Raw genomic sequence first — 136,832 nt, 5'->3', positions numbered from 1 at the left:
CGCGCCACCAGCGCGGCTCCCGACCCGCCCCTGCGCGGCCGCGCTGCGCTGCGCGGGCGGGGCGGGGCCGCAGCGCGGTGCCGGTGCGCGGGTCCCTCGTAAAGCCGCAGCGCCCCCGCGCGCCCGGCCGGGCCGCGGGGCCCGGGGCGACGGGCGGGGAGCGGAGCGGGTGCGCTGGTCAGGCCGGGCGAGTTAGAGACTCCGAGTTTGTCCGGTGGTCTGGACAGAAAGGCTTGTGGTTGCGGGAGGCTGAGCTTCCGCCCAAGGGCGCGCTTCGGCGGGTGTTGGAGCCGGCGGGGCGCCGCAGCCATAGGGTGGGGCACTCTACCTGGGGGGGTTATTTAAGAAAACAACGAAACCAAAACAAAACAAACCAACCAAACAAACAAAAAAAACCAATAAAAAATTTGCCTAAACCACGTTTTTTCCTCCCAGCCTGTGAGGGAGCCCCCAGTGCTGGTGGTTCCCTAGCCGGGTGGTGGCCGTCGGTGTTGAGCCCGGGGCCCGAGGCGCTGTCCCGGCCGGGTGCCGGGCGGAACCGCTTCCATCTGCAGCTCCCTGGGGACTGTCAGGACAGCTGCCAGCAAACCTGAAGAAGCAAAATCTTCAAGAGTAGCGAAAGGTCTGGTTGGTGTTAGTAGTACTGTGAGCAGCCTCATGGTAAGCTAGATGAGGGAACTAGCCTCACTGGAAAAGTACTGCTCCAATAGCTATGCTAGTAAAAAGAGGGATGATGTAAATTAGCAAAACGGAGGACTGTGATAGCAAAGTTGTCATTGGATACACAAGTGTTCCTGAAGAAGTAACTCATACTGCAATTGCCCTGTTTTCTTTTTTAAATCCAGTCTGCATTTTATAGTTTCTTCTGACATTAAACTCTTACATCTACAGAATCAGGTCAGTAATTAGGCCAACGTATAAGAATTGTCACTTATAGGACAGTTCCAAATCAATTGTGTTTAACCATGAAATGGACATTTAAAATAATAATGTTAAAAGTGGTGAAAAGAGCAGGATTATCACTACCAGTATACAAGGAGGTTTCTGTGAAAATCTACTAGCCGCTCCTTACATTGACGTTATACAAGCTGATAATTTGCCATTATAGCTTCTCAACATGAAAGTTTTTTAAAAACATAAGTGTGGGACAGGACACATTAACTTGGAACAAGCAAAAGCTACATTTTTATGCCATTACTTGTTCTTGGTTTGGCTTGTTGGTAGAGGTTTGTTTGGGGTTTTTTGTTTGTTTTTTTTTTCCTACATAGCTCATCCTCCCATCCTTTTGTTTTAGTTATCACGAAGTAAGATATAGCATTTTAAAAGTTGGTAATGATAAGACTTAAATATTTCACTTTCTACCCCATTGCAGGAACAAGTTAACTAGATAGATTCACTTGGCCTCTTCACCACTATTGAAGTCTTCCAGCCTTTCTCAACATTTTTTCCAACTATCCTCTTTCTCCCAGGTTTTATCAGCTGTGAATATGTATCTTGTCAGGGAGACAGCCAAGCTACATTTACATCTTATCACCCAGGGAAACAGGTTTAATACCAAACTTCATGTGCTCTGAAGTTATTCCGTGTCTTCTTGTCTCTTTGTTGTCTCCTGAATGAGAGAAACTACTTTCTGTGCTGCTTTAGTTGTGTGTTGTGGTATTTCAGTATTTCTGGTACCTTATGTTTTCAGGTTCAGATCTGTTCTGGAAGCTGCTTAAAACCCAGTCGGCATGTTATTTTATTTAGACATTAAACTAAATGACAACTCACAGCCATATTGCTTCCTTTTCCTTTTGCCTTCTTCACATTTGCTATGCCTGCAGCAGCTCAGTATATTTTACTAATTTTGAGGTACTAGTAATAAACTGGAGTTTCTACCTGCCCATGAAAGTCATGAATTATAAAATATCAGGTGATAGACATAAAGCAAAGGAAAGGCTGCAATTACAGAGAGAGAGAGCGCGGCATCCCTCTTTCTACAAATTGATGGAAGAGTGTTTCTCAGATTGTAGGACTTACAAAGTTAGTCTCTTCCTTACTGTTTCTCTTCGCCTGAGAGTGTTTTGAAGACTCCCAAATGTTTGTAGAAAGCAAAGTATTCCCTTGCTGCAGCCATTTAATTATCTATAATGACTATAGTTATAAAGCTGGCAGGTAATAGTTTTTATGCTGATTATCTTTCCTCATTAGCATGTATAGGTTTTATTTTTAGAATTATTTTAAGATTATTACGACTCTTAATACAATTATGAGTTGGTATTGTTATTTTAAGGTTGAGAATAACTGTTCTGTGATATGCAAGTGCAATTTATTGTAATAAGTTTTTGGGCACTGTGATGACAATGATAAATAGTGCCTCAGAAAATATGTTCCAAATGTTGTGTCTCAGTAGGCTGCTGTTTCAGCAGCTATGGACTTTTTTCTCTCAGGCTCTCTGTTAAGGTAGTACATGTCCAGACAGAAATTATGTCTACAGAAGAACACTTTAAGATTGTAATTCTAAGTTTACGCAGGCTGCATGGCCACTGTAGGAAAAGACTTAGTAAAAGGATGTTTAGAATTCAAGGACACATGGACAAATTTGTTAACCTTGGTGCATGTATGTTGCAATGCACATATTAGTAACACTGATCACATATGATTTCATAATTAAATATGTGATGTAATACAGTGCATGTGCACAAGGGGAAAATAATATACTAGTCCATCAAAAATTCTCTCCTGTCTAAAATGAGGACTTTTAACTTAATGTTAATCCTACTTTACAATAAAACTAAGAACCTCAGCTTTAATTATGTGGGATCACAATGGGAACAGCTCTGTTAGCAACAGAGCAGTCCAGACCGCCAAGAGGCCTTTGGCCCTTGGGCTGTTGGCAGGTGGTGGTGCTCCATGGGCACTAGAGGGGAGTGTGAGATATGCTTTGCCAGTACTGTGTTGATTATTCATCCACCTACAGGCAGGAAAAGAATATAGTCTCAGGGCACAAAGATTTACAGGCTGTCTTACTGTTGTAGAGCCATTATACCATATGCCTTCTGGATCTTTCCAACCTCTGATCCTACATTTTTTTTCCTTCTCCATCAAAATGGTTATGAAAATAAAACAAATATTAAACCTATAAAATAACTTGTGGAGTAGTGTTGGGTTTTTTGTTCTGTTTAAATTTTCTTATCAAAATCCCATTAAAGGCTCTTTACCAACAGCAGCAAGAAAATGGACAAGAAATGAGTATCAAGCATAAATATTTGACATGCAAGGGTGATTTGGAATATATATGGTGTTACTTTTGGTCGAAGAAACATCCCAGGGTTCTGAGGGAATGCAGGTATAGCTGCTAAACCATCCTCCACCATATTTGAAAAGTCATGATAGTCAAGCTGTGACTACCATTCACAGTGTGAATACCAGTATTACCAGTAACTACCTCAGTGACTGGAGGAGAGGGAGTATCACACCCAGACACTGAGAACTGCTGACCAGTCAGCCTCACCTTTGTGCCCAATGAGATCATGGAGCAGGTCTTCCTGGAAGTTATGTCAAAACATATGGAAGATGATCATATGAAGGTGATTAAAAACAGCCAACATGGCTTCACCAGGGGCAAATCATGCCCGACTAATCTAGTGATCTGTGATGGAGTGACTGCATCAGTGGACAAAGGAAGAGTAACTGATGTTACTTACCTACAGCTTCTGTAAAGCCTTTAATGCTGCCCCCTAACGCTTTTGCTGCTAAATTGACATAGATTTGGTGGATGGACTATTAAATGAATAGGGAATTGTATGGCCACAACCAAAAAGATACCAATGCTGAGTGGTGTTCCTCCAGGGGTCTGTTTTTGGACCAATAATATTTAATATCTTTATTAATGAAATAGATAGTGGGATTGAGTGCACCTTCAGCAAATTTTTGGATGACACCAAGCTGAGTGGTGGAATGAGGAAGGGATGCTATCCAGAGGCCCTTAACAGGCTTGAGGATTGGCCTGTACAAACATCATAAAGTTTAATAACACCAACTACAAGGTCCTGCACCTGACTTGAGGCAACACCCTGTACCAATATAGACTGGGAGATGAATGAATTGACAGCAGTCCTGTGGAGAAGGGAATACTGGTGGATGAAAAGCTGGACATGGCCCTGCAATGTGTGCTCACAGCACAGAAAGCCAACCGTATCCTGGGCTGCATCAAAGGTGACATGTCCACCAGATCAAGGGAGGTGATTCTGCCCCTCTGCTCTGCTCTCATGACACCTGGAGTGCTGCATCCAGCTTTGCGACCCCCAAGAAGGATGTGGACCTGTTGGAGCAGATCCAGAGGAGAGCCACAAAAATGGCCAGTGAGCTGTTGTAGCTGATGGATGTTTGAGATTTTCTCTTATTCAGTATAGGGGTTGCATTTGTATTGAAGAATAAATAAGAGAACTCAAAGTACCTGAAGGGAAACACATGTGAAAGAAAAATGCATAATTTAAAACCAGCACTTTAAAACAAATAACCATCTGGATTAGAAGCTGAGAGTGACAATTACTCTGCCAAAGAACTTGCCTTAAAGTAATTAGAATTTGTATAAAAGTGGGTGTGTTATCCCAAGATCTTTTTTCTGTTTGTTCCTTTCAGTTAAATGCTTTTGTATAAAAGATACCTATCTTTTTAATGACTATGGGGATAAAATCCCTTAATGTTCCTCAAATACCCAAACAGCTCAGTAAAAATACCGACGTAGTAATATGCAGCTGAAGCACGAGCTGAGCTGTATTTAAACCTCTCTGTTACCTTCAATGTCAGACAACTTTTATTATTTATAATGGATGTGTGTTATTTCAATCCGAGAAAACTTGCAGTCATTGATTGTTTTCTGATGATGAGAGAGGTTTTACTATGAAATTTTCTGGAATAATCCTATTATGGTGTTTTATAGCAGTGGTGTCACTACATAGTTGAATACCCACGTGCAATTCCAAATTTAAAGAACATCTTTCTCTTTCTTTTTTTTTTTTCTTAACGTTTTAACGGATGATAGATACCAGTAATACTTGCTGTGTTGCCAGTAAGATGGGTATGTGTGTAAGTACTTTTATTTCAATGCACTTGCATCCAGGTTTTCTAAAAATAAATAAAGCAGTTGTTTTCTAAATAGATATGTGGTATGGTGGCTCTTTGCCACTGTCTACAATACCCAAAATTTTGTCATGTTGCAAAACTGAATGTATTGGAATCAAGTTACTTTAGCAAAATTGTTTGGTAATGTGCGTTTAAAAATAAAGAAATATTCATGTGTCTTACCTGATTCATGAGAGCTAGAAGAAGATTGGGAGAATTTAGTACACTAAGGTAGCTACATTTAGTAGCAAAGGTTAGTACAAGTTTATTAATGCCTCAGCAGATGCCACATAGAATGATGTTTTAGAGTATCTTCATTTAATACTGCTTGACAACAGCATCATCTATTGTAATGTGGATATTAATTGCAAGAGTGAGTAGATAAAAATTGATGTTCTTGTATGGAGATGCCTAGTTTGGTGAAGTATCTGTTTAGGTATTTATTACAAGGCAACATTTCACTCAAAGGAGAATGAAATAGGGAATAGAATAAACATGAACAAGGAATCTAAAATAAGAAATCTAACTAGAAAAATGAACTCTTGATATCAGGGCTCACTTAATTTTTGAGAAAAAACTGCAGCTTACTGGACTCCAAATTCTGTGAAACCAAACTCTGGCTTAGCTGAGAAATTTATTAATAAAAGGTGGCAATAAGTCTGTTTCCTGGGTGTTAACAAGGAACTTGGTATTTGTACATAGTGGAATTCATCTTAGTATGACAATGTAGAGGAGCACTTGTTTTCATCACCTTCAGTTACAATTGATCAGTGTATTTCAGGAACCCAAAAAGCTTTTAGCAACACTCAGAAAAAAACCTCAAATTTTCCTTTGTACGTAGATAGACAGACAGGTTATGAGACAGAAGCATGAACTGGAGGCTGTGTAATAATCCAAAGTGTATCAGTGAAACTAGGTAATTGATGATACACCAGTGAAGACCAAGGAAAAGAATGTTGCAATTTTTTCTGTACTTGCTTTCACATTTCCATAAAAGCATACATGGTGGTGAAGGCTATCGGAAGACTGCTGTTGAAAATGTGCACTCTAAAGAAACTAATTGTATGGATTATAGAAAAATCAGAAAGAGTATTAATGTCTGACTCAATTCTCATTTCAGGGTTCCAAAAAATTACTAGTGTGCTTCCAAGGAATACTTACCCCAAAATTATTTATTAATAAAATTGTGATTTATAAGTTTTTGTCAAAAAGGCCGCTTGTGAAAATTGCCTATAAAAGTGCATAACACAGTCCCACTTGGCTAGTTACATTTTCTGTTCAATAATCCTGATATCATTCCAGATTCAACCAATGTTTTGTTTTGTGTCATGACTTGTTCAGATCCTATTTCTTATTGTACTTTTTCATTATGTTAACTTTAAGACAGAAGTAGTCACTTCTGTCATCTTAGCTGGTTAAATTCACATCAGTAGTATTGTATTTGTGTATGTCATGGAATCATAGAATAGTTTGGGTTGAAAGCAACCTTAAAAATCATCCAGTTCCAACATACATCTGAAAATCTTGTTTTCCACTAGCTATTTGTTGGGTATTTTTTTGGTGGTATCAGAGACATATGGAAGAACAAGGGAATGGCCATTTCTGTGTTTCTTGTATTGCCTTTGATATGGTGATTTATAGCAAGAGATACGTAGGTATGTAGGCAGTATCTGGATTCACAGTGTGGTTTGGACCTAAGTCAGAACTTAAAGGTTTTTTTAAATACCTCTTGCTTGTGTTGATAAATTCTACATTTGGTTTAGGTGTCTCCTAGCTCACACTGAAGCTTAACAGGCAGTCCAGTATCAGCAAGGAGTGTCAAGGTTTGTGCATTAACAGTATGTCTGTATATGCCAATTTAAAAAGTGTTTTTAAAATCAAGTTGCTGTGTTAATTTTGAATTTCTTGTGTCTGCATCCCATATTTAGACTTAGATATAGTACTGAAACAGACACAAATAAATCTAGTGGTGAGCTGCTACCAAAAGGGGCATCATCACACCTTCTTTTTGTGTTGGCATTAGTGGTCATCTGACCTAGGAGCGAAGTGGTTTAGAAAGCTAAACCAGCATGAATATTAGTGTGGGGTTGCTTATTTATTGTTGGTTTAGTGCTCTGCCAGTTTAGTGCATTGAATTGGTTCTTCTCAGGATCAGATCAATGGTACCTGGCACACATTAAGTGGTTGCAGCTTGCTGCTAAGTGAGGGACTGCTCTTTTGGTAATGTATAGCCAACACATTGTCCTAGAGAAGCTGTGAAACTACACACTTAGATGACTAGTTTTCTTGGTTTTGTTAGCATACAGCTACCTCATGCTCAACCAGTAACAACCACCACGACAATTCCTATAGTAATTTATTTTTTCTGCTGCTGATGGGAGGGGAAAATGGAGATTACCTTACTTGCTGTCTTCCATAAGCTTGCTTGTCTGCACTTACCCAAGGAGGACTAAGGGAAAACACATATAAACACATCAAATATGAGAGAACAGTGAAGGTACAACAGAAAAACTAAAGCAAGTGCTTGAAAACAATGAGCAGGACTGCCATGTACAAAGTAAGAGAAATGGTAACAAATGTAATTTAAAAAACAAGTGAGGAAAAATAATATGCCACTATTATCAGAAAATAAGGAACCTAATGGTTCTTGAAAATCTGCAGCTAACAAGAGAAGGAAGGGAGTATGTAGCTGTTAAAACATCTAAACGGGAAGTCAATGGGCCAATTATCTTCCAGGAGCTCCACTATGATGTCCAGTTTAACAACTCTGTTTATAGTGGCAAAGGAGGGGCAAAATAGTATCCAGAGAGATGGAGAACAAAGCAGAAGAGTGCGGTCAGTGGAGCAGGAATGGTTTCAGCTGAACAGCCTGGTGCATATACCACATTTGATCTGTGATGTTAGTTTCTTCTGCTAAGTGCTTGCTGAAGACCAAAGTCTGACCCACCAGAAACTTCAGGTGCTTAGCACAGGGCTGTGCTATATGCATTTGCTTGGCAATGTCATAATGCAAGTCTTCCAGCTCTACAGCACCCATGCATCCTCTAAAAAGGATCCTTCACTCTGTATCTCATGACTGATCTGGAAATTACTTAAGCACTGAATTAGAAATGCCACTGCTCTCTCCTCTACTGACCCTTCATGGCATGTATCTAAGGACTGAGCCACCAGGTTATTTTACTAGGGCTGAACTAGATTTTTGTTAGCACGTTTAAAAGAACTAGTAGAACTGGATTCCACTCTTCCCTTAGGGTAACTACCTGTCCAGTGGGACAGGAGTAAGGCAAGGTGTTTCTGGCCAGCAGTGGGAGCTGCTCAGATTCAGGATTGTTTCACAAACGACAGGGTCACATGAGAGAGAGACAACATTACAGATTACATTTTTGCCACTTCATAGGCAGCCCTAGATTGATCTGTGTTCATCATTGCTGTACCAGAGCAGGGCACAGATTTCTGTGTCTGGACAAGGAAAGCCTGCATCTGTACTCAATTTTGGTGGTTTGTTTGTTTGTTTGTGGTGGGTTTTTTTCTTTGTTTATTTGTTTTTTTTCTGTTGTAGCACTGGCTGCTTAGGCAGGAAGAGTGCTTTCCAGCATGGCAGTTAGTAAACCCACAACATAACAGAGTACCACAGATGCTTCCTGATGCTACTGTATAGATTTTCTCTTGAATATTATTTGTGTGGCTGATGCAAACAGAAAAATAAAGGGGGTGGTAGTTGTTTCAGACTCTCAGAAGTTTTATTATTAAATGCATTGTTCTGTTTGTGTGCCTGTATTGAGTACAAAAGCTGCCACTATAAATGAGACAGCTAGACACTGGTGGTCTGATTCAAAAAGCGGTGCAGTTCCATCTTGTCAAATGATGCTTGTAAAATGATAAAAATCTATTCAATGGGCTCTGTTCCACTGATGAGGCATGCAAACATAGTAGGTCATTTTGGGGGTAGAGAGTCCAAACTGAAAATACTTTCCCTGTTCCACACCTCCTTTTTTAAAACTTCCTCTCCTGCAGGAAAGCTGTATACATGCATAGCTGGATGAGTGTCAGATTGTGTCAGCCCCTTCTTGCAGGGGCTCTAATATTTTGAAATTTTATGCTAATCTGAGCATAATGACAGGCTTTATTTCAGAGAAAGACAACTTCTGAATAGCTGAAAAAGCCATGTACAGTAGAGTGGAGTGAGGCAGAAGGAGGCATCTGCTTAATATCACAAAATGAAGCTGGGAAGAGTGTCCCTCATTTCCTCATTAGAACAAGTTTACAGGAACACTCCTAAGGCTCCCTGTAGCATTCTCTTGTATCACAGAACATTACTTGTTTTTATCATCTTTCACACTACTAATTGCAAGCATGTGGACACACTATATTGGGAATATCCATCACAATCCAGTTGCAATTCCCCAGGGTGTTTTACAGTGGCAATTAGCAATTCAGGTACTGTGGAGACTGGTCTCAGCTGTGGGGAGAATCAAGAGAGCCACATAGCAGACAAGATATGCAGCACATCACTGCAATTGCCTTTCAGAGATAGTAGGAATACCTGGGCACCACAGCTTTTGCAGATGCAATAACAGGAATTGCCCAGGAGGCATACTCTGATGGCTTCTGCCCATTCAGAACTAACCCAGGCAGTTTTCCTTCAGTATGCTGTGAGGCTGCAACCTAACAAGTATTTTCACACCACACAATCTTTCTGATAGAGACAAAATATTAAACTCATGTTAAAATAATCAGAAGGCAGCCTGTTAGAGATGATTGCACCTTATTTACTCTGTGCAATCCTTATATTTTTGCCCTAATTCTTACTTAGAAATTGTTTGCTGGCTACTTTCACTCTAGTTTAAGAAAATTCATCTTTAACCAGATTTTCATTGTGAAGAACATAGCCTGTTGTTAGTATAAAAAGCTTGTTCTTGCAACCATAAAACAGACACTGTTTTTTGATTTTCACAGTTGTCAGAAAAGGGTCCTACATGCTTGCTACAAGAGCTGCCTTCAAGATCGCTCCTGCTGCAAGGAAGTTTTTCTGCCTTAGTATTCAATATGATCATGAAACTTATGTCTTCACCAAAAATATATGAACGCTTGCAAAAAGGCACACTTTACTGTGATACACCACCTAATTATGTTATCTACATTTAATTTTGGTATTTTAAATAAAAAACACTAGATTACGTTTCTTACATCAGTTTACCAAGAATATTTGGTGTTCTAGTCTTGTTACACTCCCTCAAACCTATCATCACTTAATGCGAAATCCTAGAATCCATAGTATGTGTCAAATTTTGGTATTTGGATTCACAGCACAGATCATAGTAGGTTCTCCTCCCAACCAAAACAAGAAGGTAACTGAAATACTCAAGCAATACTATGAACTGATAGAGGGCATAGTTTGTAGCACTCTTGATATTAGTGCCTCAAGCTGGATGAATCTGCTTTGAGAGATGAGCTTTTCAACCTGCATATTCAGTCTTTTTCCTCCTTTCACTCCTACCCTATTACCCTGCTTTTCTTTCCTAAAAGTTTGCAGCAACCTCCTTGCTGCTCACACTTTTCTTTCCATTCTCCCCTTTCAACTCCTCCTTAATTCCCTTCATCTGCAATTCTTTAACTGTTCTTTCCTCCACCTCTGGACTAGGGCACTAGGAGTCACAGGGGGAACACCTTTCTGGTAGAGTTTTGCTATGGAGAGAACAGCTAATGTAGCCATAGCATTCCATAAGCATCACCTTGCAGCAGCAGTTTACCCGGAAGCAGTTCTGGTGTGGTTGACAAGGCTGTCACAGAAGCTGTTGAAATGGCATAACAGAGGGGACTGTGCAAGAAGAGAGGAGCAGAGCAGAGGAGGTAACCCAAGCCAGCATCAGGCACTACAATCCCACTGTGTGAAAGGCTCAGTTGCAAACTGATCACATCCCCCTGAACTAGACCGAGCAGTTTGCTCAGAACAGGAACAGTTTTGCTGGAAAGCTAAGGCTGACTGTATAGATATTTAACAAGTTGCAACTTGTCCATGCTTTCCACTGGGATAGCTAAAGAGATCCCCAACACCAGCTGATTCTCCTTGGGAGGTGTCAGTCAAAGCTTGTTCAAAAGCTTGGAGATGGTAGAGTATCAGCAACAACAAGCATGAACAGAAAAATAACAAATCATTCTTCATAACACAAAAGCAAACCTCTTGAGCTGTATAATTTTATTAAGGTGGTTAAGGTAGTACTTAAATATATTTTTCCATGAAGTTTCCTCAAAGGCCTGATTTCTGAGCTACACTACCACCATCAAACCTTACAAGATTGAAGCAATGCAAGGAAGCCACAAGAGCACTTCTGTTGTATTTGGCAATATCCCAAACATAGTCAGTTTGGAAACAGCTATCTATGGTTTAACTGTTGGACTTGGATCAATTCCAAGTGCAATGTTTCACATTGGTTTTATGATAGTATGCATGAATATGTTCCAGCATTCCGATCTTTTTGACAATGATTGTCAGAGATGAAACAGGGATGAGTTTGGAAAACAAACATGAGGGGCCTATTGGTTATGCTGACTGCCTTCAGGGACAGTAATGAGGAAAGCAATGTAAAGTAGTGTTCTGAAGTAGCATTTTATCAGCTCAACTCCTCATCCAGTGATCAAAAAGCCTGTAGCACTTCTTCATTGGTATCAAAATGACACTTGATCATTTAGTTGATATTCAGACTTGGACTGTTTGTGGCTCTTTTGAAAAAGACTGAAGTCAGTAAGATTTAAAGCTATAACAACTATATTGAAGTACTGACATGCCTGCAGAGTTGCTTAGGCACCCCTGCTATCCCAAGCTCTTTATAAATGGCAGCTCCAAGTACTTTTAACCTCCTGCTGTTGAGTTTTGTTTATTTTTTACTGAAACGTTAATGCATTTGAAATTAAACATGCTGCAATATACTGGTTCTACAGAAGAAAATTAAAAAAATTTCTGCACCTTTAAGGTAGGGAGCTAAAACACAGCATATTGAAACTTAGCATTGTAGGCACTCCCTCACATCCTCTAAATATCATTATTTTAAATCTGTTTTAGTTTCAAAAGCAATGTGCTTTATGTAACAAAAAAAAGGCCATGACAACTGTTTTGCATAAATCTAGCTGTTTTTTTCAGTAGTTAGAATACTGAATTTCTATCTGAATCATCTCACATTAACATTTGGTCAGTGAGCCAGCTAGTTTTACTATACAGCTTATATGTGGACTCTTTGACAGAAGCTTTTTCCTGTTACACAGTTTTTAAGATCAGAATGACAGTTTCATAATGTTAGGCTTCCTACATTAGCATTAAAAGTTTTATAGGCAATTATGAGAGAACCATTAAAAAGAGAATCCAAACCTGATATAACACTGAGTTCTCTAAGTATAGCAAAGTATTTCTGGAACTCAAGGCAAAAGAGGGAGCATTTGTATGTAACAGCAGAACGGGCACTGCATTTCATTTAATCTCACTGATACTTTATGCAATTCTAAAACTTAGGTAGAAGCCTGTAACACCATCACTCCATGAACTTCAGGTAAGAAGAAAAGTCAATTTCTCAATTCCATGTAAATTATAGTCTTCTATGACTGAAAAGTATGTTTTCAGTGCTCTTTGTTCTTGATCCACTAGAACAATAATATAGATTTCATTAACTTCATACAGCTGCAAGAGAATCTTTTTTTAGTAACTGATCTTAAATTCATAAAACCAGAAATAAACCTACAGTAACTTTGAGAAGAAGGAGCAGATTCCTAAGTAGAGAGCAGGGCAGTGAAACCACACAAATCTCCAAATAAGCTAGTTTTAAATTTTCCTGAGGAATAGATACAACTTTTATTCTTTACAGACCTGAAAGAGACAAATAACAGAATGATGAGAAACCCTCTTCTTCCTTAAGGAGCAGCTGCTTTCCACACATCTGCAGCATAGCTTTCTGGAGATCATGTTAAAATCTCCAGGCTTCCCTATGAATTACAGACTATTACTTGGCAGTGGCTAAGCATGCCTGGCTTGTAGTATAAAACACAAATGTTACAAGGCATAAGCAAAATTTAGCTACCCATTGAAGGCAGTTTAAAAATAGGATCACAGGATAATTCAGGTTGGAAAGGGGCTCAGGAAGTCACCTAACACAAACTCCTGCTCAAAGCAGTAGAACTTCATGGAGTTTCATATTATTTCATGAAGTATCATTCCTTTAATGCCTGTAAAGACAAAAAGGCTGTGAATTTTCCTCACTAAAGAGTTATTTTCTGCTGAATAGTCTCCCATCTGCACAAAAGAATAACTGACTGAATAAGCTGTTACACGTAACATTTGAATAATGATTTTACCCAGTATTCCTCTTCACAGCTCAGAAATCTCCTCAGACAGCTGCCTGCAGAATTGCATTGCACTGTGATGGGATAAACTCAGGAAGGAGGGGAATGGCAGGGATTAGAAGCCTCACAAAATCTATGCAGTTCAGCACTGAACAGTAAAACCTAAGCTCTGTGTTATTTCTCCTGCAGGTTTCTCATGTAACAGGAGATGAGAAAAGCTCAAGTACAGTTTAAGCTTCACTGATCTTTACTAAGATTCACTGGAAGTAAGAAACCAAAATGCCAAGGCATCTGAAGCTTCCTACAATGAGTTTTTTATTCATGACCAGTAACTTAATCCTGACCATCTCTGAAATTTAAAAACATCACCACTGAAGGCTTCAAGATTAGATGTTAGCTTAAGTTCAACTCACTAGAGAACAACTGTATGAGCTGTAAAGACCACTATTTGCACCAAGCTTTGTGTTACTTACATTAATCATAGGGCAAAATTTTAATTATTTTTAGTTTCTTTTCAACTTGTAAGAAGATGATATGAAAAAGAGCTGCTAGAATAAACAAAAATGCACGCTTCTGTTTAATAAAAGATGCTTCTACAGAGGAATGGGCACAGCAAGTTTTCTTCCATGCACTTATGCTATCCCATTTCTTTTGCCCTTAATGGCCCCATCTTTCAAAAAAAGATCAAAGGCACTAGTGACATTTGAGATAACAAGTCCTTGTCTTGTAACCCTATGGGCCAGCACACACAGGACATCATCTTGCATGCAGTAACTTAAAGCCTGAGAGTTGTAGTATTTTAGATAAAAACCAAGACAGGTAAGCTTGCTTATACTTAATCATATAATTTTGGGAGTACTTTTTAAATGGTAGCATCTTTCAGTGCTGTAGATCAGAGCAACTCATAGAAGAGCTCTTTTGACAAGATGTATGGAAAGAACTAGCTGTCACATTAAGCATTACAGCAGGCAAGTATCAGCAAGCCCATTGGTAAGGTCAGTTTAAGGTAAGAGAAAGGAAACTGTCAGTTCCTTTCTTGCTTTGGCTCAGGTTTGATCATTCCAGTGACTGATTTCTTTGTTGAATTCCATTTAAGTATACAAATAATATCCATGAAGCTAATGGAAAAACCCCATAGAATTACACCTCCTCCTCAAGAATTTCAGGATTACAGAATGGCCAAGGCTGGCAGGGGCCTCTGCAGACCATCTACTGCACAGCAATTTTCCGATGTGTTTACTGACACTGGGTGAGATCTTGAAGTAGAAAGTAGAAGAGAAGATCAAAAGTCAGGACCAAAAGATAAAAAAGGAGACAAATCCACAATTGCACCGTCACTGATTCCCTATAATCGTCCCTGTCAGAATGGAAGGGAGAAGAAAGGAAGGAGATATTTTAGGTCATGTCTATATACTGTTAGGTTTATTAGAACAGAGCCTAATTGATTTGGCAAAAGGAAAAAAAAGCTAGTAATAACCCATTTTTTTAAAATTTGACAGAAACTACCTTTTCCACAGTATTTTTTTTATTTAAAAACATTAATTTGAGTGCTTTTTGGATGGTGGTTCTCAATTAATTAAATTGTTGCCCTGATCAGAATATTAATGAGAAATACATGGCAAGTGAGTAAAGATATACCTTCCATCTTTAAAGCAGTGTTGTCGAAAAGCAAATCCTATTGTTTCCTACCAAAATATCAGTTCAGAGAATTCCCTATTTCATGTAAGCTGTGCCTGACTCATGTATCCTTCAACAGGTCCTATGACAAGGATAGAATGTTGTAAAGTTCATTTTGCAGACTCTCTCCTGAAGTACATAGCAGAAAACACTATGCAGTAGCTGCCAGCACAGTATACAAAATAAGCTATGGATTTCCCCACAAACATCAGCAAATAGAGGCTTACCTTCTTGAGATCTTGAGACTACCTTAGGTCATAACTGAAGAGGCTTCATACCTTCAGCTATCAGAGCAAACAACTTGTGGTAGACTGAGAACATCAAGTTAAATCCTGTATTTGTACAACCGAAATAGTCAAAGATAACAAACAAGTCTTCTAGGGTTTACTTGTAGGGTGGCTTTGGATTTTTGTTGTACTCTAAATCAGAAGTTTTGGGAGGCTTTTCACACAAAGCACTTGAACTGTACACTCTGATTCTCTGCAAGAGACTGAAAACTTTAAAACATGAAAAGCCATATTCACTCTGTGCCTTAGCAGTTGTCATAGGGCAATGCCAAGATTGTGCCTTTGCCAAGGAGGAAGACATAGTAAGTTTTCTGTATGATCATAGTCTTTCAGCTTACTTCAGCTTCATGCTCTGCAAGAGAGGCAGCCTAGAAAAGCCAATGAAGATATTCCAAATAGTTAGATGCTACTACTAGCTTTGCAATGACTCAGAGGGATACAGGATGCATACTTCCATTTCAATGAGCAACTACTGCTTCACATATGGATTGACATTTGTTGCTACACCAGAATATGAGATGTCAGTATTTTTCAGTATTCCAGAATGTACACTTCCACCAAAAGCTGTTAATTCCCAGAAATACTCCCGCTAGTTATTTTTCCAAGGCTTAATTTCCACTGTGTTCTAGTAGGGGCAAGCCAAGGAACTCTTTTCAGCCTAATAATTGTACAGATTTTGTAGCAAACTAGATGTTAGGTGCACATCAACAGTAGTAAGACTCACTGTCTAGTGAGCTACCTTTACATGCTGTCCTCTTTCACATGTCTAAGCCCATCTCATAATTTTCTAAGCATACCCTCTTCTTTGAGCATAAAGGACAAGTAGTACCTGTAGGAGGCTTCTGGTTTAGACACTGTGTAAGTCATATCTCCTTGATGGATGCTGCAGTCTCCTGAGGAGGGTGGTTAGGTAGTTCTGTATACAGTTCAGGGGAGAAGGGAAGTAGGAACAGCTCTAAGGCTCTTTATTCTGGCCCAGAATTTCTCATTACATGGCCCTGAATAAGGAGGCCAATGGAGATAAATTGGAGCTGGACCCTCCACGTTGGCCAGGCTTACTTCAGTGAGGGCTTGAGATCTGTAAGAGCAGAAGATATGCACTACTGGGGGAGAGAGTGGAGGTGGAAAAAAAGTAGGAGCTCTTCAGAACAAAGTATTTGCACCAGAAAAGCAGTACGAACGTAAAAGACGTTCTACTTTAATTCATGTAATTCTTAATATTATCTGGATTATTCTAGAGCTCTGCAGAGGCTGAAACTACTAGCAGTAGCAAGTGAACTTATCAGGCCTTTGGAAAAACTTCCCAATACAGTCAGCCATACACAAATTATCCTTCCATGAATATTACACTTGCTTCCTTACTTCAAAACACATTGGAAAACTTCCTGTTATTCTTAGAAAGTCACTATGTTAGTTTATATTTTTTGTCTGCTTATACTTGCTGCAAACTCTGCATTTACCCATTGGTTTGGCATTAAGGCATTTGTTTGCATCATTCTCTCCAGATTACTCTATGATGCAGCATTTTCCTCTTTCTGTTAAGACCAATATGGAAAAAATGAGTGCTCTTATATGACAAGTTTCATCCCTCCTTCAAAGCCAAGATGAGGTGTCCTAACATTTGCCTTATACACAACTATAATAGACATCCTAGCCAGGAAACAGTGTTTTCAGCCACTTAAAACAGCAGTCAGTCTAGAACTGAGCTTATGTTCAAAGTTGCTATTACTTGACCATGTATACCATATATACCATGACCTCTTGAAAGCGAATGAGCTTAAAGTTGTAGCAAGAGCTATTTTATAGAATTGGCATGCATTTCAGGTTTAAATCAGTACTATACTGACATTCAAGAATTTCAGTCCCCATACAGACTGAGATGAACAGCACTTTTATTTATTTCAATTACAAGAAGAAAGACAAGTAAACCTTACAACCAGAAAGGCAAGGAAGGCCTCATGACCTTAGTGAAAACCACTTAATAATCTAGGCAACGTTATGATTTCTTGAGATGACAAAGAAAACATACCCCCTCTTAAAACAACTTTTCCTCATTTCTATAAGGAAATTTTCCTGTAGGAACAGCACACTGATGTTAACAGAATCAAGAGGGACTACTGATGTACAAAGCCTACATTCACCCTCCCACACCCCAGCAAAAGGCTTAAGTGTAAATTTTATTCCAAAAAAGATAACATGCAGTCATGACCACATCTAGAGGAGAGGGAAAAATTTAAATCTGTTTTTCAAATGAAGGCAAATTATTACTCATTAACGAAGTTAAATGAAGATACTTTTTCACATGGTAGTGTACTTCGTAGCTAAAGAAAATTCTCATTTTAAGCCAGTGCTTATCCAGCTTTTGTAGTAGAGTGAACAGCTTATATAAAAACTGATCCCCCTACCAAGCACTCCAGATGAGAACTATGATGTAAGAAAAGTGCTAGAAACACGTGGGAAAAATTACTATACAAAGTGTCAAGTGCAAATCCCCCCACCCATTGCCTAAAATTCAGTGTATTTACTGAAGTACAATAGAAAAGACTGAATTCAGGAGCGGTTGACAGTCGGATACAGTGCTACAGGTTGAACATTAGCCTCTAAAGGACAAACTCAAGCATGCATGTATCCCACCACAAGGGAAAGATTTGCTTGAGCTTCCCAATCTGCTCATTTCTGCAGATTGCTCTGGTATTATTGCCTTCCTCATTACCAACTTAATTCCTGTACTCCTTTGAAGGGACTCTTATAAAAATTCTGGATTATTTGACAAAAAAAAATCACTCGCTATTTCAAAGAATACAGAACAGGGAAAAAAAGTTTACAACTCCTCCCTTCTGTTGCTCTTCTAAGCAGCATTAGAACTAGAAAGCATGAGAAAGTGCCAGATCAAGTACTGTTTGATCATCTTTTGGTCTTTGAACAACACAGCTGAGGCAGATCGTAACTTCTTCAGTCAATCTCTAGTCTGTCAGTTCTGGTGCATTTCACCCATGCTATATGTCAGTTCTCAGTTTCCCCTCACTTAAATTGTCAGGGATACATTTATTACACAGTACTCACAGGAAGTCTCGGAATTTCAGGCAGATCTATTCATTCTCAAGGAGTATCCTTTTGGTTCAGTGAAGACTTTTGAGTATCTTAGCTTACACATTCATTCTGGAGGCAGCCATCATGATTCCATTTACCCAAAGTACTATCTGGAGTGGGGCTGTTACTATCTTGAAATTACAGTTTAAAGTTAACCAGTAATACAGAAGAGTACTTTTCCATATTTCCAGTGAAGGAGCTGAGAAAAAAAGATCTGTAAGAAACCATTGCTGCAATTTTATTTTAACAAAAGGGCAGATTTATTCATGTTTACAAACAAGTTTCAAAAACAAAAAGGAGAACATGTATGCTACCCACTAACAACCTTTCAAAATGCCAACAGCCCTCATGCTGCATGAAGGATTCTATAGATTAGAAAAAAATCACAGTTCCACTCACAGTTCACCAAGACAGCACTAAACTAACATGATTAGACAAAAACAAAGGACTAAGATTCTGATGTATTTTGATTTAATCCATTTTGCCCGAGATAACAGAAATATTTCAAGCAAGTTCCATCACATATTGATGTCCTGCATTAAACAATCCTAAGTTCTGAACAAAAGTTATTCATTAAGTTTCTCAAAATTTTTAAAAATTAAACAGTTGTTTCAAAACCATTAAGTAGTAAATGTATTTAAGAAACTAATTAGGACAGAGGCCATAACTTCATTAGAACACCACTGCTCATGTTTTTACAAAGCATTAGTGTTATCTATTTGGCTATTAGTAGTAGCAATTTATCTACAATATTTAACAAGGTAAATTGCAGGCAAAATTTAGTACAGTTTCAATAGAAACACCCTTTTCCTGAAAATACAGCAGTATTTGAAGGACTAGTTTTTTTTTGTTGTTTTTTTATTTTTTTGTTTTCTTTTGTTTTCTTCTCTGCATCATTTATAAGGAAGCTTCCCATCTATGAACAGGAACAAAAAAGTATCTACAAACCTTGTAAACAGATCTGTATCATTTATAAACATAAATAATCCAAATTATTAACAGCCAACAGCAGAAATTAAAGTATCAATTCAATGATCCAGGGCCTCCTTGCCCTTCCCAGCCTTCCCTTCAGAAAAGGATCATGATAAACTAAAGCTCTGCTAACACACTCTTCAGGATCATTCTTAAGTACAACAGATGATCGACAGGTCACTTATGCCAAGTTACTGTTTATCTGTCAGAGTTCATTATTACTCCCACCCCCAGAAAAGCACCCTCCAGTCTGGCAGAAAGCTTTTTTTAAAAAAATAAATCTACATTCGTACAAGTGTGTCTTCTGTTGAAGTCCAAGACAAGAATATCATCTTGTCCATCATAATGTGTGAAGAGACCCAGTTTCAATTTCTTTACAAAGCAGCTAGTGTGTTAACATTCAGCTTACAATCAGAGTGATGTTTCCAAACTATGTAGTGGGCTCCCTGGGGATGAAGAGGTAGCAGACTTGTTCATGTCTGTTGTAAGGTGAATTCCACTGTCAACCGCATTGTTATTTTTATTGGGAGAGGGTGGGGGAGTAGAGTTGCGTTTTGTTGGCGCATCATCTTCAGCATCAGTATCATCAATAAGGGGAATATGAGGCTCGGAGTCTTCTATTCTAAACTCAGGATGCGTCATAAAATTGTGAATTGAACTTCGTGTCTCAGGTTTCTCTAGCCCCTCGTACAAGGAGCTACGAAATGCATTCACCACTCGGATCTGTAAACAAAGAAAAAAAGGTTGTTAAAATGCTGCAGATTTACTGGTAATGGCATGGTTCTTATGAGTTTGAATCCACAAACAGCTAGACATGAGTGAATCGAATTTGTATGATGCAGTGGAACTTGCAATAAACTGTAAAAAATGAAGAGCATTTCAGTAGAGCACTGCCAGTCTACACAGTAGGAATAAAAATTGTGAAAGTACTGCAAAAAGCTGAAGGGCCCTAAAAATTCAGACATGGCACTAGAATTGTTCAATTATTTAACATGGGCTAAGCATTTTTCAGAAGTGAGGCCAACAATTATTTACTTCTTTACAAGTTACATAAATCTTAATGAGTGTTTTATTGAATACTTGGGGGAGATTGAAGGGAGGGAAGGAGGGATATGCTGAAAATAAGTTAGGGGATAAAAAGGGTTACTAATTCTCATGCTAGGAAGTAGGATGTCAACTGACTATGAAAAAGCCAAGCAAGTGTAAGCCAATGTCACAATGACTGAACATTAACGAAGTCATGCAAAAAAGGATACCACTATAACAGCTGTAAAAATTCGAGTATATACCCATTTACCACACTATAGAAAGTTCCTTAGTGAATAGTGCTTTGGAAACTTAAGACCAGAACTATGAAATTAAACAGTGTATTGTACAGTTTAGTAGCCAGGACAGGTTGTAACTTTGAAGAGACTACTTAAGTGCCAACAAGTATGAGAAAAGCAGGGTGATCAGCCTTTGTTCTAGTCTTCAATTTACCTTGAATTCATGGGCGAAATTCCCAGGCTGAGTATTGTTTTGTATCTTTATATTGTTTAATATTTTTCAAATCCAAAAGCTTACAGATTCATAGCTAAACCTTTCATAGTTAAAAGTACAGCTTCATTTTACTAATTGTGCATGTCTAGGTTGACTTGAATTCCAAATTGTAATTTGAATGATCAAAGCAGCTGCCCACACCCCCCTTCTCTAAAGTCCCACATCTCCCTGACCAACTACAGGAATTCAGGATTCATTCTTGAACTGATAAAACAAGTCTGTAACCCCTTTGTCCAACACTTCTGCCAACAGACAGTTTCCCCCTTCTGTTAACTCCCCATTCAATCTCAACATCCTTAAGTCTCCAGCAAAGCAGTGTCACATAGTGTTAAACAGTAAGCAGCAGAGCAACTGCGTAGTAAATAAGAACTTACTGTTACAAACAGCAAGTCAAATTTAAAGCTTTTTTTAGCACATCCAAGATGACCTGTTTCAAGCTGAGAAATACGTCATGACTAGTGCTTCCATACTGTTCCTTGATAGTAAAAATAAAGTGACTTCCAGGTGAAGGAATGAGGCTGGAAGGTCAAGCAGATCAAGAGCACAGACTTCAAAGCAGCTAAGATACAACAAGGAAGTTCACTGTAAACAGAGAAGGGCTCCCCAAAAGCAATGCATTAAATCAAATCTGTTAAAAAGAATCACTGCACATGATAAAGTTATGTCCTGACTGTGCTCTTTGACCTCTAGAAACAGCGTTGTTTCCCCTCGGCTCCTCCCTCAGACCACTTGCACAAAGAATTTTACTCAAAAGCTATCGTGTCCCCATTTTTATACTACAGGTACATGCTGAGCCCAATTCACCATGGAGACGGGGAAGAGGGCACAGGGGGTGTGGGGACAATACAGGGATGGGACACGCACGCAAGGAGGAGGACATAACTATCAATAAAGGGATGGCAGGCAATAGGCTGAATGTGCTAGAGAAAAGATTACAAGAGCAGCTAGTACTTTACTGTTCATCCCATGAAAAAATTGAGCACGCTATCAAGGAGTTGGTGCGTTATATGAGGTTTAAACAAGTCCAGCCAGCTGCATAAACTGTCTTGGCACTTACCAAGAAAATTAGCAGTGACAGCGTCAGACTGAAAGTTTGCAATGCCTTTATTTGGCATGTTGCATCCCACTGTGCCATTTATGTGGCAACATGAAATATGAATGTCTCCTGGGATGGTTTTTTATTGCTAACAGACAAGAAGTTAGAACATCAGCAGTAATGGAAAACAATTTCTGGCTTAACAGGACAGCTGTAATTATCATAGAATATAAACATACCCACAATAAAGGTTCAGTTTCCATGCAAAATACATACTACCTAAGTGGACTAGACACTCCAGTAAACCTAGGACCATCAAGGAGTCCAGCCGTAAAGCAGATATCAAACTATCAGCATTTTAAGCTATATTTTAAAAGGGTAAACTAGCATTTTTAAGGCTTTCTTTTCAACTACTCACAATAATGAGTAGTTAGACTAGAGGGATAACTATAAATAAATTGCATAAGTGAGGAGCAAACAAGACAATTTGTTAGGTGTAATTTATACTGTCATCAGGCCTTGCTCATATAAGTACCAGAATAGCATGGAATGCAGTAAGCACTCCAAGTCATCCTAGCCAGACAGCTGCTTAAGAGTTACAACCTTCATAGGAAAAGCTGAACTTTCTTCCAACAAACAGTTCCAAAAGAGAGACAGTAACAACATCTGCTTCCCATTAATACATATATTAGCTATCAAAAGTTGTCCTTCTAGAGAGTGCAGCAGAAGGCTGTACTACTTCGTGAGCATAAAAAACTAGTTCTCTCCTATGGTAGCTCTGTATCTGCATTGGTCATTTGATGCAATGAGATGCTGCAGTGCCCAGTAGATTCTGCTCAAATAGCAGCATGGAATGACATTGCTCTCTAGAGAATTCTGAATGTCTAATTAATGTTCTGGAGTGTAGTTAGGGATACAGGTTACTAATTAGCATTTTAACTAGGAGATGCAACCCTGTGCTTCATTTTGTGTTCTTGAGGCATGCAAATTTGTGAGCAGAGCTTCTCAATAATACTGCAAGGTAGGGAAATAGCTGTCTCACCAATGGAGAACAAATACAGTGGTAAACACTTGTGCAAGCTCACACGCAAATTCTGGCCAAGCCCAAACATAAAAAACAACAAATTAAAAAAAATCTGAAGAGACTATTTCATTTAAGACAGCTCCTGAAATTAAGGGTCTTCATCCACCTGGTAATCTGAAAGATTAAGTGGGTAGGGGAAGAGGGAGAAGAAGCCCTCTCAGAGCTATTTTTAAAAAACAATTATTTACCAGATCTCTAGGAAGTTAGAGAAGGAAGTTAAAAGAATAAAGTTAAACGTGATATATAATTAAGATGGAAAATTCTTTTAGCAAAGATACTGGCTATCAGTATTTAACTACAACTGCTATGCATCTTCAGGCTCCAGAGTTTAGGCCTACATCCAAGAGTAATTAAATCTCTAGCCTCTACAGAGAGGAAGGCTGAAACTGAAACTCCACTTAATAGCACAATACAGAGAGGGCAGAATTAAGGTGACACAAACTTCTCTTTCACTGATGGCTTATGAACTGCTCCCCGAAGAACCTAGAGAGGAAAAAAACCCTTCAGATTTGAATGGAAGTTTCCCCATTTAATGCTTAAACATTTTTTTTCTTTTTATATTAGCTAATTACATATTTCTTCTGACTTGTATGCATTTTAGAAGCCTTCTTTTGCCACCTGAATCCTGATGTTGAGAAAGCTGTTATTCAGTAAATAAGGTCCAACGAAAGCAGAGATTCATAAAGTTCCTCACATGCTACAAAGAAAATGCATTTAGTGCTCCATGTTCTAACTACATTCATATTTTCAACATATCATTTGCTTCCAAATCAGCTTGCTTATTTAAGTATTGTACTGCAGTGCAAGAGATCTATTTTTGTTGGCCTGGGTCCACAATTATACAGTTAATTCATTTATACAATGTAAGTCACCCTATGAGGCATATACTCGAAAATTTACAACAGTTTTCCCTGTTTATCTTAAAAATCCCTCTGTACACGAATGGATGAAGGCACAGGATGTGCAGGCTCACAGCTTTCGCATTAAAGTCTTGTTGAAATTGTTCCACCTGTTCTCAGCCCTCTAAGAAAAAAAAAAGTCTCGAGGACTCCACTTTGTGGAAGAGCTCTATAAAAGCCTGAACGATGATTTTAAGTACTAAGGAGAAAATGAGAAACGTTAGGTACGTGAATTAGGAAATGTTAATTTCATGCACTTTAGGAACACACACTCACACCCCACAGTAGTAGAAGCAGTAGTAGAGGAAAACACTACATGTGTAGGGGTAGAAATATTTGTTACATCATGGTGCTGGCTGGCGATGGAGGGTTGCCGCCTTAGAGCCCCCTGAATGGTACTTCCACTCTGGAAAGCATTCACTACATCCATCTGCAAGGAATCAGAGATTGTGACAGCTTGCTCAGCAAGAGAGAGAGAGAACAAGAGAAAGGACCATCCCATCTATAACACACAAAAAAGTAAAGAAAAAAAGGCACTTTTTAAAAAATAGAGCAGATACATAGGCAAGAGTTGCATTTAAAGCTGAAGAAAACAGAGGACCCTGAGGGATTACACATCCACCCATACCCCCTTTTGACAGTCTCAGTCACACCACTTAGAACTGCCACCTTAGTCAAAAGGGCTGGAGATGGAGAGATTTCCCTCATAAACCCCACTGTGTCCTACCTTTTTCAAGACCATACCTGAGTTTGTATTCTGTTTAGGCCTCTAAACCACAAGATCTGACCACGACGCAATTCTCTCTCAGCATGGTCAATCTCCTCTACATCTTCTGCTAGTTCTTCTTCAGGAATCTCTTCCTTTTGTGTTCCATGACCAGCTTCTTTGAGGAATTTCAGACGGCTGGTTGGAATTGTTGAAATCAACTAACAGTGAATGAAATATATAAATTAGGATTATTCTTTTTTTTTTTAACAACAAAAACAAAAAAGGCTTGGCATGATATCCTGCATACAATTAGCAAAGTTGAAAACAGCAATTACATAAATGCATCAACGTAGAGCGATCACTCCAGCTGAAGAGCTGCAAAGCTGTGAGTATCCTTACCACCTCAAATGAGGTGTGGAATTAAACTTGGACTACAAAAAAACCTTGCCAGGGACAAAGAATTCCATGTTAATGTTACCTGACAATGCCAGGAAGGAGTAGTACTGAAGCTAAAAAGTCATTAATTCTGTAGCTTATACTTGTATCTAGAGCTTTCAGAGCTCCACCAGTTAACGAGCATGATGTGTTACCTCAAGTGAGACCTACATCACCTAAAGTAGCCACAATTAATTCAGAAATACAAAACAGACATTCATTCATTTGTGACCTGGAAGTTATGAATCCATTTCCAAGGCGAGTGATGTTTTTAAAATTGTATGTATCCCAAACTGTTACTTTGCTACTTGGGGTATAGCAGTTTATTTATTTATCTTAAGCTAACCAAAGGCTGCATCTGGCTGTTCCAGCTTTCCTTTTCATCCCCACTTTCAGGGCTATTCTGGTGAACTATGTAGTTAGGGGGAGTCATCTTTTCATACATCCCATCTAGCAGCTCCACATCAATTCCAAGTCTGCTTTCCTTGATCATCACAAACTTAGGGACCATTTCCACAGCTGCAGAGGAAAAAAGACTGCTCCAAAACCGAGATAAACAGCTCTTCATGCTGAAACTGCTACTATGAATGCTCCCAGCTCTTTGACTTTAATGAGATGCTAGAGCAGCATGAACTGCAATAGGGAAGCTCTGCCCTCGCAGGACATTTTGGGTCAAAGGTACTTCAAGCCGTCTCAATTCTCTTCTAGGCTACTTTTAAACCTCAGAGTGACTCTATTTGATTTTTTAAATAATTAATTTTCCAGAGAACCTTATTAAAAAGCATACCCACTTTTAGAATATGCATCTATGTATGTATTTACAACTAAAACACACCCTAGCAATATTATGCTGAAACATGGAGTCTCTTTTACGTAACAGAAGGAAATAAACTGTAATGAAAAACTCTTCATGTGGCATGAAAAGTTTAAACAATCATCATTAAATAACAGAAAACTCCATAGCTCTAAAGTTTCATGTAAATAAGCTTGCTCCTTACAAGCACTGTCATACATGCAATAGTAATGAAACCCTGGGGAAGAGGGGGTAAGTCAAAATGTAATAGCTTAATAGATGGAAAGACTTTCCAATTATTTCACAATTATGCAAATTAAGATTAAAGAGAAAGTTGGTTTGACTTTTGCTGCCTTTCTTGCTACTCCAGGACATTTTGAAATCAAGAAAATATTACCAAGTTTAACAACTCTGATTTTTCAAAAAAAGAAAAAAAAAAGGTTAACACCAAGTTAAACGTATTTCAACATTAACATGTTCATTCCATCTTGTATTCTTACAAAACTTTCTGGTACTCATCTGGCTGAAGATATAATTTCATATGTAAAAGGTAACTACAGCTGATTCTAGTTTAAAAATACTCAACAAATCAGCCACAGAACCTAGTTATGAAATGTATTCAACTAAGGACTTTCTAGCTATTGAACTAGTCAATTTTCATCAGCATTTACCATTAATCCCATATACCCACATAGAGTACACTTGAAAGATCTGAATGCTAGTGTATTTGTATTTTCTATGTAAAGTATACTAATACAAGTAGATATTTGGCATTTTGAAAAATGCTAATTTACCTGGCCCCAGAGTAGTGTGCCCATGCCCAGGAAAATGGACCACAGCCACTGTTCAATCGAGAGTTCTGAGCAACTGAAAGGCTTCCCACCAAACTGCACAATAACTATCTGTGAAGAGCAACATCATTAAACATGTATCAGTGACCTGTTACTAAAAAATTCCCTAATGTGTCAAGATCACTACAGGCAACTCTGCATTAGAACATAAGATTTCTCATCTTACTAAGCATACTCTTCCACTATTCTCAGCAGTTTGAGCAGGTTTCCAAACCTAAGCTATCTTCTTATGCTTTTCAGTCTTTCAAGAACTACTCATTCATTCTTCAAATGTCACACTCACAAAAACCTGTTGAGTCCTTCATATTGCGTGCAGTTTTTTCATTTCACAATTACAGCATGTATTTGATGCTACAAATTTACAGTGATTATTTCTCCTATAAACACCATCTCAGAACTAATTCGATTAATAAACTTGTATTAATAGAAATCATAGATGTGTAAGACATGAAATATTTCAGAAGTAAATATACAGGATATTACTATGTATCCCATCAGTGTTAAATATCAGATTTAAATCACCACAGTGTGACAACTACATAGGAATTGTGGGGGAAGGGGGCAGAGATTTCAAAAGTTTAATTGAGTTCCTACTGACTTACCTATTACACCAAGCTGTATGAACTCTAATAAGCAAGGTATCCCTCTGTATAGGAACTATATGCATGAAAGTCCGCCCTGGAGAATCAACAATTTAAAGTAACAGGGCAGGCATGAAAAGGAGTATTGACCATTAAGTAGGACACATGACAGCTGAAAAGCCAAAGAGTATCTTCTTTTATTAACACAGAATAAAACACAGACAAAAACTCAGGACTTGGGAAGGCCACCAAGTTTATAAAGGGAACACAGTTGTATGAGTAATTTCTAAATGTTTGGTTTTGTTGCACAACAACAGTCAATCTGCTGCATATGCAACCCTAAAAATAAGAGTAGCTTCTGTAGAAGTGTCATCTAAAAAAAACTGAACCTGGGAGAGTAAGTACCCTAACTTTACATGAAGCAACAGTGAATACATTTGCAATGCTCGGACTGCAATGAATTCCATCAGCTTCACGGAATCCCACATCTAAGGAGAAGCGTAATGGGTAGGTTAAATCTTACATCTGCAACAAGTTAATTTAAAATGAAAGCGTTCTGAAATAAAGTAGTATACTGATTTGTTATTTCTTCTGATTAATTAAAGTTAAGGCCCTTTAGAAGGTGAAACTATTTCTTGTAAACTATTTTCTTTAGATTGAATTTTAACTTGGTGTTTCTCAACACCAGCTTGTTAACCCAATCAATTTAAGATAATTTCATTTCATTTGTTAGCATATACTGAGTAAACTATCTAGCTTTTACAAATCCCCCTACATGCACCTGGACATCAGTTTTTTTCACCTAAAACAGCACCTCTACAGATAACTCTAAAATATATACCAATACATACAACTGATTTCTGCACCAGTAAGATAAAGACTGATATTTAAGTTTCTAAAGCTTAATTATGTCCTAATCTCATTAAGAAAATATAAGTTGTAGCTTTTCTATGCTTGTTTAAATGGACTCTCATTCAGATGCACGGGCAGATACTACGAGGAAGATTTGGGGGCAGGGGATGAATGGACAGATGACACACACAACTTCATATTTTGCCAAGAGACTAGAACACTAAAATCAGATTGAAGGACTAGAAAATTCAAAAGGTACAAGTACTTCTACCTTCTGGTTTTTCCAATTTCAAAGAGGTCTTACCTGAAAACACCATGAAGCTGCAACTTATAGCAAGTCTAACACCAAAGTTTTTTCACATTGCAGAAATTAAATCCCTGGCACTAGCTGATTGGCATTTCAAGGTAAGCAAGTACATCAGTGTACTAGATGCATTTTCCCCGACCCTCCAAGAATTTACTTACCTGCACAACAAATGTCCCCAGAACAATAGAACAGAAGATAGCGTTGTTAAAGATTCCTTCAAAAACGTTTCTTTCACCATGAATTTTTCGGGCATTAATTTCATTAAAAAGCTGCATCATCACAAATGTATTAAATACTATAGTATAATGCTCTGAAGGAGGAGCATGCAGAGGTGCATTTCTTCCACTATCGATATCAAAAATTTTCTCACCTGTGTATAAAAGGCATTTATCAGCAGCTTAATTAGTGTCTTTACACACACTACAACAAAAAATAGTTTTAAAAAAATCACATCTCTCTACAACATTGAGAATAACTTCATAAAGCCTCAGTATTCTTACCAGCAAACAGGAGTGTGAATACCACAACAAGTTGGTAGAATGCATGACCCAAAATGTTCTTCATCATTGTACGAGAAATCAAAGGTTTGTTTCTACCATAAGGCTTTCGCAACAGAAGAGCTTCAGTGGGTGGTTCTGTTGCCAGGGCAAGCGAAGCTAATGTGTCCATTATGAGATTTACCCACAGCATCTGCACAGCTTTGAGTGGAGAATCCTATAAAGATAGGTACATAAACCCTCCAGTACAAGTGCACAAGTTTCAACTATTAAAGGCATTTATTACACAACATTGGCATGATCTGGAAAGCATTATGTTCTTTGGACTACAATTTAACTGAAAGTTTGACAAGAGTTAATCAGTCATGACATTTTCAACATTTATTAGCCGAAACAATCCACTACTGGTACGTACTTGTGTTATGCATGCTCCTGTAAAAGCAACAATTACTGCTACTACATTGACAGTAAGCTGGAACTGAAGAAATTTGGAGATGCTGTCATAGACATTTCGTCCCCACATAACTGCTTTAACAATACTTGTGAAGTTGTCGTCTGTAAGGATAATATCAGAAGCTTCTTTAGCTACGTCTGTTCCAGCAATACCCTGGTAGAAAAAGAAAAACACCATGAAATATAATGAGATGCACTGACCTATGTGATAAAAGCTCTTATTACATCCTTGGTCAGCGTTCACTTTGATGCACCATGTTAGAAGGATCCCTTTAATGTAAGTATCTGAAGGCCTACTGAATTAAGTTCTACTCAAGCATGGGAAAATCTGAACAAACAAACAAAAGAAGTCATGTCTTTAAAATAAAGACCTTAACAGAAATCCCCAAGTTGATGATAAAGACACAACCAGTTCCCCAAAGAAATGTTACTGAACCCTGTTCGAGCTGAACGCCACCAGATGGTGCAGTGCTACACAGTTCAGGCTCTGACCTGAACGGTTTCCTGTATGGATTCCAGCAGCAGGCAACACATGTGCTCGGAACACAGTAGAATGATGAACATTACAAAAAACCTTATGCAGAAGAACATTAGCATTAAACAGTGGAATATGCAATGTTATTGCATATGCATTGCAATGCAATATGACGTTCTTAAATTTTAAGCACCTGTAGTCTCCTACAGTATCCAAACAATTAAGATGACTTCTGTGTAACACCTACTTCAAAGATCTTTATGTTGCTTTTGGCATTCCAAAACCTCTAACACGATAGCAAATTTAATGATCCTTATTCTTGATATATTACTTTGTCAATGATATGAGTGACCTGCACAGCTATGTGTACACCTTAAAAGGTACCTTTAGATATCATACAGTGGATGGTATACTTTAAGTGCTATTTAGATAAGCAGTTATGGAAAATAGTTTCTTACACAGATGAACACAGACAGCAACTGCAGGAAACATTTAAGTTCTAGAAGAGGAAAACAAATTGGCCCCTGACTGTGGCAAATACAACAGCTATACAGTTGCAGAACACTCGTTAAGACAAGACTGTTACAGTTTAGAGAAAATTTCAGATGTAGCTGTCAAATTTCTAAGTCATGCTTTTGAAAAATGCTCCTTGAGAATGATTTGAAGCTCTTCCTCTTCCCATTTTTTCCCTCAAGATTAAAATCTGAGTCAGTGCATCTGCATGTGGTGTAGGAGGAGTGTGGTCTCCATTTTGTTTCCCTTCAAACGCTTAACAATGACTTTTTAAAGACTACAGTAACCTGCTAGCACCAAACTGCACATCTTCAGCTTAAGACTGAGACAGAATCTTGTGGCAAAGGGAAGGTTGAGGAATCTATCTTACTATGTCTTGAAAGAAGCATAAGAAAGATGAAACCTACATACTTAAGGTATGAGTCTATATAGTATTAGCACTTAAAAGCCAAGACATGGTTTAGCAACCACGTAAAAGGGTAGTTGAGAATTTAAACTGAGAAAGCCACATAATCTAAGGAATCATCCAGACAAATGCAGATCCTAAATTGTCATAAAATGCTGCAGCTTCAGATGTACTCGATATCGCCTCCAAAGCCAGTTTAAACATCAACTGGCAGTCTCCTTCTTCCTGTGTATCATTTAATGGGAAAGATGATTAAGCTTATTCCATATTGCATATAAGTTTTACTTAAAGTCAACACAGTATGCTATTTACTGCTGGAAGTCCCTTTATGTTGAACATATCTCATTTCAGATATCTTCAGTATCTGTAATTCTGTTCCGACACTTTGTAACAAGCTTTGGTGTAAAAGGTTTTTGATTTGCAAGTAACTGCAAATCTGCATTTTTAAAATTTTATTCAATGGCAAATGCCACAAGGACATTTTCCATCAACTCAAAACATGTTAAAGTTGGAAAAAAAACTAATTAATATTAGATGAGAGAGAAGTTGACTGCATTAACTTTGTTGTATGTTAGGCTCTTAATCTTAACTGATTTGCTAAGTTATTGATAAAATATTGAAGATTTTTAAAAAAATCATACCATAGCAAATCCAACATCTGCCTTCTTCAGAGCTGGACCATCATTGGTACCATCACCAGTTACTGCTACAACTTGCCTCTGGTCAAAGACAGTGCTGTCAATTATACCTGAAATAAAATGACATAGCAGTGTTACAGCTCTAAATTGAACACAGCAAAGATTAAACCTGAAAGAGAAAGCCAGTTTTTGTCTTCCTCAGTCTCAAAAAAAACAAACACACCAAAGCCCCTAACAAAAAAAACAATAATCACAAAAGATAGTTCTATACTTGGTTCTATTTCTCAAGCAGAAAAAAAATCCGTTGGCAACACCTTAACAGGTGTTTCCCACCACTTAGTCCTATCTTTTTCTCCTAGAAGCAGGAAAAAAAAAAATCTAGCTTTACTTAGAAGCTCAGAGTTTTTACTTACCTTTTACTAGAGTGTGTTTGTCAGTGGGAGAAGATCTTGCAAGAACACGAAGCTTTGGCCAAATTTTATCTATTCGCTCTTGCTCTATCTGCAAAAAAAGCATTGGTTATATTTTACAGTTAGGACACTTAAGATATCTGTTGATGCACTTGACATAGTCAGTATGCTTACCTCTCCTTTTTCATTGCGTATTCTCCTGTTAAAGTCTTTGCCCTCTAAACACAGGAAGTCTTCACCAGGATTCAGAATACCACATTTTAATGCAATAGCACGAGCAGTGTTAATGTTATCACCTGTGACCATACGTACAGTTATGCCTGCACGTTGACACTTCTTTATTGCATCAGGTACCTGTAAAAAAGAAAAAAAAACCCACAGGCTCAGAGATTGTACATTAGCTGAATAAATCCAGACATGTGAGTGAAAAGAATGTTTATGGCTCAGGCCAGGATAACTCTTATTTTAAAATGAAGATTGTAGTTATGGAAATTTTTTAAAAAATTAAGTAGCATATCACAATTCTTTTCCTGAAAACACACAAATGGCAATCGTGGCAAAGAGGCTTTGTGTTTCTATCATGTCAGTTCCCCTTCCCCCTGCAATTTTTCCAATACTACAGTATTCAGAAATACTACAAAAATCTTCACAATATGTTAAGCTGTACTGAGTACTGGCATTTCATTTACGATTCTGTGAAATAAACTACAGCTCATACTCCACTACTTCACCCACGACTTGTACTGCAAAGTGACAACAGTGCAGATCAGCCTGGAGTTCCACTTATATGTGGTATAAAAGCTTTCACTATTGAAAAACCTCCTTAGACCTCAACCACAAGCCAAACTCCTTACCCACAGTTCTCAGGTGACAAACTCACCTCTCTCCATCATCTCCCATGACAAGTTGGCAACCAGCACAAAGACTAATATTATCCTAACCAAATAGTCCTAATATTCCAAGAGGTAAAAAAAATGTCAAGTGTTCCATTTACTGAGACCCTGCATAGTAAGCACCTTAAGTTATTAGTTTCTACAGAGCTTCAGTAACACAGCATAAGTGACATTAAGTAGTTTTAATCTGCTTTTATAGCTCCATTAACTTTCCCCTCAAGAAATTAGATTTTCATTTATTAACTATGCTTAAGGCATACAATAGCAGTTCATTTTCTTGTACTCTCCACATGATGAACATGAATCTCTTGTAACAGAACCACTCCAGCTTAGCTAGTGACCCTACCTCAGGTCTCACAGGATCTTCAATCCCAACAACAGCAATACATGTCAGACCAGTAACAATATCATTTTCGTTGTCCCACTCTGGTTCAGGTTCTCCTGCTGGGAAGTCTCTGAATGCCAGGCAGATGGTTCTGAGACCTTCGGAAGCCATTGGCTCAATTACAGTTTTCACAATATCATCACGGTCCCTAGGTCTAAATACCTTTGGTTCTCCATTAGCACTCAGTATTTTGAAGCACCTGGAAAGAAACATTTAAAGAGTTATCAAATTTTAACCAAAAGTTCAGCCTATTCAATGGCTTATTACTGAAGTCCAGTAAGTCTCCATAAGCTTTGTTTTCATTAGACTCACACACACACAAAAAAAAAAAGCCAGTAGTGGCATCTGCAAGGTAATCTTCTTCATACGCATGTAATTTCTTCCCAAATGCAAAACGTACTTTCTGTAGAAAGTGAACTGACCCAGTCATCCTAGGATGAAAGTAAAGCTAATGACTTTAGGATACAAATATCAGTTACCTCCCAGAAGTATCCACTTCTGTATTGCATATAAACAGACCGGTGTTTGCGCTGGTTGAGTCAGGCAATCCAGTTCAACAAAATAATCTCACCTTGTTAACAGCTATGCAAGTCTCAGAAGCACAGCACGATTCTAGAACATGCACATGCTCCTTAACAGCTGTAAGCACTAAACTTACAGCACTAAAAGCAAACTCTGGTACTGCTAACCTTTAAGAGTAGAAAGGTTTGTACCCCTCCTCCCCCCTGTTAAAGTGCAGAGAATTCAGAAAGCATCTGGTATATGTGGTAATGTGAAATATTAAATTAAAAACAAATACTTAAACTGATTTAAATGTTTGTATAAGAGACTAGATTTAACACTATGGACTCTAGCATTTCAGCACATGTTCTTTAAGTTACTCTTCTTTATGCCAAAGATGCCACTGCTTTCACAGACAGCCTATATACTTTATCTATACTGGTGCCATGAATATAACACTATCAAATATTTTGAACAAGAAAATTAGTCTCGTTCATGTGTCCTTTGCAAAGTTTTGCCATAAAGCAACACCATACACATTTGTTTTACAAATTAGTACAAATGTAGCATTGAACAAAAAAAAGTTCAGACCTGGTAGATCCACAAAGATGACTAAAATTACATTTAAGTGTTTAGTCCAAGGAGTTAGGGAATTCCCTAGAATGTTTCCACCTCATACAGGAAATTAAAATGAAGCAGTCCCTTAGAGTTTTAAAATATCCATCATAACTGAAATTTGAAGTCCATCTGAATTTCCTGATTTTGGTTATCTGTTCAAATGTAGTGGTCCTGAAACCTTACATCAGGTGTAATTATGAGACAAAGCCCCCAAAACTCAGGCTGCTGGAAGAAACATGGGCATATTCAACATAGGAATGATTTTAAGTGGAAGGCTGAGCCAGAAGCATCCATTGATTACTGCTATGTTCACCTGAATCACATCCTCACTGTAAACTCCGTGTGCCACAAATTCTTCTGGCCTGGTAAGATGCCTTCAGTTCTTGGCTTTCTAAGAAGGAAGTGGGTTTGTTCAGGAAAAAACTTTCTTGGGCCAAATTTTTCTTCAGTAGGTGTCTGGCTCAGTTTTTAGAAAACTATTATCCGATGTTACAGGAATGCAGTTGAGATGGAGACAGGGGTGTCTTTGCGTCTTCAGATCATGTAGAAATGAGCAATTAGGCCCTAATTAGCACAGCACTTACAGAAATAGGTGCCAATAGGAGTAGTCTAGTAGTTCAGTAGTTAACTAAACTTAAGCTTCTAGTGAAACCTTTTGCAGAATCAGGGGCTTAAGTAAACAGTTTTATATCAGAGAATTACTGTTCATTAGCTATGTGAAAAAGCAGTCATAAACTGGATATGTTGGAGTGAAAGTTTGGAAGCCGTACAAGGAGTGGCTGAGGACACTGCTTTTGTTCAGTCTGGGGAAGACAGGAGAGCCTTCATCATGGTCTACAGCTTCTCCCTGATGGGAAGCCGGAAGGGCAGGCACTAATCTCTTCCCTGTGGTGACTAGTGACAGGATCCAAGAAAATGACCTGAAGCTGAGTCAGGGGAGGTTTAGGTTGGACATCAGAAAAAGGTTTTTCACCTAGAGAGTGGTTAGGCACTGGAACAGGCTGCCCAAGGAAGCGGTCACAGCACCAAACCTGCCCAATAAGCATTTGGACAACATTCTTAGGCACATAGTGTAATTCTTAGGGTTGTCCTGTGAGGGGACAGGAGTTGGACTTGATGATCCTTGTGGGTCTCTTCCAACTCAGGATATTCTATGAAATATTTGACTTCATGTTAAGGAAAGAAAAAAGTGCTCTACTTGAAAAAATTTCTGCATTTCTTCTACTCTTATTATTAACCCATTTACATCTTATAAATGCTCATGTTTAAGTTTCAGTGTTCAAGAATAGTCATACTTGTTATAACAAAGATGGAGCAGCACAACTGACAAACCAGGCTACAAGCACTGCATAGCAAGTGGTTTATGACGACAAGACTTTTTCTCATTTGATACATACTCTGAAGTAGTTTGGATACTATTCCAATAGTACTCAAATCAGCCTATGTTTTCTTGTTCTTTGACAAATGCCCTTATTATTTATTTTTTAACTCAGTTATGAAGTTAAGGGGGCCACGTGAGTCTGGGATGAATGACATCTAGCAACTTCTACAGTTCAACTGCTCAATATAATAACTTGCAAAATAGTTCTGAAGGTAGAAATAATGCAAATATAGGCGTGCTTATTCACCAATGAGATCTGGCTTAAAATCTAGCTATGCAAAAAAATGCATGGACTTTAAGTTCCACATCAAAAGGAACAAGAGTCCTTTCCAGATTGATATTTTGTTCTGAGCACTAATTTGAGGAGAAGGAAGAATTAACATAATCAATGTGCTACTCAGACTAGAAATAGTTCGACCTTAGAACCAAACCCAGCCTCGTTACAAACTGCTGTTCCTGGAGAACATGAGGCATACATGTTTGATGTCTCTCTTCACCTAGTTAGGAGTTACCACAGCTGCCTTCACATCTATACAGGTTTGTCTCAGTGCTGTCTAATCACTCACTAAATCTAATCTCATTCTAATAAATCCTCCATAGATGGGCAGAAAAATAAGGAAGCAATTTGCTTTGTCACATTAAACCCCCTCAAGTTTCTTCATTCATGTTCAACCTCCCATTAAAATTATCAACTTGGACATCAACTTGCACAGTCTAACTAATAGTATGCTAAAAGTAATCACTGTTCAAAGGTACAAGTCCTTCCTGGAATTTAGGAAGTATCAGCTGTTGGGACTTTACTGGAAGACAGGTGAGCATTTTGACCAACCACACCTAAAAGTAAAATAGGTTAACAAAAGAATAGATCAATTCATAGATGCTATCAGAGAAGAGTTTACAAGTTCAAATTAATCACCACCAGGGTTTTTTTGGGTTTTGAAGTGCTAATTGCCCACCTTACTGTAGCAAGTCAAACAATGGAAGTTGACAAGCTTTGATGCTGGCTGCAACCCTAAGGGTATAGGACTGCTGCACTGCACTTGTTTGTGAGTAGGGAGATAAATATTTCACAGACTATGGCACAATGTTGTTTAGCATGTCAGGTCAGTCTCCTCACCTATCACAACATTTAGCCAAATTTAAGTGCTGAATCACAGTAGTAGTTGTTCTTACTTTTTAAGAACTATCTCAGAGGCACCTTTACTGAATATCCGGAAACTGCCATCAGAATTTTTTAACACAGTACTCATAGATTTTCTAACAGAGTTGAAGGTGTACACTTTGTACAAATCCTCTTCTGGTATCTCATTTCTTACGTCCTGATAATCACGTTTTAAATCCAAGAGCAATCCCAGCAAGGCACATTCAGTTTTATTTCCAACATGACGTGGTAGGCCACCTTCTTTTTCAGGAGGCTGCGAGAAGAACAAGAGCATCATTGAATAGGAGGTTAACTTATAAACCACTGAAGCACAGGATTTAGAAAACAAGGAAGGCCAAGCTTAGCTCTGGGATGGGGAAGTTTTACTTTTTCAATGATTACTTTATAAATTTCTATGAGTCATGATCCAAAGTCATACTGCTGCTTTTTTAAAAGTAACTTCCGTACCTGTTTAGGATCCTTCAGTCTGTTTCTCAGACTCAAAAATCACCCATGAAATTTGTATCAATCAACACAATCTTTCTAAAAGGCATTTTCTATTACTTGAAATACTTATCTGATCAACTGTAGGCCCTGAACAATTATTTTTGATTCTAAAAATACAGGTAAGTTCACATGAACTGATTTAAGCAAGCTAAATTGCATTATTTCTGCTAAATTAAAGTATCCTCTCCTGTAATAATTCTTCCTCAGTGACTTAGACTACGATCACATCACCGGTTAGCCTTCTTCTGAACAAACTAAGTCTTTAAGCTTCTTAAGTCTCACTACAAGTTCTGTTTTCCAGGCCATGGCCTACTTAACTGGAAAGAGTTCAGAATCAAGTTTCCAACCCTTTAATACCAGAACAAGTTTCTTATCTCAACAATGTGGGATATGCACATACTAGTCCTGTAAGTAAAGGAGTATTTCTTTTGAGATATTTGAGCTTATATAGCTATAACACTGCAGTGTAGTTTGCAGCAAAAAAGGGAGAAGCACTTACTCAGTTTGACATGCCTCAGGCAGCTAGAGCTGAACTATATTAATCGTAAGCCAGTGATCCATTTGCATTGTTCAGAGCTGCAAGATTTTGAATTTGGCAATACTGAATACTTGTACTTTCAAAATGTTCACTTTAACATGCAGTTTAAAGTATCCAGTTCTGGGTTCCCCAGTATGAGAGGTATCAAAATCCAGGCACAAGTACACCCATGGCACACAAAGATAATACAGGGAGGGACTAGAGCACCTGGCATATGAGGAGAACCTGAAAGGGCCAAGACTGTTCAGTCTGAAGAAGACTCTGGGGAAGAAACGTATGAGAATGTATTAAATGCCTGAATAAGGCAGGTGGGTGGAACAATGTAAAGACAGCCAAGCTAGACTTCCTAGTAGTGCCCAGTGAGAGGACAACAGGCAATGGGTACAAACCAAAGCTCTTGAAATTCCATTTTAACATATGGAAATACTTTTTTACTCTAAGAGTAGTCAAATACTTGACCAGGCTGCCCAAAGATTGCAGTCTCCATCCTTTGAGATTCTTAGAGCCTGACTAGGCATAGCCCTGAGCAACATGCCCTGGCTGATCCTGCTTTGATCAGGGGGACTGGAACAGAGGATCTCAAGCAGTCTCTTTTAGCCCTCTCTGATTTTGTTAAGCAGACTAACTCTGACCGCACTGGACATAATTTGGTTAACATGGTAGCAGTAAGGGACTCGGTCAGTTTACATGCAGCTAGCTTTTTTTTTTTTCCCCTGGCTTTAGAAAACAGATTGTGAAACTCTTCACGTGTTATAACTCATCAGTAGTATTTCCATCTTGTTTCAGAAAAATCAGTGCTGTTAAACTTGACTTGCTATCTCAAGTACAGCTATTGAGGAAATTCTTACAGAAGTACCATTTTTATTGGTTGAAAAGTAGCTTTTGGACAGAGTTTTTGCTGCAGTTTGTATACAAAGCATTCATAGTGGAGGCTTCTACTAAATCTTGAAGTGCTAATTTATTTACTAAATCCTAATTACTACTTTTACTTTTTACTACCTTAAAAAATGTTAGGTAACGTATTGGAATATTTACAGCAATGAAGCTATGTTCAGAGTTTCAGAAAATAATGCACACAAAAATGCTAAATAGTCCAGTATTTAAGTTTCAAAAATTTCTAAAATTTTTTTAAATTTCAAAATATTTTGCAAGTCTCAAGATTTGAGCAAATATAGTACAATTCTAAAGCCTACAAACTTATACAATGGTATCTGGAAAAAAAAATAAAAATCCATGTAGATCCTCAACTATACTTACTTTTTTTCATTACAGTCTGCTTAATGTTGTACTACTCTTATATATTTATTTTGAAGTAGCACTCAAATCCAGCCAAGACGCTCTTCAGGTAAGGTAAATAGTCTCATTTATAAAAACAAACTTAGACACAACTGTGAACTTAGAGGAAGTTATCTTCCTGAGATTGTATCTTTGAATTACCAATTCTAACTGAAATAAACTATTTTTTTTCCATTTAGTCTCAAATGAAGAGTTCAGAAATTTACAGCAGGTACAAAACACCTTATTCTGCATTGTGCCACAACTTAACTGCCTACCATGCGGCCCCCAGATAATTTGCAGCTTTTGAGGAAGTTTAGTTATCTTGACTGGAATGAAGAAATCCACTTACCAGTATTTTGGAAGTATAAGCACAATTAACAGAAATTCCTGTCACAAGGTAAGCCATGGTTTTCTCTGGGATAGCTTCTGGTTCTGGAATTTTTTTATAATGTTTTTCATTGATGTAGGCTTGGACCACTGTCATTCTGTTCATGGTCAATGTTCCTGTTTTATCTGAGCAAATCGCTGTTGCATTGCCCATTGTTTCACATGCATCCAGATGTCTCACCAAGTTATTATCTTTCATCATTTTCTAAGGAAATAAAAGCAGTTAACAGCGATTCATAACCATTACTTCACACTTCAGAAATTCTCATTTAAGAAGTCCAGTCTTACACAGCAGTTTCAGAAAACACTCAGTCTTTAAGTTATCTGGTATCTTTCAGAGGAAGAATTTGCAGCTGCCACATTCAGTACAGATTCCTTAAAGTCTATTATGTCGCAGTGAACTTCATTTTGAACAAAGTACCTAAAGACAGTCTTAATCTCACGTATCTGCATGTCACACAGACTACTGATACTATTCCAACTGTTATGAGCAAATAGTTTATGATGATATTTAGAAAGTGAGGTAAAGTTTGAGCTTTACCAGATACAATGTTTAAAAAGTCTTTCTGATTACAAGAAAGAGCAAATAAGCTGTGTTAGACTTATGTGAACCACAGATAATACAGACTACCAAGATACTAGGTTCAGCCTTAAACCAAAATACAAACTGGGAGTCTAATGTTTCAACTAAAACAGTGAGGACTACACAAATTTCATAGGTTAAATATTGCTTTAAATTCTTTACTTAACAGGCTTGTATAGTATTTTCAGTTCCAAGAGGCAGATTAAGTTCAAGTGATACAACAAAGCCACTACTAGTTAGTGATATAAGTTTTAGAACATACCCTAAGCACTGATTGTCTTTATAATTAGATTTTCAAATAAATAGTCTCAGCATGCTGAAACAGTAAGAAAATTAAGAAAATAAAGAACTTAAGTTAAAAAACATGCTGTATAATAAACAGAAAGCTAAGTGTTTTACAGTATTCCATCTTCACGGAGAATCAATCTGGAAGCTTTTGTAGCAGCTGCTTAACAGTTCAGCTAGGTAGAAGTTCAAGCTTATAGAATAATGTTATTTACAAACTCTTAAACATCTATGTATTGTAAATAAATGGCACAATGCTATGTACTGAACCCATTCATCTTTAGTTGGTGACAACAGGCTGGCAATCCTCACTGTTCAAGTTAGCCTGTATTCAGCGATGAGGAAAAGTACTGCAGTAGAATTCTTTGTAGTTTATGGCAACAAGAAAAGCTTCTTCCCAGTCTATTGGATCTACGTGATGCAGCATAAGTCAGTTTAGATTTAAGAGCTGATGAATACACCGATCTACCTTTAATATCTATTCCCCCTCTATCCACTTACCTTAACAGAGTAAGCCAGAGATATAGTGACTGCAAGTGGAAGACCTTCTGGTACTGCCACCACCAAGACTGTAACTCCAATAATGAAGAACTTCACAAAATACTGAATATAAATTGGTGTACATTCAGCAAGCCAAGGTCTCTTCTGAACCCAGAAGGTATCAATTACAAAATATAACACAAGGATAATGACTGTGATTGCAGACATCAACAAACCTTGTTAAAAAGAGAATAAAAAGTTTTCAGAAATTATCTCAAATATTTGGCAAGAGAGACTGGAGGTGAGTCAAGTACAAAATACTTCTACCTTTATAAAAGCTAGTTTATAACTAAGATTTCAAACAACCAAGTCAAAACATTGAGGTAGTTCTCATGGGTGTTCCGACTCCCAAAGTATGTATTTCCTCATGCATTTCACCCAGCAATTTCTAAAATCTTTTTTTCTTCCATTTAATTGAAAAGCATACAGCTAATTATGAGTAGGATACATAAAGTCAATTTACTAAGCAGAAATAAGAAGTGAAAAAATTCAGCAGGCCTTTAACAATTGTACTGCTAATTGATTCAGAGGAGTGTTTCAGTGCATGCACTGTCTCAAAGCAGCAGGATAGAAAAATCAATGCATGAAGTATATGGGTATTAAGGGTACATAGGTGATTACAATGGGTCAAAAGGTACATAAAGGAAAACAAGAGCTTTTGAAATATATGAAAAAAAACACATTTGACAAGAACAGTAGTTTACACTAAACTTACCATGGAAGCTTTATTCACCATTTGTTAGTACAAGTTCCTCTGAAAAATTAACATTGCTATACATAACTATGGAGTGCTACAGCTGTAAGTTTAATTGCTTCATCCACAGACTGTAGCAGTTTAATGACACAGATGCTAAAGTCAGCCCTTGTTGAGGTTCTAAAGTTGCTTCTGGCCTGAATCATTTAATAATTCTACTGAACAAAAATAAATCCTGAAATATTTGAATGAAAACACCACACACTAGATAATATAGCCTAAAATTTATGCTAAACTTCACTGTTCTTTTAGTCTACTTTCAAGCAGCAACAATCTACCAAATATTTTGACAAGACAGCTGAATATTATCTGAGAGAAAAAAAAAGTTACATATCAGCAAGGCATATGTTAAGTGGAAATTCCTAAGCCTCTGAAAGTATCAGAGATAACCTAGTTGACCCTACCACATTTCCTAGATTTCACTCAATCTATAATTCTCTAGATACATTGCTAATTGACATATCCTATCTAAAAAGATCACTCCTAACAGTTGTCTAATGTTATGAAGCTGGAATTTTCTCTCCTGGAAGCTGGCACTTGAAAGCCTGAATCTATTTAAATCAAGGAAAAATAAAAGCCATCCACATGACACAGTTTGAGAGGCCATCAGCATACTCAGGCAGAACAGCATACTTCCACGCATCAGAACTTTGCACTTAATGTAAGTAGCTAGCCCTGAGTACTTTGATTATTTTAGCTCCTCACAAACTATGCATGTTCAAACTTAATTCCAACATAGCACCAGCATAAGTAGGGTACTGAGACATCATACCTGCTTTGCCAATCTGAACTGCAAGCTTTGTGAGTTTGCCTTGGAGAACTGACTTTTCTTTCTTTGGCAAGTTTGCTTTCTTCTTGTCTTTCTCATCTCCATCCCCACCATCCTCACTCTTCAGTGGTTGCATTTCCATGGCAGCACCATCTTGAGCTTTAGCTAGAAGGTAGGAAAAAAATTAGCCATTGGGGAGTCCCCTAAATCAGTGGTACTTAAAGAGCTTAACACCAGTACTGTGTATTCTTGTATCCAGACAGGCCATACTACATGTGAATGTTTAAAGAAGTGTATTGGGTGTAGGTGTTGGAATCCAAAGTTCAGTTAAGCATTTGTTTTGGGCAATTTCACTTAATGCCATCCTTAGCATAAGCACTTTGGATCTAAGGATTCAATATGTATTTTTTATAGGAAAGTCTGTATTCATTACATACACACTCAGAAAATAGAGACTTGCAAGAAAGGATCAGAGAACTTGCATTTACCTTTGTTACGGTTTTCAACAGCTCCATCTTGCTTTTTACCTGTCAGAGAGAGGAACAAGTTGTGTTTTAAACTGGCTGTGCAGAATTCATTTTAACGTTTATGTTTATATATAATGACTACATTAATCTGCTGAAACAAGCAACTGCATTAAAAAAAAAAAGTAAAACGTGTAAGTCAGCTCAGAGAAACAGCTCACATCAGTTTTTTGGACTTTCATTTTCCCATACAAAACTGCTGCACTGTTAATCTACCATGGTAAAGTTTGCACAAACTACTGACACAGACACTTATTGCTTCTGAGCAAAGCTTTAAAAAGATTGTTGACACGTTTTTCTATGAAATATATTTGTTATATTAAAGTGATTCTGGTTGCCTCCATCTTGCTTTGCTCTTCTAACACTTGCCACCAGTATCTGATTACTACTGCAAATGAACTGCAGGATCTCACTTCCAGAATCAGTGCTTTTTTGTACAACACTGCAGAAGCTACCGTAGTATAAAATATTTACAAATCTACAGCCAAGTTTAACAGAGGCATACCACTGGATTACTGATCTATGCTAACCCTATTTACACAAATATGAACATAATCTGTAAGCAAATACGATACATCGCTATAAGAATAGCTTGAGTTCATAATAAAGTATCACTCCTACCTGTGTTCAGAAACAGAGTTCAACAAGAGATCAAAGAAGGACGGTAAAATAATGAAAGAATTAAACAAGTGAAACATTAAAGGTAACTGGAAGACCAACACATGTTATTTGGGGGGCTTGGCAAGTGACAAACTTTACTTTTAAGTCAAGAAAGCAAGGTTAATTGAGGAACTTAGAACAAAACCCAGAAATTTTCAGTAGCTTTGATAACTCACCAAGTTTTGGCCCTAGGTTATGTAGACTGAAATTTACAAGAGTACTCAGGTAGAAGAAAATCAAGTTATCAAGTGTGTGTGGCATGACATTTAACACCTCCATTACACTATTACTGTAGACTAAGATTTCCCCCCAAGCATTCTCTCAACAGCTGAGGAAAAAAAAAATAGCATGTTCATTTTCTCCAGAAGATGCCACTTCAGACTTCTAAAGAACTTGTCATTGTTTCCTAATTTAGTATTTTTTCCTTCCTAGGTACCCTCTCTCTCTTACAAGAGCAAAGTTCTACACTTGAGTTACTTGTAGCTCCTTGTTCATACATTATCTCCTTGCACATACATTTGCTTTTGCTCTGCACCAAGCCATACACAGCCAACTAAATATAGTCCCTTTAATCTCCTTAACATTCACAGAGAGGCTAATTTAGTTTAACCTGAATTTTACCAAGGAGAATCTTATTATGCACCTAACTTAAGGGAAAGAGGAAGCTATCTATCTTGGGAGACAAAAAAAAAAAACCTGCAAGCATTGAGGCCTTAGGATACACCAAAACACCACTTGTCAAAGAGAATTCTGCTTACAGAATAATAAACAGTGACAGAATATTAATAAAAACTATAATCCTCTCCATATCAGATGTAGCAGCTGTACCATCATTTGCTTTGTCCCCTCTGTAAGGGGAAGAGCAAAGGATGGCAATTGTTTCACACTAATCCCTGGAAGTGTTGCAGGTCTTCACTATCATGCTTGAAACTCATTTAGAACTTTCAATTCTTCTTGTAACCATTTTTCTACCTTCTGAAGAAATTTACTACTTTTTACAATTCTGATCCTTCTAGAAACTTGAAAAGTATTTGTGTGTTAGGTCAAGACAACAAGAGTTCAATCCCAATTCTTGCACAGAGCACACACTTCAACAATTGACTCTTTAGTTTGAAGACCCTTGAGATTCTTAATCACATTTCTGTATAATTTCCATTATTGTTTCATATTCCTTTGATGAAAAAGTATATTTTGATTTACATTTATATTTTTTGGTTCTGCTGTCAAGAACCCTCAGACTCAGTCCCATCCAGTAGACTTCATAGCAGTTTCTTGAAAAATTTGTACCGTGGTGAAACTCAGTCCTGAACATGCCTTGTAAGTGTTATTATCAAAACATTACTTAAAAGCTTAACATTTCTAAGCTTTGATTTTAAGGGTAAAGGCTACGGCTTAGATAAGTAACCTTATAATAAGGAAGACAGCCCACTCCAGTCTTCACGGAAGGGCTCCAAAATACACTCAGTTACAAGTCCCTCATCCCTCCAAAAATAAGGATTAAAGAAAAGTGCCACCACGGATTTGCCTCTGAGCACTCAAAACTTCACCTCCGGAAGAAAAGGAGCAGCAGGAGAAGCCATCTCTTCATCTTTTATTAAAATCAGTTTCATATATGCTTAAACTATCCACAGCAGTATAAAAGATACGTTTTTCCCTTCAAGTGCCCCAGAAGAATGCCCTAAAAGGGACATTTTCCATCTGTCAAATGCAGAACTAGATCCTTACTAGGTTGAATTATATAATAACCTGTTTGCCATGAACAAATATTTGCTATTAAACATGAATGTACTTTGAAGTTATAGAAGATGACAGTTTAACTATTTATAAATAGTATGGCTGGTTAGGAGTTGTAAACTTTCCAAACTCTATTTGATCAACGAGATTTGAAGTTTAATTAAAAATCCATGTGGCAAGAGTTTGAAGTAGTGATGCACTCTTAGGTCACTGGGCTCAAGTTGGTCTTTTTTCCTGTGAAACCTATGGAAAGTATGAATTTTAAAAAATGACTTCTGGCTCCAGATAACTAAAAAAAAAGTTTTTATCTAGTAGCATTCAAGAGTTCACCCCTCCTTCCATAGGAATTTGAGATTATTATGCCTACTTTTCTTGTCCTTCTTCTCTTTTTCCTTCTCCTTCTCCTCTTCATCTCCTCCAGCCCCAAGTAAGGTGAAGATGATTCCAGTCTGAGAGTTAACACCTACAGCAGTAACCACCATTCTTCCAGAGCCTTCCATCACATGTGTACCTGAAAGATTAAATCAGGTTTTCCGCCATGACTTCAGTAGTTATATGGCAGACCACATAAGTAAGGAAATAAGTATTCAAACTTCACGTTAACAAAATGAAAATGTGTATATACACCACTGTGCTCCTCTAAAGCTTTAATCGCCAAAGCTATCTGAAAAGGAAAATCATTAGCAGCTACACAAAATGTTTGTCAGTTTTAAGGGTCTGTTCCCTCTGACAGTTTTGTAGCAGTAACACTGGGTTGGGATACTTTCAGGAGTCAACAAGGTACAGTTTGCTAGATTTTAACCTCAACATTTTAAAAAACCAGTTTACCCTAGAAAAAAGCCACTTTCTTCAAGCATTGTCATATGCTACACACCTGATAGCAGCATAGGATCTCTGTCCAGCGATTTCTTAACATGATCAGATTCTCCAGTCAGTGAGCTTTCATCAATTTTGAGGTCATTTCCTTGAATGAGTACACCATCAGCTGGCAAAAGGTCACCTACAAGAGATCACTGGGTATGATGACTGCTGTTCCTTTTTTAAAACTAAAAGAAAGTTCCACTTTAAAAATATGTTTACCATATTTCACTTGTGCAATATCTCCAACAATTATGTCAGCTACTGGTATTTGGATGACTTGACCACCTCTGATGACTGTGAATTTCTGTTCTTGTTCAATACGGCTCTGTAATCCCCGAAATTGTTTCTCCTTGCTCCAGTCATTGAAAGCTGTTACTAACACCACACAAACTACAGATAGGAGGATTGCTGCTCCTTCAATCCAACCTGCTTCAGATTCCTCCTCTTCTTCACCAACATTTACTGATCCACATACTGCAGAAAAGAGGTTTTAGATTTAACAAAGTCCAAATAGATAGTTATTTTAGCAATAAAAAAAATTGCCAAAACAAAGAAACTACTAGTAGTTGCTAAACATTTTCTGTGCTAGCCTTCTTCACGATTTTATCTTTATTTTCCATTAGGGTAACACATAAAGAAGCTAAAGAACCTGAAAGCTAGAGCAACTTGAGGAATTTAAACCACCCTGCTTATCTGAACACAAGAGAAGTCAATATAGAAAGTTACCTGTCCTTATTATCTTGTTAAGTGATGGCATAAGAATGCCAGACTAGTTAATCACCTTCTGCTTTCTTAACACATCCCACTTTGTCTTAACAAGTCAGATATCATTGCAAAAATTCAGTTCAATGAAGGTCTGATCTCTTTATTTTCTGTTTAGAAGCATAAATATATCTTCATTTCTTAAATTAGAAAGTTACCAGTGTCATATTGCAAATCAAGGAAAATTTAAGACTCGCTGACTCCTCAGAGAAAGCCCATGACTGCAAATTATAAATTCCTTAAATATTTGAGGCAAAGCTAAAAAAAACCCACTTGCACAGAAACATTGCTGGATTTAAGAAAAGTCCTTGCTCCTGCTGCTTGCAATTTACCTCTGGCATTATTCTGGTCAGAATGATACCAGATCATGACCAGGGAAATCTCATGTAGCCCTTTTAAGGCAAGCTAGAGTTCTAGTAGTATACACTCAAATAAGGAACAATAAGATGCTTTTCCACTGATCTACTGTCTCCCATCAGATTTACAGTACAGGCACATTGGACCAGGAAAGTCAGTAGTATAATAAAGTAGATACCTACTTTTAAAAAAAAGTTTACTTACGTGATTCATTTCCTCCTGGAGGCTGGTAAAAAGAAAGGCCCAAGGATACTACGGCTGCAATTTCTAATATAATTAATGTAACATCCTGTAGTGCTTCCCATACTAACTGAAGAAATGTTTTTGGCTTTTTAGGAGGTATAAAGTTCTTCCCAAAAACTGCTTCTCTCCTTTCTATATCTGCCGGATTTCCACTTAAACCTATTTAATAATAAGACAAAGTTAGTTGACACTTGTATGCATTTCTCCCTCCCATTAGAAGTGACTGACGTTTCCCATTCATGGAATCAAGTCCCACTCCATATTTCAGTAACAATACCAAAAAGCCATATCTCAAATACAATTATGTACGTATTATCTTTAAGTCAGTCACTTTAGAAAACCAGCTATATTTTATAATTCTCACCTTGCCAAAACAAAGTTGATGGTCTACCTGCTTAGTATGTCACTTAATATGACATAGTAACAGAGTATAGTAACACTCATACCTTTGTTCAAAGTAACAAAGTTTGCAAGACAAGATCATTAGTAGTTACAACTATTGAGACTGAGTAGCACCATAAAGCTTTAGCAAGACCACAGCCTGTGAAGGTAGTACTGTTTCCCACTACAGGGATTCTGTATTAAGAGACAGCATCCTAGGATCCTAAAATTAATGTAACATTTATAATCACATATTATAATAATATACTATTATATTAGTGTATTATTTATTATATAAAATACTATTAACTGCTGTTGAAGCTCTCCAGGCATCATGTGGAAAGAGGTAACCACTTTATGATGCTACTTCCACCTGGACAGTAGTTTTTTGCTCTTCTGAAGCTTCACTTTCTATCTTCTCTCACACAGAGCCTATACTTAGCACTGTGCAGGGTCTGTCACCTCAGTTCTGTACCTATTCTCTTTCTTATATAGCATACTTCTTTGAGTTCTCTTCTATCTCAATTCTTGTACCAACTTTAAGAGACACTAGCAGGCAAGAGTAAGGGTCTTTCACTAAAGGGTACTGCATGCCAAGACCTTAAAGATAAAGGAATACCAAGAATATTCAGTGCAAGGTCATGCACTCAAGGTCTTCTGTAAGTACCCCTCCTGTTTACTCCTGTAACAGTTGTCTCGCCCACCATTCAGAATGAAGCCACTGGCATATTTTTCAAAGCAAAATGGTCAAACATCCAGTCATGCTTTTCAGACCAAAGATCTCAATACTTCAACCATATTGCCCCCAAGATTATCAGTACCTGCTTAAAGACAACTATTCTCTTAGAAGCAATTTTTTTAATAGTTAACCCAACTGCTTATTGATAAAGGCATTGCAAATGTGCTAGATAATCAATAAGAACAGTAGCCACTACAACTTGCTCTCACAATAAGTGGCGTACTTAACACCTGTAATGGACATTTACTAGAATCATCACACAATATTTCAAGACATCACAAGATATTTCAAGGAGTAGGATTCAAAGATCCTTGTGGGTCCCTTCTAACTTGGTATATTCTGTGATTCTGTGAAGACACCTTGATAAGACTACTGAATTGCAAAACTCACTTTTAAAAGCTAACAACTGCTATGCAATCACTTAACTGAAAAGCAAAATGTTTTTTGCAGATCTTTTCAAAGTGAAATGAATTAATCATACTCTTTGTGTGTATAATACATTAGATTTATTCTAACACTCTTCGATTCACCTTGCATTCATGCCTTTGAAGATTTAATACAAAGGAGCAATTGTCCTCATCAGCCATAACACTACACTTCTTGCAATTCAAGCTTTAAGGTGCATACTTTCAGCTCAAAGAGCACCACAAGACTATTTTCAAAATCAAGCTATATGTTACAGAAACTCAGGACAGCTTGGCCATTCCAAAAGGCTGGGCCATATTGTGATTTTGCAAAAGATATCACTTCTCTATTCCTTTTAACATGGCAAAGTTTGGAAGATTATTTACATAGTGTCAGCAGCATCACTTTCCTCCTCTCTTTGCAGGGTACCACAGTGTAGAACATTGGAAATACAGCACTGGTCTATGAAGAATGAAAAGCATTTCTCAACAAGGCCATATAACGTCTAGGCTACTATCAGAACCACTTAGCAAATATTAGTAAGTAAGTCTAGCAAAGACAAAAAACATTTGTAATTTTAGTATACACTATAATACACCATGCACCATTAATGAACTTGCTGCATTTAACACACAGCTGGCAATTTCACAATTAACACTCTACAGTCCTGAGGGCAAAACTACTGCCATTATATTGTTCATTATGTGTCTTAACTACAGTAATTTATGCTATTTGGGGTCAAGTGTGAAAAATATTAGGCAAGGGACTAGTTAATATACAATATTCATATACAGTTTTTATTAGAAATCTAGAAGTTACTAGACAATCAAAACTATGTGGACCTGTGGAAATACTGATGGTGGTTTATCTGTCCAGAATATAAGACGGACTTTTGCCATTAAAGGTATGTCAAACATTCATTTTGCACATTAGTATACATGTAAGCAGTAAAGTCTGCTCAGTATCCTTTTTTTAAGTAATACTGGTAAAGGACTGCTCCCATTTCTTATTTCAAATCAGATTGGTCTGACCCAAATTTTGTCTGAAAACAGATATTGCCTTACATTGTCAACAACTTCACACCAAGAAATAAAACAAGATGAACTCATCCACTATGTAGCACGTCAGAACTACCTGTATTTTTCCTATGAAGCCACTAGTAATTGTGTAGTGGTCAGTGTTTCATATCATAAGGAAAGCATCTAATTAGGAAGAAGTGTCATAGGGCCTTGAAGATTACAAAGAGCTAGAACTAGTGTAACATAGTTCTAGTGTAACACTAATATAACACGTAGCAGTTTTCTGCACAGATCTTGCCTAGATTTTTTTCCATTAGAAATGTCTCCCTTTCTATACTTACAACTTGAATTTGACAACTTGAATTTGACAAAGTGGAGACCTAGTTCTACCTTTACAAGATCTCTCCCTGAGAAATTTATAGCAGCTTACCTGACAGAGAGGCTGGTTCTCTAAAGATTCATGCAGTGATTCAGAGTCAAAATGACACCTCTGTAGAGGACACTGCTCTAACTCATCTCACTTAACCTTTTCGGAGCTAATTAACATATTCAACTGCTGAGGCCTCGGTGTGTTTATGAACTTCTCTCACACTTAAAAAGATGGTGCCCTTTTATCAAGTCAGTTGTTGTATTTAACTGATTGCAGCGTACATCTAAATGTCAAATCCTTTTGAAAGGGAAAGGCCTTGATCACGCAGTCCTTGGTACTGCCCAATCAATCTGCAGGAAAGGTCATCTAACCCTTTCTAGTTTTAGTACACTGACACTCATCATTCCCATGTGTCAACTTGTTTGTTACATTAAGAGACAAAGTGAAACCTGCAGTTTACAAGTTATTTGGTGCTTAGTGCATCATGACTATCTAAAATTGTATGCCCACCTAGTAATAATGAGCCTTAAACCTTGCAGATCACTGTAAAACAGGATTCAACTCTCAGTTAAACTCCTGATTATAGAAAACTATACCCCCTTCCACTGAGAAAAGAAACTGCCTTTCAGTATTATGCAACAGGTCGACAGGGTAACAGGAGACTACTGGTCCTATCTAACATGTTACACTGCTTGTACACTGCAGTGCTTCACACACATACTTCACAACTCCATTGATGCCAAGGAACAGAATTTTGCACTCCTTATATTTTACAAACTTCCTCATCCTGAAATTGGTCTACTCCCATTCACTGGTAGGTCAGCCATGTCAGCTGGCTACTTTCAGTTTCGTAAGAGAAACCCAGTTCATGTACTGATATAATTTCAGGAGTCTGGAAATCTGGTTTCAGAAGCAGATCAAGACAAAACATGCTAAATGCAAATGTACCCAGAGGTACCTTACGGCATTAGTAGGCTGTTCTTGGTCCAAGGAGACAAATCTTTCCATAGCATTTGTGAAGAACAGAAAGCAACGGCTCTCCAGGATTAGGACAGCAGGTATTTTACTGCCACCAACATGACAACACATTGGTTAAAAGCTGTGTGAGTGCTTGAATGCAGAGACACCACAATCTGCTGACATCGTGATTTTGGTAATTCTCAGTCACTCCCAACAGCAGGACTTCACAATAAATTTCATGACTTTTAAGTACTTTAATCTATCTACAGTTTACTGTAGATATTATAGTTTAAATATTTTATGAAGTGTGACTTGTATTTTTCAGAAGTTGACACTTAGAGTTTGGAAGAAAGTAGTAAGAGATGGCCAGGTCCTTAAGGAAAACTTCTGGAAGGTTCTCAGGAAGGAGACTTGATACATTTATTTATTTATTCACATTTGTACAGTCTGTCTTGGAGTAGTAACTCTAGAGAGTAAAAGCATCAGGTAGCCACACAACAGAAGGCTGCTTCAGTCAAACATGGCAAAGACTTTAAAGATGCTTATTTCTAGAGAATAAGATTGTGTAATCACTTTGTAAACCTTCAACTAAGAGTGACAGTACATGTTAATGCTTAAAGCTGTATTGATAGTTATTTCGGACAGCTCAAATGAAATTTACAGAAATACTATAGATTTAAAAACTAGATCCTGCTATTAAGAACTCAGTGTAGCACAAATAGAAAACAGATGCCACCAGTTCTAAAAATTGTTGCAATAGGGAACGCAAGAACTAGGTGGCAACACCAAAGCATTAATAAGTCCTGCATTAGACTATTAAAACCTTGGCCTCTACAACAGCATGATCTGAATTGTGAACTATAGGTCATATGAGCTATTCACAAAATCTATGCTTTCACAGTAAGTTGAACATTGCTATGTTGCATTGCTACTTTATATGTGGATGCCTACACCAATGAACTTTGTTTAAAGTGCAACTTCACCACTAATACAGCATCTCACATGCATTTAGACCAATCGAAAAAAACTCTCACTTACTTATTACTGTGGAATATCTCTGCCTTAGAGGAATAAGAAGCAATATTTTCTTATGGTAACTAAAATACTTCTATAAACTTGGTTATACTAAAACAAGTAGTTTGCTGACTAAGGTTTTTCCTGAAAAGAGTTTCCTCAATAATAGTGTTAAAATTGGCTTACCTTCATTTGGTGAAGTTTTCAACTTTGTGCAGATGCCATGTACATCTCCATAGCATTCCTGTATTTTATGCAGTGCATCTGCAGCTCGAAGTTCCATAAGAGAACGGAGCTCTGTAAGAGTAACTCCAAAATCTCCATGATTAGCTTCTTTTACAGCATTTTTTACACCACTATATGCAACCGAGTTGTTTGCCATGTCACCCATGATGCATGCAGTCTTTAGTGCAGACGATTTCCAGTAAGGAACAAGATTTCAACTTAAAATATTTCCAAAAGGAAAATAAATCCTTTGGGTTTTAAGACAGTCAGGAGAGCAGACACATCACCCAAGTAAGAGACCCCGTCTGGAGAGATCTTTGAGGTTGTCCCATGGTGCGTTCTGTTCCCCAAAACCAAAAGGCATGTGCAATCTAGGGAAAGAATAAACACATATTCAGTTACTAACAGCTATACTGAAATACCTAAGACAACCCTACTCATTGTATTGAAGATACAGAACAAATTTCTTTATTTCTTATAATATTTTTAGTTTGCATTCAGTTGACAAGAGTGACAAGGTATAAAATGGACGTTTCCCATACCAAAACAACTTTGCATTATTTTATTTCCTTAAACCATTAACTTAGAACAACTGTTGTCTTTAAGACTTGCATTTTCCTTGGTATGTCCATCTAGTCCATCATCAAGAGGAAGCCTTTAAAATCACCTAAAATTAAATCTGTTTCCAGGGAAATAGAGTTTGTAGCATCCACAACTGATATCACATAGGGTAAGAACATACTCAAGTTAAAAATCCCCAGTTTTCAATGAGGCTTTCACCTCATAGTTTGGGAAGAGCAAGCTTTTGTATGTTCCCATTAATTCATTCGTGCAAACCTCAAGAAAAACCATTTCAACACTAAGCTAGCCCACGCAGTACTCTTGCATTATAAGTAGGATTATATCTTCAGGCAGACCTAAGTCTTAATACATTTTCACGTCCAGACAGTAGTCTTAGCCTTGCTCCAGCCCATTTCATCCCAACTCAAGCCTCCCATACTTCTCTGAACAGAGCGAGAAATTGTGTAGTACCTGCCACCTTCCTAAAGAAGGGATAAGGAGGCTGAGAGCAGCTCTTCTGTCTGATTATCAATGCACTGTAGCTGAGAAATTAACATCTACCCACAGGACTCTAAACTTGCACAAGCATTCTATATAAAATTCCTGCTCGGCTGACACACCTTGCACGTACACATGTATCTACACAACAGTGCACACACAAACTCTTCGTGTCTATATAAAGATCTGCTGTGTGCCAAAGACAGACATCTGATTGTGTAAGTCAGCTTTATCGACATAATGGTGCATGATGAGCACATGTAACAATATATTACCCTGCAAAACATTATGAGTGAACAGGCTCAGATGAACAATAACTCAGACACTTCCAGGTCAACAAGACCCTCAGGTGTCATATACCTAGCAAAGGGAAATAGTTACCACTGACTGCATTGCTTTATAAAAGCAAAGAGTCAAACAAAAAATTCCTAGCTATTGCCCTGCTGACTTAGAGGACTGTTCAGCTGAACCACTGTGTCTATGTTAAGTCCAGGTATAAGCACCTAATTACCTGAAATTTAAGGCCTTGGTTCCAGGAACAACTCAGATCTCTACTCTGGAAACCATCAGTTTCAGCTACAGTAAATCTACCATTTAAAGCACCATATCACAGTATTTCATTTTCACTGAGGACAACCATTGATGCTGGAAGACCTGAACTGATGTCCTCTGACCACAAGTGACAGTCTCATCTCCAGCAGAACTAAAACTGCTCTTCTCTTCCCCTCACAGGAGACTCTAAGAAAAGCACTGTCTACGGCTATTTTCTGAAGACCGACAAAAGGGATAGAGCAACCCATATCAATATGCAAAAAACTTCAACATCCTATAACAAAGTAACTAATTTAAAAATTAATTTTAAATCTTAATTGTTTTCTCTGCTAATTGCAAAAAAATATTACAACAGTTGAAGAGTCCATGATGATGGTGTTAACCTGCACGCTAGGATGTAGTTTTGATTAATACGTAGCTGACTCTAATGTGTCCTGTTAGAGTATCCTGCAAGTGAAGAAATTCATGCAAATCATGTATGAAAGATTTTTCTTTAAAGATGTACCACATTGTTATCTAATGCCCAAAAGCTGGATGCTGTTGGCCAGCTGGTAGCCTAGGAGGATTTATCAGCTGGCATCTGATCATAAGCTATGACAGTACAACAAGAAGCAGATCAGGCAAATGAGTTTGTATAGCTATGGAGAAGATGCTGCAGCTGCTAATTAGGCAAAAATAGACCAAGCAGAATGCCCCACAACCAATTACATCACATTTGATTCAACTTTAATTAAGAAAAGCTCTGTTCAAGCCTCTAGCAGGAGCCCTGCACTTGATGCCCAAATACACCCAAATCCAAGAGATGAGGATAGGAAAAGCTACAGCTCTTGTCACTGCTCACATGTCATCAAAAAGTTCTGAGACTTATTCTCTCACTCTCTTCTCTGTATGTATATCGAGTGGACAAGACTTGCTTTCATATGCAAGTAAACTTGAGAGCAGTAACACTGCCTAATCATAACTCAATTTGCTTTGCACTCCAATTTCTAGCCTCTCTATGCATCTAAATCCATTTTTATTAGTAATAGTACAGTGATTAGTTATTACTAAGTTTATACTGAAAGGGCTTCTCAGATGTTCCAAAGCACCTTAATAGCACCCTAACATACCAATGAACCCTTAAGGTTCACAGATAAATTCAGTAAGCTTACATCAACACCACAAAAAAGTGCAGTTCTGCAGATCAGTGCTAGCAGTGTTACAGATGTTTGGTACATCCATGTTAGGAAAGAGTTGTGGAAAATTGAAAAGAACAGCATGAAGACTCTTCAAATTCTTAATACTGAGTAAGAGCAGTCTTGTTCCAAATCATAAAACTTGTTTAAACATTATCAATTGTTACATGAAATAATTCCAGAAGAAATCTGCTTCGGTAGCCCGTTTTCACCAAGCATTTCAACAGACAGCACAATAGCTTCTTGTGACACAGGTACAGAATGGACTTAGTTTAACATGCATTTTTCTGTAGGAAACAGCAAAGAAACTTTATTTAAGAATATTCTTAATGCAGTTTGATGTAAAATCTTGCAACACCCAATCACTTCCTGTGAAGCAACTTTCAACAGTTCATTTTTGTAACATTAGTGGTGATGCATAATGAAACCATCACAGTGAAATTCAAGTATAATAAAAGAAAGTGGTTTTTAAGCTACAAAGATCATCTAATAGCATTTACTTTATCAACTAATGAAATACTTTGTTTTGACCACTGTTCCAGTTCTCAATTCTTGCATCAGCCATTTGAAATACATTATTTGAGTAGCGTGAGCTCTGGAGCACTACAGTTCAAAGCAATTCACCTCTTAAATTCCAATCTGCTAATATCTCAAATTTTAAATTCAAAGAACAATTATCAAGCTAAAAGTCATTTAGCTGAAGTTCCAGTCTATTTAAAGTTTAATTCAGTTGAAATTATGTGTTAGTGTCCAGCTTTAACAAGCTGCACACAGGATGATTTAGAGGAGTCTTTCATTAGACACATCAACTTTTCGATAATCCTTTGTCTATGTATCACTGAGACAACGATCAACTTTAAAGCTATTGTCTCTCGCACTCAAGTGACTAAAAAACTTAAGCTGCAGAGGCACCTTTGAGTAGCAGCACCTACTCCCATAGGCAGGATTCGGCTACATATGCAAATCTCACCGAAAAGACCCTGCTGCTCTACGGTTGTAATAACTTCATGACATATCATGTCATTGCAATTGCTTATGAGGAATACTGCAGCTTAACTTTCTTATCCAAATGAAATTAATATTTATTGCTAAGGGAGTGTGCTTTGTTACCAGACAAAGATAATAATTCAAACCCATAACCCATGAAACAAAGGTTAGATAATTTTGTCAATATTAAAAGTTTGACTACCTCGTAAGCCTCTGCAGTTGGACTGGAGAAAGGACAAGCTCTAAACAGAAGTCCACATGTAGAGATGCTTACCAAAGCATGAACAGACTATAGATTACAAGCCTATTTAGTTCCACTGTGTTGATCAAGCTAGAAGCTGCAACATGTTTCTTAAAGCGTTCCTGTAATGACGCTTTAAACATAGACTCACATTAACCTCCTGCCCCAAAAAACAGCTACCATCAAGACAGTCTTGAACATTAATTAGGCTTTAAAAAGGAGTCCAGAAATAGTCCTTCACAGGTAAAAGTATTTAATAATTAGTGATTTAGTAGTCATTCCGTCTATTTGAAAGAAAGCTATAATATGTGTTTTACAGTCATTAAAATTAAGGCTGCCTTGAAGAGATAGTTTGCAGAGGCCATGCACTAACAAGTGTAAACAGTAGAGTTTAAGAGTGGCACAATTACTATTACCCAGATGCACAGGACCTAGCATACCTTGGACCCCTACCCAAGCCTTTCCTATAGTTAAATTTACGTGTAATACTTCACCAACCTACAGGAAATGCAATTTTCTTAATCAATATTAAAAAAAGGCAAACTCATACCTCAAAAGTCAAAGCTTGGGCAACTATAGATCTTGTGTAATTCAATTTAATTTATACATCTGCTCAAACACTATGCATTCAGATATAAAGCATTAGCTGGTGCTAGCATTTGACCCTCAACAAGACACTAAAAAAGCTGGGCACTGTAATATAGGAAAGGGCTTGCAAAGTGATTATCTCAGGAAAGCCTTTGTTTAATCTAATTAGTTCAATGAGTACCAGACAGATCTGCATACCAAAAGGTTGCTGTGATAAAAACTGTCCCATATGTTTCAGTTGTCATGCCTTTTAACCTGTTTCAAAATACAGCTTTTAAGATACCAAAAATATATACTATGCCTTAGCAGACTTTAGTGTAGGTATGCTCCACAGCTTCAAGCCATCACATAACATCACATTGGAAAGACAAGGGGAAGAAGTTGTCCGGAATACTATTAAAATAGAATATTATTATAATGGAAAGTAATTGTAACTTAGAAAGTAACCTGGGAATCACACTGAAAATGACTGATGTCTTCTGCTCTAGAGGGTCTTAGTGTAAAAGACACACCCTCACACTGACTTGACAGGCTACAGAAACTCAACGCCTGTTTCACAAGAAATATGAATGAATGCTAACGAAACAAAATGTTAATACAAAACAGTATGCATTTACAGGTCACTATCCCATAAGTTAAAATGTGCCTAACTGAACAACTAGGAGTTAAATCATTTCAGTGGCATGTTGTTGTTTTAGTGCAAGTATCTCAGAGAGTTCAGCTTATGAAGAGACGAGTAAAAGTAGATTGAAGAGCTAAGAGGGAAAGGGCACAAACAAAGTTTAACATATCATCTTCAGCCTCAAATGTGCCCAATGTGTTGTAATGGCAAGTTTCCCTTATTACAGCTTATGTGTTATAAACGGGAAATTCACCAAAGGTCATGACTCTTCTTTAGTTTTCGAAGAGAAATCTGACTTCATTCTGAAGCCTAATCTCTTGGGAAGCAGATGCACTTACCTATCTGAAATAAAAACTGGCTTAGATTCTCCAGTGGATTTAAACACTGGTATTGTTCCTGCTCATTGTAGGGAGGTTGGACCAGATGACCCTCAAAGGTCCCCTGCAACCGAAAATATTCTGTGATTTATGGCACTTATGGATTGCTGCTGCCTATTGTGATTGAGACTTGTAGTAGCAGTTTCATCCAGCAGTGGTTTCCTGGTTTTAAGACCCCCAATTTTTTTCTTATTGAAATGATGGCTAACAAATTAGGACTTCAGTAGTCTGAAGTCAGTTTGGTAGTAATACAAATTAGCAGCGTTCCCACACAGGTTTCTGCATAATTTCCCTCCTATTTTGGTACCAGCAAGAAAAAAAAAAAAAAAAACAAAACATAAGTATTGAAGGTGAGTTATTTTGGCATGAAGAAAATGACCTTCTCTTATGCAGCAGCTTGCTCCACAGCCTCTGTAAGGAGCCCAGCAAGCAAGAAGACATTTTGTTACGCTGTCAATCAGCTGCACAGGTCTGTACTGCCCCGTCTGGTCCAAGCCACGGCCTTTCCACACTCACAACTCAACTTCAGCTGAATGGCAGCTGGATTAAGAAACAAGATCAGAATGTGCTGTATAGAATACTCTGAGTAGGAAAACTATTTTATCAAAAGCCTAAACTAATAATTAGCTTTCTGAGATAACTAAACAGATATTACTGATCCAACAACAGACAAATCAACCCAACAAGAAGGGCTTCAGAAAAACCTATGAACGCTTTCAAGTTACATCAGACTTTGAGAGATACTGGAAAACCCAAGAGCACAAAACCAATGTGATCATTAGAGAAAGCATTGAGTCTCCCATGTATTTGAAATACTAGGCTTTCATCATCTCCTATTTTATATTACAATGCTGAGTTGTCCATAGGAAGCTAAACATTTCAAGACACGAAACCATGCAAAAGAGCTAAGTTTTTAACTACTTAAAACACTTTTCTGGAAACTGGAATTACTTATTCCAGACATCCATTAACAGAGCCATGTCTCCAAGGATCCCCGCAGTCCACAGCTCTCATCAACACTCAGGCAGCTTCTCCTTTCTCCACCCATAGGCCCTGGAACTTCCTTGTACTAGGCTCATCTATTTTTTGCTCTGTGATGACATCAAACTAAACTAAGGCTAAATTTGACAGGACTGCTTCCAATAACAGGTTATTCCAAGTTAAGACTATAATCCCAGGAGAAAAAAAGTTTTAACCTCTAGATAGGACTCTGTCCCATCCAGCATAATTTTAAACGTGTTCAAGTACCTAAAATGCATTTACTATGTGTGTCAGCTACTTCAGCTAACTTGAGGTGAGTAGATTTGCCAAAATTTAGACTAAGGCAGCTGATGGTTGAAGGCAAACCTGCTGGTGTTTAAAGTGAAAGAAAAAAAAAGTGTTTTCCCAATGCCCATCGATATTTTCCTTTACTTCAGATCCACTGAGTCCTAAATAAGATGACTGAGTATTTAAAGTTGCTTAATCCTGCACAGTTTTGGACAAAAATGTTTCTTTAGGATAATTACGCTGTTTAATATATAAGCCTAAAAGTGGATTTTTTTTTTAAAGTGTGCAGTAAATTATCTATTGACAAATATTCACATTAATAAATTCAGGAACAACTTACCACACTTTTCTCAGCAATATTTATCAAAACCATTTTGGCAAAAATGACAAGACAAAAAGCTGAACTTTTTCAAAAAAAAAAAAAAAAGGATGGTAGGATGGTAGCATAGTAAACTACTTTCTAAAATTATGTATCATGAGACTATAGCAGAGTTTACTGGCATTCCCAAAACTGCAAGATGTGTTCTGATCACAAAATCTGACAGGTGCATGTTAAATGAGGCATACGACATCACTATACACAACTAAGTTTCAAGATAAGGTAAAGTGAGATGGTACCAAATTTCATACAACAGAGATGGAATTGGATTCCTGGATTTCAGTTACTTGTCGCATTTAAAGCTTAGTACATGCCTGTAAGCAATGCATCCAGCTGGTCAGGTCTGACAATAATTATGACTCAGAGCAGAACAGCAGTTGACTTCATCAATTATTCCTATAGGTCATGAGAAATCTTACTTTCTCTTACTTGAAAAACCTTACTAGTCTTCAGAAATCTTTTCACATTTTTTCACAAAGCCTCTAATTTTTGCTACTTCTTCTTAACCTTGCTTCCAATACCTTTTGAGTTAAATTGCATATGGCACTTCATCCAAAACTAGACATTTATCATTTCCTCCTGATTTGAACACTCCCTCTTTCTTTCTTCCAGAAACTATTCTTTCATGCTAATATCCATATAAGCAGAGCAATATGCTTTTGACTGTGACCATGTCTCCTGATACCAAAGAAGTGCCAAAAGCTCCCCAGAGCTATGAGAGCCTTCAAGCAAAGGGCAAAAGTCCATCCCTACCTGATTCTTCTTGTATTGAAAAAACTGCAAGAGAAATTTAAAAGTAGTTTTAAAACTACTAGGAAATATTTATACTTATGAGACTAAGCCTAATTACTTCCATAAAGTCACTCTGAACATGACCAATTCCTTTCTATTAGGTCAGTGAAATTAACTTAGGTAAGTGTTAAGGCTTTTCTTGCTACTTGGCACTAATTTACTGCTATATATAAACAGTACCACAAAATATCCTATATGCTCATTGAACTGTAAACAGATGATATACAAATAGTGATAGTGTGGTAAAGGTTCCCCTTATGATCCTCAAAATCACCATCCCCACCAAGCAATGGTTTGGAATGTAAAAAAGAAATAAAGCAAACATCAGTTGTGGTCATCCATCTCAATGAGCACACACTATGATGCTAAGCTGGATGTCTGTTTTGTCCTCTTGTGGCCATAGTTTAAGAAGCTTCTCTCGTGGTATGTAACAAGCCAGTTTAAGAACCTTCATATTCATATTTTTCACAAGCCTTCTAGAAATAAAAGGACACAATTTATCCTTATCCTCAAACCCTTAAAACCCCTTACTTCTTGAAAAATCTGTATTTTGAAAATTATCTTAGCTTTCCCTGCATGTTATTAATCCCTGCCTGCCAGAAATACACTAAGTAAACTGGTTAAAGAGCCATTCTGAAAAAACTCCTTTCAAAACTGGTAGTTATTTTTGCTATCTTCTATTCATAAGAAACCAGAGGGATTTCAATTCAAATATCATAACGACTCTACACTTGAGTAGCACTTTCAGAACTACTGCACAAGTTTACCGCTTCTGCTGGTAGTGGCAGGAGATTCAGGGGTTCTTTTTTGTTTGTGGGGTTTTTGGTTGGTTGGGTTTTTTACCTCAATATTTGAATTTGAGAACCACTGCACAGATTTGCAGAAACGCAAGTGTGGAATTTCTTGCAAAATTTTCATTATGATTATACTGATCCTCCCTTTAGCTCTCTTTGGTAAATTTTGAGACATTAGTGCACTAATCCATTCTACTGGGCCTTCTCTCCTATACAGTATAAGAAGCATCTTCAGTAGGTCGTGCCTCATGGTATTATCTGATGTGTTTTGCCATTTAGTGAGGCTACATATGACTTTATCCCTCAGGCACATCTCCAGTTTCAAAACTGGTCCTTCCGAACAATTATACTTTTCGATCTTTCTGCCACCCACTTAAAAACTAAGTTGTCATGCTCCCTGTACTATCACACACTTTTAGCTACTCCAAACTTTCTCATTTATGCAGGGTTGTTTTTTTGCACACATTTTACAATTACTGCAATATAGCTACTGGTATCTGCCTGTAGAATGATGTTAAATTAAATGCTCTGTGATCAGCATACATCCACCACTCAATATAAGGTAACAAATACTTCTCTGGGCAGTTTGTTTCTTTAACATAGACAGGGAATGTTAAAGCAGTATCAGCAGACAGGATGCACAAAGCTGAGATTCTCATCATAGCACTTTGTAAGTCTAACAACAAAAGCAGTAAGTCTGTCACATCCTCAGGTGACCAAAGGTACGGTTGTACTACATTTAAAGGCATAACACTTCCACCCACAGAGGTCCTGAAGCAGCTCTCATTATTTGACACTACAACTTACACCTGTCACCCTTATCTTTTTGCACTGGGAAAAGCCACCTACATTAATTGGCAACTGTGTTAATGAAGTAATAGACTATGGAAAGTCTGTCGTCACAATAGTCACACAGGCAACCCGAGGCTCAGAACCGTAACTTCTTGTGTGCTTCTCTACTTTTCTTTACAGCACCTCAGCCACTGAGAGATGGCATTTCATTTTTGGTCCTGCTCTAAATCCATCTCCCATGGGACACGCAACACTCTAAACAGTTTTAGCACTTCTTCCTTTACTAATACTTTTTTTTTCCACTGCTCTTGCCTTCTCCCTGCACTTCCATGATCTTTAAAAACAATTTTTGTTCTCAGCCCTGAAACCTGCCCCTCCAGATCCAAGAAGCAAATATGTACCATGCATGTTCCCAAGTCTCCATCCTTCTGCTAGCTGTGATGGTAGCTATGCATTTCACATCTCATCTGTGAGCAGGCTACTCACAGCAGCTTGGTGCAGAAAGCAGTTGTCCAAAAAGGATCTCCTTCCCTCAGCCAAAAAACCTTAAACATCAGCATTTCTACTGTCTAAAGAAGTTTTTTCACAAGATGCCAGAATTGCTGATTTATTTGTAGAAGTTATACAAACAATTTGGATATGCCAACTTAAGCAGCACACATTCAGCTAATGCTGGAAGCACCTTCATCATGGAACTATGTTGCTAGCTCCTTTAAGATAACATTATTCTCCATTCAAAGAAAGGTTCATCTTCCCTCTGTTATTTCACATAAATTGACATGCCACTTAACAAGTAGCACGATACAACACTTTTTGGTCAAGGGTGAACACCATTTGAACTGAACAGCAAGCTCACCTGACTGTCAAATAACGGCTCAAGCAGATTTAGTAAGTTTAATTCCTTTCTCAGTTTTGGTAGGCTATTTAAAATTGCTGTACAAACTGGCTATGTGCAATTAACAATTGCAGCTTCATTTCTGAAGTCTTCAGGTGTGAAGAACTGTACTGTGCATAACTCTTTAGGTTTTTGAGATTACGAAGACATCAGCTGCATGATCAGTTAATTTGAAAAAAAGCGACTGGGGAAAAATTCCAATGAAACAATGCTCCATGATACATTTAAAACTGCTATTCCACCCAGTAAAGGAAATCCTTTCTCCAGTTTCCCATAAACCAAAGGTCTTAAGTCTTCACTAGCCTCAGTGGATCCTAATGCAATTTGCAGACAGCTCTGCTTCCAGTTTAATCATCAGCATTAAAATTATGAGGTGAACTAGGTGTCTAGTTTAGCTCTGGCACAATGCTACCCCAGGAAGGGAAAGGCCATGCCTTGAAAAATCTTCATACCAACCAGCTGGACTTCTCCAGTGCTGAGGATCGGATATTTGTTTCCCCTAACTCCCCTGGCCTATCAAAGTACAAGGCTATCAGAACTAACATGGGAAACCAGCAGGCGCCTGAAGCATAACTACCATTGACATACATAGCAAGCTGTCAGTCTTCTGCTAAGGCAGCTCTGAATTCTCAGCAGTAATTGCTAGTGGCTAGTTTGATAACCTTAATACTCCTCCTTCCAAAAATGGCCTCTGAATGGGGAGCCTAATGCAATTAAGTTCAGCTGCAGCTGAACTAATTGCCTCGGGGCCAAGTCTACCTAACCATGAAGACTACAGATCATCATTCTGACTCAGCAAATTCAGATCTATTTTGTTTCTTTACATAAAGCTTTTTCCCACAAATGTTTGTTTTACAGTGGCACATAGTAACATTATGCACCATTTGCAATCACATTGTTTCTAGCAATACCAATAGCATACAGTATCTCTGAAGACAGGGAATTGGGAAGGGCAATATCAGCTTCTCCACTCAAGTGACAAACTTCAAGCATCATGCTGCATTTATGCATGTTTTACTAATTCCAACTGGTCACTGCTGAAGAAACAAACTCTTTAAATAATCAAGATTTGTATGTCCAGCTCATGGCTACCAATGAACTTCTTTAAAGGATCAGTGCCATTGCATACCTCACTGTAGCACACCTCAGCTCAGCATGACTTTCTTTCCCCCTAGAGCCAAGTAGGGGCTCACAGACCACGCCTTGTTAAGGCAGAAGCCAATTACATTTTTAATCAAAACCTTGCAACTCACAAGTTTCTGTTATTGTAGAATGCAGTGTTAAGCAGAGTACGGAAGACAAGAGCTTCAGTTAGCCTGAGATTACCAAGACTCAGGGAAATGCCTGTTTCCCCATTGGAGGGAAGTGACTGAGAAGAACATCACAAAAACGAAAGTGAACACAGCACCGTGAAACAAAAGACAGCATGAATTACCAAAACTCCCACAGACAGGGGTTTAGTCTTTCTAGAGGAAATTTTAAAAGATGCATAGAAGTTTTTCTGTTCCCAGTGCTCCACTTTCCTAAGCAAAGTCTGTATTTGTTTTTCTCACACTATACCATCACCTGGTTTCTCAGCACTTTCAATACACTCTGTAGCTTAAAGAAGCATTCTATCTCCAATTCTGATGGAGAAGAGAAAGCAGACTACTAGGAAGCAGCTGTGGTAGGACTGTTCTCCAAAAACCTGCTTGTCAGTCCCACTAAGGATGATTTACTTAAATTAGTTTGTCACAGGAAATACAGGAAGAAGTATCTGAAAACCTTTATAATTGAGGATAACTTTAGCAGCATTTCCAAAAAAAAACCCCAAAAAAACTACCTGAGAGAGACAAGATTTAGAAACTGGTGCAAAAATGAAGTCTGCTAGTAACAAGTAACAGACTTGTTTTTCACACTTTCAGACCTGATGGTACCAAACACTGGTTAAGAAGATGAAATGAAACCTCTTACTGAGGAGTCCTACACATTGAAAACCAACCATACACCTCATTTCAAAATTATGTTATGAATGTGGCTCCCTTAAGGTACACACATATTCAAGTCTGTACACCATGACAAGCAGGTTGACAGCCAAATTCTACCATGCTCTCTAACCTATTAACTTCTTAGTTTTATTTTATTTCAATTATTTTACTTTTCTTCCTTTTCTAAAGAAAAGGGATGATTCAAAATAGACAAAAAAATTTATACCAGCAGAATCCTAATTATCCTTCATGTTTATTCACAGATATAACAGCACAGCTTATAAACAATGCTCCCAGTTCCCCTTCAGAACAAACACTTAATATTTATATGCACTTTTGTATGTTGTACTCATAGACTTGATACCAGTAGTAGCTTTCTCTAGATTATTAATAGCAAGTTGCTCTAGCCCTGTTACTGGGATGAGATTTTTCAATATGTATCCATTCCCTTTGAAATCTTTCACACTAACCAATACAACATGAAATTGGAGTAGAGGTTGGTTTTGTTTGGGTTTTCTTCTTGTTTTTTGGGGGGTTGGCATTTTTTTTTGGGGGGGGGGGGGGCAGGGGGGGGGGAATAACTCATTTTATCAGTATTTGAACACTTTAGTGCAGTTATCTAATTAGAGGAGCTCAGCAAAGTGATCAAGCAATATATAGTCAGAATCCAGAATCAAAGTGTAAAAGAACAAACAATTTTAGGCAGTTAAACAGCTGTCTGTCAAAATCACAATCAAGTTTGATGTGCGATGCTTTATGCACATAATTAAGCTAAACAGATTTCAAGACAGCTTTCTTCCTTAAAACTGAAGAGTGTGTAGTTACCAAAACACCACCTTGTTGTTGAGTAACTATTATTAAAATAAGCCATTAGCTGTCACAAAGTATTTTTCACAGAGCAAATATTTTCAAGTATTTAAACAATTGCATCATGGCAAAATTGTCCAATGGAAGCCTAAACCAAGCTATTTTAAGCTATTTTATTATTTTAAGATACATTAAGATCAGGAATCTCTGACTCCTTCATTTGGAGGTTTCTGAAATACACTACTGGGTTTTCCTAGAAAATGGAAGCATTTTTCTGTGCACTGAGAACCATCAGTTGTTCTTGCCTGACAAGACTAGGGTCAAAGGCAGACATTGTTAAGCTATATTTTCTGGCCTACATTACAGAGGTCCACAATTTTTGATTTATTTATCAACTAAAATGAACATTTATAAAATACAGTTTTGGAAATTAAAAAAAAAACCAAAACACTCTGAATACTAAGTGGAGGATAACCAAGTCACAGGGATAAACTTCAAGACCTTAATCCACAATAGCATGTGGAAGAGGAGGATATTCAGTAGGACGAACACGCTTACTGTGAGAGGAAGACTTGTTCTAACCTCTGGCCTATTTTTATACAGCTAAAAAGTCCCTTCTGAGTACAGCAGTGCCTGAAGACATCTGCAGACAGCCACAAGTATACCCAAAGAGAAATTCAACAGGAGGAACCGCAGTGTTTGGCTGCACTGAATTCTTAAACTGTGTTTACTGAATTCTTAAATTGGGTTTGCACAGTAGTCTTACTGTTCTGGAACATTTGATAGTCATGAATTATACAAGTAAAACGTCCGGACAAAAGGCTGTGCTTTCCAGGAAATGTACCTTGAAGGGACAAAAATCCAGAAAACATCATCAGACTTTGCAACCAGGAAGGAGCCAGACTCTCCACAAGGCTCAGGGGTGGTAAAAAGGCAGTTTGGCTTGTTATTCCCCTTATCTAGTTACTAACCAGTATATCAGGGGAGGTTATCCTTTCAGTCCTCTGAAGCTGTTAAACATTACTGAATTCCACAAACCAAAATTAACTAGAATAGTAGTATAATAGAGTAATATCAGAAAGCAAGAAAACAGAATTAACTACATTGGCATGTAAAGACATCTACTGACTTCCAAGAGCAATTGTTTTGATTATGTACATAACATCTATCTATACCAAGACTTTGTTCAAGCCCCGAACTTCTTCCATTCTGGCTGAGAATTTTTATCACTTCACATAGAAAAAAACAAGTAGTCTCAGAATAAACAAATAAATGTATGGAGCACTGTAATTTATGGAAGTATATAAGTTTTCTTCCCCCATGGGAGGCTTCCAGGTATCATACCTCTACGTACGTACAGCACACAATGCCTACAAAAACAGGGCTCAGACGTATGACCAGATGTACAAGTTTTTGGTATCTTAATTTGGATAGCCACATCCAATTGTTGTTACACAAAAACAGACCAGACTACAATTACAAAGGTATATACAACACCAGTGTTTACCATTATAGCAGGAGATAGCATCTGAGACACCTGATTAGCTTTCAGTAACTATTTGTTGACCCATTTTTCAGGAAAATCCCTCCTCCATACATTTAACTGTTCTTAATTCAGAATTTCACATAGGCATATTTGTAAGAGGTGATACTTGATGATTTAGGCTCATGAAAGCTACTTTTGCAGAGCCAGCAGAGGGAGTACAGACATCATTTTACTTATCAGCTGTGAAAGAGATACCTTGTAAGAAAGCACTAAAAGAGCTGTGCCTGCAAACCTAATGCGCTTAATTTAAGGCATGCCAAGAACTTCCTCAGGCTTTCACAGACATGTATGTCAATGGGCAGTAGACTTGGTGTTTTGTTTCTGATCCTCAACCAGCTGCCACATCTCAAAATCTCATACCTGAGGCAGAAGCAATTCTAACAGTACTAAAAAGTACCATAAACTTGATGCCTTATATGTAAAAAGAAAAAAACAAAAAATAAAAACAAACAAAAACACATTGAAAAACCCCAACAACCAAAACTGTTATTTAGTTACAATTTAAGACAATCAAGTTTTTATTTCTATGGATTCTGCTCTCAGTTTCAGAAAAACTAAACCCTTTCGGTTATTCATTTCTTAAAAAGCAGCTTCATCTAGGAGACAAGCTGAGTAACTCAGAGTTTAAGATGACCCACAAGCAAAGGAGCCAGGAAGGCACAGAGCGGTGTTGGACTAGAAGGTAACAAACAGCAAACCTTTCTGCTGGCATTAACAGAGGCACACATCTACTGGCAAAGCTGGTTTTACACATCCTCTGAGGCAAGAGCTCTGCTGCTTTATTTAGCATTTCCATTGATCAGCCTGCTTTGGAGTTGGCACTTATGACTGAATGGTGTTGACACAGTGGCGGCTGTGGAAACGGTTTTTGCAAGAGGAACAGGCTTTAAGCAGACAGATTGATAGCTTTTTGCCATCTCATGGAGGTAAGTGCAAAGCTCTAGGCCAACTTGAGACAACATACCTTCCTGGCAAAAGCTCCACAAACAGACACTCCCTTCTTTTTTGAACTGCAAAATTACAGGGATTTTTTTTTAAATAAAATCAGCATATCCCAACCTTTTGGTAAGAAGCTAGGCTAATACAAAATTCTTGCAAATCTTCAGCTTTTTTGAAATCATTTTATTGGGTGGCTATTTCTAAGTTTCACTATTTAAAAGTCTGCATATGAAAAACTCACAAATGAACTAAATGCCTTTGTCTCAGTTTCCTCTTGAAGAGCAGCAAAACACTACTCTTCCTAAAGAAAAGATAAATTTCCATCATCTTAAACTTCATATGAACTTTAAAAAGCTTTCACAGCTTGAATCATTAGATTTTGATTACTACTTACCAGAAAAAAAATGTGCCTGGAGCTACGTAATTTAGCCTTCACTTGTTTTAAGTTTTAAAAATAGAAGAACCACCCTTCAGCAAATTAGATGGCTGCTTCTAATTCCCACCTCAGGAAAGTGGTGTTCACTTCTCAGCTTTTCAAACAGTAGATTCACAAAATTAGTAAGTCAGTCCACTCTGAACTGGTTCTCATCTTACAGAGCTTACATGATATTTTATAGTTGTTTTACCCCTAGCATGTAATGAGACCACCTCACAGTTTTGCTGTTGAATATCAGGGTTCCTTCCAGCAGTGTTCTCTATCTATGTGCTGTGCTTGGTTGGTTCCCAGGACTCTGGCCCAGCTGCTCAGTACATTTTATGTAGAGCAACCACAGCAAGAAAAGCCATGCTTTTTTCATCACAAACATGGTGATGATCAAGTATCCAGATGCATCCGAACCACTCTGATCATCCATCCCTTCTCCAAGTTATTGCAGTCTCTTGTGACTGTTTCTGCAAGTATATGAGAAGCTTATCCAGATAGGAAAAAAGCTGCTTTTTGAGAAGACTGGGTATCTAACCAGACTCACCACACAGATAATCCAAAACAAGTGCCAACTCAAAACATGGCACAGAACTGCACTGAACCTACTTGAGTCAAAGAAATACGAAACCATACTTACAGGAAACATACCACAATTCTAATTCATCCTGCAACTGGAGCCTTTTTAATCTCCCAAATAATTATGTTTTTTAACACCCTTTACATTTGAGAGGCTGACATTAGGCTTCTAATCAGCAAGTTAAAACATATGATCCATTTATATAGACTAAGTGGGGTGGAGGGGAAAAGGGCCGAAAAGCCCCTTCAAATCTGAGTATATTTGAAGAATCCTTCTTCTCAGTTAAGTACCTACAGCAAATTCCACAGAACTTCACACTTTAAAATTAGTAGAGCTGCCTTTATGGATCTACAGAAGTTTGTTATCTCCATTTTTAACCTGAAAAGCTAAATACCTTTCATTTAGTACACAGCTGAACAATTACTGATTCCAGTATTAATCACTCCCCAAGATTTAGTACTTCAATAGTTAGTAATAGACAGCATGCAGCAGATGCAAGAGATTTTTAGAAGTCAATATTGAAATTGTGCCCTTCTCCATGCCCTGCTTTCACCACCTGGAGGGCCTATCTGAAGTTCTGACGACTGTGTGCATTCCATGGTTCAAGTTTACATTCCTCCCATCATATGCAAGATTCACCTGACCAAATGGAAACACCTACATCTAAGACAGGCACTTCAGGCCTTTTTTTTTTTTTTTTAAATAGGCAATGGATACATTATAACTTCTATACCAAAATATTAAATTTAGCCACTTAGGATAAGATCTAAAATAGTTACATGAATTTCATCTTAGATGTGCTTGTGTCACTTCAGCAACAGAAGAGGCCCAGAGTGACCAGTTTCAGTTTTTAAGATGCTTATGTAAGCGGCCAGGATTGCTCTGCCAGTCAGCTGGGCTGAACTCGCATATCAAGCAGCTGCACTACCATGTCAGAGCAGGCACATGCAAGAGGAAGGATGTGGCTTTACAGTTAGTTTAGGAATATCCAAGCCTGTGCTACAGCCAGAAAGTACAGCCCTACGCCAGCACTGCCGCTCACCTGACCTCAAGGTCAGGAGACGGCCCTAGATGAGAACCAGTGACAAGGAAGACGACAGCGGCAACACCTGCAGTTCCTCCTGAAGGTCACACGGTGATGAGGACTGTCCCCTTCCAGCCAGTACAGGCCTCACCAGCTCAAGTCAATCACGGAAGCTCTTCTCCACACCCCCACACTCATCCTGGGAAACAGAAGTGCCTAACTGTACCTTCTCTGCAAGGCCCCACTGCAGAGCCATCACCAGGGTCCCACTTTAGCCTTCCCCCTTCCAGGTCAAGCAAAGCCATCTCTCTTCACCTCTCCCCACACACCATAGGACAGTCCCTTATCAACTTAATGATGTCTCTGCCAGCCTCTCTCTGTCAGGAGAGGTGCAAAATGGGGCACCATTTTGGATGTGGCCTCAAGAGCGTGACTGAGGGCAATAACCCACTGGTCATGCTCTTGCTCAAGCAGTCCAGTATGGGTCAGTCCTTGCCAGCACAGGAGAGCCCTTCAGCTGGCTCGAGCTCCCTGTCCCACAGGGTGACCAATACCTTTTCTACAGAACTCCTCCACTCCACTCCACAGTAGATGTGCCAGGAGGCAGAGGCAGCCCCAGCTCTCCTTTTCACCCTCGACCCAGGAATTTAGACCACACAGCAGTCCTACCCCCATGTCACCATTTTCAGCTACTGCCAACTGCAGCAGTAAAGACGAAAGTCCATCAGAAGGATTTTTACTTTGCCAGCTCAGTGGTGCTCAGAGGGGCCTTTGGCAACTCCTCATAGAAGCATGTTTTATGATCACTGCCTCAAAGTAACATTTACTTCATGCAGTTCAAAGCATTTTGCCCATGGTTATTTACATAGCTTTATTCTCCATATTAATTTCTGTAGCTTTAGATTTGACAATAGAAGGAGCCTATGAAAATTCACCATTGCAGCTCTGGAGATATCCACTTTATCAAAGACGTTACTACTGTATCTTCCCAGAAAACAAAGTACTCCCCTCAAGCATCCACTCCTTGTATTTTTCCATCTGGTAAACCAATTTCCTGTGCTAGGAGGTTGCTTAAGTTTACAACACAGCTTTAGGATGTCAAGACTTCATACAACCAAGACAACCTTTTCCAAACAATTCTGCTAAAACAGTTTGAGAAGTTGCTGTCCAGTGCCCAGCAACACTAAGTTCAACACCAGAAAAAGAATGCCATATGTGAATTGCTCGCCCACAAGCAGACTTAGGATGTACCACGGCTTTATATACTAGTATTTCATTTTGGATGTGTACACGTACTAAAGCTCTTTCAAAAGTTTCCCATAACCTGGTATGCAATGCGAGTGGCTACCTATCTGAAAGATAACTCCACTAATAGTAACCAACACACATAAATCCAGAAAGCAAGAGATCAAGCTTTCCTCAAATCCTAGAGAATTTAGCCCTTTACTACAAAATCTTAACTCGCTTTAGAAATACAGCTCTAATTTAGGAACAATTCTTTAGATCTGCAGTCACCACAGCCAGATCTACCTATTACCAAAACACATTTGAAATCAGACTCTGTGAAGATGTTAAGATGTTTCACTATGCAAAGCAACCTCATTTTAGAATGTGAAAAATCACTGTCACTGTTAACTACGTGGATTTCAGAGCAGAAGTAGGTGAACACAAGCTGACACTATTTGCGTTATTAATAAAGCAGAAGTAAAGTAGTTGTATAAGCAGTGGTAAAGCACCTTTCCTACCCTCCCCAGCTGTCACTCTCAACTATGTATATTTGAAAGCCATCTGGCACAGATCCTGACAGCCAGTTTAAATCATTTCATGTTTCACACAACCTCACCAGAATGAGGCTGCTAGACACTGCTCTAATTTAAGTATTGATTTGCACTGTATTCAATAGGCTCCATGAAATTTTGCACCAGCTTCATTCCCAAGTGAAGAAAAACTGGCAGACCCAAGCAACATAAAGCAATCTGAAGTGCCATATCAACGCTAACTGCAGCAGCACCTGGATGGAAGTGAAAAACTCCTGCTCAATATGCATATTAAGATCCTGATTTAGTCTCTACTGTATCTAAATAACCAGAAGAGATTAAAAAATACCACCCTTTCTCAGACAGTTTAAGGACTAACCATACCTGTAATCTTTTCCACCCATTTCTTGTTACTATCTACTCAGTCTTATCTATGTAAAACCATCAGGAAGCAAATCTAGACACACAATACAAGCACATTTTATTTTCCTCCACTGTAGTATCAGAAACCACCTAGGAATATAGCTAATGTGTTCTAACATTTTTAATATTTTACTTAGTGCAGAGGTCCATATACATAGACACTAACTCTTCTGGAACATCGTTAGTTGAAGGTTGGCACTCAAACCACTCTCCCGTGTACAGTCAGAACAATAGCTTCAAGTTCTCCTATGTCAAAAGGTTAATACTCTCTAGGGAATGGTTTCACATGACAACTGCACAAGGAGGACCATTTCCACACCACAAATCCAAAGACTTGTGCTGCTTCGCTCATGCAAGCCTTGCTTCTCACCTTGGAGAACCAAGTTTGCACCCAAGGATTTTGTAACAAAGCACCTACCGGTGCAATGAGTAGATGCAAAGGGGTAGAGATGGTACAAAGGAGGGGGGAGTTACTGAGTAGTCTAATACAGGGTGGAAATGCAAGTAGCCATGAGGCCACCTCAACCAACCCATGAAACTTCACACTCACAGTGACAAGCCAAACAGGAAATGACAAATGAAGCTGATTCTGTCCTCACAGTCTCTTGAATTATGCTGATAAACCCAGTATTTCCAGAAGGTCATCATAAGTCTGACATAACTTTGGATATTAAAAAAGCATCAAACATATTAACAGAAAAAAATCTTTTGATGAAGACTTAAAAGACTCTCATCTCTTAAAACACCTACCATACAAACCCAAATGTTTTCCAAGCTTTTGGAGAGTGACATCCTTATATTTGCAGACACAGACGAAATCCTGAAAGAATCACATGGACAAGCCACTGGTCACTCTTGAAATAACAAGTGCAAAAAAAAAGTTGTGTGATCTCTATGTAAGGGCACTTCTGTAACTCTCCAGTAAAAAGAGCACTTGATTTTTCTTTCACTGATGTATGTAATGTAAAGGTGATTAAGATCATCTTTGATTCAAAATCTTAACATTAATACTAAAGTTTGAGTTTCAATGAAGACATCAGCAGAAAAAGAGCACACCGCTGTGAACCTTAGGTTGAGTCCTAGGAAGTTAGTTGCTTAAAGCAGAGCGGCTGAATCATCTTTTCTGCCTCCAGAGGGGGTTTGCTGCTATCAACTATGCAGAGTATGGTACATCCCAGGCCTCCTCTGACCAGACACTGTACACCAAGTGGTGAGAACCCAATAGTGTTGTTTTCCCTGCTGCCACCTTATCTTTCTGTGAATATAAGGGCACAAGTAAGGGTAGCAGATTACAAGTGATAGGCTCCCAGAAGTGTGTTTTAAGAACATGGTGTTTCCTGTGCTCACTGGGAATTAAGGTAATATCCAGCTCATCTGCAGTATGAAGAAAACAGGAGACGTGAACCACTGAAGTCCATCACAAGTAGGAGGCCATGCAGGTACTTACCTAACTCTCTCCTCCAAAGCAGCATCAGAAAATTGCCAGCAATAAGCCAGTACTACCTCTAGTGCTGAAACTGCTCATGTTTTATGTGGCAAAACCAGCCAGACTGAGTGGCCAGCATCAAAGTTTATCAACTGTCATCCTCAAAATGCATCCATGCACTCTAACTGCACAGCACAGTTGCAAACAGCAGCCAAGGTAGATATACTCTCTTCCTCAGTCCATTCCCCTTCAAAGGTAAAGCTTTGTTATTTGTCTGTCTTGTAATAGCATATTACATTTTATGTCTTAGGGGACAAAAAGAATTTGTATTTATTTTCTGAGCTATTTCTGGACTTTTCAAACCGACTCCTACATTTTCCTTACATTTCTTCTCCCACCAGACCTTTGAAATACCAATGGAGAAAGCCTTATGCCTATTTTGCAATTCACCAAAATTAAACTAATAACACCCCCATAACACCATCTGTCATTTAGAGTAAGATTTTTAAATGGCAGCAGAAATAATCTCCATAATGTTTATTGGAATGTGAATAGTTTGAACAGACAGATCCTTCAAAGTTACTGCTCACATAAAGAGAAATTTGTCATGAAAACTAGAATGTCATTTTTATGAACTCTATTTGAAAGCCTGATAATTTAGAAATAAAAGGCAAATTGGACAATATCATGTACTTGTGCTGAAATTACATTCAGTGTTAATAGGCATAACTGCTCCAAGATGGGTTAGTCTAGTATTTTGCCTGTTGATTTCATGATGCATGTTACCTCCAGGAAATCATCCTTCTATAATGTGTATTAGCATTGCTTACATCTTCTCTATGAAACTGTCCTGTTTTATGAACAAAAATCCTTTCTTCCTTATTTTTTTATCACTCTGGTTTTCAACTAGTGAACACAGTCTTTTCAGCTAACTGAAGCCTAAGCTAGGGGAACACTAACATTAGTTATTGAAAAGTGAAGAAATCTAATCTTTATAAAGACAATCTATTTCGAATTAGATTAGTAATTCTTAATGCTTGTGAGAAATACTCACTCTCTACATAAACCATCACAGGTTCACTTTTCCAAATCAGTAACAACATCACTTCGTGTCTGCTGCCTTTCTTGTTCTTCAATATGTTAATTTTGTAAGGAGGAATAAAAATTATGCCTTCAAAGAAAATTTAACAGGTTTGAATTAAAAAAACAGATAAACCTACTCGAGACTGTGGCACACACTATAGCAAGCCAGTAGACAGAGATAATCTTAGCTTTTTAAGCAAAATACTGCAATCCCTAGATTTTATCTAATATTTAATTAAAATACTCTACACAGAAAGATCCTTATCTCCCAAACTGCAACTTTTAACAAGTTTTATTATTATTATTATTAATTTTAAGTCAAGTTGCAAATACTAGATGATACAGTTTTAAGACTATTATTGCAGTTTTATTGATCCTTTTGGAAGAAAGCAAGCCTGCATTTCTATAACAAAAATCTTACAGATTCAAGCAGTCTTCCTTGTTTCTCAAAAGATATTCAGTTTTAAATGCCCTGGACTAATAACGGCTGTTCGTTATTCTGCATTAGATTAAATTTTGCTAACTGAAACCCGACTTCAACTCTGACTAAAATGCAAATCCCTTCCCCTGCTCCACTAGTATTATTTTCTCTTCAAAAACAGAAGAGAACATATACTGAAATAAACAGTCCAAACACTGAAAGACATTTCTGAGGTCACATTTCAGCGGTAAAGAATGCTCAGTGCCATTAATATTTAGTCTACCTTAATGGAAGAAATTTGAGTTAGAAGATACTTTAGGTTATCTTGTCCACCCTTATGTCAAGGGAGACTTGTTTTGCCAGGTCCATTTTGAACTTGTCAGTTAATATTAAGTTCCCAGCTCCAAAATCTTAAATATTGGCAAAGTCAATTCTTCCAAACCATCTGTTTTTGAGGTGGCTTCAGCAGATTCAGTCTATGTTCCTCCCTTCTTAGTATCTTCGTCTTATGACTGTCTCCAGCTTACCATATTCTTCTTTTCTGAATAAATTCAAACAGTAAAAAAACCAGAAACAAACAGAAGTTCTTTATATTGAGGTCCACAAGAGTGACTTTCTAAAATAAGACTAACTTCTTTAGACTGTAGTGCATTTTAATTGGCAGGATCACTCCCAGATTATTAGCTGAATGTATACTTCACAAATCCTTTCCTTATACCATTATCTGTATGTAATGCAACTTTGTGTAAGAAACCAATACACAGTTTAGTCAATGCTATTGTGACACAAGTTTTCTGCTTTAAGTTCCCAAAGACAACTGTTTAATATGCAATAGTAAGTCGCCGTATGTGTGCACACAAAGACCACAGCCACAATTCCCTTTAAAATTAGTTTTGACAGGCATCATTTTAGTAACCTACACGGAAAGCAGCATTTTTCTTTGAACGAATCGAAGTAATAATGTTGCAATTCAGCACTGAGCAGCATTGATAGGGAAGACCTGCAAGTGGCTGTATACAACACAGGATCCACATTTCCGTCAAATAATCCAACCATGGTGGGTTACCATAACCAACAGTAGGAACACCAATCAACCGAACCACACAACGTTGCTATTCCAGACCAGAAATTTCACATTCAAATGTACAAGTTTTCTTTCCTCGCTGAATTCAATGACCACTTTTTCCACTGACACCAAAAGTTTCCATTCATTATGCCATAAGTATTAAAGTCCTAGTACACTGGAAGCTATTCCTGCCAAAATAGCCAACAGTTTAAAGATACACAAGTTTACTTCTATTGGAATTCATTATTTGTGGTGTTTGGAACAAATCCTTGAAATGCTCCAACAAACAGGGGAAAAAAATGGCCCTGGCTGTAGCTACAGCTACCACCTTCTGAATATTGTATCATGAACCAAGGAGTTGCCAAGTTATCTAACAAACACCTTTTCAACCACCTGAAAAAACACTATTTCAACTCAAATTCATTAGGATCCATGAATGTTTTGAAGATGCAGAAGCTTTTCCACAGGCAGTGGCTTTCCAAAGGCACACTCATTTAATTCCCCAGCAAATCAAGATTGCCAACCACTAATGATGGAGGATATTTCACAAGTACAGTGGACTTGAAACTTGATTTCTAAGAAGGGACATGAGTTGAATATTCACCTAGCTAGTCACCCCTCAAGCACTCTAAGGGCAGCTACCAGCTACCACATTCTCAGAATGACAGTTTTGGACACAGCATAAGGTACTACTGCCAGTTCCTTCTGAACATATCTTGAGAGGAAAGCCTCAGTGCCTGAATTTACAAATTCAACAATGCTGTATATAACAGATAGTTAAAGATGTGGATCTTAAAATGACAAGAAAAAAGCCACTGAAATTTTGCTACTGTGCATTTTTCTCTTCACCTGCCCGCTCCAGCTTAAAAAGTCAAACGTAAAAAAGATTTATGTGGAGTATGGAACACTCATAGCACAGCACAGACTCCTGCTACAGCTGTGCAGCTGCTGCTGCTGTTCGCAGCTGCCCCTCAGGCTGAGAACCCTGGGACAGACTCACCCACAGCTCTCGGTTTCCAAACGCGCCTCCGAGCTCAGGCCGAGTCCCCTCCTGCCCCCGGTAAACACCGCTCGCACCGCCACACTAAAGGAAACGCTCCCCAGGACCACAGACCACCTCTGTCCGTCAGCCTTCCATGACACCTTCCTCCCCAAATCCTAAATCCTTCCGACCTCAACCTTTACCGACAGACCGAGGGGCTCGGAGGGAAGCTCGGGTGGGCAGCGGCGCGGACACTCGCCCCGCTCCGCTCCCCCTCGAGAGGCGAGCACCGACCGCGCTCGGCAGCGGCCAGCCATCCCCCGGCGGAGGCTCCAGCCAGCTCCCAAACTCACGTGGTGCTACATCAAAGGTTACACGCACCGCCGGGACGAGGATGACACCGCCGTGAGAGGCGCTTCCCATTGCGAAGCGGCCCCGCGCGGGGTCAGGCTCACCCGCGGAGCAACGCCCGCGAGGGCTTCTCTTTCCCAGCACCCGAAGCGATGCCGCATCCCTTCCCCGTCCGCGCACACCGGTCGATGAGTAGCCCGGCCAGGCATCGATAAATCAAATCTGCCCGCCCGCTCCGACGGAGAGTGGCGTACGCCTCAGCCACGGCCAAAAACACCGCCCTGGGGGCGCGGCGGGCGGGCGGGCGAGGGACGTAGAGAGGCGGCGGGGGAGGCTGCGCGGGGGCGGGTGCCGGGCTCCCAGCCCCCGCGGGGCGGCGAAGAAGCGCCAGGGATGTCGGTGTCGTGCTGCCGCAGCGGGCTAATCCCGGCTACTTAACCCGGCGGGCGGCGGGGGCTGAGCACCACCTTAATCCGCGGCGTGAGCGCGCCCGCCCGCCGGGGGCTGCGGGGCTGTGCCGTGCCGGCCGTGTCCGGCCGCGGGGTCCCCGACGGCGCGGCGCTGCGCTCCCGTGGAGGCTCAGCTCCGCATCTGCTGCCCTCAAGGTCACGCCGTGCCCCGGCTGCACGGCAGCGTCCAGGTGCGCGCTCCGGTTACCTGCGCGGAGAAGCGGCGAAAGCCTGGGAGCGCGGCACCCAGCCCCTCCGGCCGCGCCGTCCCCCTGACGAGCCCGGCCCGCAGCCCCGCGGGGGAAGCGGAGCAGCGCTGCACCTGCCGCCACACTGCCGTCCGCCCCGGCCGGCCAGCCGAGAGCTTAGCCGCCCCGAGCCGCCGCCGCGCTTACCTCGGCGCCGTGGGGCCGACCAGCAGCCAGCCAGGGGCCGGGACGAGGCGCCCGTGAACCTGCCGCCGCTCGCTCGCCGAGCGCACAAGGTCCCCGCGCTCCCCGCCCCGGCCGGCCCCGCCGCACCGCCCCCGCCCTGCGGCCGCGGGAGGAGGGCGGGAGAGGGGGCGGGGGGGGAAGCGGCGACCGAATTGGGGAGGGAAGGAGGGAGGGAGGGGGCACCGGCGCGGGGAGAGCCGGGGGAGGAGGAGGAGGAGGAGGAAGAGGAGGAAGGAGGGGGGGCGCGGACCGCCCGCCCCGCCCCCGTCGCCTCACCGGCAGGAATCGGCGATTTGCCCTCCTCGCGGGCGCTCCCGCCGCCGCGGCCGCTCCCCGGCGACCGCCCGCCTGCTTTCCCCCGCACGCACCGGGCAGTGCCGAGCGCGCCGCCGAGCCCCTGCGCCGCAGAGCACCCGCTACAGGAGCCGGGCGCCACCGGGCAGGGCAGGGCGGGGCGGGGCGGAGCGCGGCGATCCGCCCGCCTCCCGCCTCCGCCCGCGGCGGTCACTCACTTGCCCGCGCCCACCGCCCCCTCCCCTCCCGGCGCCGCGCTTGCCGGTTCGCGGCGCCCCCCTCACCGCCCGCGGAGCGCCGGCCACGTGACCGGGGCCCCTCGCCCGGCCGAGGAAGGGGGGTCCCGGCGTGCAGCGTCTTCAATGGGGGAGGCGGAGGCGGGGCCCCGGTAGGCACGGCGCCCACGGGGGCGGGGCCCCGCGGCGTTGCCCGCCCGCCGCCGCCGCCACTGGCGGGCGGGAGGCTGACGCGGTTGTTTCCATGACGTCGGCGGGCGGAGCCGCGTCGTTTGATGGAGCCCGGCGGGCTTCGGGGGTCGGTGACTTTGCCACGAGCGGCTCCGGCGGGGCGGGGCGGGGGCGGGGCCACACGGGGCTTCGCGTCCCTCCGCCCGTGGGCCGCGGGCCGCCGCCAGCGGGGACGCGGCTGCCTGGCGGGGGCGGGGATCCCCCGGCGGCGGGAGAGGCCACGGGCTTCTGATGGAGGGGCGGTCGCCGGGCCCGACTGAGGCGCGCCGGTTGCCCCGGTGGGCGGGGGCCGTGCGCGGGGCCGGACCCATCCCGGGGGCAGGGGCGGGGGCAGGGGCGGGGGCGGAGCCGCCCGAAGGGACCGCCGGGCGCCCGGGGCGTGGTCCTCCCCTGCCCCAGGGGGCGTGGGGGCGCTGTGCCCGTAATGCTGTTTTATGCCCGCCGTGCCGTGCCCGGGCCGCAAGGGTCTGGGATGGTGTCGCCCCACGGCCTCCCCCTCCTGAGAGCCGCCGGGCGGTGCCGGTGGGAGCCGCGCTGGCGGCAGCTGAGCAGCGGGCGCGGGGGGCACAGCGGAGCCTGGGCGAGACTCTGCTGGAGTTGCCGGGGTGTGCTGCGGCGGGAGGATCCTGTGCGTGGGGCCGCCGGGCGGGTCCGCAGCGGCAGGAACGAGCGTGTCGTGTCGCTCGCTGCCTGTGGTGGGGACTGGGGAGCTCCGGGTCCATCCTCCCGTCAGGTGTACCCGCCTCTGGGGGAACCCTGGCAGCTCCCTTGGGAGAACAGGGAAGTTGTGGAGGCCGCAGGTGTTCAACGCCTCCCAGTCTCCAGACGAAGGCTCTTCGATTGGGGAGAGAAAAACAAATGGGGTTATCAACGTTTGAGCCCAAGTGAGTTCTCCGGGGAGATGCTGGAAGTGAATAACAGGGCTGGGAATTAAACTGGAAATGAAAACCCTGATTTAAGTTCTCCACTTCCAGTGCAGTAGATCTTCCTCCGCCCCTGCGAAGAAAAATAGCCATGCATAAGCTGTATGTCATTCCATTACCCCTTTGTGTGTTTTTTTTGAGCTGTATTTTGACACATTCCCCACCCCTCTGTTGGGCATCTCGGTGGAGTGACTGGCCAGCTGTGTCCCAGGCTGTCAGGTTCTTTGAGCCTGCATAAGTAATACCCTTCTTCGCTTTTGTTACCGTTCAAATCCCACCGCTGTCAGAAACAGTGCTGCAAAGGAAACAGAGAAGCTTATGTATCACTACAGTGGCAGACCCGAGATGGTGCAGAGCCTAGAGGGTTAAAGCAACAGGATGAAGTCAGCACAAAGCAGCCCACAAAGACTGGCAAATAAATAAATCATCCTAATTACGTTATTATTATGGCTTGCCTGAGGTTCATTGTCTCTTTCTTTCTTACCTGAATCTCTGTTACATTTTTCTCCTTGTTCAAGAGAGGTAATCAAAGGAGACTGTGAGCACTAAATGGCTCCTGCCCATTTTAGATGTTGCTAAAAATACTACCTTACCTCTCCATATCCAGAGGTCAATTGAAAAATCAAAATAATGAAGTAAGCAATCCTGTGACTATTCTGTTGAGATTTCTTGCCTTTCTTCCCAAAAGGAGAATATAAAACTATCTGAACATATATAAAAGAAATTTTCTTTCCTTCTGTCTGCAGTTCAGCACCCTCCTCTGCACTGATGGCTGTAGCTCAGGGAGGCTTCCCCAGGCACTTGGAAATTGCATTTCTCGATACAGCTTTGTAAGACTGGCAGATGTGTTCTGCACAGTTCTGTCCTCTCCTAGCTCTAAGGCAGATGAAACTAGCTGTGGTACAGCTAAAGGAGATGATGTGTTTAACACATTGCAGTTTGTGTACGTGTCTGTACCTGCTTCTGCTTGTCTCGAGAAAAGGTAGGTATACTGTGCTTAAGTTCTTTGTCTATGAAATAGGAATACTGTCCTATTTTCTTCACAGGAAGGAAGAAAGGTGGGAAGGGTACATATCAACATCAACTTTTTGAGATACTGTTATACTAGCATTCTCCAAGTGGATACATTTTTCAAGGCATAATAGTTACTTAGTGTTCCTCTTTCACTGTTATACAGGATTAGCATAAAAACATGCAGCACCTTGACTGAAAATAAGAAATTTCTTCTATCTCCACAGAATCTTCCTCCTGAGGATTTAAAAATGTTTTCCAAATTAATACTCCATCTCCCATACTCTTAATGTTTGGGTTTTTTGTGAGAAAATAGGTGCTCCTACTATTTCTAAAGGTTAATACATGTAATTGACTAACAGAAAATATTCCATGTAATGTAGGTCAGCAAGCAAAACCAAGATGCGCAGAAGAATATTTCTGGAGATCTTTCATTTAACTTTTGAGGAAACATTACCGTTTCAGGAAGATTTAGGGTGGTTTTGCAGACATTTTGAAAAGGCGAGACTTGACAAATCAGTGCCAACACCTCACCTTATTCAATGGCCACCGCTCTACAAACACAATCATCATACATTTTAACAGATGAAGAAAATGTGTCACAGAGAATTTAAGTGGGGTGCCTGTATCTGATCTACTTACTATGAGACTTTTAACATAAAGAGTATGAATTTCGAGAATTTGGACTGTTACAGTATTTGGTGAAAAATTAATAAGGTGATGAAAGGTCTGAGGGACCATCCCATATCAACTAGGGGCCTTTTGGCCAAATCTCATGATGGGTGTGATCTGAGAAGAGAAAGTAGAAAACAGACTTTTCATACTTTGTGTATAGATCTTAACTTTTTGGAAACTGTTTTCTCGGCTATTCTGCTAGTCCTGATCCTGTTCAAACTCAGTCAATTTATTAAATTGGATGAAAGTGGAGAGCACAGAGAAAGTGTGAGAAGTCAGGAAAATATTTCCATTTGAGCAGGGAGAGATGAGTGTCTAAAGTTTCCACGGGTTTTACAGAACCAAATGTTTTCCATACGAGCTACACTTTTCCCAGTCGGCTTTCTCGGCTGTGACCACTGTTTGACCACGTTCTGCAGTCTGCCCTAGAGAAGATTCCCGTTCTCCACGCTCCTGGCTGAGGTCCTGCCCTGATTCCCGACAGGCCCTGAAGGCTGTGTCTTGTGATGTTTCCACTATCCTACACCCTGAAAGATCAATCTGTTGCCTAAAAGACTAAACGACCCTCTAGATAAGCAAAGAATAGACCACTCACTGTCTTGTAGGTGCCACAATGACCAAGTTGCTCTATTGTTCACCCCTGCAACCTAGCAATGACCTGGTGAAACAAAACAATATCACGATTTCATCTTGAAATCGTTCACCCCACCCTTAGGAAAGAGGCCTATCTGTAAACATTTGCACTTTCATCAGCTCAAAATTCTTTTTCTCGATTGTTCAGGAGCTCAGGATTTGTGCATGATATGTTTCCTCTTGTGAATGCATATGATAACTTAAAATAGCTAATTTTATTTTCTCTGTTCAGTTTCCCTCCCAACATTTTTTAATTATTAATTTTTTTTGCTTCTACTTTTATGTTCTTCTGCTGTGATAGTCTTGTGATACTGCAGGATCAGAAGGGTGAAAGGTTAAAAGAATAAGCAAAGAAATGTGAGAAGTAATAGTTATTGTGCTGAATTTAATATGTTAACTGTGTTTTCTTTACATGTTCTTTTCAGGTACCACTGCAGCCCAGCACCATTACAGTCATAGACAAGATGAAAGCAGAAAAATGTTTCATGAACAAGTGCACAATGTCTACATGTAAAGAAAAAACAAACCAAAACATAAATCCTGGAATTGATAGAGAATCTGACCAATTAAAAGAGTTTGATCAGGCATGAGAGAGTAGAAGGGAAAAAACAGAGGAGAGTAGGATAACAATAATTTACATTACTGTTAAGAGCAGGGGGAAAAAAACATGTTTGGGAAGCTTTTCATGATAAAACAAACAAGAAAAAATAATAAAACCAAGTATGGATGGTGATGAGACAGTATGACCATAGCTACCTCTTCGAAAGTGAGAAATGACTGGTGAATGCATGTATGCTATCACTCTGTAAATAACTACTGAAAAATGCATAAAGTGAACACCCAGCGACCTGCATGGAAGTGACTTTTCCTACATAACACTTCCCCAGTTTAGAGCTGATACTTTCCCCCCGTGGCCAGGCACGTGCCAATTAATTCTTGAATTCCTAAAGGGTGGCCAAGGTTTTAAGCAAGGCTGTCCTGGAAGCAATTTGGTCCAGTTCACTAGGAGTGTTTGTTAAAAATACACTGCTGTTGCTGTCTCCCTGGACCTGCTGTTAGCCATCATCTCTTGGTGTCTGTCCTCAGTATGGATATGTATTGCTTGCACTCACCTATCATCCCAGGACTCAAAATGTGACAGTGTCCGTTATACTTACTAAAGTGCAAAAGTGCTTTTGAGGATTCATATTGTGTACAATTCTGGACTGAAATAAAAGTGTTAGTTCTTGGTTTGTGATACTGTGGGTGCTTTTAGATGTGTTGCTTTTTAAGGCTTCTCTGCTGAACTTGTGTGCTGAACTTGTGGCCTTATCTTTGAAAGCCTCTTCTCAGCTGATGTTTGTGGGGCTTCAACGATTTCACTCCTTTTGTGAACCTATTCCTATTAATGCTGACTGAATAGCTGGTTTGTAAATTGTAATGTTGTGATCCTCTTCTCCGTGATGGAGTACCAAGGGCCTTGTTTATTTTTCCTCTTCTCCCCCAGATAAGAAACAACTGGTAACCGTGTTATCTCTCTCTGAGGCTACCATCAACATCACTGACCCGTCAGACTCATGCTCCTGACTCAAAAAAAATTGGTTTTAGGAAGAGTGAATGTAGCCCCTCCCTCTCTCATCAGTGCTGAGTAATTGTCTTCAGGAGAACAATAAATCTCTTAGCAATGCTACTTCAAAGTCCTTTGGATATGAAAATAGATAATTCAGTTAAACCTTAGTTCCTTCAGCAAACATTAGCGTTTCTGCCCCTTGGCGATTGTTCAAGATGGTTTTGAAACATTTAAGAGTCATCAGAGCTAATAGTTCCCATTTTACATTTCCTTCAAGTAGGACGAACAGAAAAAATGCACTACCTTATCCCTACTACCTCAGTCGAGAATTAATCATTAAAATGATAAACGATGACCAGAACATAGCCAAATAAATTATTTCTTCTTGTTGATCAGATACTGCTCTAAATCATCTTGGCTGTTTTTAAGACACCAAGAAAAATATCCCACCTATAGAAATTTGCATTTAAAGAATAGTACTAATGTCCTATTTCACATGCATGATTTAAAACTCTTGAGCTCAGACTTGCAAACCTTATTCAGGAATAATCTTTTCAAATTACAAATAACGGATCTGAAAATTATCAAGATCAAAATTTGGATATCTATGAAAAAGTGTGGAAATAAAATATCTAGCATCAAAACTTCAAAACAAACACCTCTCCATAGTAATATAAATTATAGCAAAACTATTGCATAAAATGTTGATATTTGTGTATATATAAAATCAAGTATGCTTATAATGTTTAAGCATAGACTATGAGGAGCCGAAAGAAGAAAGTCTTGAATAAGGCACTGTCTGTATTATCAGGTAATAGCACAGTCATTAAGGTGAGTAGAAACAAACTTTTAAAAATAATTCAGAATGTTGCTTGTTAGCTCATAAAACCGAGGAAAATTAACTAAGTCCTTGTAACATCAACTGTATTTCTATTATGTACTAGTAGAAAAGGTAAATAGGATTTTCCTCTGCCTAAGTTCCCTTTTACCAATCTCATGCCATGGCACCTTTGTACTGACCCACCAGAGCTTGAATATATGATGTTATGGGCACATCTAGTGATAGTACTGCTGCAGGTTTTCTTCAGGCTGTGACTTGTTATGCAGCAGTAAAGGCAGTTTGTTTTAGGACGGAAGTGGATTAAAAGATAGAAGAATATTTTGTACGTGACAGCAGTCCAAACATTAGCAGTTCTGTTATCTTCAGTTCTGATTGGATTCAGTGAGAGCTGCACATGCCTAATAATTACTAAATCTGACACCTATGTTACTAAAAATGTACTGGATAACTAAAAGGGATTTTAAAATAAATACACATAAAAGGCTTTTAGATATATTCAATTTTAGATTTACAGTAAAACTTAGATTGTTTATCTTTTGTGTTTCGCTCAGCTTGATGTTGAAAACAACCAGTTTGTTTCACTGTTCAGCCAGTTCTCAGTGCCTTTCACATTCAAGCCTCCAAGTCCTGGCCACACTTTTAAACTGCAAGCCATGCACTGAGAATGGTTCACCAGGAGACCAGAAAAGGCCCACAGCTGGTCTGTGAGACTATAGTTAGGAATAATTGTATGAGATGTCCTTGACAGCATATATAAGGTCTAGTGATAATCCACTGGTTGAAAGCATCTGAGAATCACTATCCTAGCATATTTGTGCAGTTTTTTGCTATCTACATTGAAAACACATATTTACTTAATGGATCACTCTCTACAGGAATACTTGCTCTACAGGTCATTGCAGAAGGACTTGTAATGGCACTGGAGGGTGGGAGGTTTAAATCAAGCTCAGCTAGAATCATCTCTCCCTGTCATCTGGTCCAGACTAAGGTAGTAGAGAGGAGACTTTTATTGTATAATGGGGATGACACAAGTGCTCATACTTCCCTGCTGTATGCAGGGAAAATGCAGAGGTGGACCAGTGAAGAATTCAATCACATCATAGTACATTTTCAGAAACAGTTGAGGTAGTCATTTGGAATCTTCTGGAGATCTTCCTTTAGGACTTGCCCAGCCCTGCACTAAGTTCATGAGCCACACTCTTCCACCCTATTTGTTTCTCTGCCCAACTCCCTTTGTCTCTTTTTGTTTTATATTCTCTTTCCTTCACTTTGCCTTCTGTTTAGCTTTGTTTCCCAAGTAGCACCTCTTCCATGCTTCCTGCCAACCAAACCAAACAAAACTGAACTCCAAGAACATCCTGTGGAATTAATGAATCAGATGATGAATTTGCAGTTTGTACTGTTCATGTGTGTTATTCCTTCCCTTGTCAGTGCGATGGGCTTTGTTTGTTTTCACATCGGCATCTAAAAGGAACAAATCTAGACTTGTACTGATAAACTTTTATAGACAATGCTGAGAAGCTACAGGCTCTAGAAGACAATGTATGTATTCTAAGTTAAATGTTTAAGATAAGTCTGTAGGTCTTCCTATTTTTTCTTTAATTCTGGAGGTAAACAAGGGTACACAGTTTAAATTTAAATGTCTGTCTCTTAAAAGGATAACAGTGGGTGCATGAGATGAACTTCTCTTTCAGTCTGCCTGATTTTTTGGATTCTCTTCATCTACCAACCATTACTTTTAAGTGGCCCTTGATCTGAAGAATGTGTGCCAAGATGTTAAGAGGAGGAAAATACACTAGGATAACTAGGTTTTAAAACAATCCATTGCTAGTGATTTTTAATGAATGAAACTTTTTTAACTAGTGCAATTTTGTTAGTAACTTTTAGCAATTAACTCAAATTAGGATAAATTATCTTGATCAAATAAATGACATGATCTTAAGTAATGACATGAATGAAATAAGTTGGAGTCCAGTAGAGCTATCTGTGACGAAAGGGATACTGGTGTACAGAACGCCTGCAGGACATTCCTGGCTTGAATTCCACTGAGCTGGTCCATCACAGTCCTGATAGAAGACTCAGTTTAGACTAAACTCCTCTGAGATGGCATACTTTGTTACTAGACCAGCCAGCTGTAGGAAGAAAATGACTGCAGGTCCCATAATGGATGTAGTACATGGAGTTTCTTAGGAATAACGTTTGAGTTGCAGAGGTGAAGTGCCGGCACTATCACAACCTGTTTTGAAAATGACATTGAGACTTAAGCTTAGATCTTTGTAATCACTATATGTTTATTTGCCTCCCACCTTTTTGTGGTTCTGTTGACATTTGTAATGCTCAGTCAAGGTACAGGGAAATGTAAGCACTCAGAAAAGGGTCAAAAATACCCCTCTAAAATTTTGGTGTGTGTATAACTAAATATAAAAATATGCATTTTCATAAGGAGAACTTGCTTTAAAAGGAAACTAATCTAAAAATATGTCCAACCAAAACTCTAAACTAGTACTATAATTAGAAAAACTAATAAAAAAAATAAAAATTATAAGCTAATAGTAAAATGACCATAAATTCTGTTGGTATTAGAAAGTCCACCTTGTTACCTAAAAAAATGTTTCCTTTCCTTATTGTTGGTCATTTTCTCATGCATATCGCTATCCATTTTAACTTTGCTGCAAAGACAAGCGAAAATATCCATTTTAGAAAATAAGTTAGGAGATCTGATGGTTTTATATGGGAACCGTACAAAAGTTCATTCTTTTTTTAAGAAAAAGAACCAGAATTTTTATGATAAGTAATGGATGTTAACAATAAGAAATGAAACCAGCAAAAGTTAAGAACTTTATAACCAGAAAACAGATAGTGTGTACAGATAAGGTCTGTTTGTTTGTGGTTTTTTCCTCCTATAGTCTATTCCTCTTTCCTAAATTAAATAAAAAACTATCAAACATTAAATTGGCAGGCAAGTAAAGCTAAGATAAAGCCCCTCTCTTAAATCCATAATGCTAGGAGATTCAGAGATGAAGTTACAACATTACTCTTACCCCGTACTGCAGTACTTTTGCTGCATGGAGTTTCTCATTGTTGACTGAGATAGATAGGAACACAGATAATTTTTTGCCTTTCCTCAAAAATTTTTTTTCAGGTTGGTTGAGGGGTGGAGTTTTCAAATAGCATACTTCAACATTTTTATTTTCTCTTTCAATGTGTTTTGCACATTAGAATGTATTCTTGTTATATTTTTGGTTTTACAGTTGGCTAAAGTAAATACAATGATGTGAGAAAAAACAAGGAATATAATATATATCTCATACCTGTGTTACATGGAGCTTTTTTTTAATCATTCTGTCACAAGCTCCAAATAGAATACGTATGGATATTAAGTTGAACTTGTGCATGTCTTTGCAGGTTTAGCACATAAACTGTCTAAAGGAACTCATGAAAATATGTTACTTGCATTGTGTCAGGGAGTTTCTGTATCCCTCTCAGTATAGTCATTATTTTCCATGTGCAATATTAAAAAGTATTTGCCAGATCTCCAGTCTGTCCTTCGAAAATTTTAACAAGTGCACTTATTTTCCATTATTGTGAGAAAAAGATTTTTTTTTCTTTGTATATTTCAGCTTTATTTCACTTCTGAAATACATCAAAGAAGCATCTGATCTGAAGCCTTAAAATCTGTGTCATTTTCAGCAGAGTTACAAGGATCGCCAAGTAGTTTTTAAATAGAAATCACCAGGCAGGTCCAATTTATTTTGTTGTTCAACTTTCCCCAGCTTTTTTTATGGCCCACTGGGTGAAAAGGAGGAGTGACATTGCTGAACGTTCACCTCTTTCCCGAAGTGGTAGGAGGGAGGGAGGAAGGAAGAAAATTAAACAACGAAGTCCTGGTTCCACTTTGTATATGTTGACCTATTAGAATATAGAGATCGAGAAAGACATTTATTAATTGTTCAGAATAAAGAGAAATTAAAGGGGTAATAGATCTCAAGCATAAGCCTCTGAGTCATTGTATATTAGATATTCATTAGTGGACTGGTGTAACGCATTCATATCCTATTTTTCAGGACTGTCTTTAGAGGAATTCTGTCAGTCAACAGGAATTAAAAACTAACTGAGCACAAAAGTACAAATAATTAATCATATAAAATGCATTCACCTGTGTTCCAATTCCTTCAATCTGTGTTTTGAACCACGAATGAAATTAGGTGTAATAAATGCAAATGTATCTAAATAATATTTCAAAGATATTTTATTAGTGGTTAAGACAAATATTGCATTTGTATACCATAATCTATATGAATGTCAATGGTATGGTCTGTTTCCACTTGGCTTTAGTCACACAAATTTATGGTATTGTTTTGTTGTTGTTATTTATTTTTTATTTTGTCTTGCTTTCAAACACGACTTATGAGGTTTCTCTATGCAGTTTACACAATACTTCTTCCTTCCTGACAGTGGCAATCTGTTCTCTACTTTTGGCTTGCTTTTCCATTGTTATTTCTAGATTATGTACATTTAGTTGATGACTAGAGGATCTGTTTAATTAATACAATGATTACAGAATAGTTGCCATATTTTGCTGCACATTAAATGTCTTAGGAGAAATAATTTTTAGTATTTGTTGCTTTCATTTTATTCTTCCACAGTGTTCTTATACTATGGTACATGTTATGCATAAATCTGATTAAAAAGCAAAAATATTCAAACCATAATCAGATTTCCCTGAAGAAGGAGGAGTTTCATGTTAAAGATGGTATTTGTGAAAATTGTGGAAGACGTATCAAAGTTTAATGAGAATTCAAATGAACTAAAATAATGTTTGTGTACATTGATAAGAAAATATGCTTACTTCTTATTGTGGTTAAAATGGGAACAGCCTTCTGATGGACTATCAATGCAAGAGCTTTTTAAAAAACTAATTCACTAATTGCTGGATAGTACCAGTTTAGTTAGTAAATAGAAAAAGCAATTATCACCCAAAATGAGCGTGACAAAGTCAAGCTTCTAATCGTCTAAAGAACTACTGAGGGAAAAATATCCACATTTTATTCTTGTCTCCTCTGATATTTACTGTCCTCCGTAGTTAATATTTATTCTAACGATGGGTTTAATATTGCATTGAGAAAAAGATGATATAGTGAAAGAAAATATGTATCAACCATATATGCTATCAGATTGTTCTCTAAATTATAAAATTCCAATGTCCTTAATAGTTTACAATCCTTATTTTTAAAGATAAAATCTAATCTACAAAGCGAGATTTGTTATCCTTTATTAGACTTTAAATTTCATATATTGTTCACTCATTAAATTTAATTTTACAAGCTAATAACAGGGTTATATTTTTATGAATATAGTTTGATATAATTGCTACTTCCTATTCAATGGTAGTATAATCTTGCAATTAAACAAGTTGCTTTACCCTTAAAAAAGGTTTCCATGATATATCTTTTTTTTTTTTTTTTCAGTCCACTGAATTGCTATCAGTTCTTAGGTGAAACTATTTGCCTTTTCATCACATTCTCTTACACCTTTATTTATTGCACTTAAGTGTTCTCATGAACTTTGAATGTTTGATGGCAGGTTTGCAAGATTCAAAACATTTGATTTGTTAGGCACTGCCGTTTGGAAATGGAAAACACAGAAGAAAACACATAAGTAAAAGTAGTGTTGCCTCTGAAGACTTTAATGGAATATAAATTGTCTTTCATGGCCAATATAAACCTATGAGGGCTATGCCTCTGCAAGATAATGATGGAGATGCTTACAAGGACAATAATTCAAGTTTCTATTTTCACTCGATGGTTGTCTTCCTTTAATTGTACCTGACATAAAATAAGTTATGTGATCTTTTGCTATTGAGTTTTGTAGTCTCACTAACTTATGTAGTCATTCCAGAGTCCTGTCTGTAGTGCGATGTCTACTCATCAAACCTGCAATCAGGCACAACTTGTATAATGGTCTGAAGCACTGTGGCACAACTGAGTTTTTACATCAGCATTACAGCCTATCTGACAGAGACCACTGCATATTTCTGATGTATTTTCGGGGACACTCTCTCCTTGTTTGTTGTCAGAGCTGCTTTATCCTTGAAACACCTTTCTCTCCCCTAGTAGCTTGAAAATTCTTAAAGCGTACTCCCATTAGAAGAGGGGACTTGCACACAATTTGATGACAACATCCATCAGCTCTTCTTCAGAAAAAAAAAGAAAAACAACTAACCCCCCCCTCCCCATACTGTAAGTAATATGGCACTGAAGAGCTTTCAGGAAATTCTTTACTAAAAATTATCTGCCAGATGGTTTATGCTATGGGGAAACAAATGGTAGGGAAAGAATAAGGCAAGAATTAACAAAGCATAAATCTCCGAATCCTGAAAATGTAAATTCAGTCTCTTCCCTATATGTGAGGGAAGAAAACCACATTCTGTTTCACCCATATCTCTTCTGAAAACATTCTCTACTAGAGGTGAGAAGAAAAACTTGCCTATATGTCTATTTGACCATACCATTTGTTTATTTATAAATTCATCACTCTTTTACTTGTTCCCACTCATATTTGTAGTTCCTTGGTGGCTGACGAGCAATAACCAGAACACATACATGTCAGCACAGCTTACCTACTCCAACTTGAAATCTTGGCTAATGGCTAAGATGGGTTCTTGACTAAGTTTTCCTGCCTTCTGTTCAGTTTTTACATCAAATATTGCATATTACATCCAGATTTTGATAATGTAAGACACTACTTCAGCCAAATGGCCTCTATGGGTAAGGCAGAAACATTTTTTATTTTCTAGGGCAATTAATTAGACATCTGCACTGTCACTCCCACACTTAAATTAATCTCCATATGTTCAGTTATCACACAGTGGAAAAAAAAAAAAAAAAGAAAAAGAAGAAGAAACTGAAATGAAAACTCATAACCACAGGTCTGCAATGTATTTTTCAGACACCTAAATTTCTGTCAGCCTGTTGGCAATTCATAACCTCTTTATTACATGCTTAACTAACCAGCACACCTCAAAATTTCCATACAAACAATGGCCCTGTCACTTTTCGTCATATATTTAAAATAGACAGTGAAAAAAACAGAAGTCTCACTCATGAGATTTTCGTAATTTTGTTACATGCAGCTTAGGATAGTTACTATTTACCCATGAAATACTACTTCTAATTTAAACACTTCTCAAATTACTTGTTTTGTGATATATCATCTTCGGTTCATTTCATTCTCATTTCATTTCGTTGTTAATTTGGAAAGCAAAATCCAGATGTTCTTGCTAATTTTTCTGAATTGCCAAATTTCTTGTTGGAAACCCTTTTAGAACGCTTTTAAATTAAGTGTCTTTTGTGATGGGTGGCTGCAGGTAAAAAAAAAGAAGTATGAAAAGCACGTCTGAACTACTGAAACACTTTAACACACAGGAAATGTTAAGAACTTGAAGCTAGTGAAATGTAGAAATATAACCTGTACTTATGTATCCTTGGCCTGATACAATTGTTCTTTATGTAACATTCCTGTGTTTTAAGGCATTAAATATGTTCCCAGCCAAAAGTTCCCACTCTTGCCTACAGTGTTTCAGTTGCACAAAAAGCGGTCTGACCTACCAGTACATTTGAGGGAACAGACTCTACCGCTGTATGGGGTCGGGCTGATATGGAGTTACTTTTCCCCATGGCAGCCCTCATGGTGCCGTGCTGCGTGTTGGTGACAGAAAGATGTTGATAACACACCAGTGTTTGGCTACTACTGAGCAGTGCTGGCACAGTAGCAAGACCATCTTTCCAGCTCTTTGCCCTCACCAGTAGACTGAGGGTGGGCAAGTTCTTGTGAGGGGACATAGCCGGGACAGCTGACCCAAACTGATCTAAGGGACATTCCATAACATATGGCATCTGCTCAGCACTGAAAGCTAAGAGAAATGGAGATGGGTGGCATTCATTAGTATGGTGTTTGTCTTTTGGAGCAAAACTACACATACAGAAGCCCTACTTCCCAGGAAGTAGACATTCTCTGAACATGGCTTTTGCTTTTGCATTATTAACCCTGAGGTTAGCTCAGTTGGTTAGAGCATGGTGCTAATAATGCCCAGGTTGTGGCTTTGACCCCTGTATGGGCCATTCACTTGGGAGCTGGACTCAATGATCCTTGTGGTTCCCTTCCCACTCAGAATATTCTGTGATAAACTGCCTTTATCTGACCTGTGAGGTTTTTTTCTGCTTACTTTTTTTTTTCCACCTCACTCTGCCTGAATGATAGAGCAGCTTGGTGAGCACCTGACATACAGATGGGGTCAACCCACCACAACCATACAGGCATAAATCTTTCATGCAGGGCTGCCCACCTAGCAAGTCACAGACTCAGCCCTTCTTCTAGGCTGGTGCACACCTGTGTTAAGAATGCTTGCCACTGAGGTCTGGCTGTGAAAATGAGTTTTATTCTCCCAGCTTTTGGAAAGGAGTATGACAAAAAAATCCTAAACTTGTACAGAGGCTGTTGAACCATGCTGGTACTATCATTCTTTTCCCTACAGTACTTCAGTGCATAGCAGGTACTTGAAACCATAGTTATCTGAACTTGTTGACCTGCAAGTTTTTATAGTTTCAGTAAACAAAACAACATTAGGGAGGAAAGACTTCAAGTCTTTATGTAACGATCTTCTTGATAAGCCTTATATTAGTTCTGTGACCTTCCTGTCTTTAAGGTTTCATTTTCAACTTCTGCATTTTTTGAGTCTCAGGATCTTATTTCTTCTCTGGTTTAACATTATCTTCCAACCACTACCTACCTGCTTCCTGCTTGTGTTTTTTTTTCCAGTGGGGTTACTCTCCAGTGTAGCATTGGGACTATTAGGACAGAGAAGACTGTTTAGTTGTAGCCACAACTAAAGCCACAAGTTGTAGCCTTTTTTTTTTTTCATTTGTAGATGTTGAAGAAAGGTGTTGGAACTCAATCAATTGTGTCTAAAAGCAGAAGGCCTCCCTCCTTTCCTTTCTTGTTCTTGTTCTTGTTCTTCCTTTCTTGTTCTTGTTCTTGTTCTTGTTCTTGTTCTTGTTCTTGTTCTTCTTCTTCTTCTTCTTCTATCTTCTTCTTTCTCCTTCTTCTTTCTCCCTTTCCTCCCATCCTTCCTCTCTTTTTTTTTTCTTTCTCTCCTTCCCTGTCTGTAGAACCACTAAATAATTCAGTGAGATTTTTTAATTGATTTTAACTATATAACTAGACATTAAAAGAATTGTTCTTCTGTGTAAAGGCAAATAAAACAGATGTTTAGTGAGAAAATTGCCATGGAAACAATACTTCTGTGGCAATGAAAAATACTTCTCACCACAATGTGCTAAAAATAACTTCACAAAAAACTTCATAAAATTGGACAATTTTTTATTGATAGCATGGCGGGCAAAACCATTGTATTTTTCATCTGGAGGATAGTATGCCTCATTCTGAGTTCTGCATCACTAATTCTTTAATAGGATAACTTTGCATTTGCCAACCTGCTTTTTTAAGCCTATTCTGATGTTAGTTATTCTTAATCATCTAGATACTGTGATTACAAAGTAAAGTAGGCTACATTGTGTGCTTGGTTGCTTGCCACTTCCCAAATTCTTCTGCATCGTTGCTATTTCACAGCAATACTAAGATCAATTTTCCTGGAAAAGAGCAAGCAGCTTGGATCTGGACAATCTTTGCTATCACAAGAAAGCTATGTCTTCTTTTACCTTTCTTACAATTTTTACAGAAAGAAAGGTTGATTGACAGTTCCTCTACAAGGTTCAATAAAGCACTTAAATTGGATAAGCAGTCCTTTGTGAGAACTCTCGTTGTACCGTATATTCTGCTTCTTCTATCATTGGGCTTATGAAATTCCCTTTGGGATCTCAGTTTTATGTTAGTACCTCCAATAGTCATATATGTCCTTGTTTTTTTTGGTTCTTTTTTTTCTGCATTTAATTTTCAAGTACAAATATATAAGCATATATCTGTGATGATTTGTGTCTATATGTAGCTGATTGATACTGTTTGATCTTGTAAGGTATACACAACTGGATTGCAAACTGCAACTCTGTTTTGCCTGTAAGGATTGTATGGTCATACTTTGTTTTTCCACAGTGCTTCACCTTTTTAGTGAAGATAAATTTCAGTGGAATTATCTGTATAATTAGTCTGTGTAGCTAATTGAAACATCATAGTCATAGAGGAAAGAGTTGATTTTTATGAAATGAAGTAGAACTGTACAGATCACTTGGTCAACAGATTTGTCCAGCAGGGTTTTATGGTCATCTGATGGGTCTTGTCCGACAGACAGACTGGAAGTCTTGGAACAGAAGGAACTAAAGTAAATATATACACCTTTTCTTTTTTTGTCATCGTACTTAAGGAGAAATTGTCTACAAGATCAGTTTGAAGGAAGAGGAAATATTCCTGTCTTTTTGCTGACATGTGGACCCCAAGATGAATGGGCTTGGAAGTCCTGTATTTGGACCTGCTGCTTATACAGAATCTTTATTTTCTCCTTTGGGTAAGTGAAACTATACTCTTGAAAGGTCATGCAGAAGTTATTGTGCATACTTTTTTTCTGAGAAAAGATATGTTTAAGCTTATGGTGGTAGTGGGAACTGGATCTTATATAGACATAGCTGAATCATGGGTTTGGCTCTTAGGGGAAATGTTAGATGTTGATCTGTGTTCTTTCATTAGGAAAGTAGCACTTGGATTCCAAACAGATGGTGGAGGTCTCAAAATGGGAGTCACTAAGTGAATCTCCTCAGTTACATGAGAGTGTCCATAACTGAGTGCTTTATCAGGTTCTATACTGGAGAACAATACAGGTTATGCTCCTGTAGTATCTTTTTTACCAAGGACTTGCTCCTCAATGTCTGTGAACCACTCCCAAGAAGAAGCATGTCACCAGCTTAAGTGCCTTAAAAAATAACTTGCAGAAAATTAGGCAAAAGATCACAACTCAAATGTGTAAATACTTAAAGATGAGCAAAGCCTTTAGGAAGTTTGGGTTCATAGACCAAGACTTCATAACCTCCTCCAGTCATAGCATAGTAAAGGAAATCTAATGTTCTTTTGAACATGAAATTATGGAAAAAAGTTTGAGATGTAAGATGGGACATGCAATTATAAAATAACGATAACTTTGTGGTATTGATAAAAAAATAATTGTAAAGATCTATGTATTTTTCTTCAATGTTTTGTCCATCTATCTAGTAACACTTATTTTAGATCAGTGCAATTGAAATTGCAATTGAATATCTGTGACATATTTATGTACTGATGGGAAAGAAAAAGCCTAAAATTTGTATCCCGAAGAAGAAATTGAGACAGAACTCTGAAATACAGGTTTGACTGAAATAGCAGATTGGAGGGGGGAGGACATATTCTTATTTACAACTTCGATACAAAATGAAATGAGCACAATAACCGAGATCATTGAGAAGAGCCAATAGAGAAGTGAAAAGATAATGAAATCTGTTTTAAATGCAATTTTTGGGGTAGGTAAGGACAGCATCGAGCCCTGTTGGCCATACTGTTTTGCTTCTCAGGTGCTGGCAGCATTTAGAGCATTGGGGTAAACAAAGCTGCCAGCATTTTCAACACTGAAAATGTTTAGAGCAGACCTAATCAATGCTGCTTAAAATATTAGTGGCTGTCTGTACTCTGTGCTACAGCTCCCAGCTTTACTGAGTAGTTGAATCAGTCAAGATTAGGTTTTGACATGGTTTAGAGCTTTTGTAGATTGCAGAGTGTAGTAACTACTCCTTAAGAACTGGGATGATGGTGCTAAGCATAGGAAATTTGGAAGGAATGCAGGGGGTGTCATGTGGTGGGTCCTGAAGAAAACCTGCTCATAATCTTAGTCCACACAGAAGGCTACTATTTGAGAATTGTCATCAATTGTTATCAATGATGTAACACAAATCTTCTGTTATAGGGGAATAAAAATGATTACATTTTTATTCCAGTTAAAGTTAGTAAATGAACTGTGCTTGTTAACCTTAAGCTAGATAATGAACCAGACTGCATAAATATAGTCTTGTCGCTTTCAGTTGGATCAGAACACACTTTCACAGTTTTAAACAGTACATGGCTCTATTAAAACTCTTTATTTCTGTTCAATGGGTCAAATTCTTAGCTTCTGAGACATAAATCATATTATGATCTTGTAAATCCTCACATATGATGCTTTGCATTGTAAATCACATATGTTTTTCAATATGCATTGTACTGCAAAGTAGAAAATATCTTTTTAAGAGTCAGAGATAAGGAAAAATTGCTGTTATAAAGCACAACTGGAAAACTGCACTGTGCCTTTTATTGTGCCTTACGTAACATAAAAATATATCTGATCATAGGGTAATAAGGACAGAAAGATTGGTAAAGGCCCTTGGCTATTTTGGTGACACCTTGACTATCTGCTTTGTTCTGCTTGCTTTGGTTTTGTTTCAGTTTTACTGAATATTTCATACTTTTTTTAAACATTCATGAATGTCCCAATTTTATTTTAAGCTTTAGTTTCCTTTATGTTAATTTTATATTTTTATAAAATTTATATTTCAAACCATATTTTGTCATAGACTTATCAGACTGTAAGCTTTAAAGGCTTTATTGGACTTCATTCTTGCTTGTTAAGTGAGATTCTTGGGGAGACTCTATGTTCATTTCAACTGGTATTTCTTTCAAGTTTAGGATAACATTCCTAAAAATGGAGATTTAGTCTGCACAGAAATTGTTTGTCACTGACCTTTTGTGTTGCTACTCTGCCAAATTCAAAGTATTGCAGAGCTGTCTTTTTTGTTATTTTATTTTTGTTTCTTTTCTTTTTTTTTTCCTTTGAGTTTAATTTGTTGCTAAGTTCCCACCACCGTATATGGTATCATTGTTTCACTTATTCTATGTATTTTTGTATTCTGGCTAGATTTAGTGGAATGATTGAAAACAGAAAAGTTCTAAGCATACTCTGTGGGGTACTAAAGCAGTATTTAGTTTCTGGCAACATATTGTAAGTATTATCTCAACTGTGTTTCAAAACTACTTAATATGGGTAGGAGGAAGGAAGATGAGAAAGAGGCAAGTCTTGCTCTTCCTTACATGGTTGTAGAAGACAGACGAGGGTGTGGAAGGAGCAAATAACATCTCTTTTATAGCCTGTGTAAAGGTTTTTGTAAGACCACAAGGTAGTTGCTGTCAATTTGCTCATTATGAAAACAACAAAGAAATGGGAAACGAGGTCATTAGCTGGTCTGGATGAATGACTATTTTACCTGCCAAAAATGTGCACCTGTTGATTTCCCCTCCTCCTTTATTGACAGAGTAATTTCAGGAAGATGCTGTAAGTAGCAGAATGCTTCTGCAAGAAACCCTAAAGCACCACAGAAGGTTGAATAACTGGTTTGTTCTTCCATGCTATGCAAAAAACCCCCAAAAAACAAACAAAAAAACCCAAACCAAAACATGGTTCCAAGCATGAAGATCTTCCAAAGGTAAGCTTTGGACAGCACAGGGCATGGAAAAAGTTTAAGGAGAGGAAGGCATGAACAAAAACTGGGTAGGGTAATAAAGGTGCAGTGAGGTACTGAGTTTTAAATAGGGCTTGAAAGTAAAGAAAGATACTTGACTGACAATGAGTGGGTGGCTTCCAAACATAGGAAGCAACATTAAAGAATATAAAAGCTGAAAGAGGCAGAAGGATAAAAGAAATGAAGAAAGAAGTCAAAGCTTAGCTTAGGGACAGAAAGGGTCACTTGAAGTTTTACAGTTGTGTTACACTTACTTTTTTTTACCCTATCAGAATCTCCATCTCTTCAGTCATCTAACTTTTCAGTGTTTTTCTCCACTTTCCTTTCGGAATTATTTATGTACTAAACATTAATTTCAATATGTTTGTGTTTAACGCCACTAGGCAGTACCAATTCTACTCCCTCTTTCCCCTATTCTGATAGTGGAAGGAAACTTAAAGGCAATTTTAAGTCTGTTTGTGAAGCCCAAATGAACAAGGTTGAGTGCTGAGACTTGTGACTGAGAACTGGAATAGCAACTCCATTTTAGCTGGAAAAAAAAAATACACTGATCTGAGACTTGGCTTGGCAGGTTTTACATTTTCATTAAATATTGATACTCAAACATCTTCTTTGTTCACACTGTATGCTGCTTCCTATAGGTTTTAAACAAGGTGGATTTTTTGCAGATAGTGTTGAAGTCAGAAGTTCATGACAACTTTACTTATTTATGTGTGATAGGAGTTTGTCAGTGTATATTGAACAATATGGATATTTTCAGGTTTTGTGAATGATGCGTAAAAACTGTAGGTTTTATGATATCGGACTTCTGACTCCAGCAATCTTAGAGAATGCTTTTAATTAAAACAGTCATAGTCTAATAAATAATCTTCGTAAATGTAATGCTAGGTTTGGTCTATGCACTAGGGTGAGATCTAGGACATCAACATTTGAAGTCAATTTAATCTGCAGTCTTGTTCCAGTGGTTTGCATTGTATTTGCTTTCTAGTGAAACATATTCTGATGATATAAATGAGAAAAAATGCCTGTGTGTACAGTTCTTAAGTTTGATTTTCCTGTTTTTAGTAAATTACTATATTTTCTTTTGTATTTCTATCAGGGTCTAGGGAAAGGCATAAAGGAGGCTGAGAAGAAACAATTTTAAGCTGTTTAGAAGTACCATTTTTGGCTACTGTGAAGATAAACAAGGTCCTGCTTACATGTTAGATTCCCAAGTCAGGTTCAGATCCTTCATTAGGGTGGTTACAATAGGGTAAGTTGGCTTCTGTTGGCTATTGCTACCCTGTGGATGGATGTGCAGGAACTACAAAACTGCACAAGCAAAATCACTCATAACGTGACTGAAAGCAGAATTTGCTTGGGGTACAGTGGAAAGGGGAAGGGCTGCCTCAACTTCCTCATGTTTCAGCACTTTTTAACTTCTCAGTGATATCAGTACCCTGTGAGTTCATGGGAATGGAAAGTTCAGGATACCCACACAGTCAGCGATTCAAGAGATGATGGATGTGTCATGGTGATAAAGTTTGTATATTGCTAAATCAGCCTAGATTTAAGTGGTCCTTACTGCCACACAGAGCAGATGAGAGCATGGAGCTCTATAATGAATACCTACTACAAGGGTAATATGACACCAAAAAGCATGTTAGAAGGTATAGGAATAGGGTAACTCCATTTTACATCTTCCCATAGTCACCTGCTCAGAGCTCTTCTTGCTTCCACTCTATGCACGCAGTAATTTTGGTTTACCAAATCTCAAATTGTAATCCGTAGCACTATGTCATATCACATATAACCACCTCTTGTATATAAAAGATCCTGGCAGATATCATCCACTTTCTAAAAGGAAGCTGGTTGAATCTTCTTGTCTCATGTTACGGAGAAACACCCAGATTATACAATCACAGCCTCCCTACCAACCCCCTTTCAGAAGGCACTCAAATTGCTCCAGCCATTGTCCACTTCCTGCACTCTGCTGGACGGGATCCACTAGTTTTCCCCCGTACACTGAGACTGATGACCCTCAAAACAAACGTAAAGTAAAATAACTTAGAGGGCAAAACTAAGTGTATGCAAGATACAGAGTTACATGTTAAGCAAACTTGATGGACATTAGAATAATTTATCAAAGGAGATAGTGGATTCTCTGTTCAACTCTTACAGACTGTTTTTCTTTTTCATAGAGATACTGTAGTTCAGTCAGAAGTTATGGGCTCCATCCAGAAATTAGTTGGATTTAAGCTGATGACCTAGATTATCACTGTGAATATATTTGTTTTGTAAACAGAGTCCACGCAATAATCTGCTTATATCTAGCTGCAAAGAATAGGTAGGCATCAACATAATTGAAAGGAAGTAAATCTAAGCATAAATGCAAACAGGAAAAATCAGCCCTGAAGTCAGTAAACCTATTCTGATGTAAACTGCCACAGGTTTGTAGTGAATCACAAGCAAGTAATAAATACTGTTTCAAGAAGAAAGAAGATATATGGAATATTAATATCTAAAACAAGGAGTAAAGGTGAGTTACTATCACGAGCTCATTTTTTTTATCATAGCAATGACTGGCTAGGGAGGGAAAAAATTATTTAATAGTTTTTCATGAGTAAGATTTTCTATGGTATTTCCATTGTATTTCCGTTGTATGCCCACACATAGCAATCAAAGATGCAATGAGTTGTCAAATGGCTTCTGAGATTGCATGCCACAGGTAGGCTCAGGGCAGAAGTAGATGTATGTACCTGCCACTGCATGGGACTGAGCTCTGCTGGGCCACCATGTGAGGAAACATACCAGTAACCCCTGTCAGGGGGTTACTCCTGCCCAAGGCTCCAGATTTGGCCTTAGTGTCCATCGCAGGCACCAAATCTTATCGCTGCTAACAGAAGCCCAACATTTGAATGCCAATTGTGTCAGTCAGCAGATCTGAGAAAAACAAGAGAAAGAGTGCTGAGTGAAGCCTGGATCTTCTGTACCCGGAAGACTGGGCAATAAATGAATTAAGCTTCACAGGAGTCACAGAAATCTGGGCATCCAAACAAAGAGGGAATTGGTTGTTGAGTGTCTTTCCACTGGACTAAATAAGTGATACAGCTAATGCCCTGAAGAACGCCACCATCCCTTCCACTTGTTGATATGTGTCTGACAGGGAGAATCAAAGGCAGGGTGAGAGCTGGAGTGTCATGCATGGTGCAGACAAGCCTAGCTTGTCTGTCATACATTCTGTGTGCTTGGTTTGTTTGCATGTTAGCCTGTGGCTCTAAGTTCATTAATTAGGTCATTTCCCCCCTGTACTCCACCCCCACCCCCCCTTCTGTTTAGCACTTCTGGGAGATATCTTGCATCTGTTACTTAAGTTGAATGTTTTGTGCTGAGAGAATCCCCCCTGACTGCATGTAACCTGCAAACTCAGCAGCTCAACTTCTCTTCTTATGCTTTCCTGAAATGTCACACAGCATCATTCAGATCTGTACAATGACAGGGTAGGAATTAGTCTGAAAAGAGAGTTTTGATATTGATGCAGTTCTAGTTTCTTTTCAGCTGAATGGAAAAAACCTTGACTATTTTTTGATGACCTTTAATAGTGAATTAGATAATTTTTCTGTATGTGCATGTGAATTGTGCCACCCTGATAGCAGCAAAGTATTGAAATTAATATACAAAGCCAGCTTGACCGCAACTCCTCAATAATGCAAACTCAGTTGATTAATCTGGATTTACACTGCTTCATATTGCCAAATAAAATAAAGCTAGATTTGATAAAAACCAATATATCAGATAATCATATAAAAGTTGTAGCAGGACACATTTTCCTCTATTATCTTACTCTCTGTGTATTTCCCTACTCTCAGAAATGCATCTTAAGCCATGTGATGGCAATGGGAATTTCAATTACTGTGTACATTGCTGAAGAGATCACATAAATTTGTTTAAACTTGAGAGAAAAGAGTGGTGAGAAAGCAGCACTAGAGTCAAGAGATTATGAAAAAGATATTTGTAGCTGTTATGTTTGACTGGCGCAGACTGTCTAATTGATGGATGCTCAAGGGGAACACTCTCTTTTTCTGGTACAATTTACATGTCATAATAAAAGCTACGAAGAAAGAAGGGAGACTTGAGCTGACACAGAATCGTGAGTTTGAGTGACCTCTGAATGTTCAATACGGCTTCCTCTACAACAGTATATACTAAGTCATATATAAGTTGGTATAATTTCTTGATTGCAATAAGATCTGTGATCTCTACCATGAGACCTAAAGTCCATGGTTTATGGCCTCTCCAGGGCAGCATGGAGGAGGGGAGAGGGAGCTGAGTATAAAATAAGACCACACTGCATGATCATAAGCAAAAAAATCCAAGTTACTAAGACTTCAAGAGCTCTAATGATTTCTTTAGTCCTGAGCACTGGTGCTAGAAAGAATAGAGAAAACATGCATCAACTGAGAATTCATTTTACAGATGTGTGAATTCTTTTCTGCAAAATGCTGTTTGATCAGTGTTGACCACACCTTTCCTGTCTTCTAAAAAAACCTAAAAATATAAACGAGGACTTGTGGTTAGAAACTGACAACACTTGTTTGGTTGCATGGTTACAGGCTGTAAGCATACAATATCTGTTAGGGTAAATGGATTTACATTGTTATCAGCTCCCAGTGTTTTGTGAGGTTATTTCTAGGTATACTTTCTAGAAACGGTTGTGTAGGTCAACAGACTTAAACAACAGTTAGTGTTTTGATGAAAAACTGCTGAGTTTGGTCAAAAAGGAAAAAGAATGACTGAAATAGTAAGTAAAGTTCCATATGTTGAAAATAATATTTACATCTTAATGTAATTTCATTGGAGTATTAATGGGATTTGGCTCTGCATTTTTTAGAGGAAAAGACAATGAAAGATGTCTTAAAGTAGCAATTGCAGAACATAAACTGTGCAGACCTGTCCTACAATATTCTAAGTATCTTGAGCTTTCTTTGCAGGACAGAGTTACCATATCTTTAGAGCATACCTGCAGTTAGGCTAACCTGATTTGGATGTGCTTAGCATTCAGTATACATGATACAGCTACTTCCACTTACAATCGTTTCACAATCTGAAAATAGACTGAGCACCTTAAAAAAAAAATAGGCACAAAGAGCAATATAAGAAGTAGAAGCATCCAGTCTTTAAAACAGAATAAATTAAAATAACAAATATAGAAATAGACCTGAACGACCTGAACAGGGTCCTCCAATTATTTATGAACCTAAGTTTCTTGGAAAAAGTCCCATGCAGGCAGTTTGGTGATTAAGACAATATCCTGTGAGGGGGAAGGGGCCACTCAGCTTCAGCTCCCTACTGGGTACATTGCAGGAATAAAAAGTAATGTAAAATTCAGAAAGTTTCCTGGAAACAGATGATATAGTAATCCTTCAAACAACGTGCTGTGGATTTAGAAACAAACAGAGCAGGAGCTGTTGTGTAAATCCTAATGGCATTCCCAGATTGTTTTTACCCTCATTGCAGTCACTGATAACTTTGTTGGTTGCTCTCAGGATGAGTACAAGTGATCTGAATTTGCAAGTACTGAGCCCATCTAGCAGAACTTTACTTCTACTTTGGCTTTAATTTGTGAGGCTTTGAGCTGCACAAAGCCTTGCTAGATCCCTACAATTTGCTTCCTAGCAGGGAAAATGCTGACTTGTTATCCAGTTGTCATAATGTGTTGTTCAACCATACAGCTAGCGGACTTCGGATGAAGGCATCTATTTATTCAACTTGTCTGTAGAGAGGCAGTAATAACACGGTACTCAGCTAGAACTGTCCTCTCACTCTTAGTAGAGACAAGCACAGTAAATGGAGGATACTACTTTTCTCAGACAGTCCTAAAAGGTCATTTTTGCAGCATTTATGCAAACTGGCACAACATTCATTGACTGAAATGGAAATAGGCTCATTTATGCAGAAGGTGTTATTTGAAAAAGAAAATATTCTTACAGAAGTCTGCACTGCTGTTAAAACTCTTGGGAAAAAATGCAAGCAGGCCAATAGAAAAAAAAGGCCCAAACATTTTAAGATTATTACATTAATTTTACAAAGTATAAATATACATACTGCTAAAATGAGTTGTGAAAGATAGGCTGATGGCAAAGTGATATATTAGATGATGGATTAAAACCAGGTGCTTGCTACATTAAGAACACTTGATATTTCATCATCATCATCCATATATTTATCAGCATAGTGACTGAGATGGCATGTAATTTGCTTCTGAAAGTATTCTCCTGCAGTCCTTGGGTCTTCAGAAGCCATTAAAGCAAATTAGCAACAAAAGTTTAGACATCAAAGATAGGCTGCCAAATAGCTGGGCATGGATTTTCAAACTTATACGTATACTAAAAAGAGATAAAAATCTTAATGTGTCCCTGCAGCTGTAATCCATTTCAAACTACAGGTCTGGCAATGGTTATATGGTAATGGAAATATTTTTGACCTGCAAAATTTACACCTTTAAGAGAGATTACACCTGAAGTTCAGTAAAAGTTAATGTTTTAGTTTTTGAAAATGTGGTAAAAGGGTTTCTTTCCCTTGGGATTTTTTGTTTAGTTGGGGTTTTTTTAAGGAAATCCAGCTGTTACTGGTGCTCTTAGCAGAAAATGGAAGTAATTTAGGAAAAGCTTGTCTGCTGAATCTAGCTCTAGTATATATAAGCATGCATGTCTGTAGAATCTGCAGTATTAAAGACAAGAAAAACATTTGGCAGAGAGGAGTTATCTGAAAGGGAGGTTACAGACTGAATAATGTTGATAAAGTAAGCTCACATTGTTTACGTCCGTACCATATGGCCTATGTATAAACACAGTAGTTCAATACTTATCTCATTTTTACCCAACATTCTCTTCCTCTTATTTTCATCCTCACTTCCCTGTTTATTTTTTCTGCTAACATTAACAGCATTGTCTATGGACAGGCATGAACACTGGAGTTTCATACAAAGTTGTAATTACCCTTACTGGCTTTTTTTATTATTATTTTTGCAATGGTCAGCAACTTTAACTATTCAGAAGTCTATACAATCCTTAAACACGTGAACATAAATTCCTCAAGCCCAATTAGTAGCTGGGTTCATTGAAACTATGCTAAAAGGGAATTGAACCACTCATGCCTAAAGAATAAATCTAGTGGAACAAAGAAATATTGTGATAGGTTATCACTGGACTGGGTTGACAGTGAGGAATTGGATGTTAAATGGTCAATAGTGAAGTTTAACAAAACCATTATCCAACTGAAGATGGACACTGACTCAATCAAATCATGTTTTATTTGCTTCTAGTTTGGCTGATGATACCTATAGCCAGCCAAAGGAATAATGAAATCCTGTTGCTGCTGCAGGATTTTCCTTTTCCATGCCTAAGAACAGTTGATCATATTTACTAGCTCTATCATGTCTTAGGTAGTTCAGATATGCAAACAGAAACTGTTTCATATTATCTTTGTGGAATCCCATGGACCTCCACTGGCACTACTGATGCTGCTAAGAGAGTCAATACTGGAAGTACCAGAAAGATGGAAACCTATAGATGCATACTTGTTTTCATATTTGCATACACATTCTCGCATATATGAGAAGATATATCAGGCTGACAGATGAAAACATATTTAGCAGCATCAAAACATTAAGGATTGAGCATAAGCCGGCAGAATGCCCTGCCTGCAAGGAAGGTCATCAGCACCCTGGGTTGTGCTAATAGAAGCACAAGCAGTAGATAGATGGAACTGATTTTTCCCCTTTACTCATGAGACCACATCTAGATATTCCACTCAGTTTTAGACCTCTCAATACAGGAAAGACATCAGTGAGTCAGCAAGTTCAGCAGAGGACCATCAAGTTGTTTGACACTAGAGTACCTGGCCTGTGAGGAGAGACAAAAGAACCTAGTTCGGTTGGTTCAGCCGAATAAAAGTTTTCAGGGAGACGTAATAGATACCCTTTACCCCCACAATGCCCAGTACCTACAAGGTATCAAGAAGACCGAGTCAAGTGATGTATGGTGAGTGGACAAGAAACAGTGGGAATTTATCAAGGGTTCCTACACGATAAATATTTTTTTTACCGTGAGGACAGTCAAAAAACGGTTACCTACAGAAGTTGTGCAGTCTCTATCCTTTGAGGGTGCCAATAGCTGACTGGATATAGGGTTCTGAGTAATCTAGTCCGATCTCAAAGACGAATCTGCTTTGAGTGAGAGTTTGTACTAGTAGACTTCCTGAGACCCCTTCCAACTGAAATTATTCTGTGATTTTATGGTTCTTTGATTCTACATGGATGAACACATTTACTATCCTGAACTCTAAATTAAGCCCTATTTAAGCAAAGGAATAATGTGAGACTATTCTTGTCTGTGATTCCAGATGTTTCTTGGAGGAGATTTCTTTCTGAACAAACATCTATACTTACATACTACTTGCATCACTAAACAGGTCAGTGATGTTAAGTGCTCGAGGTTGCTCAACGAATCTGTGGCATAGGGAGTTAGCTCAGATCTCTTGGACCCCAGTGTATTTTGAATTTAGCTGTGAAGACATGGGCCTCACAGGTTTTGAATTCTTTTGAATTACACACAAGTGTAATATACACACTTGTGCTTAAAATGCCACACTAAAAACAACCATCTTTAACTAAATATTTTGTTTTAATAGGAAAGGCTTTCACTCCTTTTTAAAAAAAGTACATAGACTGACTCAGTAATAGGATCAAACCATATTCTGTTTTAGAGAAGGGCTAACTTGGGCCAATCATTCATGCAATCTCATTTGTGATAGCCATATCATCAAAACATTGCTTGCAATTTATTCTCACTCAGGATGAGTATCATATTTATTTATGGTTAGTTATTACAATAATATGTGCACTTCAAATAAGATTGTTTCTATGTAAGTGTGAACAAATAGAAAAGATCATTCTGCCTGTGGAGAGTTTTTATGATTAGCTAGATGTCTGGTTATTAGAGACATATGATGTCTATATTTCAAGTCAAGCCTTTAAATTCACCAGCTGACATTCTTTAGAGGTAACTCTCCATAGAGGACTTTGGGTTCATATATGTTAACCTTTGTTTAGTTTCAAAATTCACTGAAAAAAACCTTTCTTCACCTCAGATCATCTGAAAGCCAGATGTAAAAGAATGCAGCAAAACAGAATTGCAATTGTTTCTTGTTTATTAACTGAGTTCTCTTCAATTATATGAGCTCTATTAGAGCTTCATTAGAGCTCCAATAATACTCAAGGTCTTGTCATTTACCCATTGTAGTATGCAGTTAGTTTCCTCTTTCAGCTGTCCTCATGTCAAGGCCTGATTACTTGACAACTATTCCTGTCCATTTTGTTTTCATCAGACAAATAGCAGATAGCACAGATACCACGTTGACCATTTTTATTCTGCATAGAATCTGAAGAACCTCCTCCTCACAAATGCTGAGACTGAGAAAACCCTAGTTTGTTGGTGTTTCTTCTTCTTATTATTATTATTACAGCCGATCCACAACATCTTCTGTTCTGTTGACCTATATATTGCAACAGAATGACTTTTCTTCTATTTGCCTCACCAGGTATTTGCTCCTATTCTTGTAAAACCTATCACAGAATAATCTAATTACCTTATCAAGAGTCCCATGTTGAGCCCCATGCTACTCTATTGAGGTGACTACTTTCAACTAAAATAGGTAGTAGGTTAATGCTGGCTTAAAGACAAGTTTTTACAGTGCAACGGAGGTGCTGTGCTAATATATGTTATGTCATTCAACTTCCAAAATACCTGATGTGATCTTTCTTTTCTTTTTCAATTTGAAAAATGACTCCTACCCAAACTGAAAAGAACTATGATAACAATTACCTTTGTTACAGCACTTCATGGCTTCTGTCTTAGAAATTAACAAAGTAATTATCGGGAGCTATGCAAAAGAATTTCTCCATATACTTTGCAAAATAAGTTCAAAGCTACAATTTCAGGTGCAAACCAGTTGATTACGTTAGCCACTCATGCAACAACTCTTTGGACAAAATAAAACTTACAATTCAGAGGTTTTCTTTTTGTGCAAAGGCACTTTTTCATGACGGGAACAGTATTGTTGTCTTGATTTTGTTATTGAAAACCTACCCTTGAAATTGAAATTAAAGATAATGTGTAACAGAATCATATTGTGTTTGAAGACTAATGAATGTAAGAAATTATTAGAATGGTCCTGGAGATTACTTTGATATCATGGGTGTAGGTAGAGGTGGAGGGAGAGGAGGGACAGGGGACTTTGTTTATGTGGAATTATAGGCATTGAAGATGAACCCCCAATATGACAGTATAGCTAAAGGCTTTGGTGTAGCTTTTAACAGTAGAAACAAAACCCATAAACATGGAGGCTCTATCACCTCCCTGCTTCTGCAAGCAATGTCTACTGGAGTAATGTATCCATTTTGTGTGTCCAGAGGTTGAGAGAGAAAGAGAGAATGAGTGAAAGGAAGAGTTATCGGGAGGATGTGTTAACAAAGCAGTTTTCAGCAGACACATTGTCTGCATTTGAAGTTCAGTCCTGAACTAAGGGATATATATGGTTTTTGTTCTTCTTTTTTTTTTTTGTTGCGTTTTGTGTTTGTGTTTTTATTTCCCAAAAGAAAATTAGATATCAGAATCATTTACCAAGGTGGATTTTTTGTCAGAAATGCTTAAATATAAAATAATTTTTGAGAGGGATTTTTTGGTTTTTTGTTTGTTCAGTTTTGTTTTTAAACATGCTGTAACTCAAACAGGAGCAATTTGGGAAAAGTCCTGTTGCCCAGCAGAGATCAGAAATATCAGTCATCACACTTAGCTGACTGTTGTACAATTGCTAATCTGCATAATTTCTGATTACACTAAGGGGAAATGTGGGGGTAAAGAGGGATCTTAATCCTGTCCTTACTCAGCTCACAGAGGTGATGGAACTAAAGAATAGGAAGACACGTCAGCCGCTAATTGCTATTACTACAAAAGCAATGGCAAGTATTAATATTTCATCATGGGTCTGAGTGACATTGGATGTATTTTTCTTAGAAGTATAATTCTTGAAAGCCAATGACTAGTTTCAACTTTTCTTAAAACAGAAAAAACAGTATCTTCCTAACCTTCTCCTTTCAAAGAGACACTTGAAAACAAGGTTCAGAAAGTGATAGATAAAAGCATGCATATACATAATTAAAAAAAATCTTTTTTTTGAGATAAGTGATTCATAAATTTTATATATTTTAGGTTGGTAGTGCTATCACTCATACACTTGATTAATAGATTAATGCACTGATCTGAGTACTCTAGACACTATGTTCTGTACTTCATTTTGGAGAACGTGGAAAATAGCAGATGCCATCCAGTTCAGATCACATAAACATGACATTGCTGTGGCTCAACAAAGTAGCATTAAATCCTAAAATCACTTAAGATTCCTGGTGGGTTCTTTTTTTTTTTTTAATGCCCGTGAGTGTCATTCAATTGTAAACTACAGAAAAAGGCTCTAGAAAAAGTTTCTAAATCATGTTGAGGCTGTGAGCAACCAATACAGCAGGAGACAAAGGGTGGATTCTAACAGAAGGGATAGGCTCCTTCAAATACTGCCTACTGTCTTACACTGCCTTCTGTCCTTAATGATGTTTTCACCTAGGGCTTACAAGAAAGCTTGCATACAGCACTCATTAAGTCTGAATAAGTCCAAAAATTTTCACTGCATGTTTGCTTCTTATGCTCCAACCTGGACTCGTAAACTAAGGTAATGGCTTCCTAAGGCTATTTAGTAATTTAACAAGAAGCCAGTTCTTAGGGATATGGGCTTCTCAGATGAGTTAGAGACCTATGGAGTTTATTAGCAATCAAGATGAACTAAGGATGAGACTTGAACCACAAGTACCTTACTTGATCCTTTGCTATTGTTCGTGTAGAAAATATTCCTTATCTTAGTTATTGAGGTGACAGTACATTGAGTTTTAACTCTTAATTACAATTTTAAATAATGTTTCTTTTTTATTTCTCTTAATTATCTTTGGATATTAAATAAGACATTAAAAATTTAAAGACATTTAAAATAATTTTTTAGTAATGAATAGTAATTTAATTCAATTTTAGTTTTCTGAGTTGTTAGTTTTTGAATGTTTTTCCTAATGTTTTCAAGTTATTTGCATGCTTGTTTTTTTGAGTAGATTTCTTTAAATTCTTGTCTGTTGTGCTTAGGACCTATCTTGATATACTCAGCTGCTCAGAGCCAGCAAAGTCTGAACAATTTATTTTATACTATTACTTATATATATACAATCATTAGTCATTAATTCCAAACTAGTTTGTACTCCAACTGGAAATGCATGATCCCTAAAAAGAAGTCTGGCTACCAGATAGGTGATAGTTTGGGACCTGCAAATTGGCAATATGAACATAAGGTAGTCAAAGTGAGTTAATCAACTTCTGTGTAAGATACCATACGATATTTTTAAATTTGTTAAATCTCGAAGTAGATCCTTAGTCAGCCAAACTTGTGAAAAAGCTGGGAGGAGAGAAGCAGTGGACTTACACAGAGCAGTAATTATATGATATCCCTCTTGGTCAAAGGTCAGGTCCCTGGCCTCATGTCCAGTTGCCCTAAGGTTTTTAAGCAGTGCAAGACAGCAAGGAATCTGCTCTTACTACGATCAAATCCCTGTTGTTAGAGACTTCTGATCCCTTCTCCTTACAACCACAAGATGCTAAATCAGGAATAGACAACTTTTACACTCATCCGCATGGTTTTGCCTTAGTGAACTGTCTTAATTGGAGACTTGGATTATGAGGAAAGCCTTATGAATTCATCTTATTCTGGACAGGTGGAGTGCTCCTCATGAATCTACTGTAGCCAAAAGCTTGTGGAGCCTTGGGCAACCAGAGAAACATTATTCCTAAGGTGATCCCAGATTGAGGAAGCCCAAAAAGGAAATTTAGGAGTTTATTCTTGTGTAAACCACAGTCACAAGTAGCTCAAAATTCTTCAGCAATGTGGAAATATCGGAGTTGTATTCCCTGGGAACATTTAAGCTTCGACAGTTCTTTCATATGAAGGCAAGATGCCAGAGAAGTGCTTTGAAGTCAGCACACTTTTTTTAATGCAAGGAGTATTATAAAATCTTAGTTCTGCCGGTGCCTGCTTCTGCCTGGAAAAGATGCTACTAACCCTTCTGTTCCCAGGTTCTCCCATCCTTCTCAGTAGCAGCTGCAGACCTGGCTTTCTAGGACTCGAGCAGCCATTTGTCGTCCCTGGCTCTACTGCTGCAGACAACTTTCTCCTTTACCTGTATGTAGAACTTGCCCCAACTGTAGTGTCATTGAAGATATTCTAATTCTTTAAGTTATTCTAGACCAACTGAGAAACCAGTTAGCATCCCTCTAGTATGCTGTACTCCACTGCTGTTGCTTTTCCAGACTTTTCCTTGTGAGGCTCTTAATTTTACAGAAGCAGAAATTGAATGCTTTTGGTACCAATGGACCTTGACACCACCTAGACTAAGGTTGCTTTGTGCCTTCTGTTTCTGTGGTTTTCTCCACATAATTGAAATTAAAGGTCTGTGCTTATTATTGCTGTCAAACAAAGATCACTCCTTCCTCTATTCATGTTGTAAAGGTTACTCTAACGACTTCACAGGAGAGAGAGAGAATTAAGGTATCTGTGTGGAAAGAATTTGTTCAGAGTGAGAAGTCTCAGTATACAAAAAGGATTCTTCATATTCTATCCTGCATAGAATTCTTGTTTTAAGATTTCTTCCAAGGCAGGATGTCACTTCATCACACATAGTATTCCCAGTAATATACAATTGAATTGCCATCTAATTATGCTTTGACCACAAGACATGTGTTATAGGACTGTGAGAGGCCCTTGTTTAACTTTATATGTTAACATGGCATAAAGGCAGATTTTTTATGTAGGAGACAACTGTGCTTCTATCCGGAAATGCTATAGCTTGATTTTGAAATATGTATTTCTTTCCTATACTAGTGTCCTAAGTGCTGGATTTGGAATTCATACTAGCTGAATTGTTTGTAAATATATGTATGTGTAAATTAAGATACTCATATACTTTTGAGTAGTGGTGGAATTATAAACCTTGATACAAAGGAGACTAATGGATTTAAGTGTACCTAAGTAATTATTGAAATGTTTAATTCAAAATTTATATTTTCTGATACTAGCATAATTTTTAAAATTAAGTCCTTTACACCAGGATTGGTCAGTCAATTTTATGGAGCTAAGGTACTAAGGAAGAAACAAGACTTTAAAAAGGGAAGAATGATGCTGTTTGTAATTTCGAAGTGACTACTTTCAAATCCTTACATAGGCCTATTTTTTTGAGAGTAGATCATCATCACTTTGCGGAAAACTAGCATCTGTAAAACTTTTCAGTGTGGATATCAAAACACTGAGATATCCCAAAGCATCAATTTCTGTTTGATTAGAATTAGTGCCCAGAAAATTATTGCATGTAAGACTATATATATCATTGTATTTTGTAGTAACAGCAAACATTTCTAAAGCATGTTATTTACATTCTACCTTTGTACAGACTTTTTGGTAAAAATTTGTATTGTTTCTAATCTGTTAACTGGATTTACATCACTTTATTCTTACACTTTTGTTAGAAAGTGTATCTACATTCACAAAGAGGTAAAGCTATATATGGACTGAAATATTTGCAGAACACTTGAGGGGATTAATTATCACACCACATTGAACTCAGCTGGCTGAGGTGAAGTAAACGGAAAACTCTTACATCTGGAATGTTTAAAGAAGTAGAAATTTAAACTCTTAGGTTTATTTGCATTTGACCCATGCTTAGAATTTGCCACTGTAATTGAACATGTGATAGCCATGACGTGTGCTAACTGACTTCTGTGCATTGGTGCTATAAAAAGCACTGTTCTGTTTCATGGCCAAATTCTCTTCATCAACAGAACATTTTAAAAATTTTGACTGCGAAATTGTACCAGCTTTCATGTTGGAAAAATTTTAGTAAGATACTGGTTTTAGACAACTTCGTATTTCCTGGCAAGCAAGTAAAGCAAGTTGAAAAATTTTCCTCTTGGAAAATGTAGCTTTGCTAAAATAAGAACTTTCTGTGGGAAAATGTCAGTTTCAATGTATATTTTTTATTTTACAATTGGAGTAATCAAAACAAAGCCCTCTACATTTTCAAAGTGACAGTTTGAAACAAAGATACTTTACAGTTCCAAATAATTGTTTGAATGAAAAAAACAAAGAAAAAAAACCCAGTTGAATTTACTCAGGAACTTTTATTGCAATCACAGGTGCAGTAATTTTTCACTTTGACATTTCCATTTTGAAACTTCTTATAGTTTTTTTGTCCTAACTTTTTTGATAGTCCAATTTTTCATTCTACTTTGAAGTAGAAACTAATTTCCCATGGAACAAAATTTTGTTTCCCAGTCAGGTCTGCAAGAGACCAATCAGTGAAGATTTTCAAAAGGAATGAGGGAGAAATCCTTTATAAGCATATGTATATCAGTTGCAGTTACCTGACTATTTGTCAGGTACCTATGTCATTTTCAGATGTGATGTAAATCAAAGTGTATGTATCTCAGAATATCTTTATAAGCAACACTACACATGTGAAGATGTTTTAGATTTTCCTTTGTCTGGGTTACACAGAAAACATCTGTTTTTTACTCACTTCAGAAACCTTCCTTGGATCTGTCACTAATGTCTATGAGAACTGGGGACAATTTTTCTATGTGAGAAGTATGTAAAGACCTCACCAACAATTTTTGTCACCAAAACAACCATCCTCCATGATCAGTGCCCTTAAGTCTAATTTTGTTTTCTTGTCTCATGAAGTTATATTTGTCAATATATGTAGTTAAGGACCTAATAATCTGAAAAATCATATCTGAGGAATCACCTCTCCATGATTTCCACTCTGCTCAGTAAATAGCTTTTCACCACAAGCTTTCCAAAATCACGCTCTGTCATATACTATGAGCAATGATCTATTCGACAAATACTTTGCAAACCATGACTGAAGACCATTGCAGATGACTGGTTAAATTACTATTATAACTAGAGATGACTGAGTGTTCTACAGAAAATAAAACATTCTCTAAACATAGCTTTTATTTGTCCTGATCACTCCTCTCTAGGCTTCATTATCTGTCTCCCAGAAATACAAGATTATTTTTTATTTGAGTTTTAGTCTCTGATATTTTGAGTATCTAGATATGCTGAAAAATGTTCCTCTAAAAATAATTCATCCATCTCACATATTTTGGGAAGATTAGTCAGGAAAGTTGGGAATTCTAACTAATTATGTCAGCACCATTTTGTCTAGGAAATAACATCTAACAAATATATTTTCCAGTAAGGAAGTGATGCTAGAAACAGTATCAGTAAGCCTGGAATTTACCCAGTGAGGTGTAATGCTGGATGTTATGGAAGAAGAAAATAAATCTATGTTTGTTTCTGAAGGCCATATAGTTAAAAAGATATATAATGCTAAAGATATCTTGTTCCAGAACAAGATTTAATTGCAGAAGATTTCTCATTCTTTCCTGATTCATTCTAAGTATCATCTAAAAAAGTGCTATTAGGCATAAATAACAAGGAACTGCTTCATTAATCATATAATAAAAATGAACAGTTTGATTAGCCAATCTGTGTTTCACAGAATGAATCAGAAAGCAAGATCATTCCCTGTAGATAGAACATGGTCTTAAGAAAGGATTTTTGGAACAGCTTGTGGGATTAAGATTAAATGTCTTATACACACATACATGCCCATGCATCTTGGATGTATCCCAAGATTCAGGATGTAATCAGTGGAAAAGAGGCAGCTTTCCCAAAGTGTTATAAGATGGAAGTAGATAAATGCCCTGATGGGCAAGGGAAGGTAACCTTGCATAAGCCCTGCAATTTACAACAGAGTGGCCATCAGTGCATGGCTGGGCAATAATTAGGGTACTGGCTTTCAGGGATAGCATTTATACCTAGACCCAACCCTCCACAGAGTTCATGGCGATTTTGTTTCAGTTCAATACAGCTGATGACAGTCACATATTTCAAGTTGTTGTCTCAGACTGGTGTGGTCAAAAGACTACTTGAACAGAGATGTTTTAGAAACATCAAGTCTTCAGGAAGAAAGATGTACAGCACACTTCTTTCCGAGACCTTATTGCTAAACCATATATCTGCTATGATACTGTGAAGATTTTTATGTTACTGCGGGCCCAAAAAAAGTTCTCAGCTTCTTATAATTTTGGAACTTTTGGATTTGCTCCAGTTCATTAGCAGGAGGAAGAGAAGAAGCTGAAACTCAGTTTTCACTCTGCTAAGGTGCTCTCTTCCATGGTTTCCAAGAGGTACTAAAGTTCAAAGTGGAAAAGTTATCTAATTTTATTTTTTTGTATATCTTAGAAAGAAACTGTCTGTATGAAGTAAACCTAATCTATCAATAGGAGCTCTAAAGACAGTACATGGTTGACATTTCTTTTTCTATCACAGGGGTGACATTATTCAGCAAGCAGTTAAACCCTTTTGGGAAGAAAAAAACATAGTTCCCTACCATAATGCAGTAGGCTATTAGTCAATTAAAAATGATCTGATAAAACCACTTTTTAACATTTGTTACACTTTTTGGCCGGTTTATGATCCAGCCAAAGAATTTTTATCATTTTCTGAATGCAACCAAGATATAGCTAACTGTTGTCATACCAGTAAGTAGGAAGAAAAAGAACCTCCTCCACATGGACTACCTACACAGATCTGATGGGCACAGTTTGTGAAATGCCTTGGGACTAAAATGGTGTGGTGACTGATAGCATGCACACAGCTGCTGCAGTTGGATCTGGCCTGGGACTTACACACTCTGTGTGTGTGTGTGTGTGTGTGTGTGTGCGCGTGTGCACGCACACATGTGGTGTGTGTGTGAATCACTGAGGCATTGTATCTGCTCGTGCTCACAAACACATATCCCATTTAAGTCACTGGCTATTTTTTTCCTCACTCTGTCAAGCCGTACTGTGTCAGAGGAGCTGTGTGCCTGAGTGTGGTTCTAGCTCTCTAACAGTATAACTTGCATAATCCTCACAGTAGAAGAATAAATGAGGTTATTCTCATTTTTCTTTTCTCCAACTCGAGGGCAGTTTTGTCTACGTATCATCTTGAGTTCTTTGATACTTATGTGTTCAGTGATACCTGTTCACTGGCACTAGCTGTTTGGCCATTCATATGTAAAGTGAGAAAGTATTTATATAATGCAACTTTCTCATATGTTCACTTCTAATATGTCCACTAATTTTCCTTTTAAAGTAGCGTTTCTTTTCCCCTCACTCCTCTCTGTCTTCTTGGCCGTTTGATTGTGAGTATCTTGGAATAGCATTCAACTATTTCTGGATGATGGCAGTGGGCTTAGCACCTCATGAAAATTAATACATATATATTTTAAAAAGGATAAGGATCCGAAGAAGTGTCTGAGCTACTTATTTCTCACATTATAAAACAGCAAATAAAACAAAAAAAAAACCTGTAGTCCATGGAAAACACTCAGTAGAAAAGAGAATTAAGAATATATAGTTCCTTAATCTTTGGACTCAAAGATATTGAATTTACTACTCAGTTACTGTTGTCTTGTGATGCTAATGCTGTGATATGTCTTACTGTTATGAATAAATATAGCCACTGAACCCTCAACACTGAAAAAATTAGACCAGTTCAAGTCAAAACAAATTTTGCATGATAAGAGAGGATTTCTGCAAAATGAAAAAGCAAATCCCATGCTGCTTCATTGTCACATAAGTCAAAAGAAAGCAGAATATAAAATAAAATATTATTTGATTGTGGGCTATTTAAGTTTTATAACACTTCCTTCCTAATTTTAATGTACTGTGAACAATTCTTCTGTCTTGAAAGCATAGAAAGAAAAGAAAGATTTTGGCCTTTCCAAAATGAAAATTGTAAAAGTATTTTGACTTTCAAAAAATTGTATTGATTTTTTTTCATTTAGCATTTTTCATTAGGTCCTACCTACACTTACAGATAGTTTCTGCAATATGTGCCACTTCCCTTCACTGAAGATGCCATTAAAAATAATACTAGCTTCACCGGTCATCAAAAGCATGTACCCCCATTTTAACAATGGGGGAGTCATAATTTATATACACTTAAGTGTCTGCAATGTTTTATAAATCATGTTCCAATGCAATATATGCAGTCTTTTTAAATGTGTCTAATGCACTCTTTATTGAATTCAAGCTTTCATCACTCACCAATCTGCCTTCTCACTTGAGACTACAAGGATTTTTATGCAGTGCTTTGTTAATAACAGGACCATTTTCATGTATATTTGTTATGAATATGTCTTCTGAGATATCTGATAGGAAAAAATTCAGAAGTTTAGGATAGATCTACCTCTCTGGGAAACCTGTTCCAGTGTTTCACCTCCCTCATTATATAAAATTTCTTCCTTATATCTAGTCTGAATTGACCCTCTTTTACTTTAAAAACATTAGCCCTTGTCCTATTGCTACAGACCCTGTTAAAATGTCTGCACCCGTCTTTCTTATGTGCTCCCTTCAAGTATTGACAGGCTGCAATGGGGTCTCCCTGGAACCTCCTCTTCTTCAGGCTGAACAACCCAAATTCTATCAGAGTTTCCTCACAGAAGAAGTGCTCCATCCCTCTGATCATTTGTGTGCTTCTAACAGGTCCGTGTTGTTCCTGTGCTTAGCACCCTGGATCTGGATGCAATACTTCAGGTGTGGTCTCAGAAGAGCAGAACAGAGGGGCAGAATCACCTTCTTCAGCCTGCTGGCCACACTTTATGCAGCCCAGGTTATGGAAGCAATCTTCTAGTATGACTACACATCATAGGATTCACCCACTTGAATCCACAGTGGCTCCAGCAACTCACGATGAAGAAAACTGCACAGGGCATTTATGTCAGATTTGATAAAATTTCTGCTATCTATTCAAATAGGTCACAAGTTTTAATGGTAAATTTATCATACATTTTTTCTGAGGTCATGAACTGTGAAGAATTTGTTCCTTGTGGCTGTCAGTAGGTCTGCTCTTCTGGAAAATAAAAGCAGTATTTAGTTAAGGACACAGCTTTCCTCTGGGACACACACATACCACTTTGTCCGATTTCAGTGGAGCTTACGAAGTTGTACTTAAGGACTAAAAGAGTCCTCTAATAATTAATTGTAAGGATTTTTAGGTTAACTTTAAATTGTTCCAGTTAAAAGTTCAAAAGCAGAACGATTTATAGTAACAGACTGAGCAGTAGAAAGGCATCAGTCTCTTTTGTCACCTGCTATAGTAGTCACAGGTACACACATAGCAACTCTCTGTTCATGTTAAGGGGAAAAATACATTAAATATAATTTCTCTACCTCCTCACTACTGTGCTTGTAGGAAGGTTGGCTTTGGTTTTCAATAGGACATTTCAGCTCAAGTTAAGTCAGCATCTTCTTGTGTGCTTACAAGACCTTTTATGCTACAGAGGCATTGATAGCAGGGGCCAAGAGCTAAGGAAAAACCTGTTCCACATTGTAGTGGAGTGAGTTGGGATCACTGAATGCACAACCTCTTCTGCTATTTCCTGCATCACATCTGCAGATGTAACATCTGTGTGTCTGTTCTCCTAATGGTGCATACAATTGTATAGGCCAGACTATAGTCTAATGTTAAACTGACTTTGTACTGTTAATTAAAAATTCATGTCTTTCCAAACATGATAACACAATTTTATTGCCACTGCAGAAGTATTTCACTTCAAGAAGTTAATTTCATAAGAGGTTTTGCAAATGATCCCTCAAGTTCCTGTCTAGTGTTATATATTTTTATACTTTCTGTACTTTTATACTCCTTCATACTGACTTTCTGTTTACCTAATAGAAAGGTATTTAGCTTTTGGAGCCTTATGGTTTTTGGCACACTAAAAGAATCCAACCTGCTTTATTAAATTAATGATTGAAGGAAATCACTATAAGCCTAATAAGATTTATGTGTTTCTATTCAATGTCAGCAGGGAGTCAGATTAAATCAAGGCTGAAAGTCTCAGCTGCATTCAAACCCTTGATCAAGCTACTAATGCTTCAGTTTGAAAAGTATGACAAGATGATTATATGATTTAAATAGTCCTATGTTTTTTGAGATGGTTGATATCATGAAATACATTATTTTTGCAATAAAAGTATGATTTCTTATAATCATAGCAATAAAATGTGATGTCATGGTTTAACTCCAGCTGGCAGCTAAGTACTATACAGCTGCTTGCTCACTTCCCCACCCCCACAGTAGGATGGGGAGGAAAATTGGAAAAAGGTAAAATCTGTGAATTAAGAACAGTTTAATAATGTAAATAAAACAAAATATATATAATAATAATAATGATATTAAACCCAAAAATAATAATAGTAAACCCAGTAATAACAGTAATGAAAATGGAGATAACAAAAAGAGAGGAATAAACCCCAAGAAAATCAAATGATGCACAGTAAAATTGCTCACTGCCTCCTGATTGATGCCCAGCCAGTCCCTGAGCAGTGTTCAGCCCCTCCTGCTAATTTCCTCCAGTTTATATACTGAGTATATGTTCTGTGGTATGGAATATCCCTCTGGCTATTTCAGGCCAGCTGCCTTGGCCGAACCCTCTCCTTTTTATGCACTTGCTCCACAGCAGAGCATGGGAAATTGAAAAGTCTTTGACTTAATGTGAGCGCTACTGAGCAACAACTAGAACATCAGTGTGTCATCAACATATGATTTGTCAAACTTTTCAATAAGGTGGCTTAATGAAAAGAATAATTTATTTTGTTTTGTATGGTTACCTGTTATAGAGGTTTACTATTACTAAAAACAGAATACCTGATGCATAAACTTGTCTTCAAAGCATTTTACAAAAGAGATCTGTCTGAATATCCTTTTCTATAGATATGGAATGCAGTATCTTTAATATTGCAGATATTTAATGACATTCCAGAGTTTCAACATCTGTGCTGATCCAGGGTGACTAGGGAAGACCTTTTGTCTTATTCCGCAAATAAAGTTAAAGTACATCTAAAGAGGAGGAGCCGTTTAACACACACTAAGTGTTTAGAAGAATTTTCTTGTGCCATTTGAAGATTAAGTAGCATTAGTTGGCATGCTTTCATGAGGAATGGTCCAAAAGCTGCCTGTGAATGTTTACAAACTGACTTGTCCTTTTCATTTCTCCTTCCAAGGTGAGACTAATGCTGTACCAACGCTCTCAGTACCTGCTGCATACATGAGACTTGTAGTCAAGGATCAATGTTAGACCATTTGCTGGATTTAGAAACATAAGTTTTATAATTTTAACAGTATGGAAAGTATCTTCAGTTTACTCCAATTTATGCAAAATAGACTTGGATTTCGAGCCACTAACAGACTACTGAAGAAAAATAAGGACATGAAGTGAAATTTGAAACCTTATTTTCATGAGCTTCATGTGATGACAATATTGAAATCAGTTAATCAAACTATGTTTCTGATAAAGCAAGCACATGCTATGAAAGACAAAATTATTAACATACCTTTTGCCTCAATGCCTGCAAACCAGACAGTCAGTCTGGTAGCTAAAAACTGTTGAAAATGGATTCATGTGTAATCAAGTCAAAAGATAAGCCAAGCATTAAGGAAGATGGTGGATACAGAAGGTTAAAAACTTTCCTAGAATTTATGCAGAGTAAGTTCTTTTCTAAACCATACTTTTCTTCCTGCATTAACTGAGAGATCATTGCTGGCTTTATAGGTTTACAATGCTGTGCATCTTCTTCCAAAAACTGATGGGCACTGCTATAAAATGAATGAACAAATGAAACTTGACTTTGGCAACAAGGTGTTTCCTAGTCCTTACTAGGACTAAATGACAACCTATGACACTGAAAGCTGGCAGGAAAGCAGTTTTCAGACATTTTACTCGAGTCATCTTTCTGAAATTTTAACCTATATCCTATATTGTACTTCATGCACAGGCATCAAGCACTTGCAGTAGCAAATAGTAAAGACCTAACCATGTGGAGTTAGAATTTTTCTATAGTGAAAGAGGTAAAGAGTAGAATAGAAAACCGTTTTCTGGGTTCTCACATAGAGTACAGATAACCCTAACAGTCTTCCAAGCAAGGTGGATATGGAGTGTAGAGAAGATCACAGATCGACACTTCATTGGGGTAGATCACTCAACATGGAAAGACTGATGCCTACTAGGTTCAGAGACATCATTGTTGATAATGTCATGAAATTGCCTGAACTATAATCACACTGCACCTTGATGTCCTGGGAGATAAATATTTTCCATTTGCTCGTAGTAAAGTTATAGCTGAGACCTTGCCTTGTAATGCGTTGGGTCCCTGAAAGCTATTTCCCCCTGAATGAACACCTGAAAAAAAAGGTGATGAGCAGATGGACAAAATAATTAATTCTTCAAAATATATCACTCAGGACTGTGCAGTCAAAGATCCTCTAACGAAGCAAGATGCTGTGGGCTGATATAAACTGTCAGTCTTCTCCTCCACTGCTACTTGGCAGTTTGTTGTGGCTGTATAATGCTATCAGTCTACTGTACTTGGAGAAGGTTGATATGTAGAGATAAAAAGTTTCCATTTTTTATCCAAATCAGATAAAAGTAATGACAGTCTTAAATACAGTCCCCTCTTTAATTTCAAACTCTATGGGTACACAGTTTTGTTTGACTAATGTGGGCTGTAAAAATTTTAAATAATGCAATGACTGAAGCAAGAAATCACTAACACTTTGCATTCTAGATGGGTGAGTACTGCCTGACCAATTGCAGCTCCCTGGCAATCAGTTCTATAATGACTCAGGAGTCTTAGAAGTGTCCTAAATATGTTAAATTGTCCTCTAGGAAGTGTAAACATGCAGAAATGGTTTATTCTATATGCAGAAAGCAAGAAATTATATATGTATAATGTATATAATAGCATTACAGAAAAAGTACCAAAGGTAAAGGGACATAGATTGAAAACAATCTCCCTTTTTTTTGTGAGTAAATCAGTAAGGGCGTACTTTGTAAACTCATCCAGTGAACTGACTGAGCTTTCCAACATTACTTTAGGCTACTGAGCACAAAACAAAACTCTTATGCATCTACTTTGTTACAAGCTATGAAATGTCGTGTTTGCATAGAACTCATTTAATGATGGTCTGCTAGAGGAATTTCACTTCTTCCTGCAACAATATCCTATTACCACGAATACCTTTTCTCGAGCAGCATTGTTGGCTAAGACTCTGCAGCGACTGGCCAAGCTCACATAAGTGAGATAAGACAACTTCTGAATGGCAGGTGTCAGCAGTGTAGGCAGCTGCGTGATGTGTGACTGCCGTGGAAGCAGCCGGCTGGCTGCCAAGACCTCCAAGCAGCAATGTGTTTGAGGTATGTGCGAAACACTGAATTTTGTGCTTCAGTTGCAGGGCTGCTCTGATCCATTTTGTGCTCACATATGAAATGTGTCTACAAGTACCAGAGTTAAAGCTAGAGCAACGTGAGACCAAGAAGCACATGTGCGTTCATAGCACTGAGCATCCTTAGATAACTTGAATGGACTCTAAATTTAGAGCAACTCATGTCTGCTGTGATACAAGTGCCAAATTAAGGGCTAGACTGATAACTGGCAGTACAAAGGCATTACGTGGGCTCTGACATACTCAGTGGCTGCCATAAGACTAATGCTAACCTCTCCTATCCAATAAGCATGGGAACCCAGTGGCTCCCATGAATGGATAAAGAGGAATTGGAGTCTGTCAATCTTGTTCCTGTCTCTTCAGAATCGACAGGCATTCAGACTGTGCTCAAGGGTTTTTCAGATGCTAACTGCTAATTTACAAAGAGATAGGAAAATTCTGTGACTGTCAAATAAATAGGAATGACACAATAATAGCAATAGGTCCTAACATGTCTTGGCCTTAGTTTATCTCTGGGACTCGCAAATTATTGAGTGGCACACACGCCCACACAAACTACTGAGTAGCGAAAGACATGCTGCATGCTCCCCTAGCCTCTCTCTCTTCTCTGCTATCCACTCTCAGGAATCATTATTCTGCCTTCAAACTCCTTGAGTGTCTGATGTTTTAATCTTTAATGTTTCTACACATTGCTTTTTCTTGTTTCATAATACCAACAATAATGGATTAAGTGTCTTTTTTTTAGTAAGTTACCGTGTTTGTTTATGAAATATACTATCTGTATGGGACTGCTCTGAATATTTTTTCTTGCTGCTATGGAAGAACAAAGATCATTATTTACTGGCACATGTTGTCCACTAGCGTTAATGGAATCAATAAATTAATAGTCTTATCCCTAAATCCATAAATTCTTGTTCTTCCTTTGTTTTTATCCCAATGCAAAGTTAAGACACCTTCATACCTGTGCAAAATGCAAGAAGAGAATCCTTGCCCAATAATGTTTGTCTCCTTCCAGAGACTTTGCTACTTGGTCCACGTGGGGCAGCTATTGCAAGTTAGCATGGGGATGTTTATACAACTTCATTTGTATTGTACCAATAGACGGCTAGCTGGTCCTTGAGGCTCACCGTGCAATGTTTCTCGAAGCATTGCACTTATCCTAGCAATTGTAAATTTGCTATGCAATTAGCCTGTTATGACACTTCATCTGTTGGAATAAACACACAGGCAGAGAGATGTTGAAGCTCTTCTCTGTGCTAAATGTAGGGTGAGAGGGTAAATGGAGGGAGAGAAATTGCTATTGTTTTTCGAGTGCTTGCAAAAACTATGAAAACATCCATATGTTAGGATGAAAGTTGAAATCTCATTAATTCAAACCCACATGACCATGGGGACATTGGAACCCCATCACCTACATCTTCCATACAAAATGATCTAACAGAACATTGAGGATAGAAAAAAATGCTGTACATCTATTTGCTTAATCACTCCTCCCTGCAGCTCTGAATGCAAACTAGACGTTTTAAGATTTGAAACAATTCTTTCCTGACAAATGCTATCTGAAGGAGCTCTTGCAGAGAAGTCTTCTTTTCCTATGGAAATGTTCCAGAGTGTTACTGGCTACTTGGATACAAAGCCAAGCCTCCTTAGTGGCTGTAAATCAGTCCCATCTTGTTAATGTCAGTAAAGCTATGCTAATTTATGCTAGCTAAAGTACTCAAACCTGCCAACAAGCACCTGGTTAAATAGGTGTATTTAACCTACTGGAGTTGGTTTGAAGCAATTAAAGCAATAACCACTCCATAAGATGTGGAAGAGTTAAAGTGTCACCCAGTTCAAGTCCATTTCTCCCTTCACTGTCAGGGGCATAAGGGTCCCAATGTTCCTTTCCCCTTCCAGTAAAGCCTCTGATGGAAATATGAAGGTAGAGTATTCTAGATACCAGCAGCATGCTGTAGGAGCAACTGATGAAGAAAGCTGAGGGCTTGCTGAGACCTTGTCCTGCTGTGCCCCGTGCTGAATGATATGATCCAAACTTCCCCTGCTATTGCCTTCACAGTCCTTATTTTTCCCTTCTTGACCTGCTATATTTTGTTGGTTTCTTTCCTTTAGTTCTTATTTTCATTTTGTTTATCATTACCACAAAAAAAAAAAAGACAAAAAAAACCCCACCTGATTTTTGCTACTGCTGCTAACTCTGTTTACATACTGCATGCTTTTCCTCTTTGTATTGTCTACTTGGACTGTAAACTCTGAGTACTGTTTTCAGCTAAGTGCTGTACAAATAATAGAGATCCAAACTTGGTCTGTCCTCAGGCATTACCATAATAAGAAAGGCATTTCAATTAAGTGCGGTATTGTAAAAATGTGCCTGTTCTTAATGAGATTGTCTTTCCTAGCCCCTACCAGTACAAACAAAGCAGTGAAAGACCAGAATACTCATTGTGAATAATACTTCAGCACAATCTTACTATTTCATTGCCTTCTGCAGTCTACCACCCACTTATTTTCCTTACAAAATATATATTTTTTAACAACAGCTAAATATTATCAAGAAACTAAGCAAAAGGACTGTTATAGTGTGGCAAGTTGTGCCCTTGCAGGACTGATGACAGAAATGATAAGAGAAACATGTCAAGAAATTAGTGTTTAAAATAACATATCACATGAAGGAATAGTTAAAAAACAGATAATGCAAATTTACAATGTAACTTTTTGGAGACGAGAGTTTATTTTTCTGATTTTGGTTTGGTTTCTTTTTCCTTGTCTTTCTTGTTAGCATCTATTTTTCTATATTTACATAGGATACTACTTTAATACACTAATATCAGCTTTTTATCAGAATTTTATATGGGTGGTGAGATGTCACAGAAGATTTTAGTTGCTTGATGTTCATGACAGTGGCTGCTACTGTTCTCCCAACTGCAAATTTTTTGTGAAAAGCTTTAGCCTGGGCAATATAATAAAAAATAGCCACATAAATGTGGCATGCTAGTGTACTTATTCACATGGAAGGGGAATGTAAGTGTGGATGATTTTTGCAACTGAATTTGATGCAACTCTGCTATCTTCTTTATTTTATGTATATATGAGACATCTCACCTAATGGTAAATACCCACACTGTAGATATCTCCTTTGAGCAACTTATGCTACTCCTTTTATAGTCAATGGAAAGAACTGCCTTTCCTTAGCCATTTCCTTTCAGGTGAGATAGATTACACTCTGTAAGTGCCTATTTCTCCCTCTTGACTATAAAGGCCACTTAGCCTACAAGCTCAAATGAGGATGTTTACATTATAGATATTTGCATTTTGTCAACCGAGTAATTTTTTTAGTGTCAGGTCTGTAAGGAGTGAAGAAAATGCATCTTCTGAAAGGCCTCACTCAATATGCACACATTGCTCCTTTTGTGCATGCCAGGCTTGGACCAGAGCTGAGTCATGGCTTCTGAGTTTGAAGCAAAACTGAATTAATTTCTGGGAATGGGAAGGATAGTCAGAGCACGGTGTGCAGAACAAGAAGGAACAGGGTAAGTATGGAAAATCTGGAGGACTTGGCTTAATGGTCCCACCATCTCACTCCTCTCAGCTGTCCTTGCAGCACCACTTGCTCTGACACTTCCCCTGTCTGCAGCAGGCAGTCTAATCTCCAGTCCTCTGGCACACGGAAGCGATGCTCTGAGCCCACGGCCTTTCTGACACCTCTGTTGGTTGCTGCTTCTGGTGTTTCTGACATGAGCTAGTTTTGGCCTGAGAAGAAAAGAGGAAAACCTGCTTCGACATCAGGTGTTCTCATGGATAAATCCTCATTCCTTTGTCCTCTGTCCAGCTGCAGTTTTTATTTGCCATTTACTTGAAAGACTGTGATAAGTGGCTAATTAGTGGAAGATAGTACAGGCAGGCATCTGCCTCCCTTAGGAAAGAAGGAAATGAAATATTGTGAAGGAATTTACTTCCCTTCAGAAACTTAGTTCTATTTAAAGACCTTCTTGTCATTTAAATAACTAATCTCAGAGGTGGGATGTGGCTTGAGGGATATGGGAACAGTTAATTCCTGACTGCCACTTGCTCCTTGTGAAAAGTAAATCCTTCATGGTTCTCTCTTTCTCAGTGTCTCTCTCTCTCTCTCTCTCTCACTCAAAGATGCCTGAATCTAATATAATGATCAATATTAAGGATTATATATTTTAAGGATTAATTAATTAATTATTACTATTTTGTGTGTCTGTGACACAGAAACCACTATGGAAATTTTGGTGGGAATTAAATTATGGGTCAAATTCACAGAATAGTCTCAGAGGTGGCAGAAAAGCCCAAGATATTTATTTCAATAGTTAAAGAATTATGTATACCACCTTTCCAGTCTGTAAAGATCTCTTATTTTACAATTATTTTAAAGATATTTTTATTCAAATAAAAGAGATTCCACAAGCAAAAACATAAACAACACATTTGGTTTCTGGACCAGTCTGAACCAATCTTTTCCTCCAAACCTAAAAGACTATTATTCATAAAATTGTAATTAGAAAAACTGGAGGCAGATGAGAGAAACACTTTTTTCCAGGCTCCTTGGAGACCAGTGAAGCTGCTAGGAGCTTGCTTAAATGCAGAACTGGAAAAGATCTCTACCTACCCACACAGTATAGCTGTATTTATCTGAATGTATTCCTATTATTTGCCTTGGATACAATTAATTATTTTGCATCTCTGGTGTTCTGTGGTGTACCATTACATCACATTAGTCTTGTGTTTGACATCAGGCTGATGCAATGTGGTGCATTAGGAGTTCTACCAGAGCTGTTTTAATTACGTAAGGTATTTTATTCATTTAGTGAATATTTACTTTCAGTTGCCTGTACAAGGCCATAAAGTACAAGCTAAATACTCCCAACTAAATGTCAGATGGGATATCCTGCACTCTGCTGATTAATTGTATAATATTTAGATAATTTAGCTAATCTGTTGAATGCATATTGCATAGTTAATGAAAGAAGTCAAGGCTGCAAGCAGACTTAAGGAATGAATCATTGTGTACAGCACAGTCTTCATTACTCCTGCAGAAATGCAGCATCCATAATTACCGAGTTTGAACTGGGAGAGGTGCAAATGGCAAGGTTACTCTGTCAAACTCTGCTTGGTCTCTATTTTTTGTCTGCTTAAGAAGTCACACGCAACAAGGTGAACAGATACTCTGGCTGCTTTTCAGTAGGGCAGAGACTGATCCCTGAAGTACTGAGAGGGAATGGAATTCATCAGTATTGTTTCCTTCTCTAGAGCGCTGCAGCCCCCATGAACCTGGCTGTCCACTTGCACTGCTGCCTTGGGTAAAATTTTTAGGTGGTAAAGGAAAATGGTAATGCTTGCTCAAGCACAGAAACTTCTGGGAGGTTCTAGAGACTATGCACACCTGTGGAGTTTGGTTTTTTTTCTTCCCACATGCATGAACAATGATTAGCAAACAGAGGTTGAAAAGTCCAGACATTATCATCACCACCTATTGTCACAGCTTGAGTAGTTCAATCAGTTTTCAGGGTGGGGTTTTTTTCAACCTATTAGCAGCAATTAAAGGTATCAGTTTATCAGTTGACTTCTAAAATGACCATGAGTTTTTTTCCATAACTCTGAGGGCTGGAGGTTTATTGAGTATCTCTGAGATGGCGGAGAAAAGGTTGTTTGTGACTTTTTTAAAAATTTATTTTATTTTATTTTATTTTTTTTAAGGAAAATATCTGGGAACATGAAATAGAATCTTCATTGAACTCTAGCTCATTGATGTGTTGTGATCCGGCTCATTTAGTCTGCTCTGGAAGCTTTAAGCTTGTAGCAAAACACTTTATGAGGGCTTAGGTGAAAGGCAAATTAGAAATGGTAAGGAAAAAAGATGGGTTGAGAAGGCAAAAATTAAATCTATTTAGTTATTATGATTTAGCTGATCAGGCAACTCCTCACTCACAGATTGCCTGTGGAAAGAAATTATGTGAACAGTGTGATGCACTATCACAAACTAATTAAAAATAGTAGAAACTCTCCTCTGAGATGCAGCCAGGAGACTGCAGAGCAACATTCATCCCCACATCTCTCTCACAGTGCTGTTCTGCACCATTATCAGTGCTCAGTAGCATTGGGTGTCTTCCTGGTGGGAGGAATTGAGTGCTCTCCCTATCTGACTCACCCGAAGTCAGCTGGGATAGCTAATAACCATCTACTCTTGTTTTTTAAAGCTGCTTCTGGCTGAAGCAGATTAAGAAGCATGTGAGCTATCCCTCTGTCCGCTAACCCCCCAACAGGGGAGTGGGAACAAACAACTGAGGTGGGACTGATAGTGTCATATCCACTCCAGACACTTTCTGAGTTAATTTCCGTTGGGGTATGGGGGATATATAGCAAAAAGCAGCATACATATCCTCCCCTTCTTTAAAAAAAAATCCTTTATGTGGTCAGGACCTGAGTTTTTTATCTCATCTGAAAGATAACACCTCCAGGAGAGCATCTTAGGAGAGCAATTTAGTACTGAGTCAGAGGGAATAGAATGAGTCACTGCAGTTCTTACATTTTTCTTGGAAGTTTCTCACTAAAGCATTGCCCCAGTCTGACACTGTTTAGTAGATGACATCAGGGAGATTGGAGTTTATGCTAAATTCAAAGTGGGTAAAGGCTAGGATCCTAGGAAAATCTTTTTCAAAGAGTGGTCAATTTTTTTTTTGTGGGGCATTTAAAAAGTGCTTAATTGGGATCTATTCATCATACACTTACTGTAAAATCAGTAGACAACAGCAAAAAAACCAAAAGAGATGACGAACCAGAAATCTTAGGCTGCTAAGTAGGATACAGCATGTGTCACATTGCTGACCGTTCCTTCCTTTAGCAATGGTACACAAAGTGAACTCATTATAATTGAATAGTAATTGGCTAGAAAAAGTGCCAGTCTTTTTTTTTTTTTTTAATCTTACTATGCAGCTACCCAATTTTTTCAGTAAAGCTGCCTGCAATGCTGTGAAGGATCCCCTCCTCGACAGAAAGACATCAATGGCAGTGCCAGGTTGTCATTGTGGAGTGGTGCTCTGGTGATTATCAGTGAATTGACAATGATTAGTGACTCACTGTTGCTCATTCTCAATCCAGCCCACTCCACCACTGCTTGTACTACCTTGTGGGAAGCAAAACTAAGCATATGCACAGGAAGAAGCCTCAGTGTTATTTTGTTGGCAGCCTTCCAGAAACCTCCTTTGCACTGTAACTGCCTGTCTGCTACTCACGGAGTTTACCATCCGGCTAAAGATTTTCTTCCAGCCCTACAGGGGCTTCAGAGGGTAGACATTGTACATTAATGATGAATGGTGAAAAAGATAGAAATTATTTAAGCCAGTGAAGTATGAGATGTACATATATGTATTATGAAGCTATCACATATCATGAATGAAAAATGAGCTGGCAAGAATCACTGCAGCAAATCTCCTGAGGAATCTCCCTGCGCTGAAGAGATCACCTCCCATGGACCACAATGGTACCTACCTCAGCATCCCTAAGAAGGGACACAAACCCAGAAAGGTTTATATAAGCTTCTTTTCTTCTGCTGCAGGCTTGAAGCCGCATGACATGCAGATGACTATAGATGAGCAAAAACTGTGTTTGCTGTGCCTTGCCCTCAGTATGCTACTCCAAGACTGTACAAAACTCAGATCGAGTTGAAGAGTGGTGTGGCTTCTACCTGGGCCATATGCATTGGCTCACCACAGTTAGATACATCAGAACTGAAACACCTTGTTTAAGGCCAGAAGTCCCCTCAGCAGGAATCACAAGTGTATGAGATCAAGAAAGGAGAGTAGAAGGGCAGATCAGAAACCAAAAGGAGTTCAGCTGCAGAAGGACTTTTAACAACCTGAGCTGGCAAAGCTGGAAATGAACCTGCCAGTGAAAGTATCTGATAGTCACTATGACTGTCTCAGTTCTCTTAAAATGCTATAAAATCTGTCCCTTTCCTACTATCCCCTTCTGCCTCTGTTGTGCCAACATATTTCCTCCAGGAAGCTGTCTAATAAAACCTGAGCCTCCTCTATGATTAAGCACTCAAGATCTAAGCAAATAGAAGCCAAATGTATTTTCCATAGGCTATTCTTTAAAAGAGGAAGGGAAACAATAGCTGCCTGTACAAATGCCTACCTTTCTAGCCTAGCCCTCATATTTGAAGCATTATTTCTCAGAAACCAAACTGAAGGCAAAAACATGCCTGGCAACTATATGCTCAACAGTATTATTTCTGGAAAGGAAAAGCATTTCTGATAATGAATAAATTTATGAAACAAGGTAAAGTGTTCTACAATCTCTTTGAGAAAAAGAGGTAGATCTGCTAGGGTCTCTAGTCTTTGACAAAATACATTTTTCACTTTTGCTCTTATTGCTTTGAGCTGTCTCCTGGCAAACCAAGCAAGTTTTTCTTACTGAAGCTATACAACTCGAACAAACATAAAATTTTTTATAGGTACTGTTTTGATGAATGGAATGAAAGCTGACATTTCAAGACACATTTCAAGAGTTTGCATCCAGGGTTCTAAGCACATTGGTGTATTCTAAAAAAAAAAAAAGATTCTGCCTTAATAGTATGGAAAATCTCAGCTCTATTTAATGGGAGGCCACAGGTAAGGTGGCATCTGCACAGTGGCCTGCCAGGCACTCTGTGCAGGTGTCCAGGCACAGAATCATAGAATGGTTTAGGACCTTGGAAGCGACCTTGAAGATCACCTAGTTCCAACTCCCCTGCCATAGACAGGGATGCTGTCCATATGCCCATGTTACTCAAAGCCCCATTCAACTTGACCTTCAACATTTCCAGGGATGGGGGATCCACAATTTCTCTGGGAAACCTGTTCCTCATCACCCTCAGAATAGAGAATTTTTTCCTAATATCTAATCTAAACCTGCCCTCTTTCAGTTTAAAACCATTTCCCTTTGTCTTTCTCCAGCCTTCCTGTAGGTCTCCAGGTACTGGAAGGCTGCTATGAGGTCACCCTAAAGCCTTCTCTTCTCCAGATTGAACAACCCTAACTCTCAGACTGTCTTCATAGGAGAGGTGCTCCAGCCCTCTGATTATCCTCATGGCCCTCCTCTGGACTTGCTCCAGCAGGTCCATGTCCTTCTTATCTTCTTATGTTGAAGACCTCAAAGCTGGATTCAGTACTTCAGGTAGGAACTTGTGGGAGCAGAGTAGACGGGGAAAATCACCTCCCTCAACCTGCTGGTCACACTTCTTTTGCTGCAGCCCAGGACATGGTTGCCTTTCTGAGCTGCACAGGTACATTGACAGGTCATGACATCCTCAAGTCCTTCTCCTCAGGGTTGCTCTCAGTCTCTGTCCAGTCTGTATCTGTGCTTGGAATTGCCCCAAATCACATGCATGACCTTGTACTTGACCTTGTTGAATTTCATAAACATGCATGTACTGATCAGGGCAGCATGTCTCTGGTCAGTGATACCAGTGGCTGGTCAGTAAGCACAGAGTAGACTTACCAGCTGTGGCACAGAATGTTGGAATGGAATGGAGACCTTGGCTTTGTGCTGCATAAACGAGGCACAGCAGATCATGCTCGCTGCTAGGCAGGAGTCAGTCACAAAACTTGTATGGTGTGTGAAGTGTGATGGGTCTGCTGAAGGCTACCACTGCTTACTGTGGCTGGCTTCTCTGTACTTCTTCATTAGCAGATGCCATGACTGAGAAACCTCAGGCTCCTGCCTTAGACATCACTTTCACATCACTGTTGCCTAACTCCAGGCAGCAACAGCAACTGTCCCAAGGACCTGTGCTGTGTTTGTGCTTCTCGCTCTTATTCAAGCAGGCTCTCCTCCTGCTTAGTTGAAACCAAGGGACAAAACACCCATTGAAGCTAATGGGAACATGAGCAAGCCCACTTCCCATATGGTGCCTGTCAAACACGTGCTTGAGAAACATCTGATATATTTTTATTCTGATCATGTGTTTCATATAAAGATTGAGATTTGTAAGTCCTGAGACTGTAGACTTTAAGTAATTCCCAAGTTTTTTTATAAATATCTAGCTTTGTTCTTTTGTGAGAGAATCACATGCCAGCATGAGAACTCATATGATTTTGGGTGCAACTTAGAGAAACCATCTGCTTTAAGATCCACTTATAGCACTCCATGGAGAACCCTGTGATTCCTCTCAGAGCAATATTTCGTTATACAAACCTGAAGTAGAGGTAATTTTGATTTTCTGATGAATAATTTAGAAATATTAAGGCTGAATCTTATAATTTTTTTATATTTCTGAAGCTTTTATATGGCTTTAGAGTATTTGTGACCCTGGCAGCTTAGTAATTGTGAAACTGTAATGCTATCAATCATCTTTGTTGTAAAATGTATTTATATTTGAAACATAAACAGAAAAACTTTTATATAAAATTTTAGCTGAGACCATCACCTTTACAGTTAAAATACTTCCTGTAATAAAGCTGCTATAACATAAAATAATTGGAATTATATTAGATCTTGATATCTTTTCTGCAGTGATTAATATCTCGTTAGGTGGTTCATTTCAATTTAAATAGGTCCCTGAACTTCAGGTAGATAATGAAAATGCTAATATGACATTATAGTGGACAGGATTTATCTGTTATGAAGCAAGCTTACTGTTTTATGTCACTTTGACTTTGAGAAAATGTATCACATTATAACTGAAATTGTTCAGAGTACAACAGAGCATAAAAGAAAAATGATTCTGAGGCACAGGCACAAGTCGACTTTCATGCTTCCTAAGGACAGAGGCTCAAGGAAAGTGTGGAACATCATCTTTGTTGGTTTGTGTTTGCTCTCTGGAAATGTCTGGAAGCCCTCCAAGACCCGTGGATTGCACTTCAGTGAACTAGATGTGGATAGCATACAGCTTAGGAAAGATGCAAAAAAAAAAAAAGATATCTTTGCAAAACTTATTTATGATATAGTAAACTGCTGATAGTGTCACCAAAGCAGAGACTGTCTTATGTTTTCTTATATTAACAGTAACATTCAGGAAAATTTTTCTTTTTTTACTGTTTCATAATTGCTAAACTTCATGTATCAATGCTATTTTGCACGTAAGTTTGTGAGCAATAAAGGGCTGATAGAGGACAGGAACAGAACTGCACAGCAGCTATGTTATTTATAGGAAACGAGTGTGAATTTCATATAATTTATTCTTTTCAGGATAAAAATCGATATCTAACTCAAACAGCTAAGAACCTAATTTGAGCGGACAAAAATCTTCATTTACTTCCACTGCACCCACAGTGGTTTCCCACTCTGCTGCCTAAGGCTCATTCTTCACAGTTAATAATAAACATCATTGACTAAATGATGACTGCAGTTCCTCTGCTAGAATCACAAGTGATCATTTATGTTCCAGCCAGTGCAGTTCTTCATTCAGTGCCTTCATTCAGAGTGCACTCTGCATTACCAAACCCTCTACTTGATCACTGGCTTCAGTCACCATCAAACCCATGTAAAGTAAAGCTGTAAAAATTTTCCAAATAGTTGTGGAACATCTAATAAACTTGAGTGTTATCCTTGTGCTTCAGTTAGTCACTGCCTATTTACCATAAGGAGAAAACAGAAGGACTTTGACCTCTAGAATAGAATTTCAGGGACGATCTCATCCAGAACATCTGAAAAATGTGTCACCTCAAGCCACTAACCAATTTAACCTTTACTGTGTTTCATACTTAACAGGGAAAACAATTCCCTCTAACTGTATTCTAAGGGTACAGGAGAGATACTGATATCACTTACAGTGTATTTGGAGAGATAAGGTTTCATTTTAATCTTTGGTGTTTGAAGATACTAAGTCTAATGACACTGTATAAATATGGTGATCTCTTCTGTGTTAATTTCCAAAATGCTAATTTGGTAATGCAAAAAGTGAATGGTGATGAACATCTGAAAGTAGTTAATTAATCTACTGTTATTAGAAAATGTTGACTAGATTTCTTGGTGAATAGGTGGCTGAGAAGTCCTGGACTGTTAGCCAAAATAACTGTCAGCAACCTGAGAAAATCTAAAGGTTGTTTGAAGACGTGTGCATTATTTTTTTTCCAAAATGGATTGGAGCAAACTCTTCATGTGCTGATTGTTAGTCCTACAAATAGTATAAAATGCCTGTAAATCCTGAAATGCCACTCGAAGCATTTCTTGGGTTTATGGTTGCAAAGCATCTATTTTAAAAATTAATGTTAATCAAGGCTTTGTTATGAGTGAGTGAAAAATGTGCCTGAATGACAACTCAGTATATCTCCTTAATTTAGACAACCTGTGTCCTGCTTCCATTCCACTGAATATATATCTCTTCCTTGAGTATTTTCTTCTTTCTTGTAATCTAAGAAATAGTTTACCATAGAGGCAATAAACTTTCCATGATAAATGCAATAAGAAAATGTTTCAGTTCAAAATTTATTTATCTTTCTGGCAATGCCAGGCACACACCAGCCACGTAACATAATATAATGACATGCTGTGCAGCAGAATGGGAATTGCCTGAAAAAGCCATGCACTGGTTGCATAACCTCTTGAGCACAGCCCCGTGAGGCTGTGCCTACCTGCTTGTATTAAACCTATGCACCAGAAATACTGTACGTTATGTTTCTATCTCGAGTAATTTATTAATGAAGGCTGAAATAATTAATGATGAATGTAACAGAAACACAGCATAGGTACCGAGGTTAACAAGTTTATTTTATTTCTCACCATCTGTACATCTCTGATATAAATTGGATAAACTGCCAAATCAAGAATTGTGTAAGTATCATCCAAAACCTGGATGATATTACAATTACATTTTTGTCAGTATGAAAGATGTGTGGTAAGTCATCAACATGATTACTGAAGCGACAGTGTTGCAGGTAGCACCAGAAGATCCATTCCCTGTGAATAATTGGATCTTTAGGACTCCCTATAATTAAGCGGGGACATTATCTAAAGAACAGCAAAATAATTATGTTGTTTTAGTTCAGACTGAGTGCTGATGTTATTCTTCTCAAAGTGAGTGTGAAAAAATCTGGTTAGTAGTAAGACTTCATCATGGCTTCAGTTCCTGCTCAAGTGCTGGTGGAAGGTGCTTAGGATATCTCAGGAAAAAATTAGCAACTCAGTGAACCAGGTTAAGAACCTGGAGGAAAGGGAATCATTCTTATATTCACTTCTAAAAAAATTAAACAAAATAAAATCTTTCCTGTTATTAAAAATGAATTTCCCAAGAGCATCTGGGCTTTCTAAATGTTTAGCATGTGGATGACTCACACCAGCTCTATCCTAAGATATCATGCTGTTATTTCAAAACTGAAATACCAACTTTGACATTTTTATATGTTGCACAGAGATCCATAGTCTTTCTGGTTATTATATATTATTCCAGCTTTTAAAAATCTAGAAATCTTGGATTAAGCATGATGCTGATTTTCAATCTAGAAATGTTTCTTATATAAAGATTTTTCTCTGACAAGGAATTTGGCAGAGGAATTGTATTTTTAAA

General features: G+C 38.4%; 1 protein-coding gene across 7 annotated transcripts; it reads right to left on the bottom strand.

Annotated features, from left to right (window-relative positions):
- Positions 1–17,273: 17,273 nt before the first annotated feature.
- Positions 17,274–79,615, bottom strand: ATP2B1 (ATPase plasma membrane Ca2+ transporting 1). Of its 7 annotated transcripts, none has more exons than XM_027668948.1 (22): positions 79,529–79,615; positions 52,714–53,123; positions 47,601–47,798; positions 46,497–46,751; positions 46,291–46,416; positions 45,784–45,927; positions 42,987–43,025; positions 42,502–42,663; positions 40,937–41,151; positions 39,530–39,772; positions 36,890–37,131; positions 33,178–33,415; positions 32,113–32,292; positions 31,942–32,029; positions 31,532–31,638; positions 29,459–29,650; positions 29,047–29,260; positions 28,705–28,916; positions 26,750–26,857; positions 24,763–24,945; positions 24,362–24,520; positions 17,274–20,183 (listed from the first exon to the last, which is right to left on the bottom strand). In XM_027668948.1, exons 2-22 carry the CDS (start codon positions 52,916–52,918, stop codon positions 19,872–19,874), a joined length of 3,822 nt encoding a protein of 1,273 aa, XP_027524749.1. In that variant the 5' UTR covers positions 52,919–53,123; positions 79,529–79,615; the 3' UTR covers positions 17,274–19,871. The 7 variants fall into 7 exon arrangements, with proteins under 7 accessions (XP_027524749.1, XP_027524771.1, XP_027524737.1 ...); XM_027668970.1 differs by lacking the exon at positions 79,529–79,615 and adding an exon at positions 79,227–79,351 and having other exon boundaries at positions 24,297–24,520; XM_027668936.1 differs by lacking the exon at positions 79,529–79,615 and adding an exon at positions 79,227–79,350.
- Between the last annotated feature and the right edge of the window lie 57,217 nt (positions 79,616–136,832).

Source organism: Corapipo altera, unplaced genomic scaffold (assembly GCF_003945725.1).
Source record: "Corapipo altera isolate COAL_440 unplaced genomic scaffold, ASM394572v1 1, whole genome shotgun sequence".
Taxonomy (NCBI): domain Eukaryota; kingdom Metazoa; phylum Chordata; class Aves; order Passeriformes; family Pipridae; genus Corapipo; species Corapipo altera.
Note: the sequence above shows the minus strand (reverse complement) of the source record. Positions and strands in the feature narration are given on the sequence as shown.

Coding starts and splice junctions, on each gene's coding strand:
- ATP2B1 (XM_027668948.1), bottom strand. CDS start 52,918: ATGGGTGACATGGCAAACAACTCGGTTGCATATAGTGGTGTAAAAAAT. Junction 39,773..40,936: donor CTCTGGCTTACTCTGTTAAG/GTAAGTGGATAG, acceptor TTATTTCCTTAG/AAAATGATGAAAGATAATAA. Junction 20,184..24,361: donor TCGCCAGCCAGCACCATGAT/GTAACAAATATT, acceptor CTTTGTTTACAG/ATCCGAGTGGTGAATGCATT.